Genomic DNA, 138,648 nt, shown 5'->3' on the forward strand with positions numbered 1-138,648 from the left:
TGTTTAATTGAAAAGTCTATCTAGGTGTTAGTAAATATAAAGTACACGTGTGATGAGTGTATGCAATCAAAGATATCAAAATAGCTTAGTCACTAGTAAAATATATTTTTTTAGTTACCTATTTTCCATCAAATATCAATTCACATGATGAATCCACGATCAACTAGTAGATTTCTAGATCTCTCAAGCAGTCCATTTTGGAAAGCATATATCAAATGGTTTCTGTAATATGTTTGGATCATCATCTATTCTCTGTTTATTATTGAAGTTGTGAATGCATTCAACAATTGATTGAGATAAAGGTCGAACAAGGTTTTGATTGAGTGATTGTATTTGGTGATAATCTACCAACTCGCCGGAGAAGGAGAGGGCAGCCTCCGAGTAGTCGAAGGACTCATACATCAACAACAGTAGCCATAGTTGTTGGAGATGGATCTTTATTGAGGAAATTGGTGAAGATGGAGCGGCAGAGGAGGCGGGGGCTATGATTCAGTGGTTGCAATGCGAGAAAACCTCGATCGAGATGGAATCCAATCAACACCGTCGATTTTTGGAGGCGAAACACGTCCACAATGAGGAGGTGGTTTAGTGTCCGGACTCAATTTCCCACCTTGCTTATGGCAATAATCGGGATATATAGACTAAATGAGCTCTTTCTTCTAACAGGCCAGTCTTTTGGACTGAGTTATCCTTATTGGTCTGTATCATAAATGCTTTCATTGAGAGCCCAAACGGTGGTTGGGCAATGAACTTGCCGTGACCAACGAGTATGTTTGGGCCGACTCGGAGTGGTGACCCACAGAGTGGTGGTTGGGCAAAGAATCCGCCACCACTAACGTGGCTCGCCATGACCAATGAGTACGTTTGGGTCGACTCGAAGTGGTGGTCGGGCAAAAAATTCGCTACTACCAACGTGGTTGTGACCAACGAAAACTTGGAGACTCGTAGTAGTGGTCCACGGAGTGGTGACCTGACAAAAAAGTAGTCAAGACCAACGAGGACGTTGGCCCTTAAAAATGATCGAATCAGCTGTGACCAATGAGGACATTAGCCCTTAAAGAAGGATCGAATTAGCCCTGAGCAATGAGGACGTTGGCCTTTAAAAAAGTTCAAATGTTATGGACTCAATGTCCTATATTAAATGCGAGAACAACTAGTATCATATATATAGATTAAATTATCTTTTTCTCTGCTAGTCGAAATCTTTTCGAGTTATTGATCCGGTTTAGTCTGTATCATTCAGTCATTGGAGTCGTTTTGGTGGTGAAGAGGATGAATCGCTTCTCTATTTGTCCCCTTAGTTTTAATAATTTGTTATAGCTTAATTTATTTACTTTTTGATCAGGATTCCTGTTTTCACTTCAACAATGTGTATTAATATTAATTTTTAAAGATAACTACAGAAATATAAGTGGAAATATCTTTACTTCACCCATTTTTTTAAAATTTAATTCATCCACCACCAACTTGGGGTTCTTTTCCCACCTCTTTCATTTTACTTACCTTGTATCAAAGCCCACTTACGTTATAATTATATTGATCCAACATCCTCATTCATCCCATAATTCAATTATTATCATGGTTAAAGATTTCATTATTTAACACCAGTACACATGTATCAATATTATAATACAATAATTTTATTCACTATTTTACATTAATTTCGATAATCTTAAATTTAAGCTTATTTTGTTTTTCTTGATGTTCCTATGCTTAATTTTTTGTATGTTCTCGAATTTTGGAGGCGATACAATGCATATATGTTGGCATCAAAGTGAAGAAAATGTTGACCTGTGTATGCTCTATTTTTGATAAAGATTACCTTGATGCAAGATAATTTAGTAAATCCAAGTAGCCATCCCCTTCCACTTTGGAGATATGATAATTAAATTAAGGAGTAAAGGAATACAATGAAACTTGTCCCCAAGACAACAGCAACTCATGGTAGCTCTGATCTAACCCTAGCCCACACACATTTTGGAATGACATTCCTCATTCATGTGTGCTCATAGCCAAAAGAAAAAAGTTCTTAATAATTGTGAAATTAAGAGCCCACCAAACTATGTGATATACTCTTATATATGCTATCATACCTAATTTAACCCCAAAGTTCAAATTCACACATCCATGCATCTACTTAAAATTGTTGTATATATAAAAAAATCATGTGACGTGTACTGTCACACACATGAGAACTCGAAAATTATTTCTAATAAGCAGTAATATCAAAGTAACCCGAAATTTATAAACTGGCTCGAATAGCCCACTAAATGTAGCGGGTTATGATTGTAAATTTTGAACCCAGCAAAATCACAACTCGATTAACTTGCACCCGATTAACATGTAATCCAAGTAGAGCTAATCCGAAACACGACATGTTGGCCCAATGTGTTGTACCTAAATGCAGTATGCAAGCATTGTCTATTATTCCGCTTTATTTGACAACTATTTGAAACTTCAATAATTATTTTTATACTATAAATAATTTAACGAAAAATATTAAATCTTTCATTTTATATTTAATCTTTTATAATATACGCATATATATGTATTAATGGATAAGTTTATATTTCATTTTAATATTACTACCTCCGTCGAAAATTTGTCCCATTTTCCCATTTCCGTTCGTCCCCAAAATTTGTCTCATTTCACTTTTACCATTTTTGGTAGTGGACCTCATATTCCACTAACTCATTCCTACTATATTTTATTATAAAACTAATATATAAAAGTAGGACCCACAATCCACTAACTTTTTCAACTCACTTTCCATTACATTTTTTAAAACCCGTGCCCGGTCAAACCGGGACGAATTTTAGTGGATGTAGGTAGTGCAAATCTTAAATCAGATTTTCAATATCAAGATTCACCATAAAATATTCTTATATATTAGTAGTATAATTTAACAGCTCGGGATGGATTAATCATATGTCATAAATTTTACTATATTAGAAGGTTTGAGATCTAAGTGTATTTCCAAAATTCTCACAATAATATGAGTAATTTTATAGTTAGCAATCCAATTAGTCATTGGGCTGGTTCGAAACCCACACGTTTAGGATTAGGGTTAACAATTTCGAATCCAATAAAATTCTAATCCGATTTGGATTAACCCTCAATTCAAATAGGATTGATCCAAAACTTGATGATAAGCTACTCGAGTTTGAGTTGATGCACTACCTAGCTAGAAGCTGCGGACATGCATGGTTGTATAATGGAGAAGCCCACATGGATTGAAGGGGATTATTGTTTAGAGACAAAACCAAGATATATAATGGAATGGTCATTTTGAATGATTTGAAACTTTTGCTAGTGTCATAAAAAGGTGATAAGATGACCATGAATTTTTAGCAATCATGTTGGAAATCATTATCTTTTAATAGACTACACTTTGTTCTGCTGTCCAAGAAACAGACAGAAAGTGCTTATTACCTTAAGTCAATATTTTAAGGTAATGGGGCCAAGCTTTGAAAAATTTATGAAATCTCAATCACCAAATCAAATACTCCGGGTGTGGGCTTGCAGATATATCTAATGCTACTAATTATAATATGGACATTGTTCATAACTACCAAGATTGCATCTTATCTTGGTAAATATATGATTAATGCAAAGATCAGAGTGTGCTTTTGTTTTCATTCTTTTCCAAGAAATCACGTTTAGATTGTCTGCAATTAGCCAATTCTTAATTGTACTAATTGCTATAAATATAATCTCATCCTATGGTATTTGCATAAGACACGTCTACACATAAAAATGTAATAGTATTAATGATTAGAAATATGAGAAAAAGTCATATGGTGTAAGGACGATATTTTGTCTATTACAACGGAAAGAAAAGAAGTAAAAATGAAATGAAAATTACAAGAAAAATATTAAAGCTAACTAATTGTAAGGAGTAAGATCGAGTAAAACCCATTTTCCCCTACACAAATTATGACCCGGCTAGTGTAAAAAATAAAACGATTTTCTCATAATGTGTCGAAGCACTTAAAACCCGCTAATCATCAACAAACTTGGAAACGTTCAAGCAAAATAATCTTCAAAACAAATGCACAGTGATCCATGCGTGATGAATGCAAAGTGATTTATGCACTCCTGTGTTCCTTAAAAATGCAAAAATAATCACTCAAATCAAAGATTCAATTATCTTCACAATATCATTCAAATAGTTCGAACACATTACCTACACCAACCACCTCGTAAAAGACTTAGTCTCCAATACGTTGTTTTCTACCTACAAAAGACTTGTAAGTTGGAAAATGTATCCTTACAGAGCACACATATGTGTCGTATCAACAAATCATTTTTTCGAATTATTAGCTGGTTTCCATCGATTACTACTATGGCTACCTCATGATCCTTGTGCTGTCTTTGACAACACCTTCAAATAATTTGCACATTACTCCCTCCGTCTCAGAAAGATTGTCTCAGTTCATTTTTTGCACTCGTTTTGCAAAAATAATAATAAATAGGTAAAGTTGAAAGAGAGTAAAATAAGAGAAAAAATAATGTAGATAAGATCATTCTCTACATTATTCTCTTTTTTACTTCACTTTCTCTTTACTTTAACTATTTATTACTATTATTTTTGCAAAACGAGTATGAAAAAGGAAATGAGACAATCTTTCTAGGACGGAGGGAGTATCACTTTGAACAATATTGACACTGATATATTGAAGAGTAGGTGCACAATTATATCCAACAACGCTTTCACTTGATAATTACTATCAAATCTAATTTGTTCTTGCTTATCCAACAACAAATATAAACACAACTCGTAGTTCCACGGAACTACTCATTTCGTAATCCAAGGAGCTAGCGACTACACGTTGCTTCATCCCAGAGTTCTTGTTTCGTCCAAAGTAACTTACACAATCTATGTCTTAGAAAAGTACACGAATTTTTCTTGCAATTGTTATAAATATGAAAAAAAAATCCAAGTCATATATATACATACGACATTCTATTTATTACCATATTCATGTAAATGAATAAAACAATAGAACATAAATTACAACAAAAATAAAAAGACAAGTCAACTGTACGTAGCTAATGTTTTTAGATTGACTACTGTCGTCAAATATAAATCGTCTTTCTTCTAATATGTAGAAGTACCACAAACTGTAAAATGTTAAGCATAATTCAAAGACCAAAGGCCAAATTCGTTGAAATGGCAAGTGCCTCCACGCACCTTTCCAACATTCATGAAACAGGGCAAGATGAATTAATCTTGAAAAATGCAAGAATGTAAGAAAATATTAATGCAAGTGTAAGATCTGAGATCAACTGAATCAAACTATAGTCTATACATGTCTGGTGAAATAAACCAAGAAAATAATGACGTGGCAGAATACTGACCACTCAACCAAGATTCATGCATGAGCTACCCAAGTATATATCTTTTCCTATTTCTATATTTTTTTCCAAAAAAAACTGTATCCAGGAGGTCACCAATTTATTTTATCAAATTGTACATTGAGTCATTTTGTCTAGGCCCCTCTAAATATACCAACATGATTTTAATGTCAGTAGGATGGCCCTTTTGTATTAATGCGAGTTTGGAAGTTAATTTATTGCCCAAACTGTTTTCTTATCAGTAGAATATGTTATATCTAATCTGAATTTAATGATTTTGCTTCTCATAATTGAGTCAGGCTATCTTTTATTTTTGTTTACATTGTGATAAAATAAATATAATTAGGCGGAGGGAAGGGAGAGTATGAGTATCTCTACTTATACACACAAATTGAGCAGAGCTTATTTGAGTTGTGACACACACACACACACATTTTGAGTTCCCTTAGCTAACAGTGTAAGATGGATCCACCATCAATGTTGAAAAGCTTCAAGTACAATTCTACACAGCAGCAGCAGCAGCCCATGTTTCCTGTCTTGGAAACTCCTCTTCATTACAGATCTTCTTCATCTCCTCACACTCACACTCACACCAATGCCACCACTTTTCAAGATGCATCTTTCTCCTCCTACCTCAAACCAAACGATAAAAAATCCCAAGAAAAGATCGAAGACACGGAGATAAGCATCTTCGACGCCCAGCGCTATTTCAGCGAACACAACACCGACCCCAAACAGATCATGAAGAAGCAACCCATCCCCCATGACATGCTCTCTGTTCCCAGATTGTCCTCTGTCTCCTCCACCGACGGCTACCCCGCCCGGAATTTCCGGACCAGGTCGTTCCACGCCACGCCCACCGCCTCCTCCGAGGCCAGCTGGAACAGCCAGACCGGCCTCCTCGCCAATCCCCCGGGCGCCGTTGGAGTCTCCCTCAGAAACTTCCACTCCAACGATGGGAATAGGAGAAGCTCCGCCGCCAGGAAATGGAGCTTCGGCCGGAAATGCTGCTGCACCGGCAAGAAATCCGTTGATGTCAAGGACGCCACCACCTCCGATTCCGAGAATCAAGCCAATTATATGTGCAGGAATTACAAGGCGAAACCGCTGTCTAGGAATTGCTCAGCTAGAAAGGACGTGGTGGAGATAATTAGATCCGTGGACGGTTTTCCACAGGCCGATCCGCCGCGCCAGCAGCGGATATCGGCCTCTGGGCGGCCGTTTGTGGACGGAGCGGGAAGTTTCTCCTTCCCGCTCCTGAACACTAATGCAAGCCAGGTGGTGGCTAAGCCTGTCCTCAAACCAATCATCACAAAGCCTAATACCTTGATTTTGAATCCAGTGGAAGAGCCGCCTCGTGATTCGCTGGAAGTCTTCCAGCCGGTCCACGAGGCGGTGGTGCCACCTGTCCTGCGCGTGGTGAACACGGATGACGACGTCGTCAGTGATGCAAGCTCTGATCTCTTCGAGATCGAGAGCTTCTCCACCCAGACGACCTCGTATCCCATGTACAGGCGCAGGGACTCGCTCGACGAGGCTCCCGGGTTCAACGCGAGGCGATTCGGTGGTCAGTACGGGGGGAGGAGGAGCGTGGACGAGCCGCCGACGCCGAGCGTGGCGGGGACGGAGTGCTACGCGCCGAGCGAGGTGAGCATCGACTGGAGCGTGACGACGGCGGAGGGGTTCGACAGGGCGAGCGTGTCGAACTTGTCGGAAATCGGGAGGGCGGCGTTTGTTAGACAGGAGGAGGAAGGGGGGAAGAAGAAGGGGCTGCTGATGATGAGCTGCAGGCAGGAGAAGGCGGTGAGCGTGGGGCCGCAGCCGGTGAAGTGTGTGGAGGGGGGGCATGTGGGTGGTAGGCCACCGAGGGCGGGGAAGCCGCCGCTGGCGACTGATCATTCGGCACGCTTGTCGGTGGCGTTTGTGGCATGAGAATTTGGGCTGTTTTCTCCTTGCCGCTCACTGGATCGTGCTTATGTTGTCTGTCTAGTCTTCTCATGCCATGTTTTTCTACTTTACAATTTGTCTCCAATTTCCTTATTCATACCACGTAAAGGTTGTGTTATTAATTGTGTATGTTTCTTATCTAAATTTGAACATAAGTTGCTTTTTCAACTTCCTACACTATAAATTTCTCTTCATCTCTACCTTTTTCAACTTTTTAAAATGAGGATTTTAAAAACTGAAAATCATATCAGTTTAGTGATATATTAATATTAGTTCACATTACAAAATATATAGTTACTGATATTGAGTTAGAAACTGATACAAAGACAGAAAAAGAAATTTATGAATCAGTTAACTGATATTGAGTCAAAACTAATATATATAGTACATTATGTGATGACAACTGATATTAATGTAGTATTTTGCGAACTAATATAGTTATGTGTTATATAAATTTTTTTTGTCATGATCCATCTCGGAAAGAATAAATCTACTCAAATTTGTACTTCTCATTAGTGAAAATGTATATCTGACATTTTATAGTATTTCACTATATTCCATTTTATAGTATTTCACTATAGTAAATTTTTTTTGTCATGATCCATCTCGGAGTAGTAGTTAGCCAAAACTTGATTCTATAATAGGAGTATTATGTACTCCATACTTTACCATTTTAAATTTGTTACGGTCATTATATCCTAGAGTCATGTCAATGATAGAAGTGATTAAATATTAGTGACAAGTCATAACTCCGCACAAAAATATTTTCTCAGCTTCTATAATCTATAAGTATAAACACATAAACTCTAAGCTTGCATAGTTTCACTGTCAAGGCAATGAATGATTGAATGTTGGTTTAGAGATACACGTTGGCAAAAGAATGGGCAATGAATTTGATGAGAGTAGTCATGCTGACAAATCACACCTTGATTTAATGGAATTCTACAAGTTTGTTGAATGGGCCACTCACTATAGACGCAACTTGTAAAAAAATCGGAAATTATTGATTTTTTTGGCAGGTTGTACGGAATCCTTTTTTAATTGGTAGTTTGAGATAGAATATAATATTTGCAGGATATTAATTATAATAACAGTATTTCACCAACCAAGAATCTGTAATATTGATTACAAAATTGTGTGATTTCACCAGTTTCATCTATATATATATTACTGTGTGAGGGTAACGTGGAAATTAGAATTAGGAAATGTTTAGTAAATGATACATTCGTGTAAGGGCAATGAAGAAAATAAAAGTGTTCCAAAAATTTGGTATCTGATGAATGCACAATGTATATTTACGGCACTTCATAAACATAAAGTTTTAATTTAGAGTAAAAGCCAAAATTGGTCCTGAACATATGGTCATTTTATGTTTTTGGTCCTAAACATTATCTTTTGGATTTTTTGGTCCTGCACATATGAAAATTTGATCATTTTGGTCATCCGTCAACATTTCCGTTAAAATCTAACGGTCAATGGGTTTAATCCCGATTTTGACCAACTTAACTTTTAATTCTGATTTTTTACTCCCTAATTAATACCCTAATTATTTTTATAATCAATTATTTCTCCCTAATTGAATTCACCATCCATTCATCTAAGCTTTCATCATCATCATATCCTCTCAAAATACTCGGCTTTGACCACCGGATTGGCCTTCGCGATGGCCTCCCGCCCCACCGACTTGAAATCGAAGCTGCAACCATGCTTCTCGGGGTACCTATGGGTCCCGCAAAACGTCACACCGCACTGGCACCGGAATCCGGTGCGGTGAAATTTACTTTGACCCATTGATATTTCTGGTGCGGTGCGGGGGCGGACGGTGCAGATTTCTTCAGGCGGTGAGTCCGCGGATCGACCTTCGGTGCTCCCTCCGGAATCACGGCAGAGGTTGCGCGGAGGCTGCGGCGCGAATTGAATTCGTGCTGGACGGATTTGGGGATTAGGAGCTTCTCAATGCTGTGGATGATTCCGTCGGGGCGGACGATGTCGTCGGATTTGATAACCCTAACCGTGCCGACGATTTTCTCTCCGTTTTTCACTTGGATTGGAATCAATTCGCCGGCGGCGTTGCGACAGAGGCTGGAGTGGTGAACTAGCTTCTCTTCCACTAGTGATTGGACTGAATGCGAGTGGGAATCATGTGGAAGAGAAGAAGATTTTGGAGAGACTTGAGATTCCGTGGCTCCAACAGAAATTGCTTGAATTCATGGGTCCAAATCCTGCTCCAACGCCTCATTCCTGGGGGCGAATATGAAATGTTGTGGTTGGCGACGGCGTCTTCGAGCGTTTGCAGGAGCAGCGCCTTCTTGACGAGCTCGGAGAGCTCGGTGTAATGCGAATCGAGGAGAGCTACGAGGACTGAATTGAAATTGATCTGAACGGCGGGTTTTGCTGGTTTGCCCGGCAATGCAGAGGCGGAGGCGGCGAGAAGAGCGAGGAAGGATTTGGTCAAAATCGGGATTAAACCCGTTGACCGTTAGTTTTTATGAGAAATGTTGACGGAGGACCAAAATGATCAAATTTCCATATGTGCAGGACCAACATGATCATATTTTCATATGTGTAGGACCAAAAAATCCAAAAGATAATGTTTATGACCAAAAACGTAAAATAACCATATGTTCAGAACCAATTTTGACCTTTACTCTTTAATTTATTCAGATATTTTGTACCTTTTGATAGTTTCTTTTCCATTTCATCCCTTTTAGTTTTATGGTCAAATTTTACCTTTTGCATTTCTTAAAGAAGCTAAGAGCATCCCCATCCGTGCTCTTAGCTAAGAGCACGGAGGTGGGCCCGGACCCACTTTTACTCCTTATCCTTAGCTAAGAGCACAACACCCACATCCGTGCTCTTAGCTAAGGACAAGCTCAAGGGTCCCACAATTCTATTATTCAATTTAAATACTCCAATTATTAAAAACATTTCTACATTATAAAAATACATTAAAAAATAAAAATTACATAATTAAAATCCTAAAAAATAAAAAATTACATAATTAAAATACTAAAAAATAAAAATACATAATTAAAATCCTAGAAAATAAAAAATACATAATTAAAATCCTAGAAATTAAAAATTACACACGTGGAAGACTGTGGAAGACTAGTCCTCTATCCCCAATTGCCTCTTGAGACCCCAGATCATTTGCTCATGTGTTGCAAGTTGATCCGGAGTCATCCGAGACGTATCGTTCATATAGAGTTGACTCAAGATGGCCCACAACGTGTTGTTCGGGGGTGGAGGAGGCACAAAGGGAGCGGGGGCGGTGGGGGCGGATGGAGTCGAGGCGCGACGGCGGGGGCGGTTGGCCGCCGCCTTCTTCCTTCCTTGCGGGCGGGAACTGCTCGGGCCAGCGTCGAGGCTACCCAAGTTAGCTCCGGCAAGCTGGGTAGCCATATCATCGGAGACGCCGTCGGATAGGGCAACTGACCTGGACCGTTTGCTGGAGGAGCTGGAGGAGGATGCTGCTATGCCGCCCCTATACTTCGGATGTTGGCGCCCCTCCTGCCAACAATCGAGGTACTTGAACAGTTTGAACTCCTCCCGTTGGTATGCCGCCAAGGCGGCAGTGACGATGTCGAGCTCGTTCGTGCCGCTCCCCGCCGACCGCTCTTCCTGGAGGTAAATCCCCTGGAACTTCCCGATTGCCTCGTTGCATCTGTAGATGCAATTGCGAACCATACTATCATTGCGATAGATGGTTCCCGCCGGCCGGGTTTCATTGTAGAGGCGAGTGATGCGCCACCAATACGTATCCCCGGTTTGGTTCGTGCCGACGTCCGGATCTTCGGAGACTGCCAAGTAGGCTTTGAACATCGCCATCATCTCACCCGCAGTGTACGGGGTGCGGGTGCCACGAACAGGAGGAGTAGGAACAGAAGTAGGAGTAGGAGTAGAGCTGTTGCTCTCTCCCGATCCAGGTTCGGGTGCCCACCCGAACCCGGGGGCGTTTAGGTCGTGCAACGGGTAAGGACGGTAGCCACCCGGAGCTTGCGAACCTTGGGTTTGAGGAGGGGCCGTAAATTGGGTTTCCGGACTATATCCGGCCTCGGAGTCGAACCAATCGTGGTTCCAACCGCGATTGCCGGAAGGGTGATCGCCGGAGCCGGACATTGTGTAGTGTGGTGAGAATTTAGATGAGAGAGTATGAGGAAAAAAGATGAGAGAATGTAGATGATGATAGAATAGATAATAGATGAGAATGTGATTTTTTTTGTGTTGGAGTTGGGGTATTTATAGATGAAAATGTGAATTTTGGGGAAAAAAAATTGAAAAATAAATTAAAAGTGGGTAGAAAACGGATATATTTTTTTGGGAAGTGGGAAAATATTTTTTTTTTATTTAAAAACATTTTTTAAAATAAATTTCGAATTTTTTTTTTCAAATAAAATAAAAAAACGAAATTGCCAACGGCTATGCCGTTGGCCAATCAAAAGCTGCCACCTAATTGTGCTCAGCGGCACGGACGGACGACCTCCAGCGGTGGACGGACGAGCTTTGTCCAGCGGTACGGACGGACGAGCACCGTCCTTCTCACTGCTGCGGATGCTCTAATGGAAAGAGGTAGAGAAAGATTGGATAAATATTTGGAAGGATAAAGTGTAGATAGAATTACTTTTTTTTATCTCATTGTATCAATAATATACTCATCACTCTTATTTGTAAGGATGTTTGAGACTCTTCAACTACAGCGATAAAGAAGTTTGGAACTTTACATTCTACGAACTCTTCAACAATGAATGTACCCTAGGAACTCCATTATAATAAATAGTGGGTGATTATTTATTTCTTATATTTCGAACACTCCCCCTCAAGTTGACCATTGCCTGTTACAATTTGACGAAATTGTCAGTTTTGGACCGATTGTGATACAAGTTGAAATGTTTGTGATGCAAAAATTCAAAAATATAATATCTGAGACCAAAATCGTAAAATGGCCATATATTCAAAACCGATTTTGACATTTACTTTTTAAGCATTAGTACAATGTTTTATGTTTAAAATCAAGGTGTGATTTGAACTATATGTATATTTCTATCATCTAATATGATACTACTCCGTCCCGTTTTAGGAGTCCCGGTTGATCAATTTTGGGCGTCCCGCTTTAGGAGTCCCGGTTGAGATAAATTAATAAAAAATGCCTACAAAGTGTTAAAAATGGGTCCCAACAACCACTACAACTAATAAAAAAGTGTTAAAAGTGGGTTCCAACATCCACTAAAATATTTATTTATTGGACATTCAACTAAAAGTGGATCCCAACATTCACTACAATATTTATTTATTACGCACTAACCACTTTTTCCTTAAAACATGTGTCCGACTCAACCGGGACTCTTAAAGCGGGACGGAGGGAGTATAAACTATATAAAACCTATATAAATATTTTTTTTGAGATTATGAAAAAATTATTACTAAAAAAGATTTAAGATTATTTTAAAACTGGTGTTAACAGAGCAATGAGAGACGAGTAAGACATGAGAATAAATCAAAATAGTCAAATTTGATAAAAGACCATAAATATATGTTCTTTATTCGCCTAATACAATCAAATTTGCAATTCTTGAAAAAGAAATTATATGTGAACAATAATGATACGAAAAGAATAAAATGAGAAATGATACTCCCACCAGTTCCACAAAGATATTTTAGTCGAGAAAATGCAGCGTCTACCACAAGGCAGAAAGAGAGCAAAATTTGAATGGCTGCTTTCTCATCTTCTCTCCCACCGCAATCAATATCATTCAAATCATTCAACACCAAAGCCTTCTTCACCACTTATTCCCCACCATTTTCCAGTCCAAATATCATCTCCCATAACTCACAGAAGCTCATCGAATCCTCAGTAACCAAGTCCTACCGCATCACCACCCGCGGCCAAATCACTGACGACGACGACGATGAAATCTGTAACTTCGACGAAGCAGTTTCGCTCTTCAACAAAAGGGATTACTACAAATGCCACGACGTTCTCGAAAACCTGTGGAACAACTCCCAAGAGCCCACGCGCACTCTCCTCCACGCCATTCTTCAGTGCGCCGTCGGCTTCCATCACCTCTTCAACCATGTTAGTATGCATACTGAATACATTGAAACACATCATTCAAATTTATTTTTATGCGGGAAATGACTCTACGCAGAATCACAAGGGAGCGATGATGGAGCTCGGAGAAGGAGTTTGCAAGTTGAGAAAAATGAACTTCCAAAATGGGCCTTTTTATCAGTTTGAGAAAGAAATATCCGCAGTTTTGGAATTCATTTACCAAACGCAGATTGAACAAGCTGCGTGTGAGTCTCGCATTCTCATTCTCTGAGTTTCTAAGTATATATGATTATATAAATGTACGCAGGCACAGAAGAAGTGTGTGTTGCAATGGATCAATCTGAGAGGTCTTATCAGCTCCTTGGGGGTTATGCTGCCGGAGTGCATCTGTACCACCTGGAAATCGACCGGAGCTGGAATGCGTACATCGTTTTCAGCCCAGAAAAGTATCGCCAGAGAGCTGCTGCGCCGCCCACTATAAAGATACCGCGGCTTGAGGCTTCTGAAGACCATATCATGGAATTGGACCTAACATATTAGGTTATATGTAACCTCCTTTTCCAAGTTGATTGATTACAATATAAAAACAGCGGTCAATTTGAACTTAGTTTGTCAATTGATAAGGTTTTATGCATGTTCTACTCTACAACACACAGGTAAAAATATTTATGATATGAGAAACCGAGTGTAAGGTGACAATTTTTTATTGCCTCTGTGAGCCCCATATTATCTGCAAATTAATAAAAATCTGAAGGACGTCCACCCCTGCCATTTCCCAACCAAGGACAGATTCGATCCCACTGTAACCAGCAAATTGAAGGCGGTGAAATTAGGGTTAGGGAAGAATGATTGAAGAGTGAATGAGGCAGAATGCTAGTTAAATATATTATATTAAAATATAATTCGGTTTTTCCGTTTTTTTACCTTCGAACTGAGAAAACCAAAAATTTATACTTTCAAAACCAAACCAAACCGAATTTCAAAATTTCGGTTTGATTCAGTTCGGATATTCGGTTTTCAGATTGTTTGATCACCCCTAAATGAGACACCCAAAACGCCCAAACATGTATATTAAATCCTAAACAATCAATCTAGAACACAAATTGTATTTTGAACAAAGGTAGTTGGCAGTCAGCGGTGGACTACGACGGGAGGCGTGTGGGCGGGCGAGTGTTATCTGAGCGGGTGAGAAAGTAGAGACGGTGGTGCAGGCGGTCCGGAGTGGGTATATGATAGAGAGTAGAGACGAGAAAGAATAAATCTGAGAGCGTGAGATTGAGAAGGAGAGGATTATTGGTTTGCCTAATGGCTAATTAAGTAATTATCCTATTACTGAATTTTAAATGAATTTGACTGTTTAAATCGGACAATTAGATATTAGTGATACTCGAAATTCAAAAATATCGCTATCGCATTCAAATATGTGCTCAATATAAAAAAAATCAGGTAACAATCAACCAATATCTGAAAATTTTCTGTCGAGTTTATATCATTATTTATTCCTTATTGAGTGTAAGGAAATTCATTTCGGAAAAATTCCAGACGTATGTACTTTATAATTATAATTCTTTATTGAGTGTAACGAAATTCATTTCGGAAAAATAACAGTTATGCAATCTTTTTAAGTATTTCAGACTTGAATAAAATAAATTAAGATTTTAATCAGACTACAATCATTTATAATCTCTCTCCTCAAATTTGAAAATTGTGAACAATTCTCTGCAGTTTCTCAACTTCCACTGATTATCATTATCTCATTCAACAATGTCTATGCATTTCATCTTTTCTTTACTGTATCCTTTTCCGGCTAATTAATTCCCAAAATTACTTCCGCTCTTGCCAAATTTCAAAATTTGATCTTGAATTCTCACTACAAGGTTTATTTCCTGAATCTTGCACTTAGTTTTGTGCTTGAGATTAGATTTGGGCAAATGCTGTGTACTTTCTGGAAATTAAAGCCATATCCTTTTATTACTGCTTTTTCTTCTTTTTTCTTTTTTGTGCGCTTGTGATAATGTTGTGAGTCTTGCGATTTTTTTATTTAGATGACAGATTCGCTGCTGTTCATGATCCTGCTTGGCCTCTTGACAGATTTTTTATTGGGTTATTTACCGGTGATGCTCTTTTAGAATTCGTAAGAGAAGCCTTTGTAAAAATCTGACTGAGATACAATTTTGTTAGATTTTGAATAAATATTGTTCAATTTTTTGGCCAAGCGATTTAATTTAGGTTTACATTCCCCTAAAGGAAGTTTTGCATTGTCATTTCCCTTGGGGCATAATGATAATATCTCAATGTTCAATCTTACTTGGAACTTTTAGGGTTAAATGATTTTAGGGAAAAATTAAATTGAAGAAGTTGTCTGGGAATTATTTTGACTTTGGGGTTAGCAATAGGTCACTTGCTTTGTTGAATGGTTTTTTCATTTGTATCCACATGCCTAAATTTGTATGCTGTGTTCATAATAGGGGGTGAAATGGTGTTAATGCTGTGCACTTTGGGTGATCTTTTAAGTTTTGGAAGGAACGGTTTGCATAAATAGCATAGCAGAAGATTTCTGTTTAACAAAAAAGTTCAGTAGCCAGTAGTGAGTTGAATGCAATTTTGTCATTAAGATGAGAAAATAACAGAATGCAATTCTACATGGAACTTTGACATGATATCAGTTTTATTTGACTCTCTTCTGAATGCTTGGTGCAGATTGCTGCTCAAGCTTGTGAACAGGACAGAGCTGTGAATTCTCTGGTCTTCAAGTAATATGGTGGGCCAGAACGCATATGTTCCACCACGTTACACCCCCCTCGGGCAGTCAGATGCAGAAGCAGATGCAGTACCAATGCCTGCAGATGTTGATCCCAGACCACAACACGACAGTAGTGTTCCAGGGCAGTGGTCTTCGGGAATCTGTGCTTGTTTCGATGATATGCAGAGCTGTATGCTACTTTATGCCCTGTGATCTTGATTTATCAGAAGCAAAAAAGTGAATGAAAGGTGCTTTTTGATAGTGCTGGAGTGTTGGATCATGCCTTGCAAATTAGTGTGATATGCATGCGGTTAAATGATTAGTTATAGGCAATTGTGTGGAAAAAGTGTTTTTATGAGTTATTTTCTAATCTCAATCTATAGACCAGATATTGAGCATTGCAGTGCATTTAGCTAACTCAATGTGCTCGCTCATTAAAGAAATCGTGATTTCCTTGAGTGATGTAAGTTGCTCATGATTAGTGCTGCATGGGAATTGGTCTGCCTAAGATTTCTGTTTATAAAAGAAAAAAGGCTTGCATATGATTTCAATGCTTTATGATGCATTCATTCTGAGTGGTTCACTGAGAATATGTTTTCTGAAATATACATTGAGAATATGTTTTCTGAAATATATATTAGTCAAGTAATTGCTGGGTTGATATTATTTATGTGACAGGTTGTGTTGGGCTTATTTGCCCGTGCTATCTTTTTGGGAGAAACGCAGAGTCTTTGGGTTCTGGAACTCTAATAGGATCGTGTATGATGCATTTTGTATTATGGGCTCTTGTGAATACTCTATGCTGTGTGATGACGGAAGGTGTTATGTTGGGCGCCCCTGGATGCCTTGTTGCCTGTTATGCATGTGGCTATCGGAGGACTTTAAGGGAAAACTACAATTTGGAGGTATGACTTAATTTCTTGTCTATTCAATGTATTCGGCTTGACCATTTATGTTGATCAAAGATATTGTTTCAAGGGATACGTCTTCTTTAAGCTTCTTGGTTATGTTTCCCCTCCATTAGTTCTAAATGCCCTTCATGGACTATGTTGCATGGACATAGTATTACGTTGCATCACGACCAGTAATAATATAATCAATTTGTCTTAGAATCAGTTGGTTTCGACCAGTTAGGGTGTTATGTCCCTTGTACGGTTATGGGTTCTAGTTTTGCACTCGTAAATTTGATGTACTTCTTCGGTTCTGTTTCTATCTTTGTCCACTTGATCTTTATTTCCTGTTATTTGAGGTCTGTGTTACTATTTGTGAGTCTGACGCAAGCTAATCTAAATGAGACCCCCTTATCTGCTAGGATCGTTAACCATGATAAGTTCAAATTAAGTACATTACTCAATCAATGCATCCATCTTCAATATTTACTTTTTACAGCATGATATCACATGACTACGTTACTCAATTAATGTTGCTTCAGTTAATCAATTTTAACAGCATGATATCACATGGCCACATTAATCAATTAATGCAGCTTCAGTTACCAAGTTTTACAGCATCATACCATGTGCACGAAAGCTTTCGATAACATAAGTCTGGCATATAAATCTCAGCATCTTGTGTTTGGGATGCAGGAAGCACCATGTGGAGACTTTGTCACACATTTCTTCTGTCACTTATGCGCCATGTGTCAAGAATACAGAGAAATCCGCGAAAGATCTCAAGACCTAAATTCCAGTAGCCGGAATATGGTGGAATTGGCCGCTCCTCCTGTACAGAATATGGGACCAGCTTCACCAAAATAGACTTTTCACCCTTGTATTGTTTCTACCACTCTGAATGCTTCTGTCATGTCTTCATAATTTTTACCTCAATTTATGATATGTATTTTTAGTTAGTTAGAATTCATACACACCTCCTAGACATGTTCTTTGAAGGAGAAACGACTTACCAATTAATCTGAGCTTTGTCGTCCTTAAAATCTAATCAATCCAAACCACACATTTTCAAACAATTGCTTCACTTTAATTTGTTAGTGTATTTCACATTTTCACTAGTGTAGAGGTGTGACATACACATTGAACATTATAGCAAGTTATGAGACTATTATACGGTTCGATCCCAAATCTATTTTCTGGAACCCAGAATTGGTGATTTTTGTTTCGGTTCCTAAACAACACTTGAAACCTTGAAAGATTCAATGTTATGGAATTTGTATTACAAATTCTACAATAAATCATCTTAAATAGACAATGAACAATTGTAGAAATACTGCAAATTTTTGCAAGGTCTCGAGGCAAACTGAGACATTATTGACGAAGTTGTAGTTTTTGTTACATATGTAAATTTCTATTGTTTTCATATAAAACATAAATATACACAATTACAAACTATATGACTAATGAATAGAAGTGAAATGATAAGATATTGATAGAATTGCGAGTGTCAAGTGGTGTTGGGATTTGTAGGAGAATATTTTGCAATTTAAATAAATCAAAACATATAATCTGTTTATGTGATTATTCAGACTACATCTATTTGTGAAATATCACATATTACATGCAAAGAACTTAAATTAATTCATGTAAAAGGCATAATAAAACCCTAAATATGAATTATATGGATACGGAATTGCAATAGCGTATTCACGTGAGAACAAGTGGTACACATGTACTCCTAAAATTTACAGTACTAATATTGAGAAAACATTTCCTATAATTGCAAGTGATCTAGTGGTAAAGCTTTAGCATTTTCATTTAAATTGGCCAGTGTTTGATTCCTTGGCCTTGTGGAGTTTGGGAATTAATTTCTACTCCATCCATCCCATAATGGTGTCTCCGGTGGCGCCCCTCCCACTAGGACCTTCACTAGCCCTTTCCACAAAAACTGTCTGTCACGTCAGCATTAGCCCTTCCCATTCCACTGCCACATCATTAGCCTTTCCCACTGCACTAGCCCCTCCCACTAGGACTTCCACTAGCTCTTCCCATAATTATTCAATCTACGGACTAAAAATTTACGGAATTATTAATACGTCGAAACGAAATACGAGAAAATTCGAAAACTTCATTAAAAAAATTACATTAAAAAAAATTACATAATTTAAAAAAAAAACATAGTTTAAAAATAAAATTACATAATACCCTCGGCTCTCACTCCTCGTCCTCGTCCCCATCGCCCGTGCCGTTGCCGCCTCCGACGTCCCCGCCCCCGATCTGGACGCCATAATCATCAATGGGTGGCAGCCTTAAATCGCGCCGGCATTGGTCGACCACCTCCTTGCACAGCCTTTTCAACACTGGATCCTGCGTGTTATACCACTTCATAGTGCTCTGCATCAGGGTCTTCGTTTGCTGCGAGCGGGCGAGGACGCCGTCCTCTGGGCCTCCTGGGGCCTCCGATTCGACCTCGTAGAACCCGCTGCCATTGCCGCTTCCCCTCGCCATCCGCTGCGCAGCCTGTTGCCCCATCGGGCGCCGACGACGGCGAGAGTCTGTTCGTGGTAGCGGGGCCTCTTCCTTGGCTTCGGGGAGCTCGTGCGAACCAGCACTGCTGCTGTACTCACCAGAAGAGTTGATCTTCGTCCGCTTCCAGCCCGATTCGGCACCAATCGCAAACTTTTGCGAATCCTTGACCACGAGAAAGGCCTCCCACTTGTCAAACTCTTTGATGTTCAAATCTCGGTTGGGGTACTGGGCCAAGGTTTGTCTCTTCACATCATCCTCAGACATGCCGCTGGTTACCATGCGCATGTTGTTTTGGTAGAGGGCGGCAAAACGACTGAGTTTAGGCCTCAACCGAAGCCACTGTTTCCGGCATTGCTCGGGTATGCGAGGCTTCGCCCCAGGCGGTTTGACGTTGCGGTAGGCGGCACTAATGTGATGCCACATTCGGTCAACATACTGGTTCGCCCCGACATAGGGATCCTCTACAACACTGATCCATGCCTTCGCAAGCGCGACATTTTCCCACACGGACCAGATCGTCCTCCTCTCAGTCTCATCCCCGTCGTCCTCCTCCTCTGCCCCCGTGTGCGAGGAAGAGCTCGGGGCTTTTCCCTTGCCCTTGCCCCTACCCCCGCCTCTGGCCTTGCCCTTGCCCTTGCCTTTGCTCCTGCCCCTTGCAGCTGGCTCCGCCTCATCGGGAGTCTCACGGATCGGCGATAGCCCCAGATCCTCAAAAGAGAAAGTCTCGATGTCGGCGTACTGAGTCTCCGGAACAGTACTAGGGGAATCATCGGCCAACAAATCTATATATGGCCGATACACAGAGTCCCTAGGCGTCCTCGGGCTCCGCCTCTCCATCGACCCACCCACGACATATTTGGCGGCGTACCGCCCATCCCCACTGCCCCGGGCATCATCCCTCCCACCCCCGCCATATTTGGCGGCATACCGCCCGTCCCCGCTGCCCCTGGCATCGTCCCACCCATCCCCGACATATTTGCAGGCATACCCGCTGCCCCTGGCATCATCTGACCCATCTGACTCATCCAAGTGTACATAGTGTAGAACATTTGGGGAGTCATCGCCGGCATACCGCCCATCCCCACCGTCCCCGCCATCTGGGAATTCATCCCCGCAAAATTTTCCTCCGATCCGATGGGAATCGAGGGTGTGTTTCCTCCGCTCGTGGTGGGGGAGTTTCTATTGTACTCCATTGTAGTAGAAATGAAATTTGTAGATTTAAAGAGAGAAACTTGTCAACACAAGTGGTGTGAATGAAATGAAGTTGGGGGAGCCCTATTTATAGAGGTTTTTTTTTTTTAAATAATAAAAAATAAAAATGTCGGACGTCCGACCTTCGCCACAGTGGCGGACGTCCGGTCGGACGTCGACGCGAGGGGCGAGCCCATCGCAGGGGCACTCGGGACGGGCGTGGGCGGACGTCCGGTCGCCCGTCGCCGACGGGCGAACGGGAAGGGCGACGGTGGAGACACCCTAAGAATATGCACTCTTTACTTTTTAGTTTATCCCACAGGAGTCCATTTTCTAATTTTGGAAACTGTTTTCTCTAATCAGGTGGGACTTATTCTCCACAAACAATCCTTTAATTACTTTTTCTTTTTTATCTCTCTTACTTTATTATTGGTTATTAAAATCCATGTCCAACCAAAAGTGCATACTCTTGTAGGAATGGACGAATGGAGTATTTTTGTTACATTTTTCTTTCATTATCATATACTTACTACGTTCTTTAATTTCTTTTCTCAAATTTTAGTTTCTTTATCTTAATTTGTGTCCCTTCTTTCTTTTCTCATTTTTTTCTTTCTTTATCTTGATTGTATTTGTATCCTCATTATCTTAATTTTAATTGATATGAATAGTTTGTCTTTTTCATGTCTATTTGATACTTGAGTTCTTTTACTTTAAATTCGTGGTTTATTTCTTTTACCTATTCTATTTTCCTTTCTTTAGCTCAATTTGTACACATCTTTCTTTATCACAATTCTAATTTATATTAATAAACACTATTGTCTTTCTTTTTATCTTAACTTGTACTCTTAATAAAGTACTACTATAATTATTTCACATCCCCTAATCAAATATCCTAGATACGCTGGGAAATTTTACCTTCAAGATTCATCAAGAATCAAAGTGGCTTGCAACTTCTCGTCTTACTCGAACTTTTATTTTGTTCTTAGGTTTAGGGGATGAAAATTCCTGAATGAAAACCTTAGGGCTTTTGTCTCTGGTCTATTTGACTTTGAATTAATTAAATTGAGTATCAGTTTAATTCAAGCCAAATTGCATATTATTATTAGCAACTATAGAAAATTAATATTAGTTGTATGCGCAAATCTGAAATTACGAATATTCAGGGCTTTCTCTTTAATATTTTATTTTTCGTACTTAAGATACAAATATTCATCAATTAATTAAAGTCTGCAATTGACTGAATTAATTTTTTTTTTCTAAGAGTGGTCTAGCTCAGCATTACCATTTATGTTCCTGGAATAAATTCGAACTTAAATCAAGCCATAAAAATAAATAGTAATAACTTAAAATTGGATTATACTTATAAATACCTGAATTCTATGATTCAAAATAACACAGGGTTAAAGTGTTTATATATATAAGTATACCATTTGAAGCATTAAATTGTAGTACAAGATCTAAAGTGGAAGTGTGGAAAAATGAATGGCACAGAATGGAAGAGGAGGAAAATGTTCCAAAAGATTTAAAGAGGATTATGGTTATTATTACATAGTAACTGAAAAATATAATAATAAGATGGAGGAGTCAAACAAGAAAAAGTTGTTCATTCAGTTACGCAAAACAGATACGCAAATGTCTTCCTCGTGACCATCTCAATGATCTTCCATAACAGTTTTCATCACTGCGTCACACTATATGGTCCCTTCTCTCCTCTCCTTCTTCTACATTTATTTCCTCTCAACAAACCCATTTATGTCCAAATAAATATGCATTCGTGTGGTGTGTCTCTCTCTATATGCGTGTGTGTGATTTATACCTATATTTTTTTTGTTTAATTAGATTGTAATTCATGATGATGCGTGTGCAACATTATTAGATGTTTAGTACTCCCTCCGTCCCATAAAAAATGATCCACTTTTTTTTTTTGATTTGTCTCAATCAAGACTGACTCATTTTGTAAAATGGAATACCTTTTATCTCTACTCTATTCTTTATCTCTTACTTTAATGAGTTAATCTCGCCACTTAATACATAAAATAAAGTTGATAAAATATAATGCCGCTCAAGGAAGAGGTCATCTTCCATGGGACGGAGGGAGTACTAGTACATAACATGTGTACTTCCACGCCTATTATAATTGTTAATGAATATTGAGTGTGAATACGTTTTCATACTAAAATTCAATATATTTATGATTTTATTTTTTATAAGTATCCCCATGTACTTTTATTGCTTTGGAACGACATACCTAAGTTAAGAAGGCTAGGATTCTAGGCACATTAAATTCTTGACAAGTTATATGTGTATGAGTAGAGTACAGCCATTATTGGGAACAAACAGAATATAATACAAATATAGTTTCTATAACGAGAGTAATTTGCAGTCATTAACCAATGTGTTTATTGGATGCAGTATGTTCGTCTGCAATTTGCATGTTAGTCTCTCTGTTCCACGTTAGTAGAGTCATTTTTTTATTTAGGGAAGTTTTAAGTTAATTAAGTCATTTTTATTTTTGATAAAAAGTAATTCTTCATTTTACTTTATTCTCTTTTACTTTTTTTCTCCATCCATTTAACACACTATTTTTAAATTCTGTGCGAAAAAAAATGTCTCTATTAACAAGAAACGGAGGGAGTAATAATAGTTCCATCGATTTCTTGATTGAACACCCGTTACAATACTGTCGGGCCGAAATGTGAGACCCTTGGAATTGGGGTTTCAACCTTTTTGCAACAATAGTTCCATCGATTCCTTAAAGATAACTTAGTGGTGGAGTAGATATTAAATATCTCTTGATCAATTTCGACTAATTAGAAGTCATTTCAATTCAAAGTTTAATTATCATACTATGTCCAGTCCACACTATAAAATGAGCCCTCAATAATCCAATAGAATTGTTATAATTGATATTCCACCAGCATCTATTTTGTTCAAGCTGTTCAAGCGTACTATAATTTTCAAATATAATTGACATATCATGTGCTTCAAATGTTTTAAAACATAGTACTATGTCTAAGAAGGCGTGTAAAACACAACTTAAGAATGCAAAACTTTGGTTGGTGTAAAATATGAGATTGTGCACACATTTCGTTAAATATAATTGACTAAAGCAGAGATAAAAAAAAAAAAAAAAAAAAAAAGAATCACACTACCAGTATGTAGTTTACATTACCAACTAATAAGTAATAAAATAGATGAAGTAAACACTTTTCAGCTTAATAAGTACGGAGTATAATCCAACATTAATTAAAGTTATGAACATACCTTTAGATAGACGAATAAAATTAGATATCTTTATTATATGCTGTTCACCATTTATCTCGGTTAGTTACTCTTATGATTAAATAAATAAATAAAAAATTAAGTTTGGACATAAAACATGGAGTTAGGGAAATAACGGAAAGGATCACCTAATATAAAAGAAGGTAGTCAGGCAAATAAACGGCATGGGATTAAAACTTTTTTAAAAAGAATAAGGAAAAACCAAAGTTTTTATATTTTTGAAAATGAAGGAATCAATGGCGATAGGATTGGGTGCATTGAATTATACACGGAAATAGCAAAAGATTAAAGACATGTTTGATATTCATATTTTTTTTTATAAAAAGGATGGGCCTAATTGTGTGCTTAAAAGGTTAAAACAATAATACAGCAGTTTAGGCTTCCTTCTCTGGTTTCAAAAGTAGAAATCTTTTTGAAAAAGAGATTGATAATAGCGACAAACAGATGCTGTTTTTCTCTTCTCAAAAACCGAGATCAAAATAATAATAAAATAAATAAAAAAGGAGCAGTTACACACCCAAACCCAACACTGTTGTTGAATGGGGTTTCCCACCATCACCACCCACACGAGCGGTTCTCGATTTGCATGAACACACACATATACATACAATTTATCTATCTATATTTATATTCACAATTTCACACACACACACACAAGAGAGTGAGAGTTGCACGTTTTTGGATGGTTGTGGAGTTTTTATATATACTCCTCTCAAAAAGCCTGTTTCTTCCACTTCATCGTTTCAATTTATTGCATAAATAACTCTCCCTCATCTCTCCGTTTCTTGTGATGGAGCACAAGATCTACTACCCATGGCAAATCGACGAAGCAAAGAAGCAGAAAAAGGAAATTCCCCAATTCGAAGAAATGGCGCGAAAATCGAAGGTGTGTGCGAGAGGGCATTGGAGGCCGCACGAAGACGCTAGGCTGAGAGAAGTGGTCGCCCAATTCGGCCCCCAAAACTGGAATCTCATCGCTGAGAAACTCGACGGTAGATCAGGTAACTACAAATTAATCCCTATGCTAATCCAATCAACAATGAATTTTGAGTTGATTTCATTTTATTTGGTGTGTGTGAAGGGAAAAGTTGCAGATTGAGATGGTTCAACCAGTTGGATTCGAGAATCAACCGTAAGGCTTTCAGCGAAGAGGAGGAAGAGAGACTGCTGGCAGCGCACACAATGTACGGAAACAAATGGGCGATGATTGCTAGGTTGTTTCCTGGCAGAACAGACAACGCAGTGAAGAACCATTGGCATGTGATCATGGCCAGGAAACACAGGGAACACAACAGCGTTTACAGGAGGAGGAAACCCTCTTTCCCAAATCCCCAAATCCCTACTCATTCCTCTGCTAAACCCTCTCATTTCTTCACCAATCTCCTAAATGGTATGTTAACTTAGGTTTTATTAAATAAATTCAGTTTTTGTTGTGAAAAAGTTTTAATCTTTGTTTGATATCATCCAGGGGATGCAAATGTGGAGCATCAATCGGATTCCAACTCTGAAGTTTCTGCATCTGAATCAGCAGCCAACAATAGGGCCAATGTTTATTGGTGTGGGGAAGATGAGAATGGGAAATATGACAAGGGAAACATAGCATTCATTGATTTTCTTGGAGTGGGGGCCACTTGAGGTGTGTTTCCAATTTCCATGATTTCTTATTTTTGGGGCTATATTTATTAGTGTTTCTTGTTTTGGAAGGCTGGTTAGGATCCTAGTTTTTATTACAGACAGAGTGATCGAGAATTAGAAGGGAGAAAAGGAGCCAAAAACTAATGAAACAAGAGTGGTCATGTCATGGGAGTCTAGTTAGACCTGGTAAACTGCTCAAAAATGTGGAGCATTTATTGCACCTCTGTTTGGTTGCATTGCAAAAGAGAGAAACCAACAAAAATAGGTGGGATTTGCAGCAGGTTAAAAAAATATGAGGTCCCTTCACTCTATGTACGTATTGTAAATCCCATAAATGGTAAAAAGGGAAGATTTTTACTGCTGTAAAACTCATTGTATTTTTTGTTTGGGAGGCTAGATACAAAATTAATGTGTTGGCTGCAACTGCAACAAAACCAAAAGGGCTCTCTTGATTTGCATTTGTACCGTTTATGTGTGTGTTTTTAACTGAGGCTGGATGGTCAGTGAATCAGACTATTTTCATGACTTTTCAATATTGTGTCTGCTGGCCTTTGTTGACTGTGACTATGGGAATATATGGCTTTAATCCATCTTTTTCTGGGTGGTTTGTTGAATATTTTTGTCCTTTCTATGTATATATTGTTAGAGTGGGGTTGGGGCTGGGGCTGGGGATGGGGTAAACCACCTGAACAATAATTAATCATTGGTTGCTTTCATATGTTAAGTGGTGGTGAAGGTGAAAGATTAATGCTTTTCGAAACTACTATTGATATCAACACATTTGTTTTTTAATAGTAAATCACTGTCACCTTGATATGGGACATCTCTATAATTTTCTTTTAGAGATGCCTAATGTCCTGTCTATTATACTGTTTGGCAAATGAAAAAAATGGATACTCCATCGGTCTATGAATGATAGACTCGGCTTAATTTGATATGGGTTTTGAAGAAATTTAATAAAAAGTGAATGAAGAAAGCTAGGCTTAATTTGATATGGGTTTTGAAGAAATTTAATAAAAAGTGAATGAAGAAAGCTAGGCTTAGTTTGATATGGGTTTGAAGAAATTTAATAAAAGGTGAATGAAGAAAGCTAGTAGTATAATAAAAGGTAAGTAAGATAAAGTTTGTAGAATGTGGAATTCATTACCAAAAGTAGTAAAAAATAAAATAAAATATTTATTGATGGTTGAACGAAAATGACAAAATAAAACGATTATTAAAAAATAGGAGCATTATAATTTTTAAGAGAAAAGTAAAACCACTGAACAAGTCTATTGGACAAGTTCATCTATCACCAATTGGTCACGGACTTCTATTATGGTATTAGAGTAGATCGCCAACTGTGGACTGAACAATTAGTGAGAAATGACCAACCTTATAGTTCATTTGGGCTTTAAATTTGGGTCAGTTCAATAGAGAGTTGATCCAAATCTATGTGAAAAAAAAGTCGAACCCCTCCAAGGTTCATCTTGAAGGGTTTTAGGGAATCTAGAGTGTAACTAAAAACTGACGGACCCATTATTTTATCTGTCTGGACTTTAAATTTGAGCTAGTAGATTGATTGAATGTGATCATGTAAAAGTTCAACCCATCCCAAGTTTATCTTGAAGGGATTGAGAGAGGGATGTTAACAAATGAAAGGGAAATAAATACTCTCTTCCCTTTGTTCACGAAATATTGTCCACAATTGAAAGTGTTGAATGTGTAACTGTGAAATTGCCATTTGTTTGATTTGAGGATCAATTGACAAACATCTTAACAAATGTAGTTAATTCAAGAAGTTTAGATGACATATTTTGTAAGTTGTGCATTAGCGATCTCACTACTCAATTTCATAGAGAGTATTAGTAAGTTAAAATAAAAATTAGTCATTATTCAAAGTTGACAATAGGAGATTTTGAATATTCAGTATCAACTATCAATCCTAGAATATTTTTATTTCGTTCGTTAGTTACAATATTTCCTCGTTGTCTACCCTGCTCTATTTTATGTAATAGATAAATGAATTTAAAGGTGCACTACAGAGGATTCGAACACCTTTGAACTCAGACATTAATCTTTCTACCTCTCTACAATTATGAAATACATTAAGAAAATACAAAAACTTAATATACCTCCCCTGCCTTTATACTAAACAATACTCCCTCAGTCCCAAAAAATAGATTAGTTTTTTCATTGGACCGTTCCTCAAAGTTAGACAAAGTATAAATTAGAAAAGTTTAAAACTACTAATAATGTGGACCTCACAATCCACTAACATTACTACTAATACTCCCTCCGTCCCATTGAAGATGACCCACTTTCCTTTTTAGTTTGTCCCAACTAAGATGACCCATTACTTAAAATGGAAACACTTTTATCTCTACTTTATTCACTTCCTCTTACTTTACTCTCTCCTCTCAACACACAAAATAAATTTGCATAAAATCTCGTGCCGCCCAAGAAAGGGGTCATCTTCATTGGAACGGAGAGAGTATATTTTTTCTTCTCTCTTACTTTTTCTTATCTCTCTTACTTTACCAATTGCATATTAAAACTTAGTGTCATATACAATTTTATTAATTTTTGGGAGATCGAGAGATTATTTCAAAATAAGAATTACCAACATCTCCTGCTTGTTTATTTTACTATATCTTTATCCTTCCAGCCGTCTCTTCCCACTACTTCTGTTTGGTTTTAACGGCCTACTTATAGCTATTGTTAGTTCGTTATCCAGCTAGTTGGAGTTGTGAATCTTAGTGTTTATTTGTTTTCATTTTCTTTTTTCCTTCTCTATTGCTTGTTTTCATCTTCTTCTCGGCAGTTGTTCATTTCTTTCATGTCACCTAACGAGGTGCTATTGGAGGCTATTTCATCTTATTTTAATTCCAATTAAGTACTAGTATGAGATTAGTGAAATCCAAAGATAATATATATTGAGTATGAGTTGTAATCAATGTCGAACCAATTTTAAAGACTGAACTAGAGATCAAATCTGGGCCATTAGATCTAGTTTTTTTTATGAGATGTGCTGCTGTGAAAAAATTTTCGGCTTCATTACAAGCCCATTTTACTTCATTATATAGGTTTATTACTTCATTATGTACGTAATACCTTGAAACTACAACATGTTTTTACTTGCTTCCAATAGGTTTTGAAATGATTCAACATATGCTTCATTCAAATTCATTGACGTGGGTTTTTGCTTGATTAACATTTAAAAATGCAATTTATTCAAGTGAGTTTATTACTTCATTCAGAAACGTTATTACTTCATTGGATAAGATTTTTACTTCATTCCCGTAGGACTTCAAATGCTTCTACACATACTTCATTCCAATAATGTATTACATTATTCCATGTGTTTATTAAACCATATTAGCGCCATGGCGTTGGTGATAGATATTGTAGAGAGAAAGAACGGCACGCGACGGTGAAACCACATTTACGTACTGGAATGAAGTAAAAACCTACTGGAATGAAGTAAAAACCTACTAGAATGAAGTAATATATTCTGGAACGAAGTTAAATCTTCGTAACATGTTAGTATGACTTATTTACCTTCAGATGAATTAAAATAGGCTCGTGATGAAGGCGAAAATAATTTATAAATTTCTGTATCTTATCCATAAAAAACTAGATCTAAAAGCCCTAATTTGGTAGGGTTCGGTGGTTCGGTCTTTAAGAGTGGATTTGTGGATAATGAGACTCTATTGAGTATAACGTAACTCATGAATAACAAAGCAGTCTTTACATGTTTTGCATTTTGGCTTCACTAAAAGTCTCAAAGCTCATGTAAAACAATAATACTGTGCTTGTTTGTTAGCCTAGACAAAGATAAAACCAAGACATATGAGTTATATATAGGTCTGCTTATTCGGCCGGTTCAGTTCTAACCGAACCGATTGACCGGTTAACCGGTTTTAAATTTTCATAAATCCTAGAACCGAAGGCCGTTTAAGAATCCGCTGATTCCGGTTCCGAACCAGAACCGTTATGTAATTTTAATCCGAATTTATTTATAATTTTAAATAGCTCAATACTAAAAAAATATTCCAACATCTAGAAATATAACAAATACTAATAACTAAAAATTCAAATAAATACACAAAATACAAACCAACAATATAATAATATTCATACATGGATAAGAGTGACGACAATTGGCAAGTGTAGTAGGTCATACTAGTTTATGTTAGCAATTTTTTAATACAAAATAGGAGTTCTAAACTTTAGCAACTTTTTTAAAAAATGAGTTTTAAGATTGAATTCCATTTTCACTTTTTTGGCAAAACAAATATTCAATAGAATTTTCAATACTGATTGATCTTGTTGTGACTTTTTGATTTATAAAGGAACAGTTAATAAATTATTTACAAACGGATTTAAATCATATGTTAAATGAATTGTTACATAAATTTGTTATAAAGTTAAATTTCTATCATATGAAATGATATTGTATTTGTATAATTCATAAAAAATGGTTTGTAGAAATAATTGTATATTCAAAGTATCACGGTTTAAACATTTTAAATAGTACTTCAGAAAACAGAGCTCGCAAATCTAACATTGTTTAAATCTAAAAATCACTCAATGTTTAAAATTATTTTACTTTATTTCAAAATTAATTCAATTAAATTAGATTTATTAGTATATTAAATTATAAAAAAATGAAATTGAATTGTAATCCGGTTTTCGGTTAGAAACCGGTCGGTGCCGGTTTGAAACCAGAATCGGTTTTATTTTAAAAGGTTGGACCGGTATCGGAACCAAAATCGGTTTTTCCGATTCCGGTTCCTCAATTAACCGGCCGGTTTTGGTTTCGATTCCGGTTAACCAAGAACCGTTTAAGCACCCCTAGTTATATAGGTTATTTGGCTGTTTGATAGATAAAATAAGGTTCATGTTAAGCCATCAAAGCGCATCTCGGTCCGCTAAGGCTTGGAGCAAATTAATTCAAAAAGGTAAATTGTTTAACAGTCCAAAAGAGTAAAATAACATATTTTTATATTAAAATTTATCTTAATTAATTGAGTAAAATAACATAGTTTTATATTAAAGTTTATCATAATTAATTATGTTGTGCTAATTTTTAACACGCCTACCAACCAAACATGCAATTATTACTACTCCATATAGTTTTCATATCATTACGTTACATTTAATATTTAGCGCGCCATACAATTAGGATTACATAATTCGGCCCAAACAATAAATCATGAATGAAATACAAATACTAATCAATCTCAAACTCGCATGCCTCGTTTTGGATTGAAAGCCCTGCAATTCTTCCTTATCTCGCCTGCTTTCCCAAACAGAACACCAGTCTTACTCAGCTTCACCATCGCCGCCGCAAAACTCCTCTGAAACGCAGTCCCATTCGATGCAAAGCCCGCAACAATAGGCCCGGTCGACCTATCCCGAGCCAGCCTCTGATCAATCTCCAGTATCCCCCTCTTCAACAAAATCTGGTTGTAGAACTGATTATCCATCGCAAAAGAGGTTCCCTGATCCAGGAAAACCGCCGGATTGCTCCCCGTCCCGCAGATTTTCCTCAGCCGGGCCGCCAATGCCGGGTCCATGGTGGGGTCGGGCTTCCCAGAGCCCTGGAAATCGGCGAGCCGGTCCTCGAAAAATTGGCAATGCGCAACGCCTACGGAATGTGCTCCCAAAAGTGTGACCATTTCGTTTAGGGTGAAGCCCCTCTTCCGAAAGGGGATGAAGGCCTGCGCGATCGACTCTTGTGGGCCCGGGAGGTCGACTTTTGTCATGTCCGACACGAGGCCATCGCGGCGGCCCGTGGGGACGTCGTACTTGGGCCCGCCCGCGAGGGCCACAGCGTCACGAGTGGCAAGGGTGATTATGTCCGCGCAGGAGACGGTGGAGGGGCAGGCGGCCTCCACCGCCTTCTTGGCGATGTCGATGAGGTCGTAGCCGCGGACGGTTTCGTTCGGGAACGCGTCCTTCTCCGCGTCCCCGGAGTCGGAGTGTATTAGTATTGATGCATCACATCCCTAGTAACATCAATTTAAACAAACATTAGTACTATTAACAACGCTAATTTGTGGATCTAATATGCCACCAACGCGTCACGCAAATAGATGTGTCCTTAAAGAGTGAAAGATTATTATAATTTGTCCTCAATTTATGGACGTTTTCTTTTGCACCTTAGTTATAGTTATTTTTAACAAATTTAAAACGCTAGCTAATAATAGCGTCTCAATTTTTGTGTCCTGAAATGATAAGTTTTTTTTGTAGTGAGTATATAATTATTCAAAATGAAGGCCAACATACCTCAACAAAGCAGTCGTGAAAATGCATTCTAAGTAACGCAGCTGTGATGGAACGATCCGTCTTAAAACGTTGTTGCACGGCTTGTCGTATTAACGATTCCGCCCTCGGACAACTTGAGTTGTAAAAACCTACTTTTAACTGAGCAGAAGCAAGCCCTACAATGCTGCAACAGACCACTAAAACTGCTACTATTTTCTCCATTTTGCATAAGAATGTTATCAAATAATCTTGATGAAGAAGCTAGAATCATTTTGTGTTATATATAGACGTGAATAAATTCATTGTTTTTTATGTTTGAGGGTGGCACAATTGGCGACGTGCAAAAGTCAAACAAAAATCCGAAAGAAGACGGTTTTAAATACGCGTTTGCAACAGAATATTATCTCTATTATTATACTTGCAATTGGTTTATCTTCAACCAACTGCTAAATTCTGAAAATCTTGTTTTCAACGGCCAATCATTTTTTATGATTGTCGTCGATTACGTATACTTTCTTTTACTACTCTCTCTCTGTGATATAATGTTTCGTTTTAAGAAACTTATTGCCAGTTTTGAGAACTGTCAACAAAAATACGTGACAAGAATTGTGAACAAAAATTGATTAAATATATAATAATTTGATAAAATATGAGATCTACATATCTTACAAAAATAATTAAGACTTTTACTTTCAACTTCAATACGAAATAATGGGCATTATATCGTAGAACGGAGCGTTTGTTTTATACTACTCCCTCCATCTCATAAAAATATAGGTATATGATATGACAAGGAGATTAAGATAAATTGCTAAAGTAAAAGAGACGAGGAGACGAGTAGTTAAAATAGTGTTAGTGGATAGTAAGACCCCCAATATTATAAGTGTTTTAACGGTGATATAAGTTGTAAATAACTTAATATATAGGTGTAATAAATTGAGATAACTTTCCATAAATGAAAATGTTCATATTTATTTGGGATGGAAATAAATGATAAATGCACGTATTTTTTTTGTGACCGAGGGAGTACTATATTAGTAAAAATCTTTGACTTGGCTGTGGATTTTCTTGGTAATATACGAGTGCAAATTTGACATATGGAGACGGATCTTCAATTATTAATGTAATTAAGTACTAGTATTAATTTATATGAAGTATGTATTTTTGACTATATCGAATATAGAAGTTGTGGGAATTCTATGTGATGTCTATTGATCATTGGTGTATATATAAATTATTAATAAGATAACAACTATTATATATGCATACGGACATGTTCGCACGTTGGAATAAATAAGTATACAAGCGGCGGATCGATTGATTTACTAGGTAAAGAAAGATAATTAAATTCTAGTGCAATTTAGTAAATTAAATAAAGAGCGTAATCGTTTTTAGATGAGATAAATATTACTTTACTTGTTATAAGGTTATCGCAAATCATGAGTATATGATCTGATAAAATTTTGTTTTGTGTTATGAAAAATCATGCTAAAGTATTAAATTAAAACTTGGATAAAAAAAATGTTTTCGTGAATAAGTTCCAATATCAGGTCGGGAATGGATCCCCTGCTGTGCTTAAAACACAGCAGTTAAGGAATGGAACGCAACTTTACTTGTTTTTATTTTTTTTTTATTTTCCTTTTCTTTTTGTTTAATTATGTGTGCAGAGCACAACACCTGATCCATTTCCTATCAGGCCTACCCTTTTCATTTGTTAAAACTGGGCCAATATCACGATCCACTCATATTTAAATCGTCCTTATCTCGGCCCAAAATACAAACTGAAATCGTAGTTCAAAAAACAATTCAAATTAAAGTTAAAAAGTATTATAAATTATTAAATTAACAACGAGGAAATTCTATTGGAAAAAATCAACATTCAAAAAATAAGCATAGAAATTAGCAAAATGATTATCTAAGACTAGGAGATTGTGATTCTATAATTCATGGTTTCCTTGTATATATATGCATTTGTATTCTATAAGAGTATGTAAAATCGATTATTGAATACAATATACAGAAAAGTCATTCAAATAATATTATCATGGTGTCACAAGTAGGAAAAAATAAGTATGTCAATCACTTAAAGACGGACGAAACAAAAAATTTGTGTCGATTAATAGGGGCAGAGGGAGTATAATTCTACTCAATGATAGTGTGTAAAACACGGGTATTGAATACAATATTCAGAAAAACCATTCAATCGATCATTTTATCATCATGCAATGTTTACTAAAATAAAAATATAGAATGCATTGTTACCTTGCTACTAAGCCTACTTTCTAACTTTAAAAGATATCCAAAAATTGTTTTGTTGATGTAAAAATTTATGAATATAGAGAAAACACTTAGCAATAATCAAATTTATAACAACAGAATGTCATCAAATATATTACCAAAACCACTACATGTGTACATCATCATTCTGAATTACACTTAAAATTTGGTACTACTATCATCTATTTACGTGGTGGAGGTGGAAATGGATCGTGACGCGGATTGGGCCCAGTAGGGCTATAATCCATGATTATCGCCTTATCCAATTCTTCATGTAATTCCCTTCTCACAGCGTCAATCACCTTCTACAAAAATTACCCATACCAAAATTAAAATATATAAAATTGAAAAAAGGATATTAGTTTCTAAAATTATAACCTTTGCCTAAAATTTAGTTTTTTTCCGTGAATTTTAAAATTGGTCTACAATATTACACGATAGCAAGAGTTAATTCCATCAAATACTTAAGCATAGAAGAAAAGGAGATACGAACCTGAGAGTGCTTTTGAATCGCTAAATCATCATTCTTTAGATTCGCTGTTCGAACTGCAAAGCTTGAGAAAATTTGAGAGAGCAATAAAATAGTTACAAGAGTAGAGAGACAAATTATTTTAGTTGATTTCATTGTGAAAATATACAATGAGAAGACAGATGTTTGGCCAATATATAAAATACAAAATGAGACAGTTGCGTCATTACTCACTCAACTCGTAACGCTCCATTACTAGTGTGAAAACAAATTTAGAATCCACGAATACTACTGCATTAATTTTTATTATGCTCTTAATTGAATGCAATATCCAGCCTGCTAGATGCGCATTGTTCCACTTTTAAAAGGATTGTTGTACACTTGTATGAATAATTGTAAAATTATGGTAATTATGAGAATTAATTGAAAAAAATCTAGATAGATGGTAGTAATTGTTGAATTAGATAGATAATATGGGAGTAATAAATGTATTTCATCGCTTAATTATGATAATTATGAGAATTAATTGAAAAAATCTAAATAGATGGTAGTAATAGTTGAATTAGATTATGGGAGTAATAAGTGGATTTCATCGCATAATTATATAATGAAGTAATTGACCCCTTTGCACTAGGGGTTCGGTTCCGTTTTGTTAGCAGTTTTTTTATGGAATTTTGGGGTCGATTAATCGACATGTCAGTTCAGTTATTAATCGAACCGATCGAATACCCACCCCTACTTTAAACAGAGTTTACAAGAATGTTACGAAAAAAATAAAATGTACTACCTCCGTTCCCAAATTTTGACACAATTTACTATTTTTATCCACCCCTGAAAATTTGACATACTTCACTTTTTATCATTTTTGGTAGTTGACTTCATACTCACATTTTATTATAAAACTAATACTTTAAAAGTAGGACTCACATCCCACCAACTTTTTCAACTCACTTTCCATTATATTTCTTAAAATCCACGTCGGATCAAAGTGTGTCAAAATTTAGAGGATGGAGGTAGTAACTACGAAAAAAGAATAATCAATTCTAAAATAATAATCAACTATTCTTGAATGATCTTCTCTAATTGATCTTGATTATTTCTTTCTAACACTTATCAAATAAATTAAACAACAAAAGATTTTGCAACACGTATTGCGAAAAAACATAATTTGTGTCATTGTCTTATGGTCTCAGACATACATATACTTCATGAGACGACACGTTTGTAAAGTGAGGTAAATAGAATTTCTGGTTTGAGGATAATTCATACTAGCTATTTCCAACACAATTTTATAGTATTAAGAAAAAGCACATTAATTTCTTATACTCGTGGACAATCCTTGGTACAATGAAATAAATTTAAATAAATAAGAGAATGTAATTACTATTTCATTTTATTCATTTGCAAGCAAATACGTAGTAATTTTATTAAGGAATTACATTTCATTTTCGAATTATCATTTTATTCTTAATAGAATAGTCATTCTTTCCATTTACAATGTGAATGACTATTTCATTATATAATAATATTATTATAAAGTACTCCATTCCTAAAAAGTATGAATATTTTATTTAATACAAATTTTAATGTATAAATAAAATAAAAGAAAGATAGAAAAATGATAATGATAGTAGTGTTAATAGAGAGTGAAGTCCACATTATTACTTATGTTACTGAAATTCCAAAAGTAAGGAAGTTCATACTTTTCAAGGACAGACTACTGAAAAAGATATAGTTCATATTTTTCAGGTACAAATGGAGTATTAAGTAAGTTACTCCCTCCGTCCGCCATTAGGAGTCTCATTTCTTTGCAACTGTTAAGAAAAGCGGGTGGAAAAAAATTAGTAGAACAAAGGTCCCATTTGTATATTATTGTTTTAAATAAAATATTAATGGAATGAGTTAGTGGAAGGTGGTACCCTATTACCATTTATGGTAAAAGTAAACTGAGACTCCTATTCACGGTCAAACTAAAATGAAAAAATGGGACTCCTATTCACGGACTGAGAGAGTACTTATTAAATATAGTAACTCTCTCTCATTAATTCACAATAATTTCCTTTTTCGTCCCTCCCTAATTAATTGACACTTACTTTTTCCTCCTTTAGGTAAAGGAGCGCCACATTCCACTAACTTTTCTATCCATTTTCTTCTACATTTCTTAAAATCTTTGTCAGTTAAGAGGAGATGGAGTAAATAAAAGAATGTGATTAATTAATTTCCACGCTAATTTCTTATTAGATTTGATTTTGCAAAATAATCAGTTATGCCACATATTAACATTAAGACTCATTATATTTTGTACTCTCTCCGTCCCATAAAAGTTGAGTCGTATTCGTTTTTAGTCCGTCCCATAAAAATTGAGTCATTTCCTTTTTTAACAAAAGACAAAACATTCAATCACTCTTACTTTATTCCATCATTTACTTTACTCTCTCTTATCTTTTCTACTTTTTTCATCTCTCCTATTTATTTAATATAAATTCTTAATCTCCGTGCCCAAAAGTTTTGTCTCAACTTTTATGGGACGGAGGGAGTAATAATTAATTTTATGGATTAATTATTCATTCCTTAGTACTTTCGTCCCCTAATAATTGTCCACTTTGGTTCCGAAACAGTTTTTAAGAAATGTAAAGAAAAGTGGGTTAAAAAAATTAATGAAATATGAGCCTCACTTATATATAAGTATTAGTTTTATAATAAAATACTACTATGTTTTATCTTTACTTTATTCTATCTCTCGTACTTTACTTTCTCTGCTCAATACACAATTAATTTACACAAAATCTCGTGTCGTCCAAGGAATAGGTCATCCTCCTTAGGACGGAGGGGTATGCCTTAACTTTGACATAATAAAATTCACTATTTCAATTAAAAAAATTTGTAAATTTAACAACTTGAAATCTAGTGAACAGTATATATATTTATTAAACGTAAAAGTTATATATCTAAAATATGAAATTATCTCTAAAAATAAATTTATTAAGTACTAGTATATTGAAACATGTAATTTAAGAAATTCTAATTTGGATTTGAACTCGTCAATCATGCCCCAACTCATATATCAATAATTTCTCTGCTTTTTTTTTCTAGTAAACAATAAATTGTAAGGGCTCGGGTGGTAGCCCGAATTAGGCGTGAAAACCCATTTCCGTCGGCCTTTTTCCCCGTTTGGTAGCGCCTCCCTCAATCAGCCGACCCGTGTTAATTCAACCGGGTTTCTAGCGTGTACATACAACTATCGGTGGAATTGTGCTAATCGAATCAGCGGAGGGAGTGGTATTATTTCCTCAGTCGGCTGATTGCGGAGCTCAGGACGGCAGTTTTACCAAATTATCACTCAATTCTTTGTTTTCTACAAACCCTGATTCAACCAAACATCACATAACAGCCCAATCGAGACAGATGGGTTGAACCAAACACTAGTTTATTTTAACAGCCTATTGAGGAAAACACATTATCTATGAGTTTGTGAAAATATTTGTTGGCCTACCACCTGAGCCTTAATCGATATGTGTTTGTGGTTGATCTTTTTATAATAGAGATCGAAAAAGTATTCTAATTGATGTGGGTTTTGTGTGCAATTTAAATTCAAAACTTATTTTAATTTCTGTCCACAAAAGTTAACAAAGTAGTAAATGACACGAGTTTTAAAGAGAAAGAGATGGGAGAAATGTAGTATAAGTAGTGTTAGTGAATTGTAGAATCCACGTTATTAGTAATTCATAACTTTCCTTATTAGACTATCTAATTTTGGGGGATAACCCAAAATAGAAAAACTAGTCTATTTTTCAAAGACGGACAACGAAGTATAAAAATATTGTTCTCGTTTCATAAATGTGAATTCACAATTTCAAATTAGTGCGAATAGAAAACAAATTTGGTCGTGCCAAAAGCAATTATAATAAACACCACCTTCCTTATGCCCCCCCCCCCGGGGGGGCCCGCGTAACTGCTTCACGTCACGAGAGCCATGAGATTTTCTAAAATGCTCAATGTCCAGAACCTAGCCTTCCATCAAGAATCGAGGTCTATCTCTTTCGCATTGTTTCTTGACCTTCTTGTATCAAATTTTATCAATCAAGAAATACTCCTTAAGAGTTCAAATTTTGTGCATGCTTCTTGATTACTCGTCACTTTAACAGCTTGTGCCATAGCCATATGCTTCTCATGGCAAGCATTGGTAAGTGTCAACCCATCAACAACTCTCAAAGCTGCATTCTGGCTAAACCCTCTTCTTACATATGCGTTTGGGATTCTACTCGTCTCTATGGGCACTCCAGAGAGTCCAGCAGCATTAGTAATTGCACTAGGTTTCTCAATACTACAATCCTAGTATGCATCCTGGTTTAGTCCTATGTTTGAGCATTCTGGCAGGATACTAAAAGCTTCTGTTGTGTATAATTATAATCCCCTAAAAGTAAAGACTAGTGTAGTTATATAAACCATTGCAAGTACTCTCTACTCATGCTTCTTGATGGTTGGCATTGGAGGAGCCACTGCAACCGGAACCATGGTCAACACACTCTATTCATTATCCTGATCCTAGGAAGCTCGACATGATCAGCACAAATCATCAAGAATATGATGAAAGTCACAGTATCACACATCAAATACATGAATTCACATGTGCAATAGAAGTTAATTTCAAGGTAGCAGTAAAAACTGCAGCTAATTATTCGATGGGGAATATTTGCTTTGCGTCAATGCTTATACCAGTTCATGGTGTTATTCGTGGTTCAGCCCGAGCAGTCAATTAGGTTTCAGGAGATGTAGACAAGTTCAAGTTCTTGTGTGCAAACTGTTGCTCAGGAGTTGCATCAAGGATTGCGGCATATGGAAACAGATGGGGTTTTGTGCAATTAGAAATATACAACAAAGGGATTGTGCAGGCATCAATGGATACATGGGAGAAGTTTAAAAGAGCTGGTATAGAAAAGTTGATCAATTCTGACTTGACTAGTTTGTTCTGCTTCCTATCTGGCGTGGTAGCAGGATATGTCTGTGCACAACAGGGAGGTACTTGGTCAATTGTTATTCACATGAAGTATGCAACAGAATTGTGCAGCTACACATTCTTGACTAGATATCTCACTGTAAGGTGGAAGCTGATCTTAAATTTACTATTGAGAAAACTAGTGCAATTAGAAATGAGAAACACAATATCCTTCATTTCAGCAGATTTGTAGTTTATAATGAGAAGCTCTCATTACTACCTACAAAGAATGTGTAGTTTATAATGAGAAGCTGATCTTAAATTTACTATCTTAAATTTACTACACAGAATTAAACCCTAAACCCTTCTACAACCCTAAACCCTAAACCCTTCTTTGTAGGTAGTAATGAGAGTTTATAATGTCATGAACTTCGAACAATATTCCACTTCAAAATTCACGAATAGGGTGGCCTTGGTGTGGCTACAAGCAAGCATAATGGCGTATTACATAGCATATGCAGAAAATCCCCAAAGCCAGCAATTTGGTAACACCATCCCAGCTTATATGCAGGAGCTACAATGATCACAAGTGTAAAGTCGGAAAAACAATTCCTTATGATCTATGTATGATGGATTCTTCATGCTTATTCTAAATAGTGTGCATAGGTAGTTCGAGAACTTTCCAGCATTCATATGTTAGACCATAGAGAAAAACATGCCATGAGCTGCTGCACCCTTTTTTGCGACAATGTTGGTGCACAAAGTTTTTGCTTAGACTAGAATATTCAATTAGTCTTAACATAATGTGTTGCACAGCTTTCCTCATTCAGTAAGTCTTGTACTCAAGCTTACTGTGAAGGAGCTTCAGTGATTACTCTTCAGCATAATCTCCTTATTACTGGAGCAATGAGAAACACAATATCTATAGAGTAGTTTATGACCTCCAAAGGCAAGGAAGTATGACCTTTCAGCAGATTTCTATATTCTAGTTTTCTTAATTTGAGCAAGAACAAGAATCATGGAGGCAGGATTTATAGCATATTTCAATATATTTTGTTCCCATTGCTGTATGATACAACAAGAAGTTAAAAGCAAAAAGCATACACATGTTGAATATCTGTAATCAGGATCTCTGCAGGTTTGCATTACATGCCCGGGATATAACTAACTAAATGAGAAACAGACCTTTTATGTGAGTAATAACAAACATGAAGCCAAATCAAAGATGACCCCGGCCACCACATTCTGAACACATGGTATTCCCTGTTCCTCCACAACCTGCACGGTAAAATAGGAGTGTCAGTTTTTTCGCTCTGTTACCAAAGCATCATCCTCTCGATCCCAAGCTCAAAAGGTTTTATGACATGCAATTGGTCTCCGTCATTTTTGGTTTCTTCGGCTTGTCTAGTCTAAGATATACTAACAGTGTATATGCAAAAATATTCTCTAAAAACAGGCTCATCAAAGTCATGTTATAAATGGCAAACAAAGGATAAATAGTAGTAGATCATTAGCAATTAGAATCACATACATAGCAAACAATGTCAAGGAACACTCTTAGAACAATACCTAAACATCGAACTTTTACGATGATTCCTTGACTCTCCAAGATAGAGTCCACATATAAGCCTGACCCTGAACAAGTTGCACAAAGAGTCGCTCCTTTAGAGAAACAACTAGAGCATCGAGGATTATCTCCGACATCCTTCTCGGTCAACGCAAGCCCAACAGGCTTCTCAATGATCTCCTCAGGAATAGGTTTATCATAGCAGAAAAGAGATTCTAGACTACTTATTCGCCTAACATTGCATTGAACAACCTGCAAGATCATTCTATATAAATTTAAATCATGCACAAAAGAATATCATACTAGCCAAAGCACATCAAATCATTTCCATATGAGATACCTCACAATATATTGACCAAGAACAAACACAGACACACACATACAAAATGAGTTGGAAGAATCAAGCTAGCCGACCAGATAACATAGTATAGTATTTGCCAAAATCAGAGCCCTAAATTACAACGCTGCAGCTGTTGTTCTACATTAATTTCCAACTGCTTAAGCTAAGAATTACCCCATTTCGATACAAATGATAAAAAATCAGCATTTAAAATCGAAACCTACTAACCCTAGCGGGAGAAGCAAACGAGGATGAAGTGAGAAAGACGGCGTCATTGCAGGGAATTCCATAACCTATCCTGTGAAGAACCCTCGAATTAGTGTGCAAACGATGATGGAGGGAGGAAACCTTGGGCGAAGAAGGGGCGATTCTCAGAGCACAGTCCATTCCTGAGCAAATCGAAAATAAAATGGAAATACTGTGTGTGTTCTCTCAATTTGGGCAGCCTGGTCGATGAATTGATTTTGGATTGTTTCTTCTCTGCCTTTCCTCGATATTAACGGATATCAATATCAATCGTACAACTGTGTTCTGCTAATTAATTCATTTAAACAAAATGGAGTACTAACTATAACCGTGTTTTTTTACTTTTCAAAATAACAGCCTTTACACCCAAGAGCGGAGCGGTACTCCGCGTGCTCATTATTTGGCTCGTGCCAGCGGAACGAGCACGCCCTTGCTAGCGAGCTTTGCTCAGCGGCAAGAGCCAAGAAAGAGCACACGCGTGCAGCCCAAGTAGCGCGCCATGCGTTGAGTATTTGGGTTGGTCTTCTCGAACACATGATACCTCAAACATATGATAGCAATCTATTAAGTTGAAATTAGTTCACTTTTTTTGTTGCAAGTCTTTAACTCTTTCTATTTTAAGGATTAATTGTTGTTTATTTTTATAACTCATTTAATCAAACGCAATCGATAATTTTTAAGTAATAATGTGTTGTATTATGTATATTTTTTTAATTTATTAGATTATTGTTAGTATGATTTTTATGATTTTTTTAAAAATAAACTCTTAAAGGAAATTACAATTGAAGTTAAGAGCATCTCCGGTGGCGCTCTTCCCACTAGAACTTCCCACAAAAACTTCTTGCCACGTCATCACTAGACTTCCCATCCCACTGCCACATCACTAAGACTTCCCCTGCATTAGGACTTTCCACTAAGACTTCCACTAGGACTTCCCGCAATAAAATTAAATTCACAATTAAAATTAAAATTTACGGAATTAAATTTCGACACAAATACGAACGGGGAAATGCAAATGTTTCATTAAAAAAAACATACATTATTCGAAAAAAGAAAAATTACATAGTAGATAATAAAAAATGAATCATATCAACGTCGATCCCTCCGCGTCCAAACCTCTTCGATGATATCCTCCTGAAGTCGAATATGGGCATCTTTTTGCCGCATGTCGGCAAATGCGCACAACCGCTCAACCTCTCCATGAGGTACCCCCCATGTTCACATTCGCGCTGGCCACGCCGTGGCTTGGACCGGCACCCGTATCATCTTCGTTGGTCCACTGAGTCAGTTCGTCACCTTCACTTTCGACAATCATATTGTGCAAAATGATATATACGTACATGATGTCGCCGATGTTGGGAATATACCACATCCGTGAAGGACCCTTCACCATCGCCCATCGACTCTGGAGCACACCAAATGTCCGCTCAACATCCTTGCGCGTTGCCTCCTGACGGTTGCAAAGTAGGACTTCTTTGGTCCGATCGCATGCTTGATCGTCTTCACAAAGACGGATCAGTTTGGGTATATCCCATCCGTCAAATAGTATCCCATATTGTGCTGGTTGCCGTTGACGACGAAACTGATGGCGGGACCAACGCCATTGCACTGATCGTTGAACAGGGGCGACAACTGGAGGACGTTGAGGTCGTTGTTCGACCCGGCGACTCCAAAATAAGCATGCCATATCCACAACCGGTAGTCAGCTACAGCTTCAAGGATCATCGTGGGATGCTTGGCTTTGAAGCCGGAAGTGTGTATCCCCTTCTAGGCGGTAGGGCAGTTCTTCCACTCCCAATGCATACAATCTATGCTGCCCAACATCCCAGGGGACCCGTGCACCTACCCGTGCATATTTATCAGCTGCTGGCAGTCTTCGGGGCTCGGACTCCGAATATAGCGATCCTCGAATATCTCTCTAACGCCCGCGCAAAAATTCCGCAGACACTCGACGGCTGACGACTCGCCAATGTGGAGGTACTCGTCGAACATGTCGGCCGGGCCTCCGTACGCCAGTTGCCTGATTGCGGCAGTGCACTTCTGTAAGGGCGTGTATCCGGGTTCGCCAGCCGCATCCTCCCTGATCCTGAAATACTCGTATCTTCTCTGTAAAGCACCCACGATATGCATAAACAACGGACAATGCATCCTAAAATGTCGCCGGAATAAGGCATCCCCAAAACACGGCTGCGGAGCGAAGTAGTCCTGATACAACCGAATATGTGCAGCAATGTGGTCCCGGGGTACATGACGTCGCTGATGGCTCGGCGAGGTACCGCCGCCTGCTGCAGCCGTTGCTGCCTCTGCCGTAGCAATCGATCAATCGCCCCTTCCATAGCGACATCCAATTCATTCTCACATCACTATCACTATCACTAGCGCCCATGTCACTACCACCCGCACGACTACTAGTCATTCTAGATATACTTGAAAATAGAGTTTAGAGAGAGAAACTTGTCAACACAAGTGGTGTGAATGAAATGAAGTTCAACGAGCCCTATTTATAGAGTTTTTTTTTTTTTTAAATTATTTTTTAGTCGGACGTCCGACCCACGCCACAACCTACACCATAGTGGCGGACGTCCGCCCGCCTGTCGGTCGGATATCCGAGCCCATCCGACGGGCGCACGGGCCGTCCGTGTCTGAGTTTTTGCTTCACTACGGCAGACGTCCGGTCGGACTTCCGCGACGTCCGCCGTTGGAGATGCTCTTGAAAGCTGTTTTGAGTATAAGTGGGAGATTGTTAGAGTTTGTATACTAGAAATCACCTTTCGAGTGATTGAATATTGTTAAAACTCTTATTTTATTTTCAGAAGAAATAAACAGATTATTTTTGTTATAATGTTGTTATGGTTTACATTTAATAGATGTTTATTACATGTTTAAATGTATAAGTAACTTAACAAAGTCTAAGTCTTTGTTTTAGTAGACCGGTTGTGGGTGTCGTTCACTTTAAGGTAACACGGTCAGTTCTGAACAAAGAAAAAGAAGAATTTCATAACCTAGATAGGCTTAGACTACCTATCGTGAAAGGTTGCAATGTCAGTCCGATTATTTCTAAGCCTTACTGAAATAAGATGACGTTGGTGTGGTATAGCACTGAATGGATCTAACAGCGAGACAGCCTTTATGCTATCTACAGAAAGACGAGGTCTTGTAAATTATCATTTCTTAATCGATGTACGTTAGCATTGAGCATACGGTATTGATTATGCAGTACTTTGACTTACCAAATGGTGCGGGTTTTTCGCAACCCAATAAGCCTGGTATATTGGGTAGTGGTGATTAATATCTAACGGTACTAGGATTGCTATTATGTTGAATCGTGGGCGAGGTGAGTCTCGTTTGATAACATCCTCAAGAGAAGCTTGAAATAAGGTTTTATTATTCGGAACCTAGCTAGTTGGAGTTTAATTACTCTGTGAATAATAAATAAGATTTTCTTGCTGAGTCCTCTCTTGGAATAAATAAGATATTAATTAATTAAGTTCATAGCAGACAATAATTAATTAATAGATGATTCTATCTTAAGCGCGGGAAATAAACATCAAGTAATGGAAACCCAAAGTACTTATAATTTCGAATTTGGATGGGGAGTGCAGTATTACTTTTGTAGTGGCTGCTCCTAATATTCCAATTATAAGCTTATATTAAATTGGGTTTAATTTAATTAGTAAAAAGCTAATTGGAGAAGCCCATATACAAAGCCTTCCATAGATCCCTGTCTGGGCCCAATATGTGACTTATTATAAATAGGAGAATAAAGGAGACAGAAAACACACTTGATTTTACTAAAATTTTCGTCCCTCTCTTTTTCTAGTAAGAGGACGATTTTTCCTCTTCTTCGAGGGATTGGTTTTTCGTCTTCTTTATTTAAGTCCTAGTATACTGGTGAGATTAGCCCACCTTGATATCAGCTTACAGTCTGGGAACCAGACAGAATATCTGTGGTTTTGTACTAAAGATCTTCACGTGGAGAAGGCGCTAATGGTTAAACCGTAGAAAAGCATGTTTTAGGTTTCAATTAATTTAAAGCATGTTTTATTGAGTTATGAGCATGATACATGTGATAATTACGCGAATAGAATTTGTCTAAATAATCTGCTAAATAGATCAGAATTATTATGTAATTGATTTGTGTGAGTATGGCTGCGATCGTACGACGACGTGAAAACGAGCGAGGGCTCGTCCACGCCGCCGGCAAGACCGCGGCGGTCTTCTCCCCAGATCAGTCGGCGTTCGACGGTGGTGGTTTTCGGAAGACGCTGCTCGTCCGAGAGCAGCGGCGGTTCAACCGGCCACAAACCCTAACCTAAACCTAACCCCAACCCTAGTCGGATTCCGGGATGTGCAACGCCGAGTCGAGAGCTTCGCCGCCATGCGCGGTCGTTGCTGGCTTAGGGCGAATCGCCGTCGGTGGAAAGAAGACGCTGGAGCAGCGCGGCGGTGGCCGCGCGATCGACGACATCGACGGATGGAGTTTTGCGACTCTCAAGTGCCGGAGAGGGAGAAAGGAAGCAGCCGCGACGTTGATCGCGGGATTCCGGCGAGAGCTGGACGGCCAATCGCCGTTCCGGCGAGTTCTACGCTGGAAACTTCGTCGTCGTTGATCGTGCGAACCTCGATCACGAGATAACGATGAAATATTATTTTAATGATTATTTGATTCCTAAATTAAAAGATATCATTAAAATATTATTATTTAATGGAAATAAAATATTTTGGGAGGATTTCCCTAGATTTTAGGAATATTTAGATTATTGACCATATCTATGGATATATTTTATTCCTATATGATATGGACAAGAATAATTTAATAGTTTCCTAATTATATTATATATCTAGAATCCAAATAAGGATAGATATGTAGGATTTCATTAAATAATAAAATATTATTCTCTTCCCAATCTTAATAAGGAATTAATTTAAAGTTTATTTATTCATGTCAGTCAAAGATATAAATAATTAATTATTTTAGATAAATCTTATAGAAGACATGAATATGGATTAAACTTTAGTAATTAATATATATTATCCTTTAATAAGATGTTTAAAAGATTATAAAAGATTTAATTATCCTGTCAATTAAATACCAACATAATTAAATTAAGCCTTTAATCTGCAGTAAGGCTAAGGATAATTAATGAAAAACCATAACTTAAATATCTAAGCGATAATTACGAATTAAGTTTGTATATGGTCTCCATCGATTGGTCCACAACTTATGAAGCTAATTTCTGAATCTTATCGCCACACATGCCGTGGGGACAATAATCCTAAGAAATATCGAGTTCATATAGGTGGACTTCACATATGCAAATAGTATGGACTAGAAAGTAGTTTCCAATATTATCGCCACCCATGCTGTGGGGACAATAATTCTAAGAAATTACAAGTTTCAGAAGTTCAAACAGAATTTACGAGATAGCTTGGTCTTGTTATCAACGCATGAGCATTGTTATGGGAGTGTGTTGTAGAAACGAGATTCTGTATTGCTATATCTGATGGTCGTGCTTAGGCAACATTTGGCGGCCATGTCGTGCTGCGGTCTCTGGACTATTCGTCGGTGTTGTGACCAGTAAAAATGTTAAAATTTTAATGCGTATTGACCTCTGCTTGAGGGTACAAAATTTTAATTTTATAGTTGTGAGAATTTGAAAAGTTTTATGGTTTATCTCCTCAATTTCATCACATAAGTTTATGACAAATAGTAAATATTTTGTTTTGCAGTGGAAACTAAATCGTCAACATGTCACTCAATCCTCTTTCTGCAATTCTTAAAGAAAACAAACTCGAGGGCCAAAATTACATAGAATGGAAACAAAATTTGGACATCGTTCTCACAGCTGATGAGTACAATTTTGTGCTCAACTTTCCACGACCCCTAGTGCCGACGGCTAACGCCGCACATGCAGTGAGAGATGCGCATAAACGGTGGCATAAGGCGAATGAAATGGCTAAGTATTATATGTTGGCCTCCATGTCAACAGTGCTTAGACATCAGCATGCCGCCATGGCCACTGCTACTGATATTATGCAAAATCTCACAAATCTCTTTGGTACTTAGAATCGAATGGCTAAGTCTCAAGCCTTTCGGAGTATCTAGGCCTGAAAATTTAATTCGTGGGTTTCGGGTATTCCCGACCCAGTCCCAATACCCGACGGGTTATGGGTATCCGAAACCCGAGATAATGGGTTCGGGTACAGGTTTGGGTAGTTAATGTTAGGATTTTTCGGGTTTAGGGTACCCGAAACCCGTATTAGGGTACCCGACTAATACCCATTTAAACCCGATTAATTATGTATTTGTGATAAATATTTTTATTTAGTATAGGGCCTATGGCCCGTAAGGTAAATCTAGGGTAACTTTATTTAATCACATGTAGATTTATAAATTTTTCGTATGCCTCACTTTTTCAAGTTTCCTTCACGCCGCTGCTGCTGCTCTCTTTTTGCCGTTTGCTCTCTTCTTTACATTCGTGTTCGGTTCATGGTGCATTATTTATGTTCTTACTTGTTATCTTTTGAAAATATATAGTTAATTAGTTATGCTTTCTCCATTTTATTTACATGTTCATTTAATGTCTTAAAAAGTTATTTTAATCTCTTTTATAATCTCTTTTATGTTTTAATTTATACCAAAAAAAAATTATTTTAAAATTAAGTAGAGTCTATTTGTCTAAGGTCTATTTTATATAATATAGAATTATAGTCAATAAATAGTATAAGTATTGTGTGATTTTTAATAATTTCTATTCTCATCACAATTTAAATTATATAAAAGAATAAATTTAAATATAATAATTCCGGATTTATGGGTACCCGATTAGTTGGGTTCGGGTACCCGCATCGGGTATTAGGGTATCCGAATTCACATACGGGTCGGGTATTGGGTATGATATTTTTTAGATTTCGGGTTCGGGTACCCGAATTTTTGGGTTTGGATACTCGCAGGTACCCGAACTTTCACCCCTAGGAGTATCATGTGCAAGACTATGAAGGAAGGCTCGTCTGTGCGGGACCATGTCCTCGAGATGATGAGCCACCTCAATCAAATTGAGGTTTTGGGAGGTGTCATTGATGTCGAGTCCCAAGTTACTATTATCCTTCAGAGTCTGCCCCCTAGCTTTCAGCAGTTCAAGCTCAACTTTGAGATGAACAAGAGAAATTACACCTTGGCTGAGTTGTTGACTGAACTTCAGTCGGCAGAGGATCTCATGAACCAAGCTAAGGCTGCGATGGTTAGTTCGTCACATCGTTCCTCTGGCCCTAGGCCTGGCGTAGGAAAGAAGAAAGTGACGAACCAGGTCCCACCTAAGGAAGCTAAGGGAAAGAGAAAGAGGAGGTCGGGAAAGAAGCAAACAGGAAAGTGTTTCAGGTGTGGAGAGAAGGGGCATTGGAAGCCAGACTGCCCTAAAAAGGGCAAGGCTACAGGTATGCACCAAGCTCTAGTTGTCGAGTCATGTTTGGCTTCGACTTCATCTCATACTTGGGTTATAGACACTGGAGCTACTGATCATATTTGTTTTGATCCTGACTTAATGCATGTGACAAGACGGCTATATGATGAAGAGATCGAAGTCCAGCTGGGCGAGCTACTAAAGTGGTGCCCGTTGCAGTGGGAGACGTTTATTTGCGTTTTAGTAGTGATAGATTTTTGGTTATGAAGAATGTTTTGTTGATACCTTCTTTTAGAAGAAATTTAATTTCAGTTTCTAAATTGGTTTTTGATGGATATTCGATTTCTTTTAATGACAGTTGTGTTATTAAGAAATATGGTTCTTATATCTGTCGTGGTATCATGGAAAACAATCTGTACACAATCATATTTACACAATTTAATAATCGCAAATTAGAACTCAATAATGCATCGAAAATTTCAAAGAAAAGAAAGGAACCTTCAAGTTCAATGAACGAAACGTACTTATGGCACCTTAGACTTGGTCATTCCAACCAAAGGAGGATTCAAACTCTCGTGGATCAAGACCTTCTTAAAGGACTAGATACTGAATCATTTTCCACGTGTGAATCCTGCTTGGTAGGCAAGATGACTAAGAGACCTTTTAGGGTGAAAGGTAATAGGGCCAAGGAAGTACTAGAACTCGTTCATACTGATGTGTGTGGACCAATGTCAACTGAGGCAAGAGGCGGCTTTCGCTATTTCATCACTTTTATTCATGACTACTCGAAAGTTGGATATGTTTATTTGATGCGCTTTAAGTCTGAAGCTTTTGACAAGTTCAAGGAGTTTAAGGCTTATGCTGAGACGCATCATGGAAAATGTATCAAAAGCCTGCGATCTGATCGCGGAGGCGAATACCTCAGTGCCGAGTTTTTGGACTACTTATCGGTAGAGGGAATTGAATCCCAACTGACTGCGCGGGCACACCTCAGCAGAATGGCGTAGCTGAAAGAAGGAACATGACCTTGTTAAACATGGTCCGATTGATGATGAGTTATGCACGACTTCTTATTTCGTTTTGGGGACATATCTTGCTATCCGCGAGCCATATTTTAGACAATTTACCGTCAAAATCTGTTCCTGCCACTCCATATGAGTTGTAGAATGGGCGCAAGCCCAATCTAGAGAATCTCAAGATATGGGGGTGTCCAGCTCATGTTTTGGAAAAGGATCCAACTAAGCTGGACTCAAGGACAGAGGTATGTTTGTTTATAGGATACCCCAAAGGATCGAAAGCTTACGAATTCTATAGTCTCCGAGACAAGAAAGTCATTGTGAGTACTCACACGACATTTTTAGAGGAAGACTTTGTTATGAATCATAAAACCAGCAGTGAGGTGGCTCTTGAAGAGCTCACTTCAGTCACAAGTTCCATTAACCAAGAACAAGTACCTATAGTACAACCAATTCCCAAACCTTCAACTTCTACACCTAATGTTGTAGTGTCGTGCCACAGTGGGAGGGTCTCTCATGAGCCCGAAAGATACATTGGTTTGGGAGAATCTATGGATCACTCCTCGGACAACAATGTACTAGATCCCTGGAATTTTGCAGAGGCGCAGGCGGATGTCGATCATTGCCAATGGGTAAATGCAATGGATTCGGAACTACAATCTATGATAGACAAAGACGTCTACGATTTATATGTCCTACCCGAAGGCTGTACTGCCATTGGGAGTAAGTGGATATACAAACATAAACGTGGACCCGATGGGCGAGTTAAAGTCTTTAAGGCAAGACTAGTGGCTAAGGGGTATACCCAAAAGGAAGGTGTCGATTACGACGAGACCTTCTCCCCGGTGGCCATGCTCAAATCGATCTGGATTCTATTGTCTATAGCAGCTTACATGGATTGGGATGTGTGGCAGATGGACGTTAAGACTGCGTTCTTGAACGGTAGTCTTGAGGAGACCATCTACATGGAACAACCCGAGGGATATGTCGTCAAGGGCAAAGAGCACATGGTTTGGAAGCTTAAGAAGACCATTTATGGCCTCAAGCAAGCATCTAGATCATGGAATCAGTGTTTCGATCAGACTGTTCACAAGTTTGGATTCGAAAAATGCCCTAACGAAAGCTGCGTGTACAAGAAGGTTGAGAAGGGGAATGTGGTGTTCTTAGTTTTATATGTAGATGACATTTTTCTAATTGGAAACAATAAAAAGATGTTGTCATCAGTACGAACGTGGTTGTCAAACCAGTTCGAGATGAAGGATATGGGAGACGCGAGACACATTCTAAGTATCAAGGTCCTACGGGACCGTGAGAAAAGGATGTTGTGCTCATCTCAAGAGCCCTACATCGACACTGTACTTAGTCATTTTAGCATGCAAGATGCCAAGAAAGGTTTCTTACCTTTTAGACATGGCATCCATTTATCTCAAGAGATGTGTCCTAAGACTGCATCTGAGATAGCAGAGATGAGAAGGATACCATAAGCTTCGGCAGTTGGTAGTCTCATGTATGCTATGTTTTGTACAAGGCCAGATATTTGCTTTGCTGTTGGCATGGTAGCAAGATATCAGTCAAATCCGGGCCAAGGACATTGGACTGCAGTAAAGAACATACTCAAGTACCTTAAACGGACTAAGGACTATGTTCTAGTTTACAAAGCAGGCGAGCTATGTCCTTTGGGATATACTAATTCAGACTTTCAAGCTGATCAAGACCCGAGGAAATCTACTTCTAGTTATGTGTTTACCTTAGGAGGTGGAGCCGTGATTTGGAAGAGTGTAAAGCAGAAATGCATTGCAGACTCTATCATGGAAGCCGAATATGTGGCCGCTTCGGAGGCTGCAAAGGAGGCTGTATCGCTCAAGAACTTTCTTATGGACTTAAGTGTGGTTACGAATCTTCCCAAGCGCATCACCATTTATTGTGACAATTCTGGTGCTGTGGCAAATTTGAAGGAACCAAGAGCTCACAAAGCGAGCAAACACATAGAGAGGAAGTATCATATCATTAGAGATATAGTGCAGAGATGAGACATACAAGTGGTCAAGATTGCGTCAGAGAACAACTTGACAGATCCCTTTACAAAGGCATTGGCGGTCAAACCGTTCGAGAGCCATGTAGAAGGAATGGGAGTTCGACTCGCTCGAGACCTCAACTCGCTTTCAGTATAAGTGGGAGAATTAGACGTAGTGCACATTTCTTTTTGTATACTCAAAAGCTGTTTTGAGTATAAGTGGGAGATTGTTAGAGTTTGTATACTAGAAATCACCTTTCGAGTGATTGAATACTGTTAAAACTCTTATTTTATTTTCCGAAGAAATAAACAGATTATTTTTGTCATAATGTGGTTATGTTTTACATTTAATGGATGTTTATTACATGTTTAAATGTATAAGTAACTTAACAAAGTCTAAGTCTTTGTTTTAGTAGACCGGCTGTGGGCGTCGTTCACTTTAAGGTAACACGGTCAGTGTTGAACAAAGAAAAAGAAGAATTTCACAACCTAGAAAGGCTTAGTTAGACTACCTATCGTGAAAGGTTGCAATGTCAGTCCGATTATTTCTAAGCCTTACTGAAATAAGATGACGTTGGTGTGGTATAACACTGAATGGATCTAACAGCGAGACAGTCTTTATGCTATCTACTGAAAGACGAGGTCTTGTAAATTATCATTTCTTAATCAATGTACGTTAGCATTGAGCATACGGTATTGATTATGCAGTACTTTGACTTACCAAATGGTGCGGTTTTTTGCAACCCAATAAGCCTGGTGTATTAGGTAGTGGTGATTAATATCTAGTGGTGCTAGGATTGCTATTATGTTGAATCGTGCGCGAGGTGAGTCTCGTTTGATAACATCCTCAAGAGAAGCTTGAAATAAGGTTTTATTATTCGGAACCTAGCTAGTTGGAGTTTAATTACTCTATGAATAATAAATAAGATTTTCTTGTTGAGTCCTCTCTTGGAATAAATAAGATATTAATTAATTAAGTTCATAGCAGACAATAATTATTTAATGGATGTTTCTATCTTAAACGCGGGAAATAAATATCAAGTAATGGATACTCAAAGTACTTATAATTTCGGATTTGGATGGGGAGTGCAATATTATTTCTGTAGTGGCTGCTCGTAATATTCCAATTATAAGCTTATATTAAATTGAGTTTAATTTAATTAGTAAAAAGCTAATTGGAGGAGCTCGTATCCAAAGCCTTCCATAGATCCCTGTCTGGGCCCAATATGTGACTTCTTATATATAGGAGAATAAAGGAGACAGAAAACACACTTGTTTTTACTAAAAATTTCGCCCCTCTCTCTTTCTAGTAAGAGGACGATTTTTCCTCTTCTTCGAGGGATTGGTTTTCCGTCTTCTTTATTTAAGTCCTAGTATACTGGTGAGATCAACTCATCCTGATATCAGCTTACAGTCCGGGAACCAGACAAAAGATCCGTGGTTTTGTACTAAAGATCTTCACGTGGAGAAGACGCTAGCTATCTTCGATTCTTTGGAGAATCATCAAGGTATAATGGCTTAACCGCAGAAAAACATGTTTTAAGTTTCAATTAATTTAAAGCATGTTTTATTTGAGTTATGAGCATGATACATGTGATAATTACGCGAATAGAATTTGTCTAAATAATCTGCTAAATAGATCAGAATTATTATGTAATTGATTTGTGTGAGCGCTTCCGCTGCCAGTTCCTTCAGGTACGTCATACAATAATGTATAAGCTCCTTACCGGTAGGGCAAAGGCTCTAGACTTGTTAGTATGTCTTGAATCTGTATAGTTTACCGCTAGATTATTAGGCCTAGTCCGTCGTCTGTGTGTCTATTTATATAGCAGTAGGGGCACGCAACTCTGTAATCTGAAAACGATCTGAATAACATATGTTCTCTGTTTCCTGCCCGTGGACGTAATCAACACAACGTTAGTGAACCACGTAAATTCTGTGTCTCTTTACGTTTCTGTTTATCTCGATTACACAATTGTTCTATTCTGTCACAACAATTATTTTAAACAAAAAATCATACATTAAATATATTGAAGTTATCATAATAATAATAATAATAGTTAGTATTAATCCATTTGGAAGATAATATGTACCCTTTAAGTACTTGTATAATAAATTAATTATTATATTTTAATTTTAGTGTTTTGTTCAAATATAAAACTTAAATCTTATTTTCCAATACAAGATGGTAACATTGTTAAAAATCATTATTTTAGAAATTATTTTTCCGGTTAGCTTCACGTTTTCATGGAACAAATATAACCTTTATTTTAAAACACAAGTTCGTCACATGCAGGGATGGGACGTATCAGCGGCCAAGCCACTGCTCAAGTAGGGGCTTGGCCGATCCAGGAGCCCCCTACCCATTGTTGCCCTCCGCTTCGGCGCTCCGGTACCAAATCCAAAATATTCACAGTTAAGAAGTAGCACCGCCATAATTTTGAGGAAGAAGATGATTATGGATGGGCTTCGGTTCATATAGTAGTACTGATATTCTATTGGGCCTTAACCTTTATTATACCTTTATTATACTATATATTAGGCTATTTTTATTGAATATTATGATAATAAAACATGTACAAGTTTAAATAATGATACCCACATTCTTTTTTTCAATTTCGCTCTGTTCTTTAATTTACTCTTTTTCCATCCTATTTTATTTTCATTTTTTGTAATTAAGAGTGGGACTAGAGATAGGGAAATATACCGAAATACCACACTTACAATATCGAAAATATTAGTTTTACGATACGATAACAGTAAAAATTTTCCTATACCGTGGTGTACCGAATCCTCAGTGCATACAGAAAAATCGGTGCATGTTAAAATATTACATACTACTTCCGTCTCCAAAAGGAATACTATATTACAATATACTTAATAAAACTCTATATTTATATATAAAAAATTAAATTAAAAAGAAAAAGTCTTCGAAAATCCTACTTTTATATACTCTATTTTGTATATAAGATAGATTTTTTTTGCATAGGGGTGTTACGGTATACCTTATTGTATCGTAAAAGTACGACATATCGCAATAATCATAAGGTAATGGTATAAAAAAATTAATCATATGATTTATATCGAATTTTCGCTATACTGAAAATTCGGTATACCGAAAATTCGATATGGTATCGGTATGATATTTTGTCATACCGCAATTTTCAATAAGGTATGCGGTATGCCGTTCTCGGTGCGGTATACAGTACCGACCCACCCCTAAGTGGGACACTTGTCACCAAATCGTCCAAATTTTAATATAAAAGAATATAAAGTTTCCACTCACTATAATTTTAATCTCATTAACATTAATTCAAAATTTTATATATTGAATATTTCAGATACAACATTGTAATTAGTTTGCACACAATCTCCATCGATCTGCTCATCAATTTCTCTGATTTAGTTATTTGCATTATTTTTAAAAACAAAAAATCAAATTTAAAGAAAAACTCAAAATTACAACAAGTAAATTAATTTTGATTCTAATACTTACTTCTTTTTATAGATAATTTTTTATTATAATACGTCTTTTAACTTAAACTTTTTACTACTTGATTACTTTTCCAAATAAAATATTTAGTTTTTTACTTCATATTTTTTTTTGATTGAACTATAAAAATAGTCCCTGGATTATAGATTTATCTCGCTCATAGTCCCTGGACTTTAAAAATATTGTCAGACATCCCTGACATTCCTGGAATAAGGATTTATCTTGAAAATGTTCTTTTTTCACTGTTTTGGTCGAAAATACCCTTTTGGGGGGTTTGGGCAACTTGGTCTTTTTACACGTTTAACATTTTAAATCTGATATTATTTCAGTTATGTACTAAATTTGATATTATTTCAAAATTATCATTCTTTGTTTCTTTATTTCAATATTAGATTTAATTTTACAAAATCTAATTTAAAATTTCAATTTTTAAATATCAATAAAAAATTTTAATTGTAAAAATTATTAAATAACAAAAATTAATAGTCATAATAAATATTTGATAATATTGTCTAATATTTAATCAATAAGGTATAACAATGCCTTAGTTTTAATCAATATTTAATAGCTTTAATCATAAATAGATCATATAACACGATTTAATCTGAAATAAATATGCATCTAATGTAAGACTGATATAATTTTCGTTTATTAATTTGAAAACAATCAAAATTTACTAGAAAATTTCAACAAAAATACTCCTATATAAAATTTTTAGTAGGATCAAATTTTTAGTCAACTTAATAATATACAATCACAAGCAATTATAACAACCGAATGAATGCTAAATAGAATAGCTCTTATTTTTCCTTCATGATTAATATTATTTTTCTGTACTTCTTCAATTCAGCTGAATATTATATTAAATAACAAAAATTAATAGTTTTAATCAATATTTATAGTGTCCATGAATTAATAGTTTTAATTAAAAAAATTTATTGATATTTAAAAATCGAAATTTAAAATTTAATTTTATAAAATTAAATCTAATATTGAAATAAAGAAACAAAGTGAAGGATGACAAAATGGAAGAACAATGATAATTTTGAAATAATATCATATTTAGTACACAACTGAAATAATATCAGATTTAAAATGTTAAAAGTGTAAAAAGACCAAATTGTGCAAACCCTCCAAAACCCCCTAAAAGGGTATTTTCGCCCGAAAACAGTGAAAAATGACCATTTTCGAGATAAATCCTTAGTCCAGGGATGTCTGGCGATATTTTTAAAGTCCAGGGACTATGGGCGAGATAAACCCATAGTCTAGGAACCATTGTTGTAGTTCGCTCTTTATTTTTTGGTTTGTTTAATTTAGAAACCAACGAAACAGTAAATCGAATGATATATCTTACTCACTTCGATTCATAAAAATATAGACATATGATATGGAACAAGAAACCTCCATTATTATTAGTGTTTTGATGGTGATATAAGTTATACTCCCTCCATCCCACAAAGATTGTCCCATTTTTCCATTTCCGTCTGTCCCATAAAATTTGTCTCATTTAATTTTTCCCTTTTTGGTAGTGGACCTTATATTCCACTAACTCATTTCTACTCACATTTTATTATAAAATTAATATATAAAAGTATGGCCCACATTCCACTAATTTTTTCAACTCACTTTTCATTACATTTTTTAAAACTCGTGTCGGTCAAAGTGGGACAATTTTTGTGGGAAGGATGGAGTAGTAAATAACTTGATGTATATGAGTAATATATTGGGATAATTTTCTATAAATAGAAATGTCCATATTTTTATGGGACATATGAAAATGGAGAGTGCGCATATTTTTATTGGACGCATAGAGTATAAATGAATATTTTAATATTAATAATTTTTATTAAATTTAAACATAGGCTAATTCGTATTTCTAGTTCTGTCGCAGGTAACACGAGTTCATCTGACCATCAGATTCTTAGTACTTGGTGTTTCTGTAGTCCAAAATTTGCGAGAATATACTTTTATTTTATCATGATCACCACTATTATTTCTTGCAATGTATTTGTACATAAGACGCATCTCACTTACCTCGTCCCAATTATTTTGTGGTCCTAGTCTGCGCATTTTTTGTCAATCAATTTATTTTTTATGAAGTCCAACTTGACTCAAGGAGAGGAAATTATTCGAATTTCGGATCGGATTTTTTCCCTATTTGGTCCGATCCGAAAATCCGAAGTTTTACAAAAAAAAGGAAAAGTGAACAGTAAAAATCATATCTGGACAATATAGGATGCCTATTTGAAAAAATTTGTGGAAAAAAAATAATTTTATTTGTGGTATTTTTCTCTAGGGGTGTCGAAACGGGTACCCGCAGGTACCCGCATCCGATTTCGACCATAATGATAGTCCTGATACCCATCCCGCACTGTGTCAGGTATAACCCGATATCCAACTCGGGTATCCCGCACCCGACATTGAGGGTACCCGACCCGACCATGGTTTTTTTTTTCCAATCTTATTTTTGTTGTAAGGAGGAGGCTGCCGGCTGGTGGAAAATTGTGGAATTAAGAATCAAGAATCAAAAATTCACAATCTAAGAATCAAGAATATATATGTAGCTTTTACTTCCCAAAGCAGAATTCTTTCCCAATAACTTTGAAATTAATACAGAAATTAAAAAATATATACAAGAATTAAGAATCAATCCAAGATGTGTACTAGAGCAGCAAGTAACAGTAAAAGAAAAAAAGATAAGGAAATTAAATAGAATGGAGTTATGGGAATGAAGGAAAACAGGAAATACAATAGAAAAACACAAAATAAAACATTCATGAGTCATGACTTCCTGAACTAGCACAAGCTGGCCGGTGGAGACGTCGCCGACGGCGGATGCGGGTGGAAGGACAATCGGTACAGACGTGAGAGAATAAGATAATAAAAAAAATGTTAAAAAACTTAACCTTAATTAATAGACGGAAAAAGATGAATTATAAAATGCTAATATACCTTATATAAAAACAAACAATCGGGTAATTCTCGGTACTAACAGGTAACTCGCAAAATCCAAAATATGAATACCCGATCCCGTCCCATTTCTCGTTTCGGTCGGGTAGCGAATACCCAATCCCCGTCGGATATCGGGTCGGGTTGGAAATTACCCGATACAATTCTACACCCCTACGTTTCTCATTCTTTTGCTTTCCTATTTTTCCCTTTCTTGCCTCAAGGTCACTATTGATCTTTTCTTTTCTTTTCTTTTTATCACATTCTCTCTATTTCTTATTCTTTTATGATTTATATCTTTCCTCTCTTTTTTCTACTCACTCTTCCAATTTATTTATGATTTCTCTTCTCCTATCTATATTTTCTCAATTTTATTTCTTTCTTGTTTTAATAACTCTCTTAAAATTTATTTTCATGAAGTGCCTCAAATATACATGTTATATTGTCCGGTTACCATGTGTGCAGTTCACTCGAAAATTAATCCAATCTCATTCGAATTGGTAGAAAATCTAAAATCAGGATCCAAAAAATTTGAAATCGCATCAAATATATAAAACTCCTAAAATCTAATATAAAAATCCAAAATTTTGAAAATGCAACACCAAAATCTAAAAATATAATCCCAAATACCATTAGAATTGTTCAACATAAAACTCTTATTTTTTGTCATGTTCATAACTGTAATAGATATTTTTATAATACATATAAATATATTTTGGATCAGATTTTAGAAATATCCGATGCGTTCCGAACGTCCAAGATCTCTTAAAAAATCCAATCCGATCCGTACAAAAAATTGAACTGAATTTTAAATTTCAATTTCATTAGAAATTGTATTTTCAAATTTCGTATATTTTGCTCACCCCTATAAAAAAAAAAAAAAAAATAGAGTTAATAAACGTTAGTAGTTTTTCCTGAAGATTCGTAATCATTTTAACGCGAATGATTCCAAACAAGTTTGCACCGAGCAATCAGCATCCTGTTCACGAGGGGTAACTTAAACTTCATCTCATTTGTTGTACAATTCCTTTCCTTCTAACCTTATCTAGTCAAACAAACTCCTTCCTTCACTGCGCTGGTGGTGCCCGATTCTTACCTTATCCTTCCCCCAAACAAATATGGGCACAAACTAGCATCTCTACAATAATTGCATTACTCCAATTAATAATTTCATAATTATGTACTACCAGTGTTAGGTTATTCTTTGATGCATTCACAAGCAAATGCAAATTAGTAGATTATTAAAGTTTTGGTTTGAAAAAGTGTGAAGCGTCGTTGTCGATAGCCGTGACTGTATCCGATTGAAGTAATATAGAATTAAGAAAACCCCCAATATCAATAATCACAATTCCCAAGAGATTGCCTAATTAACTTTGTCCCAACCACAAGCTCGGACCAAACATTCCTACCTCAGATACACACTACCCTTGTCGTCTGCCTAGCTATGTTATGAACTAATTCAATTTATCATCACACTTTTCTCTTGATTCCTTTTTTATTCTGAATGGATTTTTTTCGAAACAAGGCGCTTTCTCTCTGTGTCAGCTTGTGCTTCTCTCTGCTCGTCTCCATATTCATCGTCGCCACGTCTTCAACTCCTCCTGCGCAGCAGTCGGATAACTGGCTGTACGATGCGGCCGGCGATTGCAGCGGCGTTCGTGAAATCTCCGATTATAAAGCGAAATGCGCCTTCGTGAGGTCCAGCAGCGGCTGCAGCAACGGCTACTTGAACTACCTCGAGATTTTCTACTGCGTCTGCGGAGATTCTCCCGCGGTTGGGTATTTGTGTCTGTTGCTGTGGATGTCGGTGCTGTTCTACGTCCTCGGCAACACGACGGCGGAGTACTTCTGCCCCTCCGTGGAGAGCCTCTCGCGCGTGCTGAGGCTCTCCCCGACGATCGCCGGGACCACGCTCCTCCCGCTGGGGAACGGCGCCAACGACGTCTTCTCGAGCGTGATCGCCTTCACGCGCTCGGGAGACGCCGACGTCGGCCTCAGCAGCGTCCTCGGCGGCGCCTTCTTCATCTCCTGCTTCGTCGTCGGCGTCGTCAGCATCGCCGTCTCGTCGCGGGGGGTGAAGGTAGACCGGGCCAGCTTCGTCAGGGACGTGCTCTTTTTCCTCTTCGTCCTCTGCTGCGTCATCGCGATCAACATCTTCGGGAGGATTAATTTCTGGTTTTCCCTCTGTTTCTTCTCTGTTTACTTTCTCTACATCGCCCTCGTCTCCGTTATGCAGTTTCTGCGGCGGAAGGAGGCTGTTAACGGCCAGGTTTTGGATGACGTGGAGGTGCCTTTGCTAAATCATGTTGATGAGAATGATAAATCGTCTGTTTCGGTTTCGGTTTCTGTTAGGGACGAATCTTGGTGTCGTCGCTGCATCGGTATGTTTGTGTATGTTGTGGAATTGCCGGTTTCGCTGCCGAGAAGGCTGACGATCCCGGACGTCAGGGGCGAGAATTGGTCGAAGCCGTTCGCCGTGGCGTCAGCGACGCTGGCGCCAATGCTAATCGGAGTGCTATGCATCAAGCAGAGTTTCGCTCTGCTAATAGCATCTGTCGTCGTGGGGATAGTCCTTGGCGCAGCGTCGCTGGCCTTGACGAAGGGGGCGGGGCCGCCCAAGAGGTGGGTGCTGCCGTGGCTGGTCGGGTGCTTCTTGATGAGCGTGACGTGGACATACATTATAGTGCAAGAGCTCGTGTCGTTGCTGGTTGCCTTCGGAAACATTTTGGGCATAAACCCTGCGATACTAGGAGTCACGGTCCTAGCGTGGGGGAACTCGCTAGGCGACTTGATCTCGAATTTGGCGATGGCGCTGAAGGGGGGCGCGGACGGGGCGCAGGTGGCGATATCCGGGTGCTATGCCGGGCCCCTCTTCAACACGCTGGTGGGGCTGGGGTTGTCGTTGGTGTTAGCGTCGTTGAAGGTTTATCCCGAAGGGTATGATGTGCCGAGTGATTCGGATGTATATGAAACGGTGGGATTCTTGATGGGAGGATTGCTATGGGCGCTTGTGATATTGCCTAAGCGCAATATGCAGCTTGACAAATCCTTAGGGATTGGATTGTTAGCGATTTACTTGTGTTTTCTGTTTGTGAGGATTCTAAAGGGTGTAGGAATACTCCAATCTGTTAGCTAGGATTTCTACTTATAAAGAATTTATTAATTAGCCTAATCTTGCGTTTACCAAATTTTACTTTCATTACAATTCTTGAGTGTGTGCTTTCTTGCAAATCTATCTTCATACACATGTTCACTCCTGTTTTAGAATCGTTGCCTTTATTTGCAGGATTTCTGCAATTAAGAGCTCTTTTTGCCTTTTTTGCGATTTTCTTTGTCTTGTTTTTCATTTTTCATATTTTTATTTAATTACGGGTATATTTTTATATTTTTATAAAATGAAACCCACAAATAATTAAGTGAATGAATGGTAAATTGTGAATATTTGTTTCTTAGATAAGAACTCAGATAAAAAAAAAAAGGTGTAAGATCATGAATTATGTACTAAATGAATTATTTACGAAATGGATTTGTGCATGCCCGTAGGCTAGCTGACTTCTTAGTTAAGTTTGATTGATCACTCAGTTTTTCAGTGTCTTCCAAGTGGAGAACAGATTAGTCAAATTTAGTGGGTGAACTTTTGATAGTAATTTATATATAGACTAATGCTTAATATTAATCTTTGCGTAATTTATAAATATTTCTTTTCTTTAGTTGATTATGACTACCTGTGCATAGTAGCCTTTATTGTATAATGTCTTTGTTCTTTGTGTTTTAATAGTTTGCTTTTTACGTATTAATGGTAGACACATTAGGTTGTGACATTTTCTTTGAATGTCAATATGAACAATATCATTTTTATTTATGTGAAATTAAAACGTCCAACTGTCACACTTTCTGCGCCATTTTTAAAACTGGGGGTTATGGTTGAAATGTTTCTCAAACATAGAACTATTAAAAAAAAATACTCCCTCCGTCCACGAAAATTTGTCCCAGTTTTCCATTTCTGTCCGTCCACGAAAATTTGTCCCAGTTTTCCATTTCTGTCCATCCCCCAAAATTTGTCTCATTTCACTTTTACCATTTTTGATAGTGGACCCCATATTCCACTAACTCATTCCTACTCATATTTTATTATAAAACTAATACGGAGTATTTTAAAAGTAGGACCCACAATCCACTAACCTTTTCAACTCACTTTCCATTACATTTCTTAAAACTCGTGTCCGGTCAAACCGGGACGAATTTTCGTGGACGGAGGGAGTAATAATTAGACTATTAATAGAAAAAAAATGCAAACTAAATAAATCAAAATTAAAATTATAAAACTAAAACAAGTGAGTAGTTATTATAAATTGAAACATAGTAAAATCTGAAGTTATAAACTATCATAATACTACTCCCTATTAAATATCCGTTGGAAGTTAGTTTAGATTATTTAATTAGGATAATAAGCAAAATAAAGAAATTCATTCGATACTATCAACATGTTATTCTATAAAAAAAACATCAATTCAACTTCAGCTCGAAATTGATAATTAAGTAATGGAATACATCGCATTTGTATTTTAGCTATTTTAAAGACCCGTTAAAATTCAACATCTAACAACATTTATGATTGATTATCAACAATAACAAAATTTTCACCATAATTTTAATTATAATTACAATACACTTTTCAAAACCTCATAATTACAACATCACATATCACAGAATCACCAAATTTCGACTCTAAAACTATATTGTTTGACAACATCGTTTTAAGTGATGATCTTCAGATTTTTTTTTTTTTTTGAGAATATCGTAGTTGTTGAATAATCTATAGATCATATCACAATTGCAATGCCTAATAATGTTGTACTAATAGGCGTTGTGTTGTTTCAGTAGTAATCTTACTATTGTATTCTCAACTCCAAATACTGATCACAAAAATTGAGGCGGCCAGTTTGAAGTGTCAAACGAGAATGTATCCATCAATTAAACGTGTGACAATTTTCTATCATCATATAATGAGATAGAATGTATACTTGCGATTATGACATTAGAGGTTTGGACTATATCAAAAGTTGAACAATTTTGACAACCATTTGAAATGAAATGTCTCATCTTTGTAATTGTACCATGATGGAACGTATGTGTCATCATTAGGTGTTTTGGACCATTCAAATTGTTATATTTATGGAAATCAATTGCCAATTGTGCGGAAGTAAAAAATTGATGGTATTTATTGATAGAATTATTAGAAGTATGATAGTACTACTATATATCATGATGATGAAAAATTACTACAGTTACGATTTATGCATGCAACACCCCTTACCTCTCTGTAACAAGAAAGAAAATTAAACATGATGATTATGTACTCTGTTGCTTTAAAACTTAACGATATAGCTCGCTCTCTGCCAAGTTGAGTTTATTTAATGCAAACCGAGATAACGCATACGGATTTTCATGTACTATAAAGAAACTCGTTTTAAAAATTTATATACTCCATGTTTGTTTGTTTTCTATTAGAACCATCCTTCTATCATGATTTGGTAGAGTATTATTTTATTTATTTTTGTCAAATCAACGGGAATTTGTCACTAGTGTGAAACGTCATTTTAATTATCTATAATATTCCAACCGCCCATTGACTATAATCACTAGCTAATTACCCAAATTGTTAAGAACTGAGAGTTTTTAGGGCAGCCGCAATGCGGCTGTTGTATGTCCCGGTCTCGTCTCGGAGAGACGAGCACGAGCGAGACCGTGTTGCGGCTTGCTCGTCTCACAAAGCATCACGCTGTGGGGAGTAAATTAGCTAGCTAGCGTGCCACCCCTCATGTGGCGCGCTTTCATCAAGTAGTGGCAAGTGGGCTTCTTCTTTTAAAAATAGATTTTAATTAAAATTTGATTTTTAATTATAAAAAAATAATTTTTATTTTTAATATAAAATAAAAATATGGACATTTCCATTTATGAAAAGTTGTCCCCAACTAATTGCTCATATACATAATACATCAATTTGTTTAGAATGTGTAGGAAAGAAATCAGGGATATTATATATGATTGATATGCAAGAATATTTTACCGAAGATAGAATAGCAATTAATGTAAATTAGGTTTACCATATATTGTACTTATGTAGCCTATATAAAGTGGAGTATCATTGTACATTGTGAAGGGAATAAGAATGAAAATTTCCACCGAGTTCTACATGGCCTCAGAGCAGAAAAAACGATCCTAGGCTCAGAAGAGTTTCATCATAGCCAAAATACCTTTCTCGACCTTTGTTTCAGCCAAAAACAAGTCCAGAAATCGAACCCTACAGCCAAAAACATGTCAGATACAGAGGAGGATACGAAACCCAATCCAGATCAGACGAAAAGCTTGAGAAACAGTAAGAGTATCACGGTAGCATTCAAATTGAATGGGAGAAACTACCCATTATGGTCCAGATTAATCAAGGTGAAGATAGGAGGCCGAGGGGCTTATTCCTATATCAGAAACGAACCTCCGAGCCCCGGAAGCAAGGGCTTTGAGGAATGGGAGGAGAACGATCTCATCGTATTCTCATGGATCGTAGATAACATCCAGGACGACATCATCTCCGATTTTGCGCACCACCAAACATCAAAGGCGTTGTGGGATAGCCTCGCCGTGACATACGAAAAAAAGGCAGATAAGTATTTGATTTACGATCTAGAGGATAAAGTAATTGCAATCAGACAAGGAGACCTAGATTTAGAGACATATTACCGGAGGATCCACGGACTGTGGATCAATATAGATCGTTGCCAGAAGCAGCCGATTACTTGCTGCGACAAGGGGATCGACCAGTACAGGGTACATTCAAACGAGAAGCGCTTGGTGAAGTTCTTAACAGGGTTGAATCAGGAGTATGATTCAATCAGACTAGAGATTCTGAAAGAAGATCCTTACCCATCAGTGGAGGCAGCCTACGGGCGGGTGAAGACAGAGGCGGCTCGACGACGAATCATGCCACAGACGTCCGCCACACCCACCGTAGATGCCGACGGCGAGAAGGCCGAATCATCATCTGGGATTGGACACGGATTGGCCGCACAGAGCAACCGCCCACCGCAACGGAGCGGGCCATCACAGCGCCCCGTCGCCACCACAGCCACCGGCCGACAAGGAAACCACCGCCCCGACACCTCCAAGATGTGGTGCTCTCACTGTGGAAAGCAAAAACACAGATGGGAAACTTGCTTCAAGCGACTGGGATATCCGGAGTGGTGGGAGGAGCGACAGAAGTCGAGGGGTGCACCGGCGCAGGCGAAATTCGCCGCCGGAGTGAGCGGCGAAGAACAGCCTCGACAAATCGATGTCAGAAATTGTAGGGAAATAATCAGCGGCGGTGGCTCAGGAGTCCGTCAAGAGGAACAATCCGGTGGCGGCGGCGTACGAGGCGCCGGAAACCTTGCTGAACGGACGAAATTCAGAAACGGAGATGGAGGTGTGACGGCGCCGCGAGGAGGTAAAGGGTTCGGTTCTAAACCGAACCCTAAGTATTCTACCCCTTTGAACTTAAATCCCTCAAGTTCTAACATATTTTAAAAAACACCCCAGCATGTTAAATTTCGCCCCCCTGACTTGTTGAAATATAAAAATGACCCCGAACCTTGGCAGAAATTTCGGATAGATCCCAATACATATAATTACGTGTCAAAAAACCCTTTTGCACCTTTACAGAATATTTCCGCTGCATTTCATGTTGAAAATATGGCTGATACACATACGAGGGGATGGATTTTTGACTGTGGGGCAACTGATACTATGACTCCGGAGAAAATGATTTTATTGATTTAAGTTGTGAAGCTGATAAATCCTATATTAGAACTGCCAATGGGGAATTAACTACAGTTGTAGGATCTGGAACTATTGAGATATCTCCTACTCTCCGTCTCACGAATTGCTTATATGTTCCTACATTGTCTCAAAGGCTGATGTCTATTAGTCATGTCACCAAGGAGTTAAACTGCACACTCCTAATGCACCCCGATTTTTGTATCTTGCAGGATATTCAGACGAGGAGGATTCTTGGGCGTGGCACTGAGAAGCAAGGACTCTACTACGTGGACGAGATAGCTCAAACTGGTAGTGCGATGCTGGCTCATGGGTCCACGAAACAAGAAACTTGGCTTTGGCACCGAAGACTAGGACACCCCTCCCCTGGTTATTTTAAACTTCTTTATTCGAACCTTTCTATTCCTGCTAATTTTTCTTGTGAAACTTGTGTTTTGGCCAAAAGCCATAGACAATCTTTTAAACCTACGAATACTCGAATGAATTCTATGTTTTCTTTGGTACATTCTGATGTGTGGGGTCCTGCCCCATTTGTGGGTGGAAATGATTTTAGATATTTTGTGACATTTGTTGATGATTGCACTAGAATGACATGGGTATATTTCTTGAAACATAAGTCTGAAGTATTTGATAGATTTGTTTCTTTTCTCAAACTCATCCAAACACAATTCCAAACTACTGTTAAAATTTTTAGATCCGATAATGGGAGGGAATTTGTGAATAATGCCTTGACTCAACTCTGCAATGAAAAAGGTATAATCCACCAGACTTCTTGCCCTTATACACCCGAACAAAATGGGGTAGCCGAAAGGAAAAACAGAACAATCCTAGAAATGACCCGAGCCTTGATGATTGAGTCCAAAGTTCCAAAATCTTTCTGGCCCGAAGCAGTTGCCACTTCTATCTACCTTATGAACCGTCTCCCTACCAAAATCCTCCGCATGAAAACCCCCCTTGATACCTTGTCCAAATTAGCCAAAATCCCCGAACACCTAAATCTCTCACCAAAAGTCTTCAGATGTACCGTCTACGTTCATATCCCAAAACATGAAAGAACCAAGCTATCCCCATGTGCAACTAAATGTGTCTTCGTGGGGTACGGGTTACACCAAAAGGGTTATCGTTGTTTTGATCCTCACACCAAAAAGGTCATCACCACTATGAACTGTAATTTTTTGGAAACCGAGTTCTTTTACCAAACCCACCTTAATAGTCAGGGGGAGAGTGATCCAGGTAGTACAATTGACTATCTAAGTTGGGTTGTGCCATTGCCAAGCTCTTCGATTGAGGATCTAACCGAACCAGTTGTCACTACCGCCGAGCAGGTCTTACCACAAGAGTCATCTCAACCACTAACTTAAAGTTCTCCTCCGACGATATCCGAGGTAATCCCTGACTCAGAACCTTCTTCTGTACCTAGTTCGCCTGACCAAGTTGAAACGGCACCTCAAGAGGAAAATGTCATTGATGGAGATACCGGAGGGTACATACTTCCATATCGGACCACAAGGGGGATACCGCCAAAAAGATACTCCCCTGAGAGGATAGGGAAGAAAAGCCGATATGCGGTGGCAAATTTTGTACAAGGAAATTTGACTAAAATGGCAAGAGCTTTTGCGGCTGCATTGTATGAAGAGGAAGAAATTCCACAATCGGCCGAGGAAGCAATGAAGCACAACCATTGGAGAGAGGCCATGTTTACTGAAATGAAGGCTTTGATGAAAAATAACACGTGGGTGAAAGGCAAGCTACCTGAAGGGGTAAAAACTGTTGGGTGCAGATGGGTGTTTACAATCAAGAGAAGGCCAGATGGAACGATAAAGAGGTACAAGGCTCGACTTGTGGCAAAGGGATATACTCAGACGTATGGTGTGGATTATGGTGAAACATTCTCTCCGGTAGCAAAGATTAACACTGTACGAGTGTTGTTTTCCGTTGCTGCCAATAAGGATTGGCCACTTCATCAATTTGATGTGACTAATGCCTTCCTCCATGGAGAGTTGCCAAAACCTGTATTTATGGAACCCCCTCCCGGGTTCACAGAGGAGTTCCAAGGTGGTGAAGTCTGTCAATTGAAGAAGACACTTTACGGGTTGAAACAGTCTCCACGAGCATGGTTCGGAAGATTCACTGAAGTGATGAAGAAATATGGGTACAAGCAGAGCAATTCAGATCACACTCTGTTCCTAAAAAAGAAAGATGGTAAGATCACGTGCCTAATTATATATGTTGATGACATGATCATTACAGGAGATGATGAAGAAGAGATTAGCAAGTTGAGAAAGAACTTGTTCCAAGAATTTGAGATAAAGGATTTAGGGCTACTAAAATATTTTCTGGGAATAGAAGTGTTGCGATCTAAGAAGGGGATCTTCATAAATCAGAGGAAATATATATTAGACTTGTTGGCCGAGATTGGGATGGTAGATTGCAAGCCAGCAGACACCCCAATAGTCCAAAATCATGGGTTACAATTGAAGGAAGGAGCGAGACAGGCAAATAGGGGGAGATATCAGAGATTAGTTGGGAAACTGATATATCTATCCCACACGAGGCCGGACATTGCCTATGCAGTGGGGGTAGTAAGTCAGTTCATGCATGCACCGCAAGAAGAACATTGGGAGGCGGCTCTGCGAATAGTTCCTAAAAAAGAAAGATGGTAAGATCACGTGCCTAATTATATATGTTGATGACATGATCATTACAGGAGATGATGAAGAAGAGATTAGCAAGTTGAGAAAGAACTTGTTCCAAGAATTTGAGATAAAGGATTTAGGGCTACTAAAATATTTTCTGGGAATAGAAGTGTTGCGATCTAAGAAGGGGATCTTCATAAATCAGAGGAAATATATATTAGACTTGTTGGCCGAGATTGGGATGGTAGATTGCAAGCCAGCAGACACCCCGATAGTCCAAAATCATGGGTTACAATTGAAGGAAGGAGCGAGACAGGCAAATAGGGGGAGATATCAGAGATTAGTTGGGAAACTGATATATCTATCCCACACGAGGCCGGACATTGCCTATGCAGTGGGGGTAGTAAGTCAGTTCATGCATGCACCGCAAGAAGAACATTGGGAGGCGGCTCTGCGAATAGTTCGATACTTGAAGGGGACAACCGAACACGGACTTATGTTTGAAAAACACGGTCACATGGAGATTCATGGCTTCACTGATGCTGATTGGGCTGGCAACCCAAATGACAGAAAATCGACCGCGGGTTATTTAACCTTTGTAGGAGGTAATCTTGTGACGTGGAGAAGTAAGAAGCAGAAAGTGGTGGCACTCTCTAGTGCAGAGGCTGAGTTCCGAGGAATCAAAAGTGGGCTAACAGAGATATTATGGCTAAGAAGGTTGATGACAGAATTAGACCTTCGCCCTATACAACCATGCAGACTGTTCTGTGATAACAAGGCGGCGATTAGTATATCCGAAAACCCGGTTCAGCATGATCGAACCAAACATGTGGAAGTAGATAGACACTTCATCAAGGAGAACATTGAAGCTAGGGTGGTGGAGATGCCATATGTCAAATCTGAAGACCAGTTGGCTGATATTCTGACAAAAGCGGTAAACTCGAAGTCATTTCGAGAAGTACTAGGCAAGTTGAGTATGGGGAATCCCGTTACTTAACTTGAGGGGGAGTGTAGGAAAGAAATCAGGGATATTATATATGATTGATATGCAAGAATATTTTACCGAAGATAGAATAGCAATTAATGTAAATTAGGTTTACCATATATTGTAATTATGTAGCCTATATAAAGTGGAGTATCATTGTACATTGTGAAGGGAATAAGAATGAAAATTTCCACCGAGTTCTACATACCACTATGACCCATCATTACAAATCATTAAACACTAATAACAATGTGAGTTTCACTATATATCCACTAACACTATTTTAACTACCCTTCTCTCTCACTCTCTTACTTTGGGGATGGATCCCCTGCAGTGTATGAAAAACACAGCACGGTGTTGTGCCTAAGAGACGACACCGTTTCTTGTTTATTTCCCTTTAATTAGATGTAACAATAGTTAAATGGTAGCACTCCAATAGTGAATTGGCTATTATTTTAATTAATAATTAATTAGGATCATGTTTCTTTTCTTCTCTATTAACATTCAATTTTCTGATAATTTAATTTTTAATTGGATGTTTTACTAATTTTTTATTCCACTTGAAACAAAAACTAATTTAATAATGTTTGCAAAATGTACCAGAAAGCTAAACAATACAAAACTTAATTTATGATTAAAGAAATTATGGAATTAGGATGTATATTTATACGTTAGAAGTCCATATGTTAGAATAGTGGAATCTTAAAAAACTACAATAGTGAAATTATGGAATTAGGATTGATAGTCACATTTTCTTTTTCAATTTGTTCGGAAAATGATGTTATATTTTATTTTATCATACAAAACAATATCTCATAAAATCTAGTGTTACTGCCTAAGTGTGTCATCCATTATGGGAGGGAGTGCTATTTTGTAGACTTGCATTTCTAAAAAAGGAAGAATATAAATAATATTCATTTGTCTCATAAAAATACGTACACTTTTCATTTTCGTTCGCACCATAAAAATATGAGCATTTCCATTTATGAAAACTTGTCCTCAACTCATTATCTATGGAGTATATCAATTTATTTACAACTTATAATATACAAAACACATGTAAATATTTACATATAAATATCTAATTAAAAATTAAATTATTAAATGAACTAAACTATAATAATTAATAAAATGGAAAAGAAACATCAAAATATAAAAATGTGTCGTCATTTCAGAATCCCAGTTAACTCTAATTATTAAAAGTCGCCAATTTACTAGTGTATCATTTAAATATTACTATCGCATAAAAGAAAAAAGAAAAAAAAGGCCAGGTAGTCGGCATTCACCGTTGGAGTACTACCATTTAACTACAATTACAACTAATTAAAGGTAAATAAACATGAAACGGTCTGGTCTCTTAGGCACAGCACCGTGTTGTGTTTTTCATACACTGCAGGGGATCCATCCCCTCTTACTTTACCATGTATTAATTCTCGTGTCATTTCAAATGCACGTATTTTTATGGTCGGAAGGAGTATAATTTTACAGTGATCCATACTTAAAGTCGGATCTGTGAATAGATTATATTTTGTACTCTCTTTGTCCCACAATAGGAGTCATTTTTATTGTGGGCACGGATTTTAAGAATTGTAAACAATAGTGGATTGGAAAAGTTAGTTGAATATGAGACACATTTTTTATATTAGTTTTATAATAAAATGTGAGTGAAGTGAGTTAGTGGAATGTGAGACCTACTTATCATTTATGGTAAAAATAAAGTGTAACTTTTATTATAGGGAGAACCAAAATAGCAAAGTGTGACTGGGGGTAGTATAATATACAGTGGCGGACGCATGATTTTGATACTGGGGGTCCAAAACGTTAACAATTGTTGCGTATTTTTAGTATCAATAACGCCAGAAACAATCACGACATGAACTGTACACATAATGTGAGATAAATAATTTGAGAATGAGCAATATAAATTAGTGCATAGACAGTGCCGACGTCGAAATAAATAAAGAATATGTTTTTAAATAAAAAGCATAACATTATAATTAAAATGAGTAATATGATATATATGCATATAATATAACTAAATAACTATTGTTATTCTTAATTATAAAAATTACTAGTTTTTGATGTTACATTAACAATATTTACATAAATAAAAAATAAACAAAATTATATAAATTACTAGTGTAAAAAAATATGAATGAATCAAGTATTAGCTAATGAATTAATTATGAGAATCGAACATATGAATTATTTACTATACAAATGAATCAATCTTGCTATAGAAAATAAAATATCTATACCAAGCTGAATTAGAACATGCAACCCCCAAGATGCTAGGCCTACCACTCGACCAACTGGCCTATAGAATTATAATGTAATTGTTGAATGAATACTACATATATAATAGATTCTAAAATGGGTGGGGGTTCCATGTCCCTTGGTAGATCCGCAATTGATAGTATAAAATCATTCACTTTACAAGAGTAGGTTTTGCATTGCTTGAGTAAATTTTTTCTAAATAAATTTTCAACTTCAAATCTTTCTTGTGACTTTGATATGGACAAATGATTCTTTAATACATAGATTTTCAACTCCAATCTTCCTTGTGATTTGGATGTGGGACAATTAATTTTACATTTAAAGGGAGTTTTTATTGCTTTACATAAAATTTGTTTGATTCTAACATAAAATTGCTTAGTCCGATGGTAATTGTTTCTTGAAAAATCATAGAGGTTGTGGGTGCAAACGCAAACCATACATTTTTTTTAAATTTTGATTGTAATTATATTTTTGTCATTTTATTGTATTCTTTTTTGTTTATGCTTTTTTTTTTCTAATAGCATGTTTATACTTTTGTTACCATGTGGATTTAATTTAAATAATGTTTGTATTCATAATTTAATGTGGATTTAATTTGAATATTAATTTAAAATTTTTATTACAATTAATTTGCATATTAATATTTTATTTTTAATGAATCTCATATTTTAATTAAATGAAAAAGTTAATTAAGTTTTATAATAAATAAATTAAAATATAAAATGAATAGAAATAAAATACTAAGGTAAGAGATGGTTAAAAGATAGAGGGTTGTATGTGTTCTCTCATGATTAAGAGATTGAGTAAAAAGTTGTGTGAGGCCCATTAATAATGAAGAGAAGAGATGAATAAGAGATAGAGTTGTTAATGGTCTAGTCTCACACAACTTTTTACTCCATCTTTTAATAAAGAGACAACACGTGCAACCCTCCTCTTATCTATCTATTATTTTCACTATTCATATATCTTACATCACTTTTTACTCAATCTCTTAACCAAGAGACAACACCTACAACACTTCTTCTTTTAACCATCTTTTATCTTAACTATTCACTATTTATTTTCTAAAAATGCATTTAATTAAAAGAAATTCACTTAAAATACATTATTTAAAAAAATGAAAATTACAAATTAAAATCCTAGAAATAAATAAATTACACAATCTAAATCCTAGAAATTAAAAATAATTACATAAAAAAATCCTAAAACATTATTTCGTCGACGACTATGGAGGAGGTTATTGTTGTTGCACAAGCAGCGAGGCGGGGCGGCATTAAGGGGGCAGCCAACTCCCCCTGCGAGCAACTCTGAGCCACCCACTTGCGGATTAAAAAATTCCAAAATTATTAAGATTTGACTTTAGGAATAAAATGATCAATCCTGATTTTCCATAATTGAAACTAGGGTTTTGGAAATCCAAATCGCGTGTTAGGAAGGTTCCGTACGAGATGTTGCGACATTGCATAGGTTGTCACTAAAAGTCTTAAACTCCAACCAACGTTGCATCACGACCGCTCCCGCAGGACGATTGCTCAACAATCGTTAAAACGAGTCTAGTGGTCAATAATCCGCATCTAACACTGACTTTTTCCGCCATCTGTCGCATGTTATTGGCATTCGTGCTCCCACTAAGCACACAACATGTTTTTGGTTACGGGTTCCACGCGCGATCGTCATTGCAATCGCTTCGCTTGAGCGCCTACGTCTTCTTCATTCGTCCTGTTAATCCTGTTATTCAATTCACCCATTCAACAATTCATATGCTAATACGAAACATTGAACGAATAAACACAAAAATCATGCTATTAATCCAAATCATTAGAGCCAAAAAACGAGCTTTAGTACCAATTGAAGGTTTGCAACGTGCTCCCTCCGTTCTATAGTAATAGAGTCATTTCTCTTTTTTAGTAAAAGTCAACACATTTTTCCACACCTATTTTATTCTCTCTTACTTTTTTCTCTTTTCATCTCTCTACCTTTTTTATTCTCCACTTTATTCTTCATTTACTTAGCTCATCTAACACAATTTTTCTTAATCTTCATGCCGAAAAGAAATGCATCCATTACTATGGAACGTAGGGAGTAAGAATTAGAATTTAAATATGGCGATTATTAGATCAATTCCTTCTACTTTATTCTCTTTCTCATTTTTCTCTTCCCACTTTAACAAATCAATTTCTTAAATTCTGTGTTCAAAAGAAATGTCTTAACTACCTTGGGACGGATGGAATATTTTTTTATTTTGATAATTTTTCAATTAATTGACTAACCAATTGATTGGTTAATAGGCTAATCAAACATGGTTCAATTTCTGTACTAATATTAGGATAATTTATTTTTTTTCGATGAACTTGTCATTTTGATTAAGTAACCGAATCGACCGATTGACCACGCTTATCAGATGAGGCAAAGTTTGAGAGAGTAACACTATTATCTTTTATTCCTTAAAAAAACATTATTATTTTTTATTAGTAATAAATAGTGCCAAATTACTGAAATGACAGTTGGCATGTTTGAAATTATTTGAGATTCATGGCGGCTGGGCCCATTGACCCTGCTTTCTCATGGGTCCAAGCCCACACAATATTGGGCTGGCACAATGACCCTATTCGACTTGTTAGGCGCCTCCAAGCCCACAGATGAGTTAGTGCCCTAAAATTTAGAAATGAGTTTTAACACAAACTTTATTTTCTTTATTATTCCTTAATACTCGCAAAGACAAAGTGGATAAGCCTGCAAATAATATGCACACTTCACACACACACTGAAGGAGAAGAAGCGGCAATGTTGGCAGCCAATCCTAGTTATAGCTTCCACGCCCCTCTTTCCAAACTCAGAGCTTCCAATTCCAAGAAATTCAAAGTAAGTTCAAATTTTTCGTCGCTAGATTGCTTTCCTCCGAGGAACAGAATTCACATTTCATCCATTCAGCCATCAAATGATGTTCACCGGACTCATCCGAGAAATAGAAAAAACAAAATTAGCAGCAGCGGCAGCAGCAGCTTGTTCAATAGGTTTACTATTGGAGCTTGTTTAGCAGCACAGCCCGACATTCACAGCGTGGATGCTCCTCACCAGTCTTTTGCTCCTTACTCAGTTAAAATTCCCGTCGGTGATCGTCATGTAAGTGTTTAAATTTGTTACTTATGTGTTTGTTTCTTTGAAATTGGTTAGTTTGAATTTCGCGGGAGATAGGTTTAGTCAATTCTTTCCTCTGAATTTCGTTTGAATTTCACAGATACTTGTTGAGACAGGTCACATTGGGAGACAGGCTAGTGCTGCCATTACTGTTACAGATGGGGAAACTGTAAGTAATAGACTTTGTTAAAGTTAATTTTCTTAGTTACCATGAACAGCTGACACAATTGATTATGAAAAGAAGTCATCCCTTGTGTTTATCCATGTCTTTTGATGTCCCTATTTTGTGACTTATAACTTTAATGTAGTAGTACTAGTGATGATAAGGTTTAAATTGGTCTTTGTGTTTATGATTAAAATGGTTTGATGAATTATTGTAGGTTATCTACACAACTGTTTGTTTCAATGACGATCCCAATGAGCCTACAGATTTCTTTCCTCTTTCTGTACATTATCAAGAACGATTTTCAGCAGCTGGTCGTACTAGGTAATTTTTTTAATGTTCAGCTGTTTCCTTCTTATTAACTCCTAGCTTGATGTGGAAACTTATTTTTTCTGTTGTTCTGCCATTGAGCAGTGGTGGGTTCTTCAAGCGAGAGGGGAGGACAAAGGATCATGAGGTATTCCCGTTGCAGTTTGATGTTGAGGAACTTTTGCTTTAATGATTGTCAAGAATGTTTTAGAACTTTGGATGCTGTGTCTCACGATTTCTGTATTTTGTTGACCTACTAATGTTGTTAGCTATATCTTTTTTCAGGTTCTCATTTGTAGATTAATAGATAGACCTCTACGGCCCACTATGCCAAAGGGATTTTATCATGAAACACAGATACTATCATGGGTATGACCTTCATACGGACTTTTTAATGTACAATGTGTCCTTGATTATTTCATCTGGACGGTTTAGTGATTTTCAAATGTTTTTGACTTTATTATTTATCTTGAATATTTTGTATGGAAGACCTTATAGTGAATTTGCAATTTAGACACAACTTTTGAAACATTTCCATAAATACTCATCCTACTACATATCTTGTGCTCTACTTTAATGATTTAATTAATATTAAACATAAAATTATTAGACATAAGGATTGGGTTTGGGAGTTTGGTAAAATTGTTGGTGATATTTTGCAATTAAGCCCTTTCAAATCCATAGCATGTGTTTCAATTTAACTAATTTTAAATAAAAATATCAGAGCATAAGGAATGGTTTTGGACGTTCTGTAAAGTTGTTGGTGATATTTTGACTTACTTACATTCCTCATATCTTAATTGAGAATTTTATAAATTTGTTTACTGGACTCAGACTGTTACTTATATTGGATGGGTCTGAAACAAATTTTTTGATGGATTTGATATTTGGTGGAGTTTGGAATCTATATCTTTTGAGATGTGAATGTTGATCTTTTGAGATGTGAATGTTGCTAGTTTAGAATTTGGGAATAATTTAATATTCATCTTTAACTTCAGTCGATTCTTCCTTGTGTTCCAATATGAATCATGCCATTTTTCGAGACCAAATTTATGTTTTGTTTGTGTTTTCTGTCCATCTGAGTTCACTTGCCTCACTCAGGCAACATGAGTTCATAGCTAGTCGTTTGATCTTCTATTATCCCATGAGGCAGGTCCTGAGTTATGATGGTTTACATCCTCCAGATTCTTTGGCAGTGACAGCAGCTGGGATTGCAGTGTATGTTTGTCTTTTTTGTTCCCTTTTAGTGGCTTACTAAAGTTAACCATTTGAAATCTAACTAAGGTACATATATGCTTATGTGTGTCATTGGATTCAATAGAGCTCTCTCAGAAGTGCCAAGTTCTGGAGTTGTTGCTGGTGTCCGGGTTGGTCTTATTGGTGATAAGTTTGTTGTGAATCCAACTACCAAGGAGATGGAGGACTCTAAACTGGATTTGTTGCTGGCAGGGACAGAGAGTGCGATATTGATGATTGAGGTGTTACCAATTACTGTCTACATCTCTGAGTTCATTGATACATAAATAATTTTCTGTAAGCCTGTACATATGATTCTAAATTTCTTTTGAACATTCACGAGTTCTTGGTCCTACTGTTAACTAATTTATGTAAACTATATGTACCGATACAATTGTTCTGTTCTTGATGATTGGAGGAGTGAATTTAACATCTTGTCATCGGCTTTGCTTGCAAACTTTTCTGATCATATTATTTCTCTGAATGAATGGATCATCAATTCATCATAGGGATACTGCGATTTCCTGCCTGAAGAGAAGTTATTGGAAGCTGTTGAAGTTGGACAGGTGATTACATATCTATCATGTCATATCTTTGAGTTGGTTTCCTCCAAGGATATGATTTTGTTTTGAGGCTGTAGGTTGTTTAACAAAATTTCATTAATTAGTTTTTATACATTCATATTTAATGATTTTTTGTTAAACAACCTACAACCTCACATTAATAATTTGTGGCATCAATATACTCCTACTCCCACTTACTTGGGATCCAAATCTTGTAAATCTTGTGATTAATATTTCAATTCCTTTTCAACAAAAGTATCTTTGGTTTCACAAAGATGTTTCTGGATGGTTTATTCATCTCGTTGTTACTTTTCTAATGGAAATTTTGAGTGAAAAAAGAGATTGTTTTCCATGTTGCAATAATTGCAAGCTTCAATTATTTGTCCAACATGACACCATTGGCAGTTAAACCAGTGAAAGATCTATGTTAGTGCAAATGTATTTATTATTTACTATGGCAGAGTGCTGTACGAGCTATATGCATGGAGGTGGAATCCTTGGTGAAGAAGTGTGGAAAACCCAAAATGGTGGATGCAGTCAAATTGCCCCCTCCAGAGCTATATAAGCATGTTGAGGTATGTTATCAATTACCTTTTATTCTGTCACTTGTCCGAGAGCGTTCTTTGTATTGCTTTCTTGTTCATATCTTTTTTCACTGTGGTAGATGTGGAAACATGTTCCTAGAGTGGAAAATGTTTTCTCCTTTTTGGTTTTATGCAAGATGAGGTTCTTTGTGCTGTAAACCTCGGCATATACATATGTGAGTTTTGTTTGATTCATTTTTTTTAATGAAAAAACCCAGGTAACTTTTGTCAAAATCTCTCTTCTAATTAGCCGAGAGCTTCTGAGACATACCAAGACCACGAAATTTAGCCTTGAAATGTTCAATTGGTAATTCAAAAGTTTGGAGCAATAATGCTTCTTTAGATGAAATCTTAAGCCATTGGTTTGGTAGAAGTTATCCATGGTAAGCTAGTTTTGGATTTTTGTCCAAGTATAGCGCTAACTATATGAACAAATATTTATTTTGAAGTTTATAAGTACATTGTCAACAAACATAGGAAATTTGACAATCTTGGGGCTGTTTTATTTGTATAATTTTGACGTTCTTTGCAAATGTTCTGGATGAGAATATGTAGTCACTTATGTTGTTTGTTGTCTTAAAAATGTGATATAAGGCATACGCATCCTCTAAGTTCATGACAGTGATGTTTCATAATGTTCAGGAAATTGCAGGTGATGAATTAGTTGAAGCACTACAAATAAAGGAGAAAATTCCAAGAAGAAAGGCATTATCGTCTTTGGAGGCAAAAGTTTTGAACATACTTACAGAAGAGGGTTTTGTTAGTAAAACTGAAGCTTTCCTTCCTTCTGAAGTGGTGTTGCCTGACTTGGTAGAGGTTGAAGATGAGGACGAGGAGGTTGTAGTTGATGGTGAAGTTGATGAAGGGGATGTCCGTATCAAACCTGTCCCGAAGAAGCCCGCCCCTATGGTAAGTCTTGGTCCTTGGAGAAACTTGATTGTGATTTCTTAGTAGATTTGAAGATGTGATCATCTGAAGTTGTGATGCAACTCACTTTGTCATTGGATGGCATGGCTGTACAAGAGGTTTATAGCAATGCCTGCCTGTAGATTGGTGAAATGCTTTGGGGATCTAGTTACACATCATAGATGTATGCTACTTCTAAGTTCTAACTACATATCCAGTTATTGTTATTTTATTGGGATAAATTAGCTAGACATGATTAGATGCTAAGCTTTTTTTATCATTAAACTGGGGCTTGCATGATAATTTTTCAGTAAGTTCATATTTTTATAGTAAAAAAGTACAGTTTTATAACTGACTAGTGGAACTTGAATTTCGTGCTTTACAATTTTGTCTGATAAGATCTTGTTGAATCTATTGGTATTTAATCGAATCAATTTTTTGATGTATGATCTTCTTATAGCTATACTCGGAGGTAGATGTGAAGCTAGTTTACAAAGAAGTTTCATCAAAATTCTTACGAAGACGTATTGTGGAGGTATGTTTGAAATTTAAATAAGCAAACCTGAATTAGTATCCATGGTTCCATCTCACTTGAAGTTTATATGAGATGTTGCATTATTGCTAAACCAGCTAATCATTTGTTCACCATTAATATGAACCCTGTAGTTTCTTGTAGATAGCAAGATCCTAATTAATCAAATAAAGATGTCTAAATAACATTTTTTCGTTGTACAGTTTCTTAATTTTATCGGGTGTGCTGTAATGCTGATAATAAAATTTGCATTAAATTTGAGTAGTGATAACATATGGTAGTATTATTTTGCTACACAAGGTGGTTGTAGCATTTTTTTTATCTTTTCCATTTTTTTTTATAAAAAGCAGAAACATATAAATAGAGGAAATGGATCTGTAGAGAGGACATGTTGAATAACGAAAGCATTCCAGCTAATTGTGCAATTTCAGCCCCTAACTATTTCTGACATATAGAAAGTCCTAAGTCCTTGCAATCTGAGATCCACTGCCCATTCTGTTGGAGTATGTCTTGCTGATATTTTACTAAATAGCTCCTCTGTCTTATCATACTTGATTTATCAGGGTGGAAAAAGGAGTGACGGCAGAAATCCTGAGGAGTTGCGATCGATTAATTCACGCTGTGGATTACTTCCCCGGGCACATGGAAGTGCTCTTTTTACGCGAGGCGAAACCCAGGTCTGGACCTTTTATTTGGTAGAGAGACTAATCATTTTTCCTTCTGCATAGTTCACGTTATTTTTTAATAGGCTGTTTGTACATGACCCTCATTGTATTTACTTGAACTTTATATCATCTTTTGAGGATTTTCATATTTATTTTCCCTTTCGGAGATCTTATGTACAATATTATCTCTCTCTTAGTATTCTTCTCTGATGCATGTAATTGATGCAGAATAGATTTATATGAGAATAGTTTCCAGCTTGCTGATGTAATTAATTAACGCCTTATCACATGTAGTATCTTAGGCTTCCTATAATATCTAAACAAATCATGCACCGTGGTTCTTGCAATGTATATTGTTCTCGATTTTCACCTGTCTTCTTCATTTTTGAAACTATTCAACTATTTACACAACTTGGTGCTATAAAACCTTATAGAAGAACAAACATAGAAGTAAGCAATAACCTAATATATAAGTTTTAATATCGAATAACAGATTTGAATATACACAGATTTTGATGTAGATGTGATGTTTCAAATATTACTTGAGTTGGCTGAGGCTCCACTAATAAACCTGTAGCTCTATTGATTTTTTTTCATTTTTTGCTTTGCAGTCATTAGCTGTGGCTACCCTTGGTGATAAGCAAATGGCACAAAGAATAGACAACCTTGTAGATGAAGAGGAGTTCAAGAGATTCTACCTTCAGGTGAGTTTCCCCAAAATGTTCATATATATCTTGTTGAAATTGTTAGATTTAGTGTAGATAAAAAAAAACACGTTAGTTTCTCCTAAAATGCTAACAGTTAGTATTAATTTATCTCATAATGCTGTCATTGGAACATCTTCTCTCATGCAATCCCACTCCTATCAAATCTATATTAATCTAGGATTTCCACAAGGGCTATATTCCTCTCAGCCATCTAGAAGTATATTTATTTTCTATGATCTAGGCAAATGATTACATGTTACTAGTTCTGGGTAATCATACATAATGTTGAAGCTGACTAGTTTATATTCAGACCTTGTTTCCAGTGCTGGTCACTGGAAAATGCCCTAACTGATAATTTTCCATACCGTAAATATGAACAACATTTAACATCAGTCACGAATCAAGCTCATAAATTCATATTACATTGTAATATTTCTAGCTAGTAAGTCGTGCTGGATAGAAATATTATGATGTATTAAGATTATGATTGATGTTGTTCAGTTGAAGTTTGTCCCCAGCCACTCTTCCTTTGATATAAATGAGGTGTATGCTCATTTGCTCCTTCACACATTTGCTCCTACAGTCATTTGCTTGATGTTCGCCGTTGTTGGTTGTTTGTGCAGTACTCCTTTCCTCCCTCGTGTGTTGGAGAAGCAGGGCGTGCAGGAGCTCCATCTAGGAGAGAAATTGGCCATGGAATGCTCGCTGAGAGAGCTCTGGAGCCGATATTGCCTTCTGAAGATGAATTTCCTTATACCATACGTGTTGAAAGCACCATCACAGAAAGCAATGGCTCATCAAGCATGGCCTCAGTATGTGGGGGTTGCTTGGCATTACAAGATGCTGGTGTTCCAGTCCGGAGTTCCATTGCTGGAATAGCCATGGGGATGGTCTTGAACACTGAGGATTTCGGAGGAGATGGCTCTCCGTTAATCCTTTCTGATATAACAGGGGGTGAAGATGCGTCCGGAGATATGGATTTCAAGGTTGCTGGAAATGATGATGGTGTAACTGCATTTCAGATGGATATAAAGGTTATAGGAATTACTTTATCAATCATGCGGCAAGCTCTCCTGCAAGCAAAAGAAGGCCGAAAGCATATCCTTGTTGAGATGTCAAAATGCTCTCCTCCTCCTTCAAAGAAACTCTCAAGATATGCTCCGATTATTCACGTTATGAAGGTGAATCCAGATAAAATTAACATGATCATAGGTTCTGGAGGGAAAAAAGTGAAGAGCATTATTGAAGAAACTGGGGTCGAGTCTATTGAGACGCAAGATAATGGCGTTGTTAAAATAACAGCTAAGGACTTGTCAAGCCTGGAAAAGTCTAAAGCCATTATTAGCAACCTGACGATGGTTCCGAAAATTGGTGACATTTACAAGAACTGTGAAATCAAAACAATTGCTCCATATGGAGTTTTTGTCGAAATTGCACCTGGCCGAGAGGGACTGTGTCATATCAGCGAGCTGAGTGCGAGTTGGCTTGCTAAGGCAGAAGATGCTTTTAAAGCTGGAGATCGTGTTGATGTCAAGCTTATAGAGATCAATGAGAAAGGACAACTTCGGCTGAGCCGCCGCGCGCTACTTCCAGAACCTAGCCCAGACAAGGGTAAACTGAAGAAGGCTTCATCAGCTCCTAATCTTGATATTAAACTTGACGATGTCGACCTTCCTGAGGATAGTAGTCCTGATGTGAAAGCCGTTGTCAGTGACAAAAATCAGACAGTAGAGGCTAAAACACCTACGGAGGATAAGTTTGTGAAGAAGTCTATAAGCAGAGGAAAGGATGCAACTGAAACTAATAAAAGCAGGTCCAAGAGAACCAGTACCAAATCTGTCAGTACCCCCAAAACGAGCGAAAGTCCAGTTGTAAATGGAGAAGCGAAAGTTGGATAAAAGAACGCCAGGACCTTATTATACATGAGACTGGAAGATGGATGATGCCACTTGTGAAAAGAAAGGTATGCACCATCACCATGCATTCTGGGATTGATTATCTTTCAATTGTATCTTATCATTATAGTTTTGTAAACCCAGTTTTCTGTGTTTGAACAGTGACTGAACTAGTTTTCTGGATGGTAAGTCGCTACCAGATGTAATTTCAGCTTGTTTTTCTCAAAATCAGGAGTTCTGGCGCGAAAACACCCACCTGTCGAATGTAAGTAGCATGCCTCTCCTGCAGAATGTAAGTAACATGCCTCAAATGCATGAAAAAGGGGCGGTGCTCTGCATAATATAGTTATGGACAAGGGATGCCTTTGCTATCTCGGCACCATTCAGCTTGAGCTAAACTGCTATTTTGTCAGCAAAATTTTGACTGGTCCAGCGTGTTGATTATTACATGTTAGGCTATTTATTCAAACAATACGCTTTTAACTTATCGTGTCGTGCAGTGTTGTTGCTTGATTTTCTGTTAATGCTGCATGTATGGATTGGAATGATGCAGTGATACTGCCAAATTCAACTAGGTAGTCAAGAAGCTCTGTTTTGATGCCAGAAAAAGCTCCTAAACAATACACATTTTAGAGATTTATCAAATACAGCCTAGAAAAAGCATATCTGAATCTGGACACATTATGATTCTTTACTTTCTTTAAGCAAGGTAGTTAGTTGTGTGCAAAAATATGCTAAATCAAAAATCTTACATGGTTGTTTTTTGCTAAATAAGATGGCGTAGCATATTTGTAAAAACAGATGTTGAATTACCTTTCATCTATAATTGGACTTGTTTATTTCCTTCTTTTTTTGACACTCTGTAAATAAATATGTAGATTTCAATTACTATCTGTATCTTAAGCTGTCAATGGGGATTTCCGTAATCTATCTATTCTATATAAATGAAAGTGATTTGAAGAGAAGGAACACAATTAATTGTATTCACTATTATCATATCAAAACTGAATAAATAAAATGAAATTTGCGTCTCCTGCTATTAAATACGGGTGGTCGCAATTTCTCAAGCTGTAGCCAGGAGTTTCTCTTCCTTCCTCACTTAGGTCAATTGATACGAAACCACACGAAGAACTCCAATCGATCACTACCTCCATGATTTGATGCAACTTACACTAAAACCAAATACACAAATCGATAGAACGAATGAATAGGAACTGCATTGATTTGATGATGAGAAATTACACGTGGAACTTCAAATGTAAATAGAAACGAAAGATACAATGATAAGATGAACACAATACATTCAAAGGAGAAGCGCCGGATTCTCATGATGACCACAACTCACAAGCTCACACAATTTTCATCAATAACTCTTGAGGGAAAGGGTCTCTCGATACTCATAAGCTCTCCTTCTCTCTCCTTTGCATTAATGCCCTTCATCTTTCCCACTCTCTCATTTCTGTTTGATTTGCTGATTCCGTCGTGTCTTATTCCTCTCCACCTCAGCTTGTATGATTCATAACAATATTCTAAGGGCTCGTTTGGTAACTATGTCATGTTTCGACTAGACATGATACCATTGTGTTTGGTAGCTAAAGATAGTTGTGAGTTATCCTATTTAATTGTTTGGTACAACAAGTCACAATAAGGATAAAAATTAGAATTGTCTAAATTATCATTATTAATTTAACTTAGACTAAAACTATTATCTTGCTGTTGCTGCACTTCTCTCTTGGAAACAGAATGTCCATCTGAGAGCTGCTATCGGGCTGTTGTTGTTGTTGATCTTCTACAGTATGAATGCTCAACTTTTAGATATCATAGTTGGGCAACTTTTTCTCAATAATTGGGAAAAATAGAAATAGGAACACAACAAATGACTAAATCTGGTCTCCAGAAGAATGCTTTGATGTGTATTTTTCTCAAGATGCCCAAAGTTTTACAAAAAACTGCAAACAAAACGCAGTCAGTAGCTGCAATGTGTCCAAGATCTCTCAATTTGTCACACAATGACAGATTGGGGAAATAGGCTAACAAATTGGTGAGGCAGATTGACGAGAGATGTAGTCGCAATTTAGTGAGGCAGATTGAGGAGAGATGTAGTCACCGGAAGAGATGTAGTCGCCGGAAAAAATGGAGGGAGGCAGATTGAGACTTGAGAGAATTTAGGAAGAGCTCTCTATCACTATTGTTGTGAAGAAGAGAACTGTGTCGCCGGAAGAGATGTAGTCGCAAATTAGTGAGGCAGATTGAGGAGAGATGTAGTCGCCGGAGGGTTTCCAGTCGCCGGAAGAAATGGAGGGAGGCAGATTGAGAGAATTTAGGAAGAGCTCTCTATCACTATTGTTGTGAAGAAGAGAAATGTCTGCGTTCTTTTGGGTTATAAATTTTGATGGGTATAATTGTATTTTGCTAAATTAACTAGGCTTCCATGATAGATAACATAGGATTTTGGGCGGATACAAATAGGATTAAAACATAGGATTTTAGTTTTGTGTGGGCCGGATACAAAACACGGGCTAATATATTTGGTAACATAACTACCAAACATACAAATAAACCCAGATTATTCTCTTATCTAGGCGAATCATAGCTATCGCAGCCTAAAAATATGAATAATAGAATAGATTAATGTTGTGGATTATGTGACGATTCAAACAAAATCGCCGTGCGTTGATAATAACTTAAAACTATGGACAAATATTCAACAAGAAAGCCCATTACCTTTTTTTCAAAAGAAAAAAGCCCATCCTAATTTGTTACAGTCCTAAACTCCTAAACAGTCACGACAAAGTCGCTACTTACGCTAACAACTCTAATCGAAAGGCCTCCGATCGTAACCTATCGTTTCCCGCCACTTCCAAGCTTCCCTTCCTCGACTGCGCCACGACTATGCCCACCCCCATAGTAGCTTTTCCATAATCACCGTCTCTGATTGTGTGCGTGTGTAGATCTTTAAAGAGGAGAAGCAAGTGCTTGTATAATTCGAAGAAGAAATGTTGTGGGTGGATAAATATCGTCCCAAAACCCTAGACAAGGTTCTTGTCCACGAAGAGATTGCCCAAAATCTGAAGAAACTGGTAACTGTTAATGGTTTTTACGGGCCAAAGCTTCCAAATTGTTTGCATTTCGTCCATAAACTCTTTTGCTTTGTGGATTACAGGTGACTGAGCAGGATTGTCCTCATCTCCTATTCTATGGGCCATCCGGTTCGGGTAAGAAAACCCTTATCATGGCCCTTCTCAGACAAATCTTTGGTCCCGGAGCTGACAAGGTGAAATTTTACTTGTTTAATTATGTGATTTGTATGTTAGAGATGTTCAAATTGGCCATATATAGCACTAGCATTGGGGATTTAGCGTGAACAGCTGCCTAATATGTTGCTTCTTGAGTTGTCTGGGTAACACTTGACCTCTTACTTTCAGATGAGGATGTGAGAAATTTAATTTTTTTTTTAAGTTTTATTCCTTTTTTAAGTTTTATTCCTTCAAAGACTATTTTATCTGGTGAAAGATATAATTTGACTCATTTGATGTTGTGCAGGTTAAAGTGGAAAACAAAGCTTGGAGAGTTGATGTGAGTGTTGCTCACCCAAATTTCTAGCATAATATATGTCCGAGATGCTTTCTGCTCCGCCCTAGATTGTTTGGTTGATTTTTCGACAAGTTATAGATTGGACGAAAATTTTATTGTGTTCGCAGGCTGGGTCGAGAGCAATTGATGTAGAGCTTACAACAGTATCAAGCACACACCATGTTGAACTGAATCCCAGTGATGCAGGATTTCAGGACCGGTATGTGGTTCAAGAGATTATTAAGGAAATGGCAAAGAACCGACCAATTGACGTCAAGGGAAGGAAGGGTTTCAAAGGTAATTCTGCCCGTTCTTGCCTGTATCAATGCTTTTATAGGATTTGCTCGTGATGCGTTGTGGATACTTTTTTAGCTGTTTATTTTGTGACTTATGCCATTGAGCAATAACAATTACTTCTTGAAATGGTATGGAGGAATAAGTACAGCATAACGGATTCTGGGGCGAGTCTGCAGACTGCAGTACTTGTTCTCCTTTTATCTCAACATTCTTGAATCAGTTCTTATTAGTCTAGTCCGTCTTTACCAATAACATAAAATTGCATTCATCAGTTCTAGTGTTGAATGAGGTTGACAAACTCTCAAGGGAAGCCCAGCACTCTCTGCGAAGAACGATGGAGAAATATAGTGCATCTTGCCGCCTAATTCTCTGCTGTAATAGCTCTTCCAAGGTCAGTGAAGCCATCCGCTCTCGTTGTCTGAACATGCGTATAAATTCACCGACGGAAGGAGAGGTATTTTTCAATTCTTGTTAATTGTATTTTTCGCTCGCTTATCATGGAAATTTGTTAGACATGAATAGGTGTTTGAAGTATGTAGCAGTCATAGTTGACTTTAACAAAGATAGCATTTTAACATGATGTAGTTTTCTAGCATGTTCTTATGCTCTGTTGATGTACTTGTTTTCCATGTCAGATAATGAAGGTGTTGGAATTTATTGGAAAGAAGGAATCATTGCAACTTCCTCCTGGATTTGCTGACCGGATAGCACATCAATCTAATCGAAGCCTAAGGAGGGCAATACTGTTGTTTGAGACTTGTCGTGTCCAACAGTGAGTTCTGTTTTGCATTTATAAAGTTTAACTCTTTCCATTATGATTACCTGACTGTGTGCTAATGCCATGACTTTCAATCAGGTATCCTTTTACCTCCAACCAGGCTATACCACCTATGGATTGGGAGGAATATGTTTCTGAAATAGCATCAAGCATATTTAAGGAGCAGAGTCCTAAAAGGTTTTAATATAATAAGTTTTATCAGAGTATTGCTAAAAAAAATTAGTTTACATTTCCCTTACAGGTAGTTTTGCAAATATATAACTGCGCATGACATTTTCATGTAGGGTTGCAATGCTGAGATAATCATCTCTGAGACCTGACTTATATCTTAGCTATTTGTATCTAGTACCCTGTGAATGTTGTTACATTAGTAACATTATTATACCGTTGTATTTCTGGAATGTTCTATCACAATATTACTTTGATTTGTTTGCGCCGCTGTCTAATGCATTTCTTCATGTAGGTTGTTTGAGGTACGTGGAAAGCTATATGAGTTACTTGTTAATTGTATCCCTCCAGAGATCATTTTAAAGGTTGGCATTTCTTAGCGCTTTTCCAACCCATTCACTTGTTCGAGTGAGCTAAACATTTTCTTTTCATTGCAGAGATTGCTTTATGAACTGCTGAAGAAATTGGACTCTGAGCTCAAGCATGAGATCTCTCATTGGGCAGCTTATTATGTAAGCTTTGCTTGCCCTATTATTTTCCCCTCCGCTGCCTTGTAACTCGAAACATAAAATCAGCAATGTCTGACAAGTGACTTTTAGAGCAATTTAGAGTCGGATTGAACTGTTAAGTTCATGCGCAACTAAGTTTCCAGAGAAATAACTAAAGCATTAACTTACTCTTCTCAGGAACATAGGTTGCGTCTTGGACAGAAAGCAATATTTCACCTTGAAGGTATGTCACATGATTTGCTGAGTTTTGTTGAACAATTGATACAGTTGCTACGACACAAACCTTCCAATCTTTAGTAATATCACACATTGACTTTGCTTTAATTAAAATTGCAGCATTTGTAGCCAAGTTCATGAGCATCTACAAGGGTTTCCTCATCGAGACATTTGGCTGAACTGGTGCATATCCTGACGGGAAGAGAGTACTTTTGGCTGAACTTCCATAATGAAGAAGAGAGTGTTTTATCCGATCGTTATCAGTTCTGCAGTCATACTTTGATTGGCTTCATGTCATGACAGCATGTGCTATGTGATTATGTTTCATTTCTGATTCTCATTGAACATGCTCATTGTCGTATTTCTTTGTTTCCTCTTGAATTCCTCTAAACTTCAAATTTCAACAGACCAAACTGAGATTGAAATGAATGGTTTGAAGTTTGAACACTATGGATATTTGTGTTATCATCTAGTTAGTAAACTCAGGCACCTACTATATAGCTGCCCTGTTTTGCTAAGGTGTCACCAAAAATTCCTCGGCAGAGAGCCTGCAATGGACATCCTCTCTCCAGCAACTGGCGTTCGAGAAAGCCGGGTCGCCCGGTTAATCCTCCTCTTGCTTGCTGGAATCTTTCTTGAGATTGCCTGCCATATCATCTGAACTGCATCCTTCTCCCGTGACGGATACTGAAACCGGAAGTGATGCTCCACTTGTTTAAGTGCTGTCCACATCCTAGTCCACTCCTGTTTGCCAATGCTTCTAATAAAATCGATTAGAAATCCGTCTTTCAAAGCATCTGCGGTGGAGACAAACACACAGAACTCTGAGTAATCAAGAATGTCCTCAAATGGCAGCTCAATGTCGTCGCTTATGATCACAGGTACGCAGTGGCTGGCGATGGCGTCGAAGAGGCGGTTGGACGAGGGTGTGTCGCCAGCAATGTTGAGGCAGAATTTGGAGGCGTGCATCCCTATTGAAGCCTGGTTAATCCCATCTCCTTTAATACTTCCAAAAGTGAAATGCACATCTTTTTCATCTCTCAACATGTAAAACAGCTCTTGCCTAATGGTGCCACCCTGCAAAACCAAAATCCATCATCAAGACAAATATCCAATTGATGATGATGATGATGACGAAGAAGACTCACATCTTTCCTGTAGACAGCTCCTTGAAAATAGAGCAGCGTGGGGCGGGCGTGGAAGCCAGAGTGGTCGTTGGCGAAGGGCTGAATCAAGTGGTTATAAGGCGCGATAACGTCTTTGTTAAGATTAGCAACGGTGGAGGGATACCTCCCGAGATCTGCGAGAATGAAGAGGGCAGGCCACAGCTTCATTCTTGCATACAACAAACTATTTGGATGATGAGCAACGATAATATGATCTTTCCCACCAAACCTCTTCCACTCCTCCTGAGCCACCAAAAACTGCACCAACTTCTCCTGCAACATATCATCGGCGCTCTTCTTGCCCCGCTTGTGGTGGCTCTTGCCGAAACGGTTGTAGCTAATGGAGGCGAAAAAGGGGACGAAGACGACATCGGCCTCACGCGAATCGTGTACTCGGAGAGCAGAGCGGCCGGTGAGATTGTTGGAGAAGTGGGAGCTCAAGATGTCGAGAGTGAGCCAGTATTCGATGCTGTGCTGAAGATTGAGGCCCCCGGGGTATTGGGGAATGTGGTGGCGGAGGTCGGGCCAGGCGGCGCCTTTCCATCCCAATAGGCCGAAGTGGAAGACAGGGGGGAGATTGTACATGAAGACCTTGAGGATTTTGTTGTTGCATTTGGTTGTGTGATGTGAAGGTGTGCTAGGGAAAGGAGGAAGGGTGTTTGATCTTAGCATGTGTAGGGAAGAGATTGCAAGAAGTGATGTAGGGATCAAGAATAGGAGGAGGATGTGTAATTTTGTTGGCATTTTGAGAGAGAGTGATTATTGAGAGAGAGGGTTGCAATTGCATTGCATGGAGATGGAGTTGAGAGAGAGGTGAAGGGGTTTTGTGTGGAGATAAAAAGAAGAGTCTTTCTTGATTTGGTGTGTGATAATAGGGGATATGAATGGGCTTTTGTTTTTTTCTTCTCATTTCTTTTCTCTGTCTTGAAGAAATTTGTTTGCTTCTTTTGTGTAGCGTGAGACTAGGAAGCATCTGAAGAATAGGGCTCATCCTCTCTTATGTCCTTAAACATATGCACTGCAAAAATACTCTTGATTCTTTTATTTTCCTAGGCAATTTTTGGAAAAGTTGAATTGGATTTTTATGTTAAATATTCACATTTTCGAGGGTTGGGCAATAGCCTCCTTTGTCGGGAGTTAATTAAGTTTTGATAGTACTTGTCACGAGTTTTGAAAAAAAAAGAAGATTTTATTAGTATTTGAAAAGAAAATAAAGTAAGAAAAAAAAATAATAAAATAGAGACATTCCAAAAAAAAGGACTTGTTTATCTTTTTCCAAAAAAATACTTATGAATCATTTAAGGGGTATTTTTTATTTTAGGCAAACTTGTCATTTTCAATTTCCTTTCTTGCAATATAAAATTCTCTGCAGTACTAAGCATTTAAAGATTAAAAATAAAAACATTAAAACAGTCACATGACTGTAATTTCTTGAGATCTGATATTGTGTTACAGTTTGATGTTGTTATTAAATGTTAACGGTGGCTGCCATTTAAGGACTTTGAAACCCAAATTTCCTTTAAAATATTAGTTATGTCGGCAGAAATTTCTGATTACAGAGATTTGGCTAAAATGTTAGAATGGTCAACACAAATCTGAAAGTAATTCATACGACTTTAATTGCAAGGAGTGATAGATCCTAAAAAATCGCTTATTCTTATGTGTTGATGGATCCTATATAGTTTGTCTTGGTTATTTTTAACTCAATTGAAAATGATTCCAAGGTCATTGCATCAGCATTGCTATACATCTCAACTATATAAAGATTGAAATGCGATTCTAGGAACTAGAACTAATTCCATATATAGATATTTGTTTTCGATCTAAATAATGCTTATTTTATGATAGTATTTGTTATATATCACTACCTTCTTATCCACAAAAAATAGTTTTGAAAGTGACTTACTATTTTTAATGTACAAAATGTGTAAATACATGAGTTTATAAAAAAAATTATTTTTACCTCAACAAATAATACCGATCAAATTAAAATTATTTTGGTAATAGATCTACTTTATTTCTTTTCAAAATTATGTTAGGTAACTTTGTGTGGATAGCAATTCGTTTGTGAATTATATTAATGTCTTGAATGAATGACAAAATTTATAAGCTATTGCGCATAGAGAATTTGTAATTTTTATCAATTATTGCATTAGGTTCGGCGTTTTTACGATTCATTTGTAGTAGAATTGCTATTTGTGAGTGCATTGAGGGTTAAAGAAAACTCTTCACAATATTTGAAAACGGATCAATATGAAAACTCATGTCGCTGCTGAGATACGCATGGTTGTTATACTTATACTCTAGAAATATATGCACTTCTAATACTCATACCCAAGTTTCAAACAAAATATTAGACATTAAATGATTTTAGAGAAAAATCTATGGTTAGAAATAACGAAAAAAAATCAAAGTCATTAGAAAACTCTTGAAAACCTCAAAAATTTTAAGGGAGAAACATGAAAATCTCAAAAGTTAGTTTATCCCAAATATTAGTCTCTATAAAAATATATTTGGGAGATCTCTAGACTTCGATGTAATCACATATTTATTAGTCATTTTTTTACTTTTTTGATATATTTTGGACCAAACCTAAAATATTTAATACTACTACTATAACTACATTTGTTAATATACGTGAATTCATAAATATAAGTATATTTATGAATTTTCTCAGCATCAGAAATTTCCAACCTCAATCATATACTTTTGAATAGAGAAATACTTCAGATGAATTGACCTAATAGGGAAATCGCTTATTTCAATGGAAGAAATAAAAGGTTTAGAGCACTCCCAATGGAGGTGGCGAATTCTCGGCGATAAATCGCCGATTATCGCCGAATTATCGCCGGCCATTGTGGCGAAGTCGGCGATAATTCGGCGATAATGTTACCGTTGCTTCGCCGAGTGGCGATTTATCGCCGGATTATCGCCGAGCGATCGCCGGCCACTGTGGGCGACGCTCGGCGATAATCGGCGATTTTTAAAATTTTTTTTTTTTTTTTTGGCCGAACGGCTATTTTATCCCACCCCTATAAATATTTCATCCTCTTCCTCCATTCATCACCCACAAACTTCATTCACACAAATTTTCAATCTTTTTTCTCTCCATCTTTATTAAATGAGTTCTGATTCATCGTCTCGTGCTCAGTCCGACGAGGAAATATCACATTCTTCTTCCGAAGAAGAGGTACCTCCCGCTCCCACCGGATGGGATGTAGCGGGTTTCGCCAACAACCCAATCAACAACTATATCTCCCGCTGCATACAAAGCGAGATCGCTCGAATGCAGCAGCCACCCCCCCAACGGCCAATCCGCCGGCGGCGCCGATACATCCCTCGCAACCACACTGGTGCGCACGATCGGCTGTTCGCCGATTATTTCGCGGAGGAACCACGTTATCCGGCAGATGTATTTCGTCGCCGGTTCAGAATGCGCCGCTCCCTCTTCCTGCGCATTGTTAATGCGTTGTCCGCGCGTTACCCCGAGTTCCGGCTCCAGCGAGACGCAGCAGGGAAGCCCGGACTATCGCCCCTACAGAAATGCACTGTTGCCATCCGGCAGTTGGCATATGGAGGGTCCGCCGACATGTTCGATGAGTATCTGCAATGCGGCGAGACGACTGGCAACGAGTGCCTGAAGAATTTCTGTCAGGGCGTGCGAGAGATATTTGGGGAGCACTACCTTCGCTCGCCGGACGCAGCTGACTGCCAGTTCCTACTGGATTGGCACTGGAGGACCCACGGCTTTCCGGGGATGCTCGGCAGCATCGACTGTATGCACTGGCAGTGGAAGAACTGCCCAACCGCGTGGCGAGGCCAGTTTACTACCGGCTACAAAGGTACGCATCCCACCATCATTCTTGAAGCCGTTGCCGACCAACGGCTTTGGATTTGGCATGCTTATTTTGGTATAGCCGGGTCGAACAACGACCTAAATGTTCTCAATTCCTCGCCCCTTTTCAACGAGCGGATCAACGGATTAGGCCCCTCCATCGAATTCACGGCCAATGGCAATGTGCATAACATGGGGTACTACCTGGCTGACGGCATCTATCCGCAATGGCCCGTGTTTCTGAAGACGATCAGATGCCCACTCGGAGATAGAAGAAGGTATTTTGCCCGAGCGCAAGAGTCTGCGCGCAAGGATGTGGAGAGGGCATTTGGGGTGCTCCAATCGCGATTTGCACTGGTAAAGGGTCCGACGCGCTTTTTCTACCAGGGGGATATTGCCGATATCATGTATGCGTGCATCATCATGCATAACATGATCATCGAAGATGAACACGAAGGCGTCCTCGACGTCACCAACGACCCAAGTGTTGCATCATCGAGTCACGGTGTCTCAACCGAGTCCGCCCGCCAGGGTGTACCGCACAACGAACATGAACGGTTCCAGGCGTTCATGGACATACACCAGAAGGAGGCCCATCAAGCACTACAACACGATATCATCGAAGAATTGTGGGCAAATAGAAACCGCGCCCACCGCCCTTGAATTTTTTTTTCTTTGAATTTTTTTTTTGATTTTTTATTTCCATTCGTGTACTTTTTTTTTTTTTAATTTTCTTCGTTGTAATGTGTACCCGTGTTTAATACAACGAACTTTATTACTATTTATTTGATTTATCTTTATAAATTAAATAAGCTAGCTTTATTATATATAAAAATAAAACAATTAAATTAGTGATGATGTAAAAATGAAATGTTGAGTTAGGGAGAAATAAGGGAGAAATAAGGGAGAAACCATTGTAGGGGTTGGCTAAAAACTGGGGATAAAATGTGATGCTGATGTGGCGCTGATGTGGCAGGAGTTAGGGAGAAATAAGGGAGAAATAAGGGAACTCCATTGGGAGTGCTCTTACACTGCAGGGGATATTGCTTATTTCAATGGAAGAAAAAAAGGTTAAACTTTCTCAGTATTACATTCGAAAAATAAGGGGGAAAATCTTTATCTTACAAGGTCCAGAATTTCCCCCAAGAAGAAGATAAAATCAAGTCTCAACCACCACAGGGAAAGCTAGAACTGGAACTGCATCTCAGCTGAGTATTCGAGTGCATCAAGATGAGCAGCCATAGCCTTGTTCATTGGAGGCGGACCGCATCTCAGAATCTGCATATTGTCCAGCAACAAAAATGGCTCTTTAAACTTCATACCTATATTTCATTTTTCTAATATATTTACATGAATAAATTCAAACCTTCACGTCGGAGGCTGGAGGAGGGCAGTGCGCCTGAATCATTTCCTTTGACACAAAACCAACTCCACCATTCCATATCTCAGGAGGCTGAAGAATTTTTTTAGAACAAACAACAATCAATTAGTTGGGACATATATTTGTCATGGTCGTGTGCAGAACCGTATGGGTAAGTGCAATGGATCAGGTAGCCTCATCTAGGATTTGTAGAGGGTAAACTTACCTGGTTGAGAACATAGTAAACTTGGAACTGGTCGGGGTAGTTTTTGGCTAGACCATCGATTTCATCCTGCAGCAAGTAACTACAGTTATTGAGGATGGTAAAATACTTAAAAAACTAATTTATGTTATTCAATACAGCTTCCAAAGTCCAGACATCCATAAAATGAAATCTCAAAAAACAATAAATTGATTCGACTATGTTCACCAAACTTCTAAGACATTTTAATCACACAAGATTCACGAATAATCCCAGTCCATGTCCAAGTGAGCAATCGGGGGGGATCAAATTGGATTTTGGTTGTAGTTGCCAATATGTTCACACCCCAATCAAATGAAGGCCTAAATCCAGTGTACTTCAAGTTACATTGTTCAATAAACAACTTTTAAGCATACATCATTCAAGTCGTGGCATGAGAAAAAAGATAGTATAAAAATTACCTTTAGTAGAATGTCATCAAATGTAACATTAGCATAAATCAGATGCACCTTTGTTCTGTCACTCGGGTTCTCCAGGATTGCTCTGGCAACCTATAAAGAAAAGCCAAAAGTGCGTAAAATGCATTGTTCATAAATTAGTATAGTAATTAAAAGCATTCATCAATTTGAAAGAAGAATTATCAATCTGACTCAAATATATAGTTATATATATGTAAAGTAATTGAATATAAACCTGGAACATTGGTGTAATCCCAGAGCCCCCAGCAAGCATACCAAATGCTCTTACTTGGCCTGGTTGATACCTAAAACGACCCTAGTTTTGATAAAGAAAGCAAAAGTCAAGAGTAAATTTCCAGATGCATGACAAAATTATAACAACATAAATAATTAAATGCGACTAAACACCACACCATGGTAGCAATATACAGGTCATATTACATATTGGAGTGCTACAATTATCCAACTTTGATCGTTGATTCGTTTCACATTATGTGCATGAATCACTAGGTTAGGTCATGTACCTTTGGTCCTTTAACAGCCATATAATCGCCTTCCTTCATTTCTCTGAAGTGATGAGACATTCTCCCTTGTGGATACATCTGTAGTTGCGAAAAGCAAATCAAATGAGACCTAAGAAAAGCAAAACTATGAAATTGCATAGCAAGTTGACAAAATGCACCTTTATAACTAATTCAAAGTGTCCAACATCAGAATCCAAAGTAGTTGGAGTGTATGGTTTAATGACCTCTTCACCTTGACTATCCTTACCCCTGTGTAGATAAAAATTAGCATTCCAAAGCATTACTTAGTATATATCTCAACACAACAAGCGAATTAGATATTGAACCTGCAGCTTATGTGCTGTCCAATAGGAAGGCCCAATACAGAGGTAGGTGTAGGGAGAGCAAATCTGAACTTGGCCACATTATGGCTTATTTGTGTTTTCTTCACAAGCTTAAATTCCTTGAAATTCTCAGGATCCAAGCACACTGCCAATTACCCATGAATAGCAAACATATGTAAAATCTTGAGAATTGTTTGGAATAAATTAATTAGGTGAGGAATTCAAACAGTGATTTGAATGGCATAAAACTAGGCAAGATTGAATCTTTAACCCCTGAGCAACATGGGATAAAAACCTAATCAAAGCTACATGCAAATAAATCACCAGAAAAAAGAATATTACTGTAAAAAACAATTGAATCAGCAAACCTTTGGGCTTCTTGGAGGAAAGCAAGAAATAAGCAGCACCAATAGCTACAAGACCAACAGCGATTCCAACTACTAGTTGGCCTTCAGATGCTGCCAAGAAGTCCATAGCTCCAACAACCTGACAATTTTCGAATGGGAGGGAGCTTAATAATTTAGAAATATCTTAATTCATAGTACATATAAACATCCTAATTTAGATGGACTGGAGATTATTTGATGCCAAGAAATAGAGAGAGATACCATACTTGAGGCCAGAGATAGGAACAATGCACCCAATTAAAATGAAAATAGACCTGAATGAAAAAAGTATGCGTATATGAGAATGCAAGGGGAGTTGGTGGGGAAGATTAAGAAAGATCCTGTAAAAGTAATTATGACCTACCTCTACGGCTGCTGCGGCTGCGGCTGCGGCCCCTGGTTTTATCAAACCAGTATCATAATCTACGAATTTTATTACTATGTCTATATTTGAAATTCTCAATGCATTCTTTCTATACTGTAAATCTGTAGTTAATACAAACTCTTTCTTCTAAATTAATATTGTTATCTATACATATGTAAATATAATATTGTTATCTATACATATGTAAATAATATTGTTATCTATACGCTGAGTTTTGACCTATATTTTGAATATGTATAAGTTTTGGGTATAAATTTAAATATTTATAAGTTTTATAACTACCAATCATATGAATAAATTCTAGAATAATTATTGTTGCAGTTATTTACTGTTACTCCCATGATTGTGTATAATATGATGAGAATTAATATACGGTTGTTTATATATCCCATTGACACATTATTAAAAATATAAAAGACATATAATCTTGAATTGGATTAAAAAATAAACACCGTTAGTAATACTATTAGAAAAGAATTATATTAAATGTCATCTATTAATTAATTAGTCTATATCTTTATACATATATAACAAAGAGTTTCAAAAGTAATAACAAAAATTCCATTATAATTTAATTTAAATAAATAATAGTTTTTGGTATGACTTTAAATGTAATTAGTGCAAAATTGTACTCACTCCGTTCCACATAAATAGAGGCATTTCATTTTCTGCACTCGTTTTGAAAAAATGATATTAAATAGTTAAAGTGAAGAGATAGGAAAGTAAGAGAGAGAATAATGTAGAGAAGAGTCATATCTACAATATTCTCTATCTTATGCTACTTTTTCTCATCTTTAACTATTTATAATTATTTTTTTCAAATGAGTGCACAAAATGAAATGCATCTATTACTATGGAACGGAGGGAGTAAAACATATATTGAAAAAGTAAACGGTTTTTAATATGATAAATTTCTTGAAATTGATGTCCTTTATTATTGTATCAATATTAATCTATATTTTAATGAATTTAATTGAGTCCATGTTAGAATTTATTATTTAAAAGGAGATCAATGCTAATATCAATAGATTTAGTGGAGGATTAATTCTTATGATACGTTACATTATATTACTATGTACTTTTAAAATATTAATGATACATTATCCATTTTAATTAACAACATAAAAGCAATATTAATGTTATACGTTTAGGAAAAGTGAAAAGTTTAGATATTTGTACTATAAATATAGGGTATAGGGTATTTGGTAACTAAAATTTCACTCTTTCACCAATTTCTCTTTTGTAGAAGAGTCAGAGATGACGCCTTTATTCTTACCATAGGAAAAAACTTTACATTATGCCATGATTCTTTGCCTTGATCAAGCTTAATCTTCTTCAAAAGAAATGAACTCTCTAACCTTTGATCTTCTTTAAAAAGAACTAAACGACAAAGAAAAAGGGATGAAATATATGTGGTGAACGGAGTCGCAACGGTCGCAAGGATGTCTAGGTGGTGAATTGGCGATAGCATTTCCGGCGGACAAAGATGGGAAAAGTTTTCATCAATGAAGAAGAATAAAGAGAAGAGAGATGTTGCTTATGTTCCATTTATGACATTGGAATAGGTAATGAATTTTCAAAATTTAAAGAAACGGAGTAGTATATATGTAATGTTGAAAGCAGTTTTTAATTAGGACTTGATTGTAGGGATATATTGGGTTTTGAAATGAAAATTTATATATGTGTGATGTTGGAAGCGATTTTTTATGGCTAAATTTTAGAGATATATTTTATATACGAATTATACGTAATTGACTGACCGAAAATTATAATATGTGAAGATTGATTATTTCATAGGACTAACAAATAGACAAACGAGAACATTTGATGGTGATATGGTACATTGCCTTGAGTAGTTTAAATTAATTAAGGAAACAGATCACAGATATTTAGGGGTGTGAATCATGACATGTGAGTTATATAAGGTGTTCAGGGTAATACTATCTGCATTGTTTACAAGTATTACTATTAAAATCTTGGTATCATTTTGAGATTTATTATGTGAATTGTGTAGAATCTTAAGTAATACACATAAAAGTGGTGAGATTATGTAAAATTATGTTACATAACTAAATTTAAATTCTTTTTGTAATTAATTATATTATAATTTGAATTTGGGACATAATGAAAATTAATGATCACGCATTATAATTTTACTAAAATAGATTGTATACATAAATTATAATAATTTATTTTTTTATTAATTTAATTCAAGACTAAATTAGTTTTACCTACATATTTATAGTATTATTTTTGTTATGTATAGATATTGCTTTTTTTTAAAATTTAAATAAATATAAAAAAAAATTAATGGTACATGCATTTGCACAAATATTATTACTAAAATTATTATTATCAATATATTTATCAATAGAGGCTAAGCCAATGAGTGTGGTAACAGAGTATTGAATATATTAACCATTTAAGGTTTTCATCATTTCCATATCTAAATGTAATGAAAATAAAATGGGCCGTGCATGCACGGGGAGTGACACTAGTTGATATAATTGTCTATTGACTCTAGTCTGAAGTTATTGGCGCTTCAGACTTCAGAAATATCTGTGTAATATTTAAAAGGCTAAAATGCTCTGGTATTTGATAGTGTAAACTTAAAATTTGTAGTGAATTTTACATGAGTTTAATTTTTTCTCACTCCTCTATTCTATAGAAATAATTCATTTAGGATTAACATAAGTTTTAATGCGTAATTAGTAAAATAAGAGAATGAGAAAAAGCTATTTAAATTATATAACGAAGGATGAGACTCATAAATAATAAAGTAAAAGAAAAGGAGAATAAAATTTTCATAAATAGATATGGACTATTTTTATGGAATGGAGAAAAAAATGAAATATGACTGATTTTTATGGGACGGATGTAGTAGTTAAACATAGCAATCGATATAAGAACCACTCAATGATACTGTCCGGTTTAGGAACCGCCGGTTTCCGGTTCTAGAAAATCTCAAACCGGAATTGAACCTTGAACATATTTCGTGTTTCCGGTTTCGATTCAAATATCGTTGATTACGGTTTCGGTTCTAAACCACCGGGCATTCGGCAATTTTTTGCGGTTCCAGTTCAGTTTTACGATTTACCAGCGGTTCCGATACGGTTTCGGTTCCGGATTTTTTGGACACGAATCAGCCTGCGGTTCCGATTTCACGGTTAAAATCCGATTCACTAACCTTGGGCATCTCCAATTGGGACATCTCAAAAAGGAATACAACCAAATTGAGTATTATCATGGTGAAACATCCAAACGAGACAGTATTGTTTTCAGTCAATTGAAGGCCTAGTCCATCCCATTCATTTTCTTCTTGATCCTCATTTCGGGACTGGGATCTATACTGAGGATCATGTCAACGAACTTATAGCACAACATCTTTTCTTATTTCTTTATTTTCTGTATGAATGAATAAATGATACTCTCTCCATCCCACCCTAGTAGAAACATTTCTTTAACCCTCTTACTTTACTCTCTCTCTCCACTTCAATTATTTAGTCTTATATTTTATCCAAAACGAGTGCTCAAAGCGAAATACATCTACCATAATGAGACAGAAAGAGCAGTTGTTTAACAAAATGATAATCTGCAAAAATTTAAATCCCTGATCAAACTGAAAGAATCACAAAAAATTGTTTAGAACATTAAATCCAATAGGCAATAACAATACCACACTATTTACATATTGTTGGTACAAGTCCATTGCAGGACTGACTGAAGAAATATGTGCTATTCACAACACTATAATGTTTTTTTTCTCTTTTTCTCTTTCTCTTTCTCTTTCTTTATCTTTTCCCGTATTAGCTATGAACTAAAATTCGACAAAGTAATGTCACAATATGGCATCATATATAACAAAGTGGGGTAATCTGAGAGCCCAGATATGCCTCATCCAATACTCCTCCATAGTCCATACTAAAACTACATAGAGTGCTCTTCTTCAGAGAGACCATCTCACGGCTGAGGTTCTGAGACACTGTCGTAGATTTCATCAACGTGAGCTGCAGGGACGTAGATCACATTCTGCAATGAGCTGTGGTTCCGGCCATAAAAGGCATAAACGAGTGCACCAATCGCCAGCCAGACTGATACACGCATCCAAGTATCACCGCTGCATATTTGTCCCACGTGAACCGTTATAAAGGAAGAAAACATCGAAGATTCCTAAACTTTAACTTATGTATAAATACTAACCCAAGGTTGATTAATAGATAGACATTGATCAGAATGCTGGCAATAGGCAGCAATGGAACAAATGGGCAAATGAATCCTGAAAGAGAAACGACATTTCTATGACCACGTTTAACTCGTGATGAAAACTGCAGCAGCGAAAAAGAACAACACAAATGCGCTAAGATATTATCTGACATACCGCCTGTGTGGCCAAAGCTGTGCCTTGCATCATCTTGGTCAATCCAAGTGAGGACTATGAGACCGGATAGAAGGAGAACTCCACCAACACCACATAGAGAATACCGATAAGTGCTGGAATGAATTATGTTTATTCGGTTTAGAAATTTGCTTCAGGAAATCATAACATGGGAAAACCTAACATACATTTGAAATCCCTGCACTATGATGATTGTACCAAAATGTACCTAAATAGGGTCCGACTTGAAGCAGCAGAAGTTAGAATGAGCACACCAATACACGTGCACGTGATTGTCCAGCCAGCAATAGTCCGCCGGTTCTCTTCACTAGTGAAACCTGCTGCAAGGTTTAGAAGAAAAGTGAGACTCAGAAACTAGAGACAACGGAATAAAGATTCATCAAATGCTTAGTAGAAGCAGTGAGTATTCCGAATTGGGCGAGCTTACAGTTCAACTGCACAGCTTCTTTCGCAAGAAGGGGATCTTCTAAAGGTGATTGTTTGCTGACTAGAACTGGGACAGGGTTCTGTGATGTAATAGCTTTAGCATCGACATCATCTGCATCAGAATCGATAAGACTAGTGGTGGTCCTATATTTCGAAGAAACTGAATCTATCGCTTCCTGAAGTGATGACGGGATTGGAACAACATCCGGTGGAACGTATCTCAGTATCAGCACAGAAATTGCCACCATAGTAAATGCAAGAAGTGTGCCAACACTAACCTGCAAGTGGATACATATCAATAAAGACCAGTATAAAGAATTTTATGGAATATGAAACTTGACAAAATTAACAGTAATTTCAACAAACTGCAGAGAAAGAGAGGAGCATTGTACCATTCCAGATAACGCTTCGACATCCATGAAAAAAGCCAATAGTGCTGCAAGACAACCCGTCACTATGGTGCTCTTCAGTGGAACTTGTGTTTTTTTATTGACTTCTGAAAAAAATGATGGTAGCAATCCATCTCTGGCCATTGCCATTAGTATTCGTGGCTGAAAATACAAACATAAAAAAATTACTAATCTCAAACTAATCCAGAAATTGTTCTATGCATACATCTACATACGGATCATTACATAAACACATGATAAGGTCCAATGAGTATGAAGGTTAACACATATCAATCATTTTTCGAGAAGATTAGAGTCACCTGTGGAAGCATTGAACCCATCAATGTTGAACAAAGAGCAGTACAAGCTCCTATCGTTACTATATACCTGCATTACATCCAATTAGAGAAATGAAATATGAGCTCAGCATTTGAATGGACTAAGCCCGAATAAATTCCAAATGTAAGACCATGATAAGGCTATCTACTTACGCTGCCCATTGACATCCCTGACTAGCAAATGCCGAGGAGATAGGAGTGTCCGCATCCATTGCAAAATACGGTACTAAACCAACAATGACTGCAGAAACCAACATGTACAGGGCACAACATATTGACAGAGCAAGACCAATACCCATGGGCAGATCCCTCTGAGGATTCTTGACCTGCATATGGATAAAATTCCTACATTAGATTTCCGAGCAATCAGGCTACAATCTTTAAAATAAAATTTTGAGAATATTCAATACCTCTTCTGCTGTACTAGCAACTGAATCAAACCCTATGTAGGAAAAGAAAACAGTTGAAGCACCAGCAAGCATCCCATCAGCCCCAAAAGGAAAATATCTGAGACAAGTAATTAAAATTATTTCCTAACTTCAAGAAGAGTTTCCCATGTGAATAAAAGGATCCAGATATAAAATGTAATTTCGAAAAAAAGAAAAAGAAATGGAAACCAAATACTTAGGCAAGAAAAGTCACATACCCTGTCTGAAGTTGGTAACCAGGCCATCCAGTCTTGAAACCCAAATATCCTCCGGCTACAATGACGAAGATCAAGGCACAGATATTTGCTGCAGTGACAATTCCTTGGACAAATGTACTCTGCAGAAATCATCTACAAGTAAGTTACAGTTGTCATCAGGTGGAAAGAAATTTCTTAGAACAAAATGAGGATTTTAGAAAGAGACCTCTTTAATTCCCAAACTGAGAAGTCCAGTGACCACCAAAACTAAGACGGCTGCACAAGGGTCGACTACAACATCAATCCCAGGGATGGTATAGCGAGCTAGAAACACAGGGAGGCTATCTGCCCCACCAAAAAGCATGGCCTGAATGGGAGAAAAAGAGAAGAACAAAATCAAGACAATAACAAGGTAATTGCTATTTTCCATATGTTTGGACTCTAGATAGCAATAACTGATATATTGTGAAGCATAAAAAAGTTTGGAGCTGTAGGAGTAAGATCACCCATTATAATATAGCTACAGAATTCCACTTTACAAATAAATCATAATTTATAACACTCACAACTTCTCCTAATAAAGTGAGAATCAGAGAGAGAGCACACCAGATTTGGTGATATGCCACGGGCAACAGCCGAACCTCCTATTGTGTATTCCAAAATCAATGCCCAACCAATCAACCAAGCAACACTGCATAAAACATGTGATAAATCAATATTTCCAGTTTTCCACAAGTCAATAAGTAAACAAACTGGTCTTCTCAGCAGTTCCACTAGTGGTTAAGCTAATTAAATATCAGCTGTTCGGAAGAGGCCTAATTCGTGGAGTGGATGAGTTTGTGGTCATAAGTTTCAGTTTCAGATCCCTACCAAGACCTTTTATATCAAACCCTTAGGTCAAATCTGCTGCACAGGACCTTCCTAGTGGAGTTTCTACTGAGCAAAGAAAAATATATTTGTTGGACATTCTCTATATCGTTTTCTTTCTTAATAAACAGTCCATACATTGTGATATTGAGGAAGACACTTGGCATTTCTTGTTGGCAGCTAACCAACTAACAGAATGGAAGTCGGACCTTTTAATAAAGAGGAGGGAAATGGGCAGGAGAATTAACACCAAAATTTAAAAACGATTAAGATACTATATTGGAGCATTGAATCAAAAGACACATCATCTATCTACTTGGATCAAACCTAAAATTCGAGATAGGAAAGTACAGGAAACAAAATTCAGCGAATCAGACAGTTTCAAACATGTATACCCTTCTCCAACGCAGATGTAAGAATAGTGATAGGCACTTCCAGCAGAAGGACAACGACTAGATAGCTCGGCATAGCAGAACGCAGAAAGAGCAGCTGCTATTCCAGCAATCAGGAAGGAAAACGTAAGCGCCGGCCCTGAGTGCTCTCTTGCAACAGTACCAACAAGAATATAAACTCCAGCACCAATAGTTGATCCAACTCCTGCAACTCAAAACACCAATTCATCAGCACATCCATGTGTACCCTACAAGAAACCTTCATTTCATAGATCATAAATCCATTCATATCCCCAGATTTCTATCACAAGATTCAAAAAAGCACAAATTTTGACCTTTAAAAATCGAAATACTGCCTTAAAATAAAGCCAAAAAAAAACAATCAAACTCCACCACATACATCATCAGCAAAACATCCCACAAAAAGGAACTAAAACTAAAGAAATCGAAAAGCACAAGTTATTAGTAAAACAAAATTAACTGAATCCAATAAACAGGAGAAACGAAAATCAGTGATACCTATCGCTATGAGATGAGGAACAGTGAGAGCCTTAGCCAAATGATGATGAGACGACGACGTCTTGGCGCGATCAGAATCAACCTGTTTCCTCCTCACGAGAGACATGAAACCGTAATTTCCATTACCACTGTCATTCTGGGCATCACTAAGAAATCCCATCAGAACCCACGAGATAACTTGAATTGGGCGTCTCAAAATTGATTTACTTGCCAAATACTATGAATTTTTTTCTGAAAGAGAAACTAAAACTTGGCCGAATTTCTCTTCCTCTTTTTTGATGGTTTAGAGTTCCATACAAGCAAGAAAAAGTAGAGCAAACGGTTATGGAAAACGTTATAAGAAGATCAGAGCAGCCCCAAAGAGGATAAAGACTGAAACTTTCGACAGAGTTTGGGGGAATTGGGAGGGTATGGAGGATGGTGTTGAGGAGATTCAGCTGAGACGGAGGAGACGAGATTCTGACGGAATTTTTGTTGATTTTTGTGGGTTACCCAATCAAAGTGTTGTGTTCTTAAATCTTCTTTACTCCACTCATTTTCTTATTTTTTATTCATTTCGTCGATCAGATTCCCAAATCCCAACGTATAAACAATACTTCTACTCCACATATCATTATTATACTGTTAATATTAAAATCTAAAGTATATGTTCCATTAAATATAATTCATTTATCAATTCTTGCAATTTTGCCGCCCTGCGGCCATAATTCATTTACCGATTTCTAGTAATCCACCCATTCTATTAAAAATAAAATATTTTGTTTTTTTAGATTTTATATAATACTTTATTTTATGAGTCAGTAACAAGGAGGTAATAAGTGTAAAAGAAAAAAAAAAGTTAGATGATATTATTTAGATTTTAAGAAATATTTTATTTTAATGAAACAATCTAAAAAGGAAAAAAATAATCATTTTTAAGAGAGTATGCACTTTTAATTGAACGTGTATTTTAATGTATAATTAGCAAGGTAAGAAATATATAGAAGGAAAATTGGTCTCTAAAACCATGAACTTTGCCTAAAATTTGATATTTCCCATGAACTTTGAAATTGGTATATAATATCACGAACTTTGCATTTTGTTTAGTATTTCCCAAACTCACTCAAATAAGACATTTTCATCAAAATTTTATTTAACGTAGGCAACCGTGATATGTTTTATAATATTTTAAACCACCTTTTAAGTTCATAACATGTAGGATAAAAGGTCAAGTTGATTTAATTGTGTCATGTATGATTAAAAAAAAAAGCTTCGTAAGTTAGTCAAATATAGTACATGCTGTGGAAAATATCAAATAAAATGCAAAGTTCGTGATATTATAAACCAATTTCAAAGTTCATGGGAAATACCAAATTTTAGGCAAGTTCATGGTTTTACAGACCAATTTTTTTTTATAGAATGAAAAGGTATTTAGTATTACTAGTGGAAAATGAATGTGGCTTTATTACACAGAAAAAAAAATTCAAAATTAAAAAATACATAATCTTATAAGATGAACTAAAAATAAAAGAACTGCATACTCTCATGAAATCGATGGAATAATATAAACTTTAAAATTTTAAAACAGAATGGAAAATAATTTATTGCTTATTTTGAAGCATATTTTGAATAGGTAATAGTGAATTAATATACTCCATTGTTGTTTAGCCGTAAAATTAAAGAGTATAAATGCATGGATAGGGTGACGCGGTGCTCTTTGTTGTCGTGTACATAGAGATAAATAAGATTCCATAAGGATTAGTCAACAAATTTAATATTTCATTTTTAATGTTCTATTTTATAGATTTGAGTTCTATTTGTGGACAATGTATATTTTAATCTGCAATGGAGATAATTATATTGGGCGGGACGAGATTGTGGAGACACCTAGAAAGTTAAATGAAGACCGGTTCCGATATATATTGAAACCGAATATTTATTGATAATTTTAGAAATAGTAAATTATTTAATTAATTCAAAAAGTCTTGCCGAATCGGGTAGTGGTGCTCATTACTTAATCGAGATTTTTATTATAAAAATCATGTACAATTATAATAATTTTATGTTACTGTAACTATGTAATTGGTTCTCATGAAAATAATTTACTACCATACATTGAAATATGACAGAATTATAAAATATATGCAACTTGCCACAAAGTGTCCAATGCATTATAAGCGTCACGTCACTGAACTGGTGATTACCGAACATGCTTGGACCACATCCACTTTTATAAACTGCTTAATTCTTCTTTTATAATTATACAAAAGTTTTTTTTTATGTCATATTTAATTTTTTTTACCAATTTTAGTAATAGAAATCATAATTCCACTAACTTTATCTTATTTACAATTTATTATAAAATCAATATAGTAATAAGACCCCCTTCCATATCATTTTCTCACTAATTTTTCATTACATTTCTTAAAAATCATGGCAAGTCAAACCGGACCTCCTATTCATGAACGGATGGAATATCTTAAATGCTAACTAGTACTACTGTCACATATATACAACAAGATTTGTACTCTCTCCATTACTGTCTAAATGAGACGTTTATATTTTGGCACAATATTTTAGATAGTTAATTAAATTATTAATAATAAAGTACAAGAGGATAAAGTTACACCACCTGAGTAACAGTTGACTTGTATTCCATTTCACCTTGTTTCTAGGTTTTGGTTTTGACCGAGGGACATCTGGCTCCTCAATTTATTCAAGAACAACTCCTTTCGACTTCAATTTGTAGAACTCATCCAATATAATTGTCTTGATCTTGCTTAGCCCTCTCTATAGCCCTAGTCTTTGTTAGCTCAACATAATACACATGAACTTCCTTTCAAAAAGTGAAAAAGTACTTCAAACGGTGTTAAATAAAAATTGAAGGACCTCTGATTTTATTTTTGAAGTTTGAATACTCTATGTCTCATAATAGATGTCACACAGTCACATTTTACTTTTTAATTTATCCTGATATCACATTTTATTTTTAAAAAAAAGTTTCTCTCAAATCAGTATATAAAAATATAATTCTCCCACCACTTAGTACATAAACCACCATCTGCTAAAATTTTGTGTCATTACCAAAGTACTCCATCCGTCCACGTTAGGAGTCTCAGTCAATTTTGCGCACCCGTTTTATAAAAATTATAAAAAATAGTTAAAGTGGAGAAATGGTAAAGTAAGAGAGAGAATAATGTTGACAAGACTATTTCTCTCTCTTACTTTACCATTTCTCCACGTTAACTATTTTTTATCATTTTTATAAAATAGGTGTGCAAAAGTGACCGGGACTCCTAATCGCGGACGGAGGGAGTAATAAGTAACATTTATTATTGAATAAATGAAACGCTTAATTTAATAACAATCAATAATTAAAGGACAAAATAAAAGTTCACTTTTTAAAATATAATTTGTCCTTATATTTAGTAGCTGAGATAAGTCTTGCACCAACATTGAGGCCACGAATTAAAGGGCCAAAAAATTAGAGCATCTCCGGTGGCGGACTTCCCACTAGGACTTTCCACAAAAACTTCATGCCACGTCATCACTAGGACTTCAATCCCACTGCCACATAACTAGGACTTTCCCTGTGCTAGGACTTCCCGCAATAAAATTAAATTCACAATTATTCAATTTACGGAATTAAAATTTCGACACGAATACGAACGGGGAAATGCGAATATTCATTAAAAAAACATACATTATTCGGGAAAAAAAATTACATAGTCGATAAAAAAAAATTAACCACATCAACGTCCATCCCTCCGCATCCAAACCTCTTCGATGATATCCTCCTGAAGTCGAATATGGGCATCTCTTTGCCGCATGTCGGCAAATGCGCGCAACCGCTCAATCTCTCCATGAGGTACCCCCATGTTCACATTCGCGCTGGCCACGCCGTGGCTTGGACCAGCACCCGTATCATCTTTGTTGGTCCACTGAGTCAGTTCGTCACCTTCACTTTCGACAATCATGTTGTGCAAAATGATATATGCGTACATGATGTCGCCGATGTTGGGAATATACCACATCCGTGAAGGACCCTTCACCATAGCCCATCGACTCTGGAGCACACCAAATGCCCGCTCAACATCCTTGCACGCTGCCTTCTGACGGCTCGCAAAGTAGGACTTCTTTTGTCCGATCGGATGCTTGATCGTCTTCACAAAGACGAGCCAGTTTGGGTATATACCATCCACCAAATAGTATCTCATATTGTGTTGGTTGCCGTTGGCGACGAAACTGATGGCGGTACCAACGCCATTGCACTGATCGTTGAACATGGGCGACGACTGGAGGACGTTGATGTCGTTGTTCGACTCGGCGAATCCAAAATAAGCATGTCATATCCACAGCCGGTAGTCAGCTACAGCTTCAAGGATCATCGTAGGATGCTTGGCTTTGAAGCCGGAAGTGTGCATCCCCTTCCAGGCGGCGGGGCAGTTCTTCCACTCCCAATGCATACAATCTATGCTGCCCAACATCTCAGGGAACCCGTGCACCGACCCGTGCATATTTATCAGCTGCTGTCAGTCTTCGTGGCTCGGACTCCGAAGATAGTGATCCCCGAATATCGCTCTAACGCCCGCGCAAAAATTCTGCAGACACTCGACGGCTGACGACTTGCCAATGTGGAGGTACTCGTCGAACATGTCGGCCGGGCCTCCGTACGCCAGCTGCCTGATTGCGGCAGTGCACTTCTTTAAGGGTGTGTGTTCGGGTTTGCCAGCCGCATCCTCCCTGATCCTGAAATACTCGTATCTTCTCTCTAAAGCACCCACGATATGCATAAACAGCGGACGATGCATCCTAAAATGTCGCCGGAATAAGGCATCCCCAAAACGCGACTGCAGAGCGAAGTAGTCCTGATACAACCGAATACGTGCAGCAATGTGGTCCCGGGGTACATGATGTCACTGATGGATCGGTCAAGGTACCGCCGCCTGTTGCCGCCGCTGCTGCCTCTGCCGTAGCAATCGATCAATCGCCCCTTCCACAGCAACATCCAATTCATTCTCACTATCACTATCACTAGCGCCCCCGCCACTACTACCCGTACGACTACTAGTCATTCTAGATATACTTGAAAATAGAGTTTAGAGAGAGAAACTTGTCAACACAAGTGGTGTGAATGAAATGAAGTTCAACGAGCCGTATTTATAGAGTTTTTTTTTTTTAAAATTTGAATTCTAACTCGGACGTCCGACCTTGACGTCCGACTGACGCCACAATGGCGGACGTCCGGTCGGACGTCGCGCGGATATCCGAGGATATCCGACGTCCTCACGGGACGTCCGTGTCCGACCTTTTCCTTCACAACGGCGGACGTTCCACGGGACGTCCGCCGGTGGAGATGCTCTTTAGTGTTGAAAACGTGTAATATTTGAAAATGCTTCAAGCTTTTCACCTTCAAGTCTTTTGGCTTTTCATGTTATGTAACCTCCAATTGGTTTATGGTGACCCTTAATGCCAAGACTTTTGAAGTGGTCTCTTCTATCCTATAAATAGGTGGGTATGAGAGATGAGAAACACACCAACAAAAAGCATTCTCTCTTCTCTCTAGTTCTCTACATCATAGTAGCATTACATGGCTCGATTCTCGAAACTTCATCAAGTTCGCCGGTGCCTAGCGGGTTTGAGGTGCTTCTACACGCTAGGAGGAAGTCGTTTTATCTTTGGGGGCAATACGCCATTCCGTGAGCACTAGCCGGGGCGTAATTTGTCTTGCGGAAAGAGGGATTCCCTCGACTCGACTTATAGTTAAGTTTATTTTATTATTTCGGTTCGGTTTATTGTTATTATTTTCAGTCAATTGCAATAGTTAGAGTACCGCCTATAACGACTTGAGAAATTTATCCCTTTATTTCTAACATTTAGTTCAAAACTATTTCAATACAACATGTATTCACGTTCTTCTTTAACTTTGTGAATTCGAACTTGTGTAGATTCCTAATATTAATAGTATCTTGATACTAGTAATGGTCATCATCTTATTATACACATATCAATATTGGTTGACACTTGACATCTAACCAAAACAAAATATTGATAGGCGTTAGCCATTTCCCTGAGTTATAGTACTATTCATTTCCCTGTCTCACGTCAAAACAGTCAATTGATATTTTAGTACTAATATATAATAAATGTACTATTAGCTGTTAAATACGGTGGTAATCAAATTAGCAGCCAGGTGTAGTAATACAGTCAAACTAAAAAAATTTCTTAATGAAAATTTCAAAATTTAATATTGTAGAAGATTCTATGATAACTTCAAGTGGCCCCAATCACGTGAAATATGAGAAATCAATATCACATCATCCTGTCCAAGTGGCCCCAATGTGAGTATATTACTCCCTTCGTCCCATAAAAGTTGATACAAAACTTTTAGGCACGGAGATTAAGAATTTATATTCCCTCCGTCCCAATATAAATGACCTACTTTTTTTGGGCACGGAATTTAAGGAATGATATTTAAATAAGTTAAAGTCGAGAGAGTAAAGTATGAGAGAGGGAAAAGTAGAGGAGATAAGAGAGAATAAAGTAGGTGGAGAATAAAGTAAGAGAGATGACTTTTTGCTAAAAATGGAAATAGGTCACTTATAGTGGAACACCCTAAAAAGGAATACAAGTCACTTATCTTGGGACGGAAGGAGTATTAAATAAATAGGAGAGATGAAAAAAGTAGGAGAGATAAGAGAGAGTAAAGTAAATGATGGAATAAAGTAAGAGTGACTAGATGTTTTGCCTTTTGTTAAAAAATGAACTGACTCAACTTTGTTGGGATGGACTAAAAAGAAATACGACTCAACTTTTATGGGACGGAGAGAGTACTTCTCATCCCACAAGTAAAAATTAATTAGTATAAAATCCTTTTCTATTTTTCGTTTTCTTTTTAGTTTTAAGTTTACAACCATTAATCATTTGTTGCGGCGTAGCCCACCAATCATAGCTAAATCAAAAACGGTGATCGCCGCCCATATCTGTTCTGATTTCTGCAAGTCGGTAGGTTTTTTATTTACATGAAATGGCCGAATCAGAATACTCCAGTTTATTTTATTTACACCAATAAGGGGACCCATTTACATATTTTTAATAGTAAATGAAAATTTCAGATTCAGAAGATAAGGTTGGGTTTTAAAACATGGGAGTATTTATTAGTAGGAATTTTCTATTTAGTTAAAAACGCATGTTTTTGCCCTTTTCTGACCACTAATTAATTGACCAATACCCGTTTAGGTAGGCTTTGGATTTGTATGGTCACCTCCTTTATTTGAATTTCAATATTCATATTAGTCTTTTACTCAAACGTCCTTAATTTAAAACAAATCAAATACTTTGGTATTTTTAATGAGATGTTTTATTCAGAAGCGATCAAATAGTTAGGCCCAGAAACAAGAAATAAGTACCTACACGTAAGTCAATAAATATAAAATAAAGTACCCATAATAATTTATCCCATCACTAAGCAGAAAATTTTAGTATCAAAATGCGAAACGCACACAAAAAAAAGAAGACTTTTAGAATAAAGACTAGTACTATCATCGATTTTAGATTCATTTATTTTGTAATGGTAAATGTAAATATCAACCATACCATGTTCAATATGAGGAAGAAAAGTAGCTGTGTATCCCACCAAAAAATGGCATTCTAAGTCCAAGCGGGAAGGAGCTACAACGACGTTACAAGCCCTATACCTAACTCTTCTGCAAGCTCATCCCACACCGGAAGAAGCGTCATCACCACTAGAAAAATTGCAGCAGCAAACACCGCCTTTCGCCAAGTCCCAACCTCTGATACATCGTTCAAGCATGGCTTTTCTGGGTTCCTCTGCATCATTCATTACCACCCTTAGTTGCCCCAACATCACCACTTCATTTCATAAATGTTTATCATCCAAAAACATATTTTATTCTCTAAGTGTTCATTATGCTTCGGCATACCTGACATATCAGCACGTATAATCCCCATGGAAGCGATAACGGACCCCCCAGCTGACAGGAAAATGAAATATCAGTTGGAGATACTGAGTAATAGGTAAAATCACCGACCAACAGAATGACAATCTATTTTTAGGTGGGGGTATGGGCTTTGCAGATCAGACAGGAAATCATAAATTCAGAAAATAGAATTATCTTTTGCAAAGAGAAGATCCAGATCATGAACTTGGCTTAATATTGAGAAGGAAAAGTTGAGGCATACCACTCCCAGACCCAGCAGACTGTATGTAGCCAAACCAGAAGCAATCAGTGCATTTTTCCCAAAAGCGCCCTGACAAAAATATCAAGATGTACAGCAGCAATAAGGATGTGAAGGTTCCAAACCACAAACTTCAACCTCCTATAAACATAAAAATATGTGTACAGTTATTATCACATGCAGCGGGTGGATAACGGATTTAAGACCCAAGTTTAGGATCAGGAAACCATCTGAGAAATAAGTTAGTGTGTTCCTGGATGTCTTACGAGTCATGTCATTCTACCATGGAGCTTTTCATCAATAATGAAAAGATTGGAGCACTCCTACCTCCATTCAGAAACCACTCCTTCATGAGATTTGAAAGAATAGGCATATGTGAAGATTGTTCATTGAAAAAGTTAGGTAGATTATATACAGTCATTTGAAGCCTTAATGTGGAGCAAGCTGTGTATGACATCTGTAGTCATCATAGTATTAATCAAAATGAGGCAATGTTCTAGACTTATTCTTGTGTGTAATGGTCATTATCTCCATTCTGCACCTCAACTGACAAAACTAACGTAATAAGAAAACTGCTAAACCTGCATGGCTCTTCCCCCATCAAGACATCCAACAGGTAGCAAGTTAAAGGCTGATGTTGTCAACCCACACCTACAAACACAGAGTTGATTGTTAAGCACGCTCTTCAAAACATAACATAGGACTACGTAAAACTAATTACCATCCAGCAATCACCAGAGGATGAATTGAAACTGTTGCTGCATGCATAGTCCTGTTGATGTAAATGAGAAATGTCACTATTTATCTTGGGGCTGAAACTACAAAAATTCAACTGATAGCCAAGGTGACAGAAAATAACACATGCTGGATGAAGGTTTTAGAAAGCAACACTCACAGAGATACAATAAAGTAAAATAAACAAAAATAAGATTGAATATATCTTCTAATTGTGAAGGAATACAAATCATTGCATGCTAAGATCTCGTACTATCTCATAATGCCAGCACTATAGTTTTACTAGAACTATATAGTGGACAAAGTTGTGAAAAAAAACTTACGTATAACCTAGAACAGCTCTGCTAATAAGCCCAAGTAGCAAAGAGCCCTGGAAGAGCATGCTTGGAACCTGAATCATATCTCCCGCCTCAGATGGGTTCGATGAAAGCAGCAGCCCAACAGCAAACATTGAAAAAGACAGAGCAGCTCCTGCAAATGGTCCCGTCAAGGAAATATCTACTTTTGCTTTCCGATCAGGAAGAATAGACTTGAACTGCAGAAAAGACCACCACATAAGCCCTGCAATCCACAATAATCTAGACGGCACAAAAGAAAGAAGGCATGATAAGAAAAATGTTGCCAGATCTCACAGAGGCAAATGCAGCTAGATGTCAGCTCGTCATAAAAATGAGTAAAACTGGAACATGTTGAGAATGCTGGAAAGGTTATTAACATACTAATGGTACTTGAAAACAGCTTTATCATACTTCCATTTCAAGTGTATAATGAGATCAGATTGATAGCTTCATGTTTTGATAGATCTCAGAAGAAATAACTGAAGACAGTTTCAAAGTAAAATTGACTCTGATTCTGGACAATGTACTCCGTATTGCATGTCATATTAAAGTAGTCATAATTTCTCAAGTACAGTATAGACTCTAACTCATGTTTCATCGTATTAAGAATTTTGACAATAATTATGAACTTTAACATCCTGTTATTACATGACTATGTCATGGTATCTCCTTCCTTCTGAATATCAAAGTAGTATGTTCACCAGTAAAAGCACCAAAGTCCAATAAAATTATCAGATGAGGATACAAAATAAAAAGACATTTGATGCGCAAAGCAGCAATATATCAAACAGAGAAACAGATTATAACAGAAAAGTTAAATCAATAACAGATGGACTAAAATGTAAATAAGTAGTTTGTGTACATGAACAGTTATGTCCAGAAGATCCTCTCTGTGGCTACATGCTTACCTGAGTGATCGCACCAAAACTACCAAGGGTAATGTTTGGAATAAAATATGGAATACTCAATTTCACGTTTCGCGGAAAAGCAGCAAAAAAATGTCCCACTTCCTGCAGGGAATAATTCCATGTAGAAATTAAGAAAAGGACAACAAATGACTTCAATAGTCATGGAGGGAGAAAAAGTAATACTTACATGAAATATCTGAACCCCCAATACGCCATAGGCCAGAGGCAAAGCAGACTCCACAAATGGAACCAGCTGCTGCATATCTGGTGGTTCAACAGCATCGGGATCTGTGAAGTATTTCACTATATCTGGAGGAAGTCTGCTTACCTTCATTGTGAAAACCAGAACTAATTACGAAGATTGACGCAGACAGAGTTCATATATTAGTCATTATGATATGAATATTCACATAAGCCATAAATTAACAAATATTCCCATATAGATAAACATACCTGAGATGCAATTCCAAGCTCCACCGAGGAACCAATAGTAAAAAGAAACAATAGAAAAGCTATCACATATTGCCAAAGTGTTGTTTGACCTGGCTCTGAAACTTCTTTGCGCAGCATGCCAAAACTGACACGGGGGCCACCGCGAGGGTCTTCCTCTTCAGAATTAGGCTCCTCCACCATGAACAGGTTGTATTTGTCTCCCATTATCTCTTTCAGCTGAGTCTGAAGTTTTGCGAAAACATCTTCTCTCTTTCCCCGAAGATTTCCAAGAAAAAGAATGCCTTCTCCGAAATCACCAAAAGGCTCTTCTCCAGTTACCCAAAATGTTGAATAACCGAAAAGCTTGTCCTTGATAACTTTTACATCAGAAGGGTCAACTTTTTCTGGGCCGAGCAATTCCATCAATTTAAAAGAGTCTACTTGGAAATTACTGTAGGCAGGTGTAAATGATGGTTCCTGAGAAAATTACAAGTTGAGTTGATAGAAGCTTTGGTTGATCACGACTCAAATTGTTGACAAAGTTAGCTACAAGTTCTTGTTTGGAAATTATACGACGTTTAGCCTGTGCTTCTAAATTATATGCAGCACCCTCAGCCGTCAGGGCGCAATTACAAATTTCACAAGGCAAACGGATATTTTTGCACCACAACCATTTAATTATAACGTGTGTTCGCAACTTTAAAGTTCTTTGCAGTTCAGTGGAGTAATTTTCACATGCTTCGCAGAGCTGTACTTGTTCATGAAGTCTGTATGTAAGTCATGAAAACTAGTGCAGTTCCCATATTTGATAAGTTGCAATAGAGATAAATATCTCTCCCGAGCCAAGTGAAGTAGTATGAATGAGACTCAACTCGAACTCAATCTTCATAAGCGTGCTAAACCAGAAGCTTTCTTTGTAAATAAATCTATATTACCTCGAATTGTATTGAAATTTAGCAAGCAGCAATAAGTTACTAATTTCAATCTCTCTTAGCTATTACCACTGGTGTCTGGTGACGATTCTAATAATATGTAGAGTATATATTAATCATTATTTATTTTTCATAACACATTAACCATATTAAAGCACAAAATTTTTGAAGAACTGGCTTACCCGCGAAGACGCAGAAGCCGGTGGATCATCGGCATTATCCTCGGATTCATTCTCAGCAGGCGTCATCGTGGCCAAATTCGAACTGTCGTTGCTTTCTCTTTCACCGTTGCTGCTACTACTAGTAGTATCATCACTCTGATTACCTTCACCATTGTAACAAGACCTAATTACAGAATTCAACCTCCCGAAATCCCCTCCGGCAACCAACCGCCGTCGTCTCTTCAGCAAAATCTCACCGCACAATAAGCAATTGGTCCGATTGTTCTGAAATTTATCTCTGTAAATGCCTCCATTCGGAGAGATTAAGCTGAAACTGAAGCTGGATAGTGTTGCCATTTCACGGAAACTAACACAGCTTACACTGCGTGATATTTTTCAGATAAATTAATACTCCTCTCCTATATTTGAATATAAGAAGGGAAAAAAAAGGAGAAACTGCGAGAGATTTTATTTGAGGCTTTATCTAAGCATATCTCTTCCGCCATTTCAAAATATCTCTGCTATCATTCTCATCCTATCACAACCTCGTTTCCATTTTTCGCTATAATTTAACAAATGTACTAGGAGTAATTTTTTAAGAAAACAATTTTAAAATACAATACACTATGGCGATGTTTGGTTTCCAAAATAAAATAATATCAAGATACAATCTAGGATTGAATTGTGAGATTATTTTAGTTACAGGGGGTTAGCTATGACTAATTATCCCATGACTATCCATTTATGATTGAATTGTGGCATTGAATCTCATGAACCAAACACACTACAAATTTAATCTCAGATACAATCTTGCAAACCGAACACGCAATATGTAAACATTTGTGTGTAACAGTGAAAATAATCTCCAGCTGATTATGATAAGGGATGTATACAATCCACTTTTTCATTTATTTATAAATAAAAGAGGGAACATATTTTATTGTCCACAAACTTTGTTAATGTATCAACTTTGGTCCATAACATTTGAAAATATCTTTTCAGATGCATTACCTTCGTGTAAAATCGTTTGAATTACTTTTTCACTATTTCAAATTTTTTTGGACAAAAATACCTCAAGCCCATGAAGAGTATTTCACTCTATTTATTCTATTTATTCTTTTCTTTATTAAAATACTTAATTTATCTTTCTTAATTGTTTTTGGCCCTTTATTAAAAGAGAAACGGAAAAAAATGAGAAAAAATGGACAAAGAGAATGAAAAAAGGGGAAAAGAGCAATTAGAAGAGATAAATTAAATATTTTAAATAGTTTGGAATTGAAGAGGGATAATCTATAAATATATTACTCTTAAGTGATGATGGAAGGAGCCTAGACACTGTGCCGGGAGAGTTAAGGAAACTACCCAAACCGAATAGCTTGGTGTGTCTTGAGCCACCCGACCGGATGACAACGGTGACAGTTCAGAGTCAAGGGCTCAAACCACCCGATTGGACTACGGGTGCGTCGGCAAAGTAGAAAAGTTTGTCCAGCCAGGCAACTCTACCAAAAATCAACCAGCTGGGTGGAATGCGTAGAGTGTGGGAATATTCCCAAAAATGAGTCTTTTCATCTTCTAGCTTATGCCCATAGTATAAAAGAAAATGTGTTCATATATGCTCTATTGTATCATTTGTGAGCCTTGTTTTGAGTGTTTTCTGTTTCTCTCATTTGGGAGGAAGAGTCATGTTTAGTTCTATGGTTACTTATGTGATCATGTCTTGCTTAGGTAAATAGTAGCACTATGTTTGCTAGTATTGTGTTGTGTTGCTAGTGTAGTGTAGCCATTGTAGATAATTTGTTTGGTGAAAGTTGCATTTGAATTGTCTTATCCCCTTGAAGAAGGTCCAAGATACCAAATGAGTTTTCTCTTCATTACACTTTGTTATCCAATGTTTCCAATTCTTTGTTTTCATCAAATTTTTGTGAATTGAGTTTTTGGTTCCAAAGTTTTAGCTAGAGGAACAATTCTTAGGAAGTTTATTTGTTGTTCAGCCTAGGTTGGGTTGGGCCCAAGGTGGGTTTGGATCGGGCTGGACCAACCAATCCAATATAACAACTCTTTCCATCATCAATGGACTTTAGGTGAAACATTGACCATACTATGGTTAAGACAAGATGGCGTAATTATATGGTTTTTATACTACAATTTACTAGGCCCAAGTGTATAAATCCTCATTTGGTCAGGAAGTATACCGGGCAGAGTTTTCTACTCAAAACGATTAAAGTAAATTCTAGAAATGTGAGATGACTAATTACAAAAATGTGCCGTGTCTTTTCTTTTCCTTTTTCTTTTGTAACTAATAAAAATAACCAAAACTGAAAAAACCATAAAAACTCAAATGAATTTAAAGCAAGCGATTTTGAAATAGATAATCAATTGTTATAAATTGTTGATAGTTTGTCTATGATATTTTTTGGTAGCTATTAAATCCCGCTATTTATATTTCATGCCTAACACAATAAGTATTGTATTACCATTAATTTCCCAAATGACTAAAATCTAAAATGTCGTTTCGACCCAATCAACTTATTTCGAAATTACGATAAAATATGTAAAACCAGTTACTCAATAATCTTGTCCCATCCATTTTCACTCCATAACAAATTTCTAAGGTAATCTAGTAGATGGAGTAATGAGCGTGATCGAATATTCATTGTTTAAATTAAAGTTAATTCTTTTTTTCAAGTGACTTACCACTTATCAAAGTGTATCTATAAATAAGAATCGACAGATATAAAAATAAACATCTGTGGAAGCTATCAAGTATCAGAACCTTTTTTTTCAAAAATGGGACTTCTAATGGTCCAATTAAAATACCGTAATTAATGACCAATTGAATGAATATCGACTAAGTCTAATAGTGGTTCAGTTGTAACCAAAATAAATAAACTAATACTACTACCATAATTTGTGACCCGGGTTTATAAATGATATACTACAAATTCAAACTTATAATAAACACAATAACTTTCACAAGTGATAGGTAATTAACATTGTAAAAGATATTAACTGCTAAAATTTTTAGAAACTAGTATTACGCGAGTTTGGGAAAGCTGTGGTCTGTGCAGAAAAAAATGTGACTAAAACAATAGAAATTGTTTACTATCGTGGATGTTCTAACATATAGTGTGTATTAATGGACGCACAACGTTGCGGGCTTGTTGCATTATGTACTGCATCTGATCAGCAACTGATAAATTGAAATACGATCCATCTACATTTGGGAAGACCCCTAATAATTGCTATTTAATTTTATCGTCTCTACACTCATTTAGATATTCAAGCTATTAAGTCACATAATTGACGGGTAGGTGCAAGATATTTGGTAATCTGTTTAACTAGGTTCATTATGATTGGATAACTCAAAAGTGCTCTTATTTGAGTCCATTGGTATACTATGGAAATTACATTTATGTAAAATGTATGGGAAGGTAAGGATTAACGAGGTAAGAGTTAAGAGGTTTTTTGTTTCTTTTTCGTAAAAAAAAATTGGATTGTGTAGAATTGCATAGTTTGCACGATATAATTTACAATGAGTATATATTTAAAATTTACTATCAATCAACGGTTAAACTTAATTATGCCAGGGAGGATACACAGAAATGTGACTAATGGGATGTAATCAAATCCAAACTCTAAATATTGTACAAACTCGAAACTATGATCTTGACCATTAGAAAATATCAATAAATGACAAAATTATATCAACAAAAAAATGCCAATACAATGTCAATGGTTGGCGCTATGTTGACAATGTATTAATACTGTGTTGAATTTTTTATTGCTGTTATTTTTATCATTTGTTAAACTTTTCTAATTATTCATATTATAGTTTAGAATTTTTATATGTTTAGAGTTTATATTTTATCATATGTCTCATTTAGTTACAACCAATATATAAATAACAGATCGAGGGTGACCCTCCTTCTCATTTTCTATGATCTTTGTATCTTCAATTCATTTTTTTTTCTCTTAGATCAATAATAGTTTCACAATTATTGCTATAATGATTAAACATCTGAACTAATAAACGAAATAGAAGCGACTTTTACTAATTAAATTGCACTTTATTGTTACGTTTTGTTCGTATATTGTTGAATACTCCTATGCATACTAGATTAGTACTACTATATATCAAGTTGATTAAAATAATATAAGTATACCACGTATAAAATAAACAAGTTACAAGATTTGATTAAACCCACCGAGCTCTAGTACTGCAATGAAATGTACGATAAAAAAGGTGCATTTCCAATTCGGAGAGTAAATAGTGACAAAATTATAAGTAGTAGGCCATGTGCAGTATTCATTTGTCTATTTATGAAAATTAAAAAGAAAATATAGTTGGGGAATTGAAAATTTTACTAATTACTACTCCATTTCAATATATCAACTATACATAATCTTATCGTAATTACTAAGTGATCAAGATTCAAAACGCCTGCTTAAATCAAGCATATGCAATGCATTAAAAATGTTTGGAGATAATAAATCGTTAATTTATATCCGATTTATGATAATGGAAAATTAATATAAAAAGATGAGGATGAGCCCCCACAATATTGTCAAACTGGATTAAAATTGATAACTCTGGTGGTGTTGCTTTCCGAAATAAATCAGAAATTAATAGAGTCCCTACACATGGCCAATGAATGTGTGTTTCTTGGTCTCTCTCTCTCTATATAACACATGGATATTAGAAGGTGAGGTCGGTTTCGTAGTGTATATATAATCAAACTCCTCCTATGGATTTTTCTTTGTTTTCTTCTATAGACCTTACCCTATGTTTATGGCTATAATTAATCAACATAAATGCGCATTATAATTTATAATAGTATGATAGATACACATATTCAATAATTTGAGATCACACCGAATTTAGAGGTTGCTCAAGTGTTTGGGGCGGGCTTTTATTTTATAAAAAAGTACTGTAATTATTTATTTATTTTAGTACAATGTACATTATACAAATATTTACCAATAATGGAATATTTTATTTCAAATAGAATATTGACATTTAAAAGGTGGAGTTCTATTATATTTCTTGTTTGGTCAAATATTCTTTTAATTTGTGGAGATGTCAATTTTTTTGGCGCATTACTTATATAAATAAAAGATCAAAACTTTGATGGATTATTAGCGTCTAATATTACAATACTTTGAAAAATTTAGATTTTTTTTTTATAAATTTTAAAATTGGCAACTAATATCCGAAATTTAATTGAGATATCAATTTCCCACACGTTAGCTAACGTGCCAAAATTTTGCATAGATGGCTTGTCGGGATGGTCGGATAGTTGACACGGACTATGAAAAACTATTTTGAAGAGAAAAAATGAGAATACAAAGAGTGAAGTGGAAATGGAGATGAGAATCTCAGAGAAAAATCATAATTATTCACAATATGCCATTTGTTTTTTTAAAACAAATGCTCTCTCCGTCCTAAAAAAAAATGACATTTGGGACGGTACGATAACTAATGCATAATTGGTAAAGTAAGAGAGATGAGAAGAGTAGTTAAAATAGTGTTAGTGGACAGTGGCGTATCCAGGATTTTGGATTCGGGGGTACGAAAAAATATCTGAACAATCTTTTTCATTGTCTTAAATACAAATGTCTTGTATAGACGCGAATATAACGACTAAACAAGAAATTATATATTCAGAAATAAATTTTTTGGACATAAAATATTTGAGTAAAGTTTTAATCACTTTTTATAAGATAACAATACTAGTTTTTAGAAGTGAACCTTGTGAAAATAAATAATTTAAGCAAACTATCTATTATTTTAGAAAATAAAAAATATAGATATTTTATTAGTTATAAATGTTTCATATAGATATGAATATAATTGCTACACCATTGATAAAATAGTTTATAAGTAATTAGTTGAGAATTTGATCAAAAACTATATTAACTTATTATTTTTATTGTTTTAGCGAACAAAAAAAAATTACATCTATTCTTTTAATTGTTTGAAAAAAAAGTAACAAATAAAAAGTAAATCCAATTATTTTATAGAAATAAAAGGCTATGAAACTTTCAATTGTTTGAATAAAATAAAACATGAAAAAAGTAAATAAATTGTATTAACAAAACAAACAGAAAAAGATTTGAAATTAAAATGATATAGAAACTTTAATTATTAGACTAAAAGAATTGAGAAAAAAAAAAGGTATAGAAATCAAAACAAAAAGGAATGAGTTAAGGGCAACCCAAAAGATTCGAACTCAAAAGGTGTGCTTTGAAAATGGGGATCACAACCACTTGGCTAAAGAAGCCTTTTAATAAATATATCTCAATACATGGTATTAGTATTCTAATTTGGGGGTACAGTTGTTCAAATATGGCTACGCCACTGTTAGTGGAAAGTGAGACCCATATTATTATTAATGTTTAATGGTGGGTCATAGTTGTATAAGTTATACTCCCTCTGTCCCTAAAGAATATGCACTTTGGATTTGACACGGATTTTAATATAAAATTGATAAAGTAAATAAGAGATAGAGAGGAAAAGTAATTAAAGTGTTGTTAGTTGAGAATAAGTCCCACCTCTTATAGAGAAAAAGAATTTCTAAAATTGGAAAGTGTATATTCTTGTGGGACAGAATAAAAAGGAAAGAGTACATATTCTTGTGAGACGGATGGAGTATATATGTGTAAGTGTAATGAGTATTGGAGAACTTTTTATAAATGAAAATGAAATATTTTTTATTGGATCGACGAAAAAGGAAAGTGTCCTTATTTTTATAGAATATAGAGAGTAGTATTAAGTAATGTTCCAACTTCCACGTCATCAATAAAATACCAACTCGTCTTCTATGTTATATTTAATAAGCCGAATTTATCATTGATGTAAAATTATCAAAGTTCGTGATATTATTTATCAAATTTAAAATTTATAAAAGAAAATTAAAATTTTAAAAAGTTCGGTGATATTACACGTCACTAATTTATGTCTCCAATAACCCAATTATGATATAGACATACTGTTCGACAAAGGGTTACACTGTTATACTAGTATCATATTTCCGGCATAAATTCACTGGACTTTTGAAATATTAAAGACAAAGGTACATTTTGATTATAAGATTCGTAAACGCCACTTCTCTAAACCAAAAACACTTGAATTTAGTTTCAATTGTGGAAGCCACTCATAGATTTATCCTATCGGTATTTGTTATCTAACATACCTAATCGAGCTACCCATTGTTGAGTCTTCCGGATCATTTCATAAAATCAGAGGTCATTATAATTTATAAGTGCTCTATAAATATTTTTATTTAATTGTATTTTTGTTTATTTTTATATAGTTAATTAGGATAGTTTATATATAGCCGATAAGAGATTATTGTGATTTTTTGCTTTTTTTTTTTAATTAATATGATGACTATAAGATTTTTTATTTTCACAACAAAGATTTTTGTTTCTTATAAATATTTTGTCGATAAATGATAATTATTAAATTATTATCGAATTTAGTGAGGAAAATCATTTCAAATTTTTTCAAAAATCAGAATAATTCACAAATACATTAATATCAATTGGCATAATAAAACACACAGTTTCTGGACTCAATATCATTTTGCTGATTTACGAATATCAGCAATTGACTCAATATCATTTTCTGACTCAATATAAGGATCCTGATATTAACTATTAAGTGAAATATTTTGGAACTGCCCTTGTATATAAATATCCTAATATTTTAAAATAAATTAGTATAAAATAATTTATTATTAAGTACTTCCTCCGTTCCACCATAAATGACTAGTGCAGCTGAATCTTCTTTTTTCTTATTATTTCATTCACAACATTTATGAATTGACCGAACTATCACTAATATTTTTATCCCAATTTAAATATTTTTCACCGCGATACAGACGACCGCACAGCTGAATCCTTTATTGTTTGGTACCTAAATTTGGATGTGGCCAAGATATGGTTTCTCTGTCCAATCTTATGTTTGATTGTTCTAAACTTCCAATACGGTAGTTTTCATGAGCTACTGATACCACCAAACTAACAAATAAAAGAAATTCCAATAGATTTATACGAACCCTCTCTTGCATTTGTTCGTAAAGCTTGACATTTTCTTTTTAATGCTCTAGCTGTTCATTCATATTTTGCGCTGCTGCTGTCGAAAAGGAGATTGCTGAAACATAAGAGAAACTGGGCATTCTAATCAAATTTTCACTGTCCTAATATGTCTTACTAGCATTTATAAGGTATTTTGGTCGATTCTTAAATGTTACGATGGAAATAATAAGAAAAAATGAAGAGAAAAAAAAGAAAAATTCAATAAAATCTTTTTTTGGAAATATTCGCATGCTCAAATTACGAAAGGTTAGCGGATTTAATCCCAAATTTCGAAATCTCTCCGGACTACTCTAGTCCTCATTAAATGTCTCATATTTCTTTATTTGGAGGATCACTAATAAATGTCTCATTTCACTTTACTCTTTGTAGTAAATGAACCCCACATTCCACTAACTCATTTTTACTCACAATTATTATAAAATTACTAATGTAAAAGTAGGACCCACGACCACTAACTTTATCCACGCATTTTTTTCTTCTTCATAAAGTCAAACAATTTCTTAAAATCCTTAATAGTCAAATATGAGACACTTAATGGGGATTGGAAGAAATACTTTATTATTCCTCTTATTTTGCTTCCATTATTTTTTTAAATCTCGTGCTCAGAAGAAATACTCCAGGGGTATACTATTTTATAACAATGAAAAAAGTAAATGAGTGACAGCTTTAGAGTTAAAAAATTAAGTTAACAAAAATTTAGTAATATTTTCTTAAGTTCAATTTAAAAAAGTTAATTTTTTATTAAATTATTATAGACTTATTAATCTATAATACAATGAAGTGCGTAGTAGTATTAATTTACTTTAAATTAATTAATATTTATAAAGTGATTTTTTATATAAAGTACTTAAATGTCCAATAAATGTCCAATTATGTAGATTTATGTTCATTTATCACTGTCCTTTAAAAATATAGTAGGAGTATTTCGTTTCTCTAAATAGTAAGTATTGCGCTTAATGAATTAGAGGGGCACTCCCCTTGATGACGCGGCCCCTTAAGTGTATGCCACGTTTATATTCCAAGTATGTATAGTAGTATTTGTGAATTCAAACTGAGGATTTCTCGATCTTTAAGTGGTCCCTAAAACAAATAATAGTGGATCAATGTGAGAGAAAATGACAGGCCATTGCAATTCATGAGGATCATAAGTTCATCATAAACATCATATATCTTATATCACATGCATTGCCAGCCCATGATTGTGGTTAGGTAGCTTTGACAATATACAAGTTATTAAGCTTAAAAGGTTCACATTAACCAAGATAGTCATAGATGCATAATAGATTTGATTAATTATATATCAGTTGCTAATTATTTGTTAATTATCAACAGCTAGGTCTATATGAAAATTTTATATTGTAAATACCAACACAAAGATATTTATATGAATTAAATTTTATTGACATACAAATATTTTAGTATCGACATTTACAATATAGGCTGTTGACATAGTTATTAGTAAGCGATTTAAAAAAGTTAGCAACCTATACAATCTATACATGTACTATCACGTAAGATATATATATATATATATATATATATATATATATATATGGGCATGTTAGGGTGCCACCACCCCTTAAAATAACACCATACCACCATTTCTAGCCAATCATTTGTACACGTGGACGAATAATAAGCTGCCACGTGGCAAAAAAATAAAAAAAATTCTGGAAAAAGGCGGGCAGCAATCTGCTGTTCTTTAAACAGCAATTTTTCTTGAACAGCAATATCCGACACACTATACAGCAATCTATAGATTGTTGTCTACCGTATTGAATATTGCTGTGTAGCGTTTATAATATTGCTGTGTAGCGTTTATAATATTGCTGTATAAGCGTTGTCACGTTGTCATTTTAAGAGGGGTTGTCATTTTAACACAAACCTATATATATATATATATATATATATATATATATATATATATATATAAAACATAAGCCTTCTCCTTTGAAATAGTACGTTTTACATTTATTTAGTTTTATCCAAGTTTTGAGGCTAGAATTTACAATTCCTAATTCACCGTTGAGTTTGTGGTTGATGAGAGAATTCATTACCATTTTTTTAATCTTTTCAACCCTAATATTTCATAGTATGTTCGAATCAAATACTTTTGGTTTTTAATTTTTACTCAGTAATCGGTATGTGCATGCTACATCCATTTCTTAGCCCTTTTTGTTCTCCAAATGATTCCATAGAAGGATAAAACAGATACTTCCACCATTGTGGAAATATAGAAGCCAATATGGACTTTTAGTTGAAGGCATGCATGTAATAATTAGGACAGGTGGGGCCGTGGGGAGGAAAGGCACGAGCCGCGTTCGCGGCTGAGGACGGGGCGGCAGGGTCAAGTTTTTGTGATTTGTGGCTGTGGCGTGGCCATTATAGGGTTGGACAAGTTTTTATGGCTATGGAAGAGTTTTTGTGGCTGTGCTTTGGGCGGATTTGTGGCTGTGCCAGTGTGCCACTCTATTGTGGACACTCTTAACTACTCCCTCCGTCCCCAAAGAGTATGCACTATTTCCTTTTTCTTTTTTGTCCGTCTTCAAAGATTATGAACATTTTAATTTTGGAAACCCTCTTATCTCTACTAAGGTGAGACTCATTCTCCACTAACAGTACTTAAAAAACTTTCTCTATCTATCTCTCTACTACTTTACCAATAATGCATTAAAACTGTGTCAAACCAAAGTTCATATTCTTTGGGGACGAAGGGAGTATCATTCTCCTCCTTTCTCTTACTTTACCAATTTTGTCTTAATTATCGTGACATACCCATTGCTCATATTTTTATGGGACATGGAGTACTACTATACTATATACGAATATTCCATGTCTAGAAAGTTTATGAGACTTCTTTAATTTACTTAATTATCTCATTGAAGTTGCATTAATGTTATTGATGGTCAAATGAGAGCCCTATGCATCTTAGTTATGTCGAAAATCGATCCATATTCAAAACATCTCCAATAACATATACAGATATTTTAAGAAAGTTAAGTGAAATCTTGACGAGGATTTCCCAATACTTTAATGATTAAAATATCATTTAATTATTCTATCATTATATTTATAATTGCACAAATTTTTAAAAAGTACAAAAAATGACCTTAGACTTTCATAATAATTAAAAAATTGAGTACTTTAATTTAATGAATATTTTAGGGTACCTCTTCCAAACATGTATAATATGTATTGCACACTGTCTCGACATAAGTGAGAAGTATATTATTTCCGTCGAAACATTATGTAATTGCAAGTTCGTTTCAGTCATGATCAAATTTGAGAGGGCTCTCCATGTGAATATGCTACCAGTAACATAGACTTACTAAAAATATTTCAATCCTCATTATGGATATTTTTATACTTGAAGATTCGTACTACTTTCTCCAACTTTCGTGAAAATTAAGGCTACTTTTTTATATCAAAATTCAAGCTATTTTAACATCTCTTGTGAAAAATCAAATCATTTTTTTTTTGTATTTTTTAAAGTTTATGACATGATTTTCCAAATAACTTTAAAATTCAGGCCATAATTGCAACTGATCTTTATTTATTCTTTACAAAATATATCTCGATCTTTGCAATTCAATTTAACCGAAAACAAGCCAAACTTAAACAGAATTCGGAGCCAAATTAGTGCTTGCAAATGTAGATTAATGATCATTATTGCCTCCTTTTTTTTGGGATGGACCCAAAATATAATTTATTCCACTTATATATATAGGCAAAAATCTTGAATATAATATCTAGAAATAATCGATTTCGTAGGGCGAAAGGTGAAGGAAATTCACATGTTTCCCTCTTGGTGGGGGTAGGGATTAACAAGGAAATAAACACGGATTTATTTACCATATTGATTGGCAAGAATTTCGTGACACTGTGCTGTCCAAACATCCTTTTTGTGACAACCTAATTATATTTTTCTAAATCGGCCATTCAATACTTCGGCATGCAAACCCTAGCTACAAAATAAAATATAATTACGATTAACATCATCTCTTATTTACTCTAGTATATCTTGTAATGCCAAACCAAACCAAAGCTAGCTATTGATTAATTTCTAGATTGATGTGAAATTACATGCACGTGAACTTTATGAATAGTTTCTATTGTAGGATGCAATTTATCTCGTATATTAATTGAAAGTTGGTGTCCAAATTTGTATTTACTTCATAGCACTAATTGAATTTGGTTTTTATTTGCTCACCTAAGCGAGAATAAAAGAAAATAATTCAGCAAATTGATAGTCCCTCTTTGGTTGGCCATGGATTTATTATAGAGCTTTCCGCTTAATAAATGTTGTTATTTGAAGTCGCCATCTCTACCGTCGCCCTAATAAATATGCCTACACTTGCAATTTCAAGATTGGTTCACTCAAATTAGATAATTCATTTAATAATTAATACATGAAAAAAATACTGATTAACTTCAAGTAACAGTTGTTAAATTACAAATTAAAATTGAACACTAAGTAAAAAGGAAAAAGGGGTGTAGCAGCATAGAGTTATCCAACTTTTTGGAACGAAGATAAGTTTCTGAAATTAAAAAAATTTCAGATGCTCATTACTACTGCTAATATTAATTAATTAAGCTCAATATGCAAATATAATAGAAATTAATTAAGCATATAGTTAAAATATGGGAGGCAATTCCATAGCTCCTTCAACTTGAGCTGCACTCTCATCCAACAACCATTTCTCAAGAAACGACAACGGCGGATTGCCGTTATCGATCTTGCAAACGCTGCTGTCCGAGCCCTTCTGGCTCGAATCGCACGACGATTTATCACACGCCACCGCGACATTCGAGGTTTGGTGCTCAAACACCAACATCCTTTCCAAATCATGATCATTAGCCATCCCTTCCTCGATCTTCTGCCACTGGCTTTCGTGGCTCGGGACCGTTTTCCCAAAATCAACGTTGTTAGGGGACGATCGCATCCATCCCTGTAGAAGCCTCGAGATGTTCTCTGCGCTGGAAGCGTACACGGATGAATTCTCGGACGACGCCAAGTGATGATACGACGTCGTGGGATGGGGTGGCATTTGGGGCTCGAGGCCGGATTGGATCTTCTTGAGCTTCTTCTTCAAGTGCGTGTTCCAGTAGTTCTTGATGTCGTTGTCTGTCCTCTGCGGAAGGTACGTGGCTATGGCGGCCCATCTAATCATCAATCATGACCTTAATTATATCAATACACATAATAAAAACTAAGAAAATAATAATAATAGAAAAAAAATTAATGAATTACTTGTTGCCTAACAAAGCTTGTAGATGGATTATCATCCCTTCTTCATGAGGGGTGAAGCTTCCCCTCTTGATCCCTGGTCTTAGGTAGTTGGTCCACCTCAGCCTGCAGCTCTTGCTGCATCTCATCAGTCCTAATTAAACAAAACGAATCATCCGAAATCAAATAAAGATGAATGAGATAAAATAGAAAAATAAATTGTAGCGAAAATAATACCAGTGTTAGTAGGTACTGCTCTCCAATTGCCAGGACCATGTTGTTGAATATAGGAGACCAAAATGATGTCTTCTTCAGGAGTCCAAGGACCTTTCTTGATCCCAACCTTGTCACAGCATGGAGGCCTTCCCATTTTGTGAAGATGTGTGAAGAGTAGTTGAAGGTGATATATAAGATAAGGTGCCAACAAAAAAGGGGCATTGCATTGCAGTGTTGCTCTACTGTCGCCCTTTTAAATCTAGAGGAAGTCAATAATTTTTGGGGGAAAAATAAATCATTGGGATCACGTGGTAGCACGGCACCTCTTTTATTTTGGTGTTAACCGTAATTTAAAACTTTGCATGTGGTTTTAATTGTGCAAGCTTGATTATTATGTTTATAATTGATGAACATTTATATCTTTGTTTTATATTTTTTTGACAAGGAAAAGCGGCCCCCCACATATACCTTTGATAATGTATGTAATTTGTCTTTCCTAGTTCCTAGTATCTAGTGTGTTGACTGTATCTGTATATAATGGCGGTTAATGGCGCTACACTTGTCAACTCGGCCGGCCCGACCCATATCCAGTTCCACACAAAAATGAAATGGGTCTGGGCTCTGCTACCGGGTTAAATCAGGATTGATCAATTGGGCATTTTTAAATCTCGGACCGACTCGAGCCCAAGCCTTTTTGAAGTCGGCCCAACTAAAACTGACCCAAATAATGTCCTTACTCGAAACACTACATTTTTTTTCTACTACTACTTCTACGCACAGTATGCATATTTATATCTTTCATTCATTTTCACAGCTTCTCCAACACTGTCTCACTAATATACTAAGACTCTGCTACTTCTTCAGACTATCCTCATTGGTGCCACTCGTCTAACCAGATAAGTGTATATATATCTGTTATTGTATTATCATATCTTTTCCATATCTTTATTAATTAGATAATTAGTGATTTGTCTTATCTTTTCCATATATGTTTAAGATATTTTCTTGTTCCTTAAGTTAGGGTATTTAGCATTATAAATATGTGTCATTGTTATTCCTTTTATTCATCGAATCAATGAATATATAAATTTAGTTTCTTTCTGTTTTATTTTAGTACTTTGTTTAAAGCTTGAGTTGTCGACGGGATTCCGCCTCCCGGGACTTCTCTTTTATCTCTTTTATCGTCTCCGGCATCTTGATAAGGGAAATACCCTTATCAAATTGACGCTTTCATCCTCGAACTCATGGCCGAAGTCAATCTTCGTTCATGGCCGGAGATATCACAAGCATCCGAAGGCTTGCAATTGAATTCAATAGCCGCAGAGTTGGAGTATATCCTCGCTTGGCATGCCTGACTCGAGACCCGGTTGATCATGCGTAGGGCAGCAGCCACGTTCCCTCAGTTGCGCCCAGATCCTGACCCACCCGACGGCAAGACCTCTGGTCCATATGTCGGGTTGGGACTAAAGTAGTCATTGATCAAACGCTAAACACCAATCTCGCGTTGCCTTTCACAATAACTTTTTCTGACTGTAGAAGCTTGAGCCCCTACAATTAGATTGTGATTGGTGGATAACATGTTCTCAACAATTGTGTAGATTTGATGATTTTGTTGAGAAATTCGTTCCTCCTATTGATTGAGTGCTATGATATTTGAATCATCAGAACTTGAATCCAATGAAAGTGATGAGTTTTCACTAGAAGACATTTTTTGGAGGTGTGAGTACTTGGTGTTATCGTAAAAAAATTTCCACGAGCTATGTATAAACTAAATATATTTGCATGTGACACTAAACCCCAAGACTTGTGAGACACAGTTGTAGTAAAACATATGACATATCTAATTTTTGCAGGATAATGCATGCAATGACAAAACATTTGATTGACATTGTGATGCATTATGTAGCACCAAATTCATATCTCAAATGCATGTGATAAAGAACTGATGTTTGTGACATTTCAATTACTTTTGCAGAAAAATGCTACGACATTGTGACACTAATGAATTTATTTATTTATTTTATTTTACATAGCAGTAAGAGCACTCCCAATGGCGACGGCGATAATCCGGCGATTTTTCGTCGGATATCGCTGACTTATCGCCGGCCATTGGGAGGAGGTCGGCGATTTTTCGGCGAATTTCCTACCGATTTTACGCCAAACGGCGTTTTATCGCCGGGCTATCGCCGGATCATCGCCGGCCACTGTGGGGAGCTGTTCGGCGATAATCCGGCGATGATCAAATTTTTTTTTTTTTTTTTCCTTCAACGGTCATATTCTAAATTCCACCCCTATAAATATTTCATCCTCTTCCTCCATTCATCACCCACAAACTTCATTCACACAAATTTTCAATCTTTTTTCTCTCCATCTTTATTAAATGAGTTCTGATTCATCGTCTCGTGCTCAGTCCGACGAGGAAATATCACATTCTTCTTCCGAAGAAGAGGTACCTCCCGCTCCCACCGGATGGGATGTAGCGGGTTTCGCCAACAACCCAATCAACAACTATATCTCCCGCCGCATACAAAGCGAGATCGCTCGAATGCAGCAGCCACCCCCCCAACGGCCAATCCGCCGGCGGCGCCGATACATCCCTCGCAACCACACTGGTGCGCACGATCGGCTGTTCGCCGATTATTTCGCGGAGGAACCACGTTATCCGGCAGATCTATTTCGTCGCCGGTTCAGAATGCGCCGTTCCCTCTTCCTGCGCATTGTTAATGCGTAGTCCGCGCGTTACCCCGAGTTCCGGCTCCAGCGAGACGCAGCAGGGAAGCCCGGACTATCGCCCCTACAGAAATGCACTGTTGCCATCCGGCAGTTGGCATACGGAGGGTCCGCCGACATGTTCGATGAGTATCTGCAATGCGGCGAGACGACTGGCAACGAGTGCCTGAAGAATTTCTGTCAGGGCGTGCGAGAGATATTTGGGGAGCACTACCTTCGCTCGCCGGACGCAGCTGACTGCCAGTTCCTACTGGATTGGCACTGGAGGACCCACGGCTTTCCGGGGATGCTCGGCAGCATCGACTGTATGCACTGGCAGTGGAAGAACTGCCCAACCGTGTGGCGAGGCCAGTTCACTACCGGCTACAAAGGTACGCATCCCACCATCATTCTTGAAGCCGTTGCCGACCAACGGCTTTGGATTTGGCATGCTTATTTTGGTATAGCCGGGTCGAACAACGACCTAAATGTTCTCAATTCCTCGCCCCTTTTCAACGAGCGGATCAACGGGTTAGGCCCCTCCATCGAATTCACGGCCAATGGCAATGTGCATAACATGGGGTACTACCTGGCTGACGGCATCTATCCGCAATGGCCCGTGTTTCTGAAGACGATCAGATGCCCACTCGGAGATAGAAGAAGGTATTTTGCCCGAGCGCAAGAGTCTGCGCGCAAGGATGTGGAGAGGGCATTTGGGGTACTCCAATCGCGATTTGCACTGGTAAAGGGCCCGGCGCGCTTTTTCTACCAGGGGGATATTGCCGATATCATGTATGCGTGCATCATCATGCATAACATGATCATCGAAGATGAACACGAAGGCGTCCTCGACGTCACCAACGACCCAAGTGTTGCATCATCGAGTCACGGTGTCTCAACTGAGTCCGCCCGCCAGGGTGTACCGCACAACGAACATGAACGGTTCCAGGCGTTCATGGACATACACCAGAAGGAGGCCCATCAAGCACTACAACACGATATCATCGAAGAATTGTGGGCAAATAGAAACCGCGCCCACCGCCCTTGAATTTTTTTTTCTTTGAATTTTTTTTTTGATTTTTTTTATCCATTCGTGTACTTTTTTTTTTTTTTTTTTTTTCTTCGTTGTAATGTGTACCCGTGTTTAATACAACGAACTTTATTTGTTGATGTGTACTATTATTTGTTTTATCTTATAAATTAAATAAGCTAGCTTATTATATATAAAAATAAAACAATTAAATTAGTGATGATGTAAAAATGAAATGTTGAGTTAGGGAGAAATAAGGGAGAAATAAGGGAGAAACCATTACAGAGGTTGGCTAAAAGTTGGCTAAAAACTGGGGATAAATTTTGGTGCTGATGTGGCAGGAGTTAGGGAGAAATAAGGGAGACCATTAGGAGTGCTCTAAGTCATAGTATGGTACTATTTTCTATTTAAGGACATACTGAGTTTTGAATGTATCAAATCACCAAATCACAAAATTGGTGATTAAGCTAAATTAAAATTAAAATCAAATAATATAAATTTTTATTTTGAAACAAAAACTTTAAAAGGTTTAGACAAAACAAGGTTTTCTAGTACATTTTATTTCATTAGGATTTTGTTCAAATATTTGTTCCGTGATTAGATCCTTGTACCAATTTATTTTATTTCATGAGATCCCTTATAAATTTATATTTCATTAAGTCTTTATACTAATTTATTTTGATTTAAGAGGTTCTTGGTTGAATGTTTATTTAATAGACTTCACAATATAATTAATTTTTTTTTACCTTAGTTAAATTTATTTATATTTATTTTTTTCTCTTAGTTGTTTTAAAATTAATCCAGTTGTAATAATGACTAAGAATCATTGAAAATTGATAAATTTATATATTAATAACGTACTATAATATCAATAAATTTTCATTATGTTACTAATTATTGAGCCGATATTGAACTGAATTAATCTAAAATAAATATACAATTTATTTAATACAAAAAGGTTGATTAAAATTTTAATAAAAATTGAACTAAATTCAAATAAATATATAAAAATTCTTTAACCAAAGTATTTTTATTCCATCTGTTGTTGAAACACGCATAGATTTAGAACACGATAATTCATCGATTAAACAAGTCTCCCAAAAGTCAACGCAGCGTCACCACAAAATTCTTCAAATTTCAATTGTGCAAGAATAATTTTCAGATTCCCCAATCATGGCCGAGGGCAAGGAGGATTCAGAAGCCGATCACCATCACCAACCTCTACCTGTAAGCTTTCATGCTGCTACAAACAACTTTTTACTGATCTCAATTTATCCATTATTTATATCGAAGTATTGTTCTAATCAGGTTAGAGTATGTATTTTCCGATGCAGTTTATAGAGGTGCTGTGCAAGAGTTCCGGCAAAATTAGGCGTTTTGCCGCCGGAACCGACGCCGGTTTTGCGGTTAATTTGATAAACCGGAAGCTGCTTTCCGACGGCGGTGGTGGAGCGAATCGTTTGCTGGTAACACACATTGATGCAGTTAAAGAAGGGGAAGAAGAGCCTGTTAGCTTTGGCCCTACCTCTCTGCTTGTGAATTATGGCTCAGATTGGAAGTTGCAAACTGTGGTTGATTCTAATGGTGAATACCTTTTCTGATTTATTGTATGTAGTTTCAGAATTTGGGAACAGAATTTGCTCGTATTGATTTCTGATTCTGTGAATGATATTGTTTCTTTTGATAGGTTATAAAGGACAGGTCCACATTGGCAGGGAGAAAGTGCCCAAAGCTTATGCTCATGTATGAGGTTTTTTCGGTTGTCGAATTTTTGAATTTGTGATTGAGGGGTATGTATGTATAGTTGTGATAATGTTGGGATGAAATCAATAGGTTATGCTATAGTGTGTGGTTATGAATGCGGTGTTTCGTAGGTTATGCTATTCATGATATGTGGCTTTAGGAATTAGTCAAGTCCTGTTAAAATCAAGTTCGAGCTTTACATGCACTTTTTTGTGATTTCCTATGCATCTGCTTAAGGAGATAGCTGTCTAAAGTAAACGAAGGATGTAGTTGTGAACCTGTAATGATGGTGTTAACTTATAGGCAGAGGCGGAGCTGGAGGAGCTTACAAACCCCCACCATAAACCCTATATATTACTAGTATTACATAGTGCCTTTTGTAGCTAAAATTATTTGATTTCAACCTAGGTTATAGGTATCGTGGCAAGATAAAGAACTGGATAGATGCCTTTAGAGTTGTAATCCTTGTATGATGAGCATTTGTCATGAGACTAATAAACTGTGAATTGCATGGAGCAGAATTTCTGTATTTCATATGTTGTTTCTGAGAATGTTATCGTATTAGAGTTATATTGTCTCTTGACATCGATCGCCTCTGAGAACTCTAACGAGCCTAAACACGAGACACAAATTGGTAAAGGTTTTAGAGAACATTGTTGTGGCTCTTTTTTGTTTGAGGTGATGACTATATGACTACAAGCATTTCCAGAGACAAATTTAACATTGGTGTCATGCTTTTGCAGGGTGTAGATGGTTCACATCCAATGACAGAAAGTCGGTCGTCGCCCATCACTTTTGTGTACATCGGAAAGATATTGTTTGCATTTCTTCTGTTATTCGTGATCGGTGCAGTATTCACTCTGTTTCTGGAAAACCTGCCTCAGTTAATCTTGTACGTCAACTCATCAATCTGATTAGAAACTCAACTCAAATGTAAGTTCTTTTACATATATAATTATATATAGCTGTTTTCAGTTTCTCTGCCACTGCCAATATTTTGGATGCTATATGATTATATCCTGTATTTGTATTTATTTGGATTTTATACAGTCGGTATACTATCTATGATATTTATTCTTTTAGGGATGTTATGTATATTTAAAAGAAACAAAGCTTTTGTACTGCCAAAAGAAAGCGAATATGAACACAGCACCTACTCTTTGCCCCAGCTCTTGATACACTTGTTATGCCCTTGCTTCACGGTACAATTCTAACTCCAACATCAGCAATACTCTTAAGCTCTAACCAAACAACAGCTTCAGTTCTAGGCACATCATTGTCAGAAACATCCTTCATTTCCAATTCAAAAACATTTTTGCCAATTGTAGATTGCCCAGGCCACCATCACCTCCTTGGTGCAACTTAGATTTGCCGGCCAGACTCTCTTAGTTCATTATCTTCCTTACATACTATCCATATCCTCTCACACGTTGTAGCCGTGGGCTTCAGAGTAGAAATCTGATTCAATTTGGTTCCTGGATTATCTTTGGATGGTGAAAATTAGGAGATATGCATGAATTAAGCTGATAATCCATATACTCCCTCCGTCTCATTAAAATAGACTCAATTTTCTTTTTCGTCCGTCTTATAGAGAAATAGTGCATATCCATTTATGGAAATCTTTTCTCTTATCTTTTACTTTATCATTTATAGCTCTACCATTCACCACACTATTTCAACTACTTTTTCTCCTTCTATCTCCAAATACACGCATTAAGCTCATGTTATCCCCAAATGGCCTATTTATATGGGACAGATGGAGTATTATTTAACATTATTTTTATAATTTATATCCATGGTTGTTAGGATTTGAAAGTAGTTAATGCACTGGATTCCCTATTATATACTCCATCCGTCCCATTAAATATGAAAATTTGCGTTTCGGCACGAGATCTTATGTTATGTTATTTTTTTGTGTTAATGAAGAGAGACTAAAGTGAAGGGAAAATGTTGAGATGATGTTGTTTCCGTGTTAGGAAATGTTTCATTTTTAATGTGACAGCCCAAAAAGGAAACGTTTTATTTTTAATAGGACAGAGGGAGTACCAATAGTATTTCTTTGTATTACCGCATATTATAAATGTATGTAGCTAGTATTTGATTGTAATCCATCAGGAAGAATGAAATACTCCCTCTGTCTCACATTAGGAGTCACTTTGACTTTTCTGCACTCGTTTTATAAAAATGAATAAATAGTTAAAGTGGAGAAATGGTATAGTAAGAGAGAATAATGTAGAGAAAGCCGTTTTATAAAAATGATAATAAATAGTTAAGTGAAGAAATGGTAAAGTAAGAGAGAGAATAACGCAGAGAAGACATTATTCTCTCTCTTACTTTACCATTTCTCCGCTTTAACTATATATTACTCCCTCCGCCCAACAAAAGATGTCATACTTGTGGGACGGCATGAGATTTTAGGAAGTTTTGTTTTGTGTATTAGGTGGAAAGAGAAAATATAATATTTATATTATTGTGAGAGAAAACTTTTTCTAAAAATAGAAATATGACATCTTTAGTGAGACAAACTAAAAAGGAAAGTGAGACATCTTTTATGGGACAGAGGGAGTACTATCATATTTATAAAACGAGTGCAGAAAAGTCAAAGTGACTCTTTATGTGGGACGGAGGGATTATTATTTTCCTAAACTCTATCTCTCTCTATCTATCAGTTTCTCTATCACACCTTGAGTTCTCTTCCCTAAACTCTCTCTCAATCGGTTCTCTCTCTCACTCTCTCATATTTCACAGTTTCTCATGATTTATCCATCTCTCTTTGTTATGTTTCATACTCTCTCCGTTCAACAAGAGTATGCACTCTT

The 138,648-nt window shown here is 36.5% G+C and overlaps 15 protein-coding genes, 1 long non-coding RNA gene and 1 pseudogene across 27 annotated transcripts; 9 read left to right on the plus strand and 8 right to left on the minus strand.

Moving 5' to 3' along the window:
- The first annotated feature begins 5,554 nt into the window (after positions 1 to 5,554).
- PKS4 (phytochrome kinase substrate 4) lies at positions 5,555 to 7,473 on the plus strand. Its single transcript, XM_048090185.2, has one exon. It carries the CDS (start codon positions 5,821 to 5,823, stop codon positions 7,288 to 7,290), a length of 1,470 nt encoding a protein of 489 aa, XP_047946142.1. The 5' UTR covers positions 5,555 to 5,820; the 3' UTR covers positions 7,291 to 7,473.
- Positions 7,474 to 12,948: 5,475 nt separating this feature from the next.
- LOC125193795 (DUF309 domain protein) lies at positions 12,949 to 13,988 on the plus strand. The gene is made up of 3 exons (XM_048091676.2): positions 12,949 to 13,378; positions 13,452 to 13,599; positions 13,662 to 13,988. The coding sequence occupies exons 1-3, from the start codon at positions 13,013 to 13,015 to the stop codon at positions 13,892 to 13,894; spliced, it is 747 nt and encodes a 248-aa protein (XP_047947633.1). The 5' UTR covers positions 12,949 to 13,012; the 3' UTR covers positions 13,895 to 13,988.
- Positions 13,989 to 14,930: 942 nt separating this feature from the next.
- LOC125193155 (PLAC8 family protein) lies at positions 14,931 to 18,035 on the plus strand. 7 transcript variants are annotated; one of them, XM_089057467.1, is made up of 5 exons: positions 14,931 to 15,231; positions 15,400 to 15,518; positions 16,053 to 16,287; positions 16,776 to 17,002; positions 17,684 to 18,035. In XM_089057467.1, exons 3-5 carry the CDS (start codon positions 16,113 to 16,115, stop codon positions 17,852 to 17,854), a joined length of 573 nt encoding a protein of 190 aa, XP_088913593.1. In that variant the 5' UTR covers positions 14,931 to 15,231; positions 15,400 to 15,518; positions 16,053 to 16,112; the 3' UTR covers positions 17,855 to 18,035. The 7 variants fall into 7 exon arrangements, with proteins under 7 accessions (XP_088913593.1, XP_047946861.1, XP_088913595.1 ...); XM_048090904.2 differs by having other exon boundaries at positions 15,400 to 15,488; positions 16,055 to 16,287; XM_089057469.1 differs by having other exon boundaries at positions 15,446 to 15,518.
- Positions 18,036 to 24,606: 6,571 nt separating this feature from the next.
- LOC125197283 (transcription factor CSA-like) lies at positions 24,607 to 26,116 on the plus strand. The gene is made up of 3 exons (XM_048096007.2): positions 24,607 to 24,990; positions 25,071 to 25,379; positions 25,458 to 26,116. Exons 1-3 carry the CDS (start codon positions 24,780 to 24,782, stop codon positions 25,622 to 25,624), a joined length of 687 nt encoding a protein of 228 aa, XP_047951964.1. The 5' UTR covers positions 24,607 to 24,779; the 3' UTR covers positions 25,625 to 26,116.
- A 4,623-nt stretch (positions 26,117 to 30,739) lies between these two features.
- Positions 30,740 to 32,098, minus strand: LOC148927234 (peroxidase 44-like). The gene is made up of 2 exons (XM_089069559.1): positions 31,898 to 32,098; positions 30,740 to 31,617 (listed from the first exon to the last, which is right to left on the minus strand). Exons 1-2 carry the CDS (start codon positions 32,096 to 32,098, stop codon positions 30,850 to 30,852), a joined length of 969 nt encoding a protein of 322 aa, XP_088925685.1. The 3' UTR covers positions 30,740 to 30,849.
- Positions 32,099 to 34,239: 2,141 nt separating this feature from the next.
- Positions 34,240 to 34,954, minus strand: LOC125192003 (uncharacterized). The gene is made up of 2 exons (XR_007171288.2): positions 34,647 to 34,954; positions 34,240 to 34,458 (listed from the first exon to the last, which is right to left on the minus strand). It is a non-coding gene; the product is annotated as an uncharacterized LOC125192003 (long non-coding RNA).
- Positions 34,955 to 38,748: 3,794 nt separating this feature from the next.
- Positions 38,749 to 40,153, plus strand: LOC148927235 (protein PNS1-like; annotated as a pseudogene).
- A 426-nt stretch (positions 40,154 to 40,579) lies between these two features.
- On the minus strand, positions 40,580 to 41,990 carry LOC125193245 (DnaJ/Hsp40 cysteine-rich domain superfamily protein). Its single transcript, XM_048091008.2, has 3 exons — positions 41,694 to 41,990; positions 41,128 to 41,377; positions 40,580 to 40,836 (listed from the first exon to the last, which is right to left on the minus strand). Exons 1-3 carry the CDS (start codon positions 41,850 to 41,852, stop codon positions 40,778 to 40,780), a joined length of 468 nt encoding a protein of 155 aa, XP_047946965.1. The 5' UTR covers positions 41,853 to 41,990; the 3' UTR covers positions 40,580 to 40,777.
- Positions 41,991 to 59,916: 17,926 nt separating this feature from the next.
- CAX7 (calcium exchanger 7) lies at positions 59,917 to 61,755 on the plus strand. Its single transcript, XM_048089580.2, has one exon. It carries the CDS (start codon positions 60,088 to 60,090, stop codon positions 61,717 to 61,719), a length of 1,632 nt encoding a protein of 543 aa, XP_047945537.2. The 5' UTR covers positions 59,917 to 60,087; the 3' UTR covers positions 61,720 to 61,755.
- A 13,249-nt stretch (positions 61,756 to 75,004) lies between these two features.
- RIF10 (polyribonucleotide nucleotidyltransferase) lies at positions 75,005 to 83,475 on the plus strand. 3 transcript variants are annotated; one of them, XM_048094440.2, is made up of 16 exons: positions 75,005 to 75,152; positions 75,222 to 75,413; positions 75,529 to 75,597; positions 75,809 to 75,915; positions 76,006 to 76,048; positions 76,186 to 76,269; positions 77,054 to 77,118; positions 77,222 to 77,378; positions 77,646 to 77,702; positions 78,161 to 78,274; positions 78,926 to 79,192; positions 79,650 to 79,724; positions 80,285 to 80,398; positions 80,998 to 81,090; positions 81,717 to 83,056; positions 83,151 to 83,475. In XM_048094440.2, exons 1-15 carry the CDS (start codon positions 75,075 to 75,077, stop codon positions 82,989 to 82,991), a joined length of 2,790 nt encoding a protein of 929 aa, XP_047950397.2. In that variant the 5' UTR covers positions 75,005 to 75,074; the 3' UTR covers positions 82,992 to 83,056; positions 83,151 to 83,475. The 3 variants fall into 3 exon arrangements, with proteins under 3 accessions (XP_047950397.2, XP_047950396.2, XP_088912552.1); XM_048094439.2 differs by having other exon boundaries at positions 75,005 to 75,413; XM_089056426.1 differs by lacking the exon at positions 75,005 to 75,152 and having other exon boundaries at positions 75,288 to 75,413; positions 75,545 to 75,597.
- Positions 83,476 to 85,773: 2,298 nt separating this feature from the next.
- EMB2775 (ATPase family associated with various cellular activities (AAA)) lies at positions 85,774 to 88,979 on the plus strand. Its single transcript, XM_048094442.2, has 11 exons — positions 85,774 to 86,068; positions 86,152 to 86,262; positions 86,532 to 86,564; positions 86,690 to 86,858; positions 87,131 to 87,312; positions 87,494 to 87,630; positions 87,715 to 87,813; positions 88,100 to 88,169; positions 88,242 to 88,316; positions 88,491 to 88,536; positions 88,650 to 88,979. Exons 1-11 carry the CDS (start codon positions 85,985 to 85,987, stop codon positions 88,706 to 88,708), a joined length of 1,065 nt encoding a protein of 354 aa, XP_047950399.2. The 5' UTR covers positions 85,774 to 85,984; the 3' UTR covers positions 88,709 to 88,979.
- On the minus strand, positions 88,949 to 90,567 carry LOC125196078 (putative arabinosyltransferase ARAD1). Its single transcript, XM_048094441.2, has 2 exons — positions 89,678 to 90,567; positions 88,949 to 89,606 (listed from the first exon to the last, which is right to left on the minus strand). The coding sequence occupies exons 1-2, from the start codon at positions 90,437 to 90,439 to the stop codon at positions 89,052 to 89,054; spliced, it is 1,317 nt and encodes a 438-aa protein (XP_047950398.2). The 5' UTR covers positions 90,440 to 90,567; the 3' UTR covers positions 88,949 to 89,051.
- Positions 90,568 to 94,556: 3,989 nt separating this feature from the next.
- Positions 94,557 to 97,220, minus strand: CBR (NADH:cytochrome B5 reductase 1). 2 transcript variants are annotated; one of them, XM_048090292.2, is made up of 11 exons: positions 97,148 to 97,220; positions 97,011 to 97,058; positions 96,766 to 96,883; positions 96,401 to 96,542; positions 96,233 to 96,323; positions 96,075 to 96,152; positions 95,786 to 95,866; positions 95,554 to 95,643; positions 95,117 to 95,182; positions 94,897 to 94,983; positions 94,557 to 94,808 (listed from the first exon to the last, which is right to left on the minus strand). In XM_048090292.2, exons 3-11 carry the CDS (start codon positions 96,869 to 96,871, stop codon positions 94,716 to 94,718), a joined length of 834 nt encoding a protein of 277 aa, XP_047946249.1. In that variant the 5' UTR covers positions 96,872 to 96,883; positions 97,011 to 97,058; positions 97,148 to 97,220; the 3' UTR covers positions 94,557 to 94,715. The 2 variants fall into 2 exon arrangements, with proteins under 2 accessions (XP_047946249.1, XP_047946248.1); XM_048090291.2 differs by lacking the exon at positions 97,148 to 97,220 and having other exon boundaries at positions 97,006 to 97,091.
- Positions 97,221 to 100,806: 3,586 nt separating this feature from the next.
- LOC125194379 (cationic amino acid transporter 2, vacuolar-like) lies at positions 100,807 to 105,689 on the minus strand. 2 transcript variants are annotated; one of them, XM_048092563.2, is made up of 14 exons: positions 105,121 to 105,689; positions 104,605 to 104,806; positions 103,949 to 104,033; positions 103,569 to 103,709; positions 103,364 to 103,482; positions 103,128 to 103,224; positions 102,871 to 103,043; positions 102,700 to 102,766; positions 102,383 to 102,541; positions 101,992 to 102,268; positions 101,773 to 101,881; positions 101,547 to 101,659; positions 101,369 to 101,444; positions 100,807 to 101,285 (listed from the first exon to the last, which is right to left on the minus strand). In XM_048092563.2, the coding sequence occupies exons 1-14, from the start codon at positions 105,278 to 105,280 to the stop codon at positions 101,129 to 101,131; spliced, it is 1,935 nt and encodes a 644-aa protein (XP_047948520.2). In that variant the 5' UTR covers positions 105,281 to 105,689; the 3' UTR covers positions 100,807 to 101,128. The 2 variants fall into 2 exon arrangements, with proteins under 2 accessions (XP_047948520.2, XP_047948519.2); XM_048092562.2 differs by having other exon boundaries at positions 101,773 to 101,884; positions 105,121 to 105,687.
- Positions 105,690 to 112,632: 6,943 nt separating this feature from the next.
- EGY1 (Peptidase M50 family protein) lies at positions 112,633 to 117,351 on the minus strand. The gene is made up of 10 exons (XM_048094605.2): positions 116,826 to 117,351; positions 115,733 to 116,188; positions 115,467 to 115,607; positions 115,280 to 115,381; positions 114,357 to 114,568; positions 114,020 to 114,070; positions 113,880 to 113,949; positions 113,302 to 113,370; positions 113,043 to 113,093; positions 112,633 to 112,929 (listed from the first exon to the last, which is right to left on the minus strand). The coding sequence occupies exons 1-10, from the start codon at positions 117,159 to 117,161 to the stop codon at positions 112,771 to 112,773; spliced, it is 1,647 nt and encodes a 548-aa protein (XP_047950562.1). The 5' UTR covers positions 117,162 to 117,351; the 3' UTR covers positions 112,633 to 112,770.
- Positions 117,352 to 129,286: 11,935 nt separating this feature from the next.
- LOC125193198 (transcription factor MYB60-like) lies at positions 129,287 to 130,701 on the minus strand. Its single transcript, XM_048090954.2, has 3 exons — positions 130,369 to 130,701; positions 130,156 to 130,285; positions 129,287 to 130,067 (listed from the first exon to the last, which is right to left on the minus strand). Exons 1-3 carry the CDS (start codon positions 130,499 to 130,501, stop codon positions 129,539 to 129,541), a joined length of 792 nt encoding a protein of 263 aa, XP_047946911.1. The 5' UTR covers positions 130,502 to 130,701; the 3' UTR covers positions 129,287 to 129,538.
- Positions 130,702 to 135,147: 4,446 nt separating this feature from the next.
- LOC125193281 (maltase-glucoamylase, intestinal protein) lies at positions 135,148 to 136,915 on the plus strand. Of its 2 annotated transcripts, none has more exons than XM_048091051.2 (4): positions 135,148 to 135,313; positions 135,421 to 135,670; positions 135,774 to 135,829; positions 136,573 to 136,915. In XM_048091051.2, exons 1-4 carry the CDS (start codon positions 135,260 to 135,262, stop codon positions 136,741 to 136,743), a joined length of 531 nt encoding a protein of 176 aa, XP_047947008.1. In that variant the 5' UTR covers positions 135,148 to 135,259; the 3' UTR covers positions 136,744 to 136,915. The 2 variants fall into 2 exon arrangements, with proteins under 2 accessions (XP_047947008.1, XP_047947009.1); XM_048091052.2 differs by having other exon boundaries at positions 135,169 to 135,313; positions 135,395 to 135,670.
- The last annotated feature ends 1,733 nt before the right edge of the window (positions 136,916 to 138,648 follow it).

Source organism: Salvia hispanica, chromosome 4 (genome assembly GCF_029641045.1).
Source record: "Salvia hispanica isolate PSC_SH4W2 chromosome 4, Shi_PSC_v1, whole genome shotgun sequence".
Taxonomy (NCBI): Eukaryota; Viridiplantae; Streptophyta; class Magnoliopsida; order Lamiales; family Lamiaceae; genus Salvia; species Salvia hispanica.

What these genes read in the sequence shown, in the direction of transcription:
- PKS4 (XM_048090185.2), top strand. Translation starts at nt 5,821, where the DNA reads ATGGATCCACCATCAATGTTGAAAAGCTTCAAGTACAATTCTACACAG.
- LOC125193795 (XM_048091676.2), top strand. Translation starts at nt 13,013, where the DNA reads ATGGCTGCTTTCTCATCTTCTCTCCCACCGCAATCAATATCATTCAAA. An exon ending in TCCATCACCTCTTCAACCAT is followed by an intron (nt 13,379 to 13,451) that starts GTTAGTATGCAT and finishes GACTCTACGCAG; the next exon opens with AATCACAAGGGAGCGATGAT. An exon ending in GCAGATTGAACAAGCTGCGT is followed by an intron (nt 13,600 to 13,661) that starts GTGAGTCTCGCA and finishes AAATGTACGCAG; the next exon opens with GCACAGAAGAAGTGTGTGTT.
- LOC125193155 (XM_089057466.1), top strand. Translation starts at nt 16,113, where the DNA reads ATGGTGGGCCAGAACGCATATGTTCCACCACGTTACACCCCCCTCGGG. An exon ending in TTTCGATGATATGCAGAGCT is followed by an intron (nt 16,288 to 16,775) that starts GTATGCTACTTT and finishes TTTATGTGACAG; the next exon opens with GTTGTGTTGGGCTTATTTGC. An exon ending in GGGAAAACTACAATTTGGAG is followed by an intron (nt 17,003 to 17,683) that starts GTATGACTTAAT and finishes TTTGGGATGCAG; the next exon opens with GAAGCACCATGTGGAGACTT.
- LOC125197283 (XM_048096007.2), top strand. Translation starts at nt 24,780, where the DNA reads ATGGAGCACAAGATCTACTACCCATGGCAAATCGACGAAGCAAAGAAG. An exon ending in GAAACTCGACGGTAGATCAG is followed by an intron (nt 24,991 to 25,070) that starts GTAACTACAAAT and finishes GTGTGTGTGAAG; the next exon opens with GGAAAAGTTGCAGATTGAGA. An exon ending in CTTCACCAATCTCCTAAATG is followed by an intron (nt 25,380 to 25,457) that starts GTATGTTAACTT and finishes GATATCATCCAG; the next exon opens with GGGATGCAAATGTGGAGCAT.
- LOC148927234 (XM_089069559.1), bottom strand. Translation starts at nt 32,098, where the DNA reads ATGGAGAAAATAGTAGCAGTTTTAGTGGTCTGTTGCAGCATTGTAGGG. An exon ending in TTCACGACTGCTTTGTTGAG is followed by an intron (nt 31,618 to 31,897) that starts GTATGTTGGCCT and finishes TGATGTTACTAG; the next exon opens with GGATGTGATGCATCAATACT.
- LOC125193245 (XM_048091008.2), bottom strand. Translation starts at nt 41,852, where the DNA reads ATGGACTGTGCTCTGAGAATCGCCCCTTCTTCGCCCAAGGTTTCCTCC. An exon ending in CGTTTGCTTCTCCCGCTAGG is followed by an intron (nt 41,378 to 41,693) that starts GTTAGTAGGTTT and finishes ATGATCTTGCAG; the next exon opens with GTTGTTCAATGCAATGTTAG. An exon ending in CGTAAAAGTTCGATGTTTAG is followed by an intron (nt 40,837 to 41,127) that starts GTATTGTTCTAA and finishes TTTACCGTGCAG; the next exon opens with GTTGTGGAGGAACAGGGAAT.
- CAX7 (XM_048089580.2), top strand. Translation starts at nt 60,088, where the DNA reads ATGGATTTTTTTCGAAACAAGGCGCTTTCTCTCTGTGTCAGCTTGTGC.
- RIF10 (XM_048094439.2), top strand. Translation starts at nt 75,075, where the DNA reads ATGTTGGCAGCCAATCCTAGTTATAGCTTCCACGCCCCTCTTTCCAAA. An exon ending in TTCCCGTCGGTGATCGTCAT is followed by an intron (nt 75,414 to 75,528) that starts GTAAGTGTTTAA and finishes TGAATTTCACAG; the next exon opens with ATACTTGTTGAGACAGGTCA. An exon ending in CGAAGAAGCCCGCCCCTATG is followed by an intron (nt 79,193 to 79,649) that starts GTAAGTCTTGGT and finishes ATCTTCTTATAG; the next exon opens with CTATACTCGGAGGTAGATGT.
- EMB2775 (XM_048094442.2), top strand. Translation starts at nt 85,985, where the DNA reads ATGTTGTGGGTGGATAAATATCGTCCCAAAACCCTAGACAAGGTTCTT. An exon ending in CCCAAAATCTGAAGAAACTG is followed by an intron (nt 86,069 to 86,151) that starts GTAACTGTTAAT and finishes TGTGGATTACAG; the next exon opens with GTGACTGAGCAGGATTGTCC. An exon ending in GAGACTTGTCGTGTCCAACA is followed by an intron (nt 87,631 to 87,714) that starts GTGAGTTCTGTT and finishes ACTTTCAATCAG; the next exon opens with GTATCCTTTTACCTCCAACC.
- LOC125196078 (XM_048094441.2), bottom strand. Translation starts at nt 90,439, where the DNA reads ATGCCAACAAAATTACACATCCTCCTCCTATTCTTGATCCCTACATCA. An exon ending in GAGCTGTCTACAGGAAAGAT is followed by an intron (nt 89,607 to 89,677) that starts GTGAGTCTTCTT and finishes TTGGTTTTGCAG; the next exon opens with GGTGGCACCATTAGGCAAGA.
- CBR (XM_048090291.2), bottom strand. An exon ending in TTCCTCCAAGAAGCCCAAAG is followed by an intron (nt 96,543 to 96,765) that starts GTTTGCTGATTC and finishes GGTAATTGGCAG; the next exon opens with TGTGCTTGGATCCTGAGAAT. An exon ending in GGACAGCACATAAGCTGCAG is followed by an intron (nt 96,324 to 96,400) that starts GTTCAATATCTA and finishes TTATCTACACAG; the next exon opens with GGGTAAGGATAGTCAAGGTG.
- LOC125194379 (XM_048092562.2), bottom strand. Translation starts at nt 105,280, where the DNA reads ATGGGATTTCTTAGTGATGCCCAGAATGACAGTGGTAATGGAAATTAC. An exon ending in TACATCTGCGTTGGAGAAGG is followed by an intron (nt 104,034 to 104,604) that starts GTATACATGTTT and finishes TGTTTTATGCAG; the next exon opens with TGTTGCTTGGTTGATTGGTT. An exon ending in CAGCTTTGGCCACACAGGCG is followed by an intron (nt 101,445 to 101,546) that starts GTATGTCAGATA and finishes TTTCTCTTTCAG; the next exon opens with GATTCATTTGCCCATTTGTT.
- EGY1 (XM_048094605.2), bottom strand. Translation starts at nt 117,161, where the DNA reads ATGGCAACACTATCCAGCTTCAGTTTCAGCTTAATCTCTCCGAATGGA. An exon ending in CGGCTTCTGCGTCTTCGCGG is followed by an intron (nt 116,189 to 116,825) that starts GTAAGCCAGTTC and finishes TAATTTTCTCAG; the next exon opens with GAACCATCATTTACACCTGC. An exon ending in GTTTTGGTGCGATCACTCAG is followed by an intron (nt 114,569 to 115,279) that starts GTAAGCATGTAG and finishes TCTTTTCTGCAG; the next exon opens with TTCAAGTCTATTCTTCCTGA.
- LOC125193198 (XM_048090954.2), bottom strand. Translation starts at nt 130,501, where the DNA reads ATGGGAAGGCCTCCATGCTGTGACAAGGTTGGGATCAAGAAAGGTCCT. An exon ending in AGCAGTACCTACTAACACTG is followed by an intron (nt 130,286 to 130,368) that starts GTATTATTTTCG and finishes TTGTTTAATTAG; the next exon opens with GACTGATGAGATGCAGCAAG. An exon ending in CAAGCTTTGTTAGGCAACAA is followed by an intron (nt 130,068 to 130,155) that starts GTAATTCATTAA and finishes ATTGATGATTAG; the next exon opens with ATGGGCCGCCATAGCCACGT.
- LOC125193281 (XM_048091051.2), top strand. Translation starts at nt 135,260, where the DNA reads ATGGCCGAGGGCAAGGAGGATTCAGAAGCCGATCACCATCACCAACCT. An exon ending in ACCATCACCAACCTCTACCT is followed by an intron (nt 135,314 to 135,420) that starts GTAAGCTTTCAT and finishes TTTCCGATGCAG; the next exon opens with TTTATAGAGGTGCTGTGCAA. An exon ending in AACTGTGGTTGATTCTAATG is followed by an intron (nt 135,671 to 135,773) that starts GTGAATACCTTT and finishes TTCTTTTGATAG; the next exon opens with GTTATAAAGGACAGGTCCAC.